The sequence below is a fragment of the Xiphias gladius genome, chromosome 19 (assembly GCF_016859285.1).
Source record: "Xiphias gladius isolate SHS-SW01 ecotype Sanya breed wild chromosome 19, ASM1685928v1, whole genome shotgun sequence".
NCBI classification, from domain to species: Eukaryota; Metazoa; Chordata; class Actinopteri; order Istiophoriformes; family Xiphiidae; genus Xiphias; species Xiphias gladius.
The window spans coordinates 24,778,446-24,902,905 of NC_053418.1; the positions used below are offsets into that span (position 1 = coordinate 24,778,446).

The window sequence follows — 124,460 nt, forward strand, 5'->3', positions numbered from 1 at the left end:
GTGCCGCCCAAGACCATTGTGATTGGTCTAAAGAAATACAAACAAGCCAGACCGTCTTTGGCTGGTTCGTGACTGAGTGAGTGAGCGAGTGATAAAGTTACACCATTGGTCAGCGGAATGCCATGTGACTGAATGCTGATTTTACACCACTGGTCGGCCAGCCGACTGTTGGAGTTTTCACTGGTCATAGCTCTTTCAAAATTAATTAGGGTAAACAGTTTCTATTGTGTCATCAGGGGGCATTTACAAGCAGTGTTTCCAACGTAGAGCCTTTGTTACTAGATCAACTTTTCAGACCACTTTAGCAACTTCTTTTCGCAAAAGCAACTAGCAACAAATCTAGTGACTTTTCGGACAAACCTTAGCTACTTTCCATAGAAAAGGCTCTAGTATGGCCCAGCGAGCGCAAGGTCGTGATTTCCCTCCGCAGGCACACCTCTCTATGCGTCTCATTCAATTGATCGCACAGCAGCCGACACAGATGTGAATGAGCTTCTATCTTTCTATCTGAGTCATCATTTTACCAGTAGATGTAGCCAAAATAACGGGACAGCCGTCGTCTTTAACCAATGTGTATGGGGATTTTGTCAAACGACGCCACACTTCTAAAATCAGGATTTTAGCAGAGCAGAGCAGCAGCTTTGAAATGGCTTGGAAGTGACTGCTGGTTAACATGTCGTCTTAATGAGCCACTTTTCAGTCACTATTTCAGACTTGTTTCTTTGTCTGACAACAGAAGAAGAAAAACATGTAAATGAGAACAGCTTTATTGGGAATTCAGCTGTATTAAATTACTGTATATTCGAGCACAGAGAGTAGGAGAGAAGCAAACAGATAAAAGGTGGTCCAGCCACATTCAAGGTTTTGGCCTGGTCTTGTTTCCCCAATAGCAGACTGACAATAGGTGCAGACGCTGCCACATGTGGTTGTGGTTGTAGCTGAGAAGCTGAAGCCAAGTTATGTGTGACACAAATAGCGGCTCACCACCAGCTGCTACAGTGGTGCTAAATTGTCATAGTTGTACTTTAGGTTTTTCGTGTTAATGAAAATGTATGCAGCAATCTACAGTATGTGTTCATGTTTAATGTGCCCATTATTTGTGTTGTTTTGTATACCTGTTTGCCTTTTCTGTTGTGATGGCTATCAAATAAATGACTCACTCAAAGGCCTCTCTGTTCATGTATACTTCTTACATACTGAGGCAGCTTGGATAACGTAACGTTATCTCTGCTGTCTCAGTTGCCTCCTGAGTAAAGTGAATTTCTTGGAGCAAATCTCAGACTTACATTTGCAGGTTCTTTGGAAAACCGCTTCCAAAGCTTCGTCAAAGCCTCATGAAAGCTCACTCTGAAACGTACTCTTGTCATTTTCACTCACGCTGAAGACTGGACACATTTTCAGCTAACACACAGTTAGAGGAATGTGAGCTTTCTGGTTGTACAAATACTAGCTACTAGCTACTACATTTAAGCCCTATGACTCTCTGGCTACCTATCCAGGCCAACTTACTTACTTTACTGAAACATATCTGACACAGTTACAATATAAGATTTGTTGTCTGAGTGAAGAAACTAACTCTCACTCCATCAACAATTGCAGATGGATCAAGTTATGTGGATACGTTATTAAGGCACAATTACTTAACACATTGCAGTAAAACACATGCACTGACATGGAGTGTTTTGTTTATTGATCTCAATGTGCCTGAGAGTTCCCTCAAGCTTCAGATATATTATTTGTACTCACAGATCAAAGATCAAATCGTAGCAAGAGTATCACAGCAGGGTTGTCTCTGCTCTGCTTTACATCTTTCAGTGAAAATCAGAAAATCAATCTGAGATTTTCTGTGAGCGGTTAGTGAAATCCAATAAAATGTATATGAAAAGTATGCTAAGACCACAACTAATTACCGGTCCAGGAACAATTACTGCCTGTGTGAAAATGTGAGCTGTTGTATGGGATTATACGATATTGTATGTTAGGTTGTTTGTAATATTCAAAGGAGAATTATACAAAAGGAGAACTGCACCTAGTTTGCAGAAATGATAAAGGGAAGTGACTACTGGTGTAGCTGTGTAGTTTATGACCGGCGATGATTGCACCCTGATTAATGCTGTTAAACTTTATTGGATTATGTTGACAGATGTTATTTTATCCGATCCGTTCAAATCAACGAGGGTAGGCTGAACAAAAGACACACCTCTTGGTATAATGCAGTGCAGTTCATGTTGCTTGCTGATCAACATTCAACAAGAAAGGGCCCATTGATTTTGTGCTTTAGTTCTATGTAATAAAATCTATTATAGGTGATGTGATCATGGTTGTTATATTCAATACCATCTTTTTTTGAAATTGTTTTTTGAATCTATTAAATACAGTAAAAAAAATCTAATTAGCAATGTATCTCATTAACAAATGTATCCAGGACTGTATACAGTATGTGTGTGCAGCTATGACACCAAACTTAATACCAAAGTAAAGAATTAAATTATCTTACTGTAACATATTTTTTTAATATATCAGGTAATAATCAATTTAGAAAACAGGGTCTCAAAAGGCAAAAATGTATTACAGCGAAGTGAGAAGTCATTTTTAAATTTTAAATTAATATTTGAAGTTTCTTGCCATTTACTGCAGAAAAATTAGATTTCTCTTTTCATATTGTGTGTGTGTGTGTGTGTGTGTGTGTGTGTGTGTGTGTGTGTGTGCGCATTCAGTTGTATCTGAGGTAATGCACAGTATGCTTATAACCACTTATGGGTAACCTAACAGTTTTACTAACATGACTACAGATAGGTACATTAGAATTTATTCTTAGGGAAAAAACTAACGATAACTTGTTACTGTGTATTGTCATATGGTATACAATTAAGTACATAAGTGTTTGGACAGTGACACAATTTTTTAAGTCTGGAACCACTGGACATCACCAAATGCTGAGTTTCCTCCCTTGAGATGCTTTTCCAGGCCTTTACTGCAGCCACCTCAGTTGCTGCTTGTTTGTGGGTCTTTCCGCCCTCAGTTTTGTCTTCAGTAAGTGAAAATCCTGCTCAGTTAAATTCAAGTGACTGACCTCGCCATTGAACAATATCATCTGTCAAAAGAATCTTGTTCCAGAACTGGGCAGGCTTTTTTAGATGTTTTTCTGGCAAAGTCTGATCTGGTCTTTCTGTTCTTAAGTGTTACCAGTGGTTGCACCTTGTGGTAAACCCTCTGTATTTACATTCATGAAGGCGTGTCTTGATTGTAGACTTTGACAATGATACGCCTACGTCCTCGAGAGTGTTCATGACCTGGCCAGATGTTGTGAAGGTTTTTCCTTCACCAAGGAAAGAATTCTGCAATCATCACCACCTTTAGTTGTCTTCCGTGGTCTTCCAGGCCTTTTGGTGTTGCTGAGCTCGCCAGTGCATTCCTTCTTTTTAAGAATGTACCAGATTGTTGATTTGGCCGCTCCTAAAGTTTCTTCCATCTGTCCGATAGGTTTGTTTTGTTTTTTCAGCCTAAAGATGGCCTCCTTCATTTGCATAAACACCTCTGCTGACCGTTTATTGAGAGTTCCCATGAACAGCCACCAAATGCAAATTCAACACTTGGAATCAACTCCAGACATTTTATCTGCTTCATTTGTCATGAAATAATGAGGGAAGAGACCACATCTGGCCATGAAACTGATTTTCAGTCAACTGAACAATTACTTTTGAGTTTGAATGAGGGACTATGTGTATACATCTTGATGGTTTAATTTAAAATCCATTGTGGTGGTGTACATTGTATTGTCCTACATTTATATTTGGGCATCAAAATCCTCCATGAAAATTGATCTGAGATACTGTACATCCAGCTGGTAAACTTCTCATTATCTATGTTTAAAATCTATATTTAATATGACTTGGGGATAGAACCAACAGAGGGACTCCAAAAAGCAATGCAAGGATATTTCTTTTACAAGAATGTAAAATTGCCTATCTTTAGGAGATTTTTTTCTGCTTCAGTAACAGATGAAACATTTCATTGTCATCATTGGGAACATTTTACCATTGAACGTTAATTCAATATTTATGTTTTTTGTTGTAGTGACGGTACATCTAGATATTGTTGTTTATGGCTTTAACACATTATTTCAGGTAAAACAAGAGATTCTCAAAACTAACACCCTTTTTGGTTCAGTAATTTGTGAAATTTTCCTCTTAAAGGTGAAAATAATCGACAGACCTTACCAGACCTTTGCAGATCTTTCTCTACTGACCGCAGTGGATTACATGTCCACGTTTCTTAGCTCAATACAAAGAACAAGTTATATTTAATACAAACAGGAAAATGTATATTCCCTTAAACCACCCAGCCCCAGGAGTGCCACTAATCCTTGCACTCTACCTTTCACCCACCATGGTTTAAAGGAGACATATTGTGCTCATTTACAACTATCTATTTTTATTCTGGGACTCCACTAGAGTAACTTTGCATGAAAAAAACCCTTATTTATCTCATACTGCCTGTTGTGTAGTCCCTCATTTGAGCCTCTGACTGAGGTAGACTTTTTTGCTGTGCCTGGAGCTGTGCATGCTTTTGTCTCACAGGGATTACTTTTACATATATTTACCTCATTATTTGAGACTTGTGTCATGTTTAATATGAACAGCAAACATCGTAACATTATATATATGACAATAAATAAGGAAAAGCAGCTGAGGTATCTGTGGCTCAGAAGGCAGAGCAGGTCGTCCACTAACTGGAAGGTCATTGGTTCAATCCCCGACTCCTCCAGTCCACATGTTGAAGTTTTCACTATTGTATTCCATCATTGTGACAAGAAAATAGAAGGCATAACAATGAAGGAAAAAAAAATATTGGCGCAGCTTTTCTTCGATGGACAAACAAGAACATGAACAATGCGAAGATGGTGCAGTTTTCACTGAACTAGTAAATCGACCAATTCTTTGGCAGTTCCCAAGTGAATCTGTTTTAGCCCATCTGTATAGAAAAAAAAGAGTAAATTCCACTTAATAGACACCAATAGCAATCCAAGACCAATTTTATTGTGATGGTCTTTGTTTGATGAAACCGTTGATGACAGCAGCACTGTAAGGTAATAATGATCAGACTTCGACATAGTGAAACAGCTTTTATTAGGGCTCATCTAAATGCAAAAGCAGACAATGCTGTTGGCTATTGTATTTCAATAAATACAGTATAAGTTCTTTAAGGAGCAAAAAGCAAAGCTTAATTTAAGTTTCAGAGCACGGGAAAGATTCATATTCATTTTAAGATAAATAAACATGGTGTAATCACTAGGGAAAAAAAGATTTTGCTATTGGATACAGTAATGGTATATTTACGGTATTTGCACACAACTCCTTAAACATTTTTTTCATAAAGAAAGACTGATTGTAGGGATTATACAAATGATGTTTTTGCATTGGTTTAAAAAAAAAAAAAATCATTGAATTGATTCTCACAAATGTACCTCACTCTGATTCAGCAATTATCTTTAATTTCTCTCTGGAGCTACAGACCAAAACAGACATTTGCAGAACTATTGGATATCACATATTTGTCATTTGTTTTCTTCATACAATGAAAAAAAAAAAGTGCAAATGAATGTAATACAAAAGCGAAGGAATAAATAAAACAAACAAGTCTAAAAAGAATAGGACCAAAAGACTAGGGGGAGGTGAGTCCCACAGCCCATAAGTCATATTTCACAGAAGGTACAACTCCTCCCAAAACACCAGCTGAGCTGTAATTTCAGAATGTCATTGTCATTTATCACCCTCTTTCTCAATGTCAGCTCACACCACAAATATGCTCATGTATTCCAAAGACAAACCAAACACATACATTCACATATGAGCATGTGAACCCACAGACACAAAATAAGTCAATTTAAACATTTCAGTACTACAGAAGAAAACTGAGATCAGAGTGTAAGTAACTATTCATGGTTACCCAGTACAGACAATCCCCCGCAGTAGTTCTGGTTCTACCTCACTACCATCGTCTCGGGTGTTCAATGCTGCCCCCCGCTCTTGATCCTGCAGGCCACGGCTGTGATCAGTGCTGCCCCCTTCCCACTTCCATCCTCTGACTTGTGGAATGTCACCTGACACTGTGGTGCCAAATCCTGCAATGTTTCTTGCATTATGCTGGAAAAACTTGAGGATAAATGAGGGAGGAGAGAGAATAAAAAAGGTTCAGTGTTGAACTAGAGTTAAGAGAATATCTCCCCCTCTACTCTGACGATGTTTGACATTTATTTATACAGAATGGAGAAATGAGACGTAGTTGTGATAAGTGTAAATTTAAGAAAACTTGAACAACCATCAACATGGACTTGACTTTTCTAACTGTCCTGCAAGTGGTCGAGTCATTATTGTGATGACCTATTGTAGCTGCCTGAGTTAAAGATGAGTCGAGGCCAGCTGCCAGAGCAACGAAGCCATTTCCCACAGGGCAGGTATAGAACACTTCAGCCATGCCACACCAATTGATGTCAGGTAAGCAAATAAAACAATATGTTGGATCTTTGAAATCTATACTGCAGCTCTGTGTCCTGACAACCCAGGGCTTAATTTAGCTAATGGAAACTTGTTTGATACTTCAAAATGAGAAAAAAAACTGTGTGTTGAAACATAATTGCTACTTACTGAGGGTGTGTCTTATAAAGGGTGCCATCCACTCCCACGGTGATGGAGAGCTGATTCAAGTTCCGGTTCTGTCGCATCTTGTCGACCACAGCGGCTAAACCAGCACCACAGAGCTGAGCTGCACGGCGGGCAACCACGCTACACACCTCCTTCACCAGTACGCTGTCATCACATGTGGAGGTGGTGAGGCCCAGGTGCTGCAGAATTGAGCGGACCTGTCGCATGGCCAGGCGGTCTCTTTGGGATCAGAGAGAATTACAAGGGTTACACACGTGAAAGAGATGTGCTGCTTTCAGCACTAGCTAACATACAGGTCATGTGACAGACTTTATCTTCTTATTTAGAGAGAACACTGCCAATCTGCACTTCATCCATATGAAAATACAAAAATTCAGATTCATGCTTATCATTTAAAAGCTGCTTAAAAGATAAAGATGTGTGGCAGATGTTTTAATGATTTAATCAGATAATGAGTTAACAGCAATCTCTTGAGTTGATTCCTGACAGAGTTTTTTCTAGTTTTTTTGGACTTTTCGTTTATCACTGCAGCTCAGACGAATATTAGGTGATTTTGTGAATACAAAATCTTTCTATAGGAAAACGCAGTGTGCCCACTGTAGCTATTTTATTAAACACAAAGGCACAGAAAATAAGAATTGTATACAGTACTTTTTATAAGGCAGCCGTAGACATTTCAGTATTATTCTGCACATTTCCTACTGCTCCTTATTCCATTCTAGTTTTGTGTTCACATCTCTTATCTCAGTGATTACTTTTGATTTTTTTGGCTCTGAAGTGAATTACTTTTACCATTGGCAGTCAGAAGTTCTATCAAATGAAGCCTGGATCTTTCATGTGAATGCAATTGTACTGTAGAAGGGTGGGTTAATAAATTTATTAATAACCATCTTAGCAAAGCCAGATGATTCAGTTAGGATGTGACTAAGATGAGCTTGCGTTGTGATGGAGCCGCGGGCCTTTATTTCCAATTATGATCAACTGAAATTATGTTTTTCATCTGTGACTAAAACCCTTCAGTCATATGTGTGAATGTACTCCCAAGTTTTCTGATTGCAAAGTACTGATCGAGCCTTTAAGTTGCTGCTCTGCTTTGCAGTAGCAGTAGCAGTAGCTCAGAGTTTTTTTTTCTCAATTACTTGGGTACGTTTTTTTAATTGTCATTTAGTTATTCTTTGCACACAGCTAATTCTCAACTTGGTTTCAAGACGATTTCTAGCTGCAGAGGCTCGATATACCATAGAGGGGATTAGGGATTACACACCAGAGACAAGTTAAATAGTTCCTTAAAAAGGTTTATCTATTATGCACCAGAGATGTTTAGAGATTCTTATGGAGCATTTTTTCCCCAAGCATACAGTGCCTTTTTACCTTCCAAGCAGCCACAGCACTCCTTTCATTTCACTACTCTGCTTTGAGAGACCTTAAACATTCTTACGTAATCCATCACCATAATCCCCCTTTATGTTTTAAATCAGACCTAATAATAACGTAACGCTTTGTATTAATGTGAAGGGAATTTAATAAAAAAAACTTACTGTTGGTGCTTGTAAGGACACAGAGATCTGTGAGTGAACTGCTTTATAGATACATTTGTATGACAAACAACCAAATTTACAATTTCCATTTCATATGTTGATCTTTACATCTCAGATGTTTCAGCAGATGATTATCTGCACTCACATGCATCACTGTAGAAAATTTGGAATATTATCTGTACTTGGAACTGCAGCACTACAGGATGGTAATGATAACTGTGACTTGTTCGCTGAGATGTATTACCTGTCTCAAGTTTGACCTGGAGTTGGCGAGTGAGCATCTCCCAAAAGTGAGCCTGGATAAAACATCTTTAGACAGACTGTATATTGAACTGAGCAAAGACTTGCATTTCTTAAAAAGGTCTACTTTAATCTGAGTGTGCAGTGAGCGACTGTATTATAAATATCAGATCAGGCTTTATTATCAGCAGATAGTGGACGTGCAACTGCACGTAACCTCATATAGCCTTGGTGTTTCTCACTTGCCCTCTGACTCTCTTCTTTCTCTGCTCCTCAGTACTCATCCATTGTGTGATATAATGCCTGATATTTACAAGTAAATTCTTATTACTGTCTAGGTTTGACTATGTGATCTCATTCGGTAGCTTTGACATATCACTAATGTCCTGTCTTGTTTTTGTGGACTGATTGAACTGATAAGTCTTACATGTGTTTTTTTTATATTCATACCACACAGTTGCTGGTGAACAGGGGTGATCTGAGGAGAGACACTGAGGCTAGAACAGTCTGTAACACTCACTTTTCAATCTGTGACAGGAACTTTGTCTCAAAGATGCCATGGGTCTTGAGTCGCTCGGACAGTTTGCCTCTGAACAGCAGGCCTTTCGTAGTAAAATCAATTAGCACATTCCTCACTATCTCCCCCAGGTACATGCCACTGATCATCTTCTCATACCTGCGACACAAAGACACACAAACTGAAAATTTACCACAGCCGGAGACTGGTAGAGAACAAAAAGACAGTTGTCCCAAAGAAAAAAAAAAAAAAAAAAAAATCAAATGAATCAAACAATGTTGATGAATGAAAGCTCAGAGAGCAAACAAAGTTTTAGTTGCAGCGCAGTTGTTACAGAGGTGGGTTTAACTGGAATAAAGTATCGGGTGTGACAGAGGCTGAAATCTATAATGCCCAATGGTATCGACCCCTTTCATCAATGTATCCCCCCACATGTCATTCATACATTCCATACAAGCTCCTTTGAAAAGGAAAAACAAATAATTCAGTTCTTAATTTAATCAATCAAGGCACAGTGAGAAAACAAAAGACAAACTGTCTGCACAGCTGCTTAAGGGCCGTGTTTAGGTGAAATAAATTATGAAAGCTACAATCCTGCCCAAAGTTATCACCATCTCTCATTAATGTACTCACTGCCATGGCTTAATGACATCTCATAAATCCAGATTGGCTTCTGCCCAGAGGAAACTAGTGGTCTTGTCTGGATGGGTGAAAAGTCCCACGACATAAATATGTAGCATCCCAAATATGCTGCTAGGTGCAGGTGATTTTCCTTTTTTTAGGCTACGTTAAAAATACTGAAATCCTTCTCAGTATGTTTTCTGTGTGCAATGATGCACTGCAACATTTTTATTTTTGAATCACAAATTCCATGTGCAGTTACTGTAAGTCTATGTTTTTTCTACAATAAATATGTTCCCATTATTTTTCTACAAGACAGCATGACTGTCCTCTATAATCGCTTGGCATTATGTGCTGTCATCTCCCTTCAGGGTGTAACCAAACCAAACGTGACAAACTAGTCGAAGCCACCAAAGTGTTGTTTTGTTTGTCTAATGCATGCACAAGAAGACACATGTACACGCAACACCCGCTTGAACCACTATCAGTGAGGTAGAGCGTTGGATGTAATGATGTAATAATGATAGTTGCACAGACTGAATTTCATGGACAGTATTAATATAACATTACTGATATGGAGAAGTAAGTGTGTGCAATTCAAGTGATAAAAAAAGACCAGGTGGACAGTCCTCAACACTGAAGTTGGAGATGAGCACTCATACACTGCATGTGTTGCAAAGGCTCGAGAGAATTTGCCTAAAAAGACAAGCACATGAGGAAATCCACATTATTAGCGATGAACTTTCTTCAAGGGACCTGCACAAGAGGCCTGAGTAGTTATGTAGTGCTTTGAAAATGCACTGCTGTATCTCTGATTAGAGCCTGCACAGTGTCCCTGTCCTGCTGCTTTCAGATATTTCCTGGGGTTTTACTGAGTGAGCATATGTACATCTTACATTAAGTTAAACATGATACTGGTAAGATTCACTCATTAATCTTACTCAGCACAGACTTACTATTACTGCCATTATTGCCTTAAATAACATTTACGTCACTGTTTTTTGTTTTTTACATTTTAGATATAAGAACTGAAGCTGCACGTTGACCATGCAAGTTGAAATTTGAGGAAGGTAAAAGAAAGAAGAGCAAAAAATACTTGCAGTACTGACAAAGAAGTCGGTATTGTCAACAACATTTTGTGAGCATTTACATTTAAAAGTGCTCACTGGGCGGTGTAACTGTAAAGAGGAACTCCACACTAATTTATTTTTTTGCACTGTACATCAAATAGATTCTAATTGGCATATGATGTTAATGCAGGTGATTTTTCCCACAATAGACATATTTTGTGTAAAAACTACTTTTTCTGCCCAAAATTAGCTGGTATGTGTCTGCTTGGATTTGAAAGTTCAGTATCAGCCAAATTTGGTGGTCCCTCCCTAACCATATTTCATATACTGCAGGGCTATGGCTATGTACTAACACTCCCTTACAGACACATACAACAGAGAGATCCTGGTAGTAAAGACACCAGCAGACCTACAACACAGGCACAGACACACTAACTCTCTCAAAGGGACATAAACATACCGGGTTCCCTGTCTTTCCAGTGCAGACAAAGAGAGTCTAACAGTAGCCAGTCATGGCTGCTGGGTCTAACTGCTGGGTCTAGCAATGCTTTGAATGAATGTTGCTATCCATGCTGCACATGCCACACATATACAACATTCTTTTAACAGAAGTGATGCGAAGGGACCCAGCTGTTCAGTTTCAAGACTCTCTCGTACTATGGCTCTCTCTATCTGTCTGTCCTTGGTACCCTCTCTCTTATTAGTTTACACTGCATTTGGGACTACATGTGGTGCTGTTTAATGTGAGTGTTGCCACAGTAGATTTACTATGTAAGGAATTACCCATCCAGTACCTCTGTTTCCCGGGGTTGTTAGAGCAATCGTCGACAACATGGTCAAACTGGGTGCAGAAGTCGTCAAGTTCACCATTGTCACCAAATGCTCCCCACTCCATGTTGACACACATACGACCGCCATCACCCTCCACCAATTCAATGTTATGTATTTCCTCCATGTAGCAGGCATTGGTTCCTGTGCCTGTAAATGCAGGAGGACAGACATTACAAGTACTGTCATGAAACGAAAACCAGTCAATTTTTGAAGAGTTTCGATCCAAAGTGAAAACATATCAACTCAAAAAAAGAAGTACAACCACTCGAGACTGGCTTTCAGAGAAGAAGGTGGGGGGTAGAAAGACTTACCTACGATTAGTCCCACCTCACATTCGGGGTCCTCATAGCCGCAGGTCATCATGGTTCCCACTGTGTCATTAACTACAGCCACAAAGTTCAAGTCAAATTCCTGGAGGAGGTGAAAATAGACTAATTTACAACTCCAAATTTTTATACAAACACAATAATTAACATTCAGATTGTGACAAGTGAAAGTGAAGAGTACAGTACACAAACCAGTAAAAACACTGATATACATGGCGATCTATTATATTGGTAACACACTGTAGTAGCCTGACTGTCTGTACTAATAACCAGCATGGCTATAAATCAGGACTCCTAATAATCAGTAGGTCTACAGTTTTAAGTAGTCATATATTAAATGCGCTGAAAGTCTTCTTGTTCCAGTCTGGGGCAGCCTCTTGCACTGAAGAACCAAAGGTCACTTTTTAAATAGGTTTTTTTTTTTTTTTTTTTTTTAAATTTCATTTTTATTTCATTACCCTGATGGCTATGTTAATTTTATGTTATTGTCCTAAGGTTTTACATATATACCTATATTCTCCATGTCTGCATTTTAATTCATTCATGTTATACTGTGTCTGTCAAACCACTGTTTTCAACAGTGCTGTATTAATGTTTTTTTTTTATTTAAAAGCCCCCACACAGGAGTTTGCAGTTATTTTGGCTGATGAGACCTCTCGTCAGGACTATGTTGGCCTGTACTCCCTGTTATTTTTATTACATCTATCAGAGCAGGACAACTTAAACCTATCTCATTCCTAGCATACCTACATCCAATCTCAAACTGAGCTGAGGTCTAATCAGCCAAAGAAGCTTGGGTGGGTATTGCTTTAATAAAGGATTACTGGTAATACCATATAGAAATTACAGTGCATTCAGAAAGTATTCAGACCTTTACTTTTTTCTCATTTTGTTATGTTGCAACCTTATCCTCAATTTGTTTAAATTCAATTTTTAAGCTCATCAGTCCACTAAATACCCCATAATGACAACGCAAAACACAGAATTTTAGACATTTTTGTAAATTTATTAACTAAGGAAAAACTTGAGAGGATCTGCAGATAAGAATGGCAGAAAATCCCCAAATCCAGGTGTGCAAAGCTTGCCACATCATACACAAGAAGACTCAAGCCTGTAATCGCTGTCAAAAGGTGCCTCAATTAAGTACTGAGTAAAGGGTCTGAATACTTCCGTCAATGTGTAATTTCAGTTATTCCTTTTCAATAAATTTGAAAAAATGTCTAAAATTCTGTTTTCACTTTGTCATTATGGCATATTGAGTGTAGACTGATGAAGCTGCATGGTAACAAAATGTGGAAAAAGTAAAGGGGTCTGAATACTTTCTGAATGCACTGTAATTACTATTAAATGTTTTGGTTACAGCAATAATCAAATTAAAATAATGTTTATATTCAACAAAATTATTTATAACTATCATAAATACTACTGCATGATCCAGACTGTAGCTGAAACCCTTTCTAAGTGTTCAGAATCACACACACACGCACACACGCACGCGCACGCGCACACACACACACACACACACACACACACACACACACACACACACACACACACAAAGATGGGTTCATGCATGGGGACAATGTAAAATAAAGTGTAAAATATTACACTTTGCTGTCTGCAGTGCTTCCCATACATTCCCATAAATTGTAGCTACAGGAAATATCCTGGGTTACACTCTCCCCGGTCACATGATGCACCTGCCGCCACCACCAATAAATTCTCAACCTGTCGGAAACACTGCTGTGAGCAATAGTTTTCAATCTTAGACGTAAGGGAGATAAGGGAGGATGAAAGGCTGAGGGGAATATAATTGTAAATGAATAATTTAAGGGATATATACATAAAACTTTATTAATTTAAAAATAGATGATTAAAATACAAATTTTGTAAGGAAACAGACAAGATCAGTGTGACCATTTCAACTGACTTTCTACATCACACGCAATAAAAAGCAGTTACTTCAGCTTGTTCAAAGACAAGGGAAATGTCTAACAAAAGTATACACTGCACCGTACACTGATCCACAGTGTAGGTGGATCTCGTGACAGATCGCTGCTCTTCTGAGCTCTTACACGTGAAAAAGAAGGCTGTTTGCATGTCAGCGTTGTTTGTAAACCACTCTGGCCACTGTGAGTATACTTTTCATTATATTCTTCAAATGTCGACATTCACAGCCTAGACTTCTCAATAAAATTTCAGAGAATGTATTTGTGGTATGCGTACTGACCTGTCTGCGGTAGACGGCATCTTTAAGTAATGTAACGACATCTTGTCCCTCACAGCCGCTGGCTTTGAAACCCTTTGTCCACTTCAGAAGAATGCCCTGGACAGATGATAGCAGGATTTGAGTGAGTGTATGATTCTGTGTGTGCATAAAGAATAACAACATCTGACTACACAGACGACATGTGGAGATTACTGCAATAGCTGCTGAGTTTTCTATTATTGATAATACATTATGAGTAAAGGTAAATGAGAATGTATTGTTTGCCACACTGAGAAATATAGTACAGCAGTAATTAAGATGTTGCCTGTCTTATAAAGGATGTGCTGTGATTTTCTGGCATCTTTGTTTCTGATTAACCAGTACACTGTGGGTTGTTTACAGTAGTTTGAAGTTTCTCCAGCTGTCTGCATAATTCAAAACAAAAACAAGTATTACCTTATTTAAAATACTGAAGAATTTTTCGTTTCACTACGTACTTCTTGCATTTTACACAATACAGTGTGGCCTCACAAATGTCATCCATAAATTTCAGGCTTTGTTCAGTGTGGTCAACCAGAGCTCAGTAGACATTGCTTGAGTTAGGGGTGTTGTCACTATGTAGAGCAACACCGACAATTACTTTGCAGGTAATTGGCCTTTAATGAAATCACAGATGACAAACATCCTTTGCAGAATCATCTACATGAACCTTTCCTAAACTTGACTAATGTTGCATGTGGTACACCATCATTAGGTTTTATTTCATGTTTTTATGCTGGAAAGCAAAGGCATCTTACTCGATCACAAACACAAACCACCAAAATATGTTTCTGTATGAGCCCATGGCTGAACTATGCCAGACATTAGAACATTTGGAGAGGGTGATTCATGGGCTAAATTCACATTCAAAGTGCTTCACATTGTCGTTATCAGCGAAATGATACTTCCAGCTGCTAGGAATTGTCAGTATTTGTTTTTCAAGTTAATATGTCATCTTGAAAACTGAGCTTGCAAGATTTAGGATGACTTTATACACTCCCCACCATAGTGTGCTGAAAGGTTCATTAAGCAGAGTACAGTGCAGACTGGCTTCTCTACCTAAAACACTAATGTTGTTGTAAAAGGCTCAGAACCATATGGTGGGAATGTATGGACAAACAATCATTAAAACACAATAATATGCAAATTATGGTCTCCAACAAAGTATATAATCCTAAAATTCTCACTCCTGAACATATTAAAAACCCTGTTCCCATGTTTTCCATATGTAGGGAAACAAATAGTTTAGAACCACACCTCTACACATAATAACTAAATTTTCAGTTAAAATTTAGCAGTACAAAAATTGTGTATCACAATTTTTTCCAACAAACAGTAGTGTGTCTTAATGAAGTGAAAAAGAAAATCACATTCAGTTAGTCATAGTTAATAATAATAATAATGATACTAGGGAAGTCACTGCAAGGTGGTCAAGCTGGTTTTGGCTCATAAATACAAACAGAAGAAGTGTCCTGTCTTAACTCACGCTGATGAACACAAAGGCTTTACTGTATTGCAATTAAAATATAATCCATTCACAAATTTGGCAAAAGAGAAGGAGAAGGAGAGAAGGAGAAGGAGAAGGAATGAATGCAGGTGTTGCAGGGAACAAAGAGATATTGTTTCTAACAACTTAATGTCATTCACGCAAAGTTCATCAACATGCGCAAAAATATAGGTAGATTTAATGTGTCATACATATGATAGCTAGTCTCACACTTAAAATTAATACTGAATAAAACAATACCTGATCCAGTTTGCTTTGATGACAAGGGAAGGAGAATGTAAATCCTAGAGGTAAGGATGCTCCTCTCATGCCCATGTACTCCAGAAAGTCAGCGATGCAGTCCACAATATGACTGAAAAGCTGGTACACGAGACAGTAAGGGGGGGAGGCATTAGCAGGTTACAATATACCACTTTTTACCCTCAGTTTTGCAAAAACAGTATTTATCAGTTTTACATGGTGCAAGTGGAGAGAAAAGCATGTTTCTACACAACAAATCACTACTGATTCTTTCTTGTGGCACCCCTGTGTGCTGTGTGGAGCAAAGGATAATACACATTATACAAATATAATACAATGAATAGTGTTCCACCATTATGCATTGCATCAGACAAAACTCTTTACATGTAAAGTGAAATTTTTACTCAATTTGTTTTTAATTACGACAAAACATTGAAGGAGATGATTCAATCTCACAGAGGTCCCACAGTTTCATCTTTTCAGTTGCTGTAATCACTTATGTGAAATACTAAAGCACTTCAACCCCCCATGATGTTTTACCTCTTCCCCTGTGCCTTGCATGGTCTCCTGTGGGATACTGTAGATCTTCTGGTGCATGTCCACATTGTGTCTCTTTCCACTTCGCACTCGCACAAGCAATACCCGAAAGCTGGAGCCTCCGAGGTCCAAAGCCAGGAAGTCGCCATGCTCTGATGAAGACAATAAAGACCAGAGTTCTGAACACTTACACAAAGCATTATATAAAAGAGAAATCTTAACTCAATAACAAGTGGAGGGTCTTTTCTCTAAAGCTACCTGTTCCATCTGGCGTAGATCTGACATAGGTGGGAAGCATCTTGACGCTTGCCTGCTCATGGGTTTGCTTTGACAGGCCTCGCACCATCTCCTCACTCATTCGCTTTTTCACCTCCAGCAACTGTTCACGGCTGAAACGCAAGGTGTCAAGGATGCGCTGACGCTCCAAATGTTGAGCGGCAAGACGGTGAGCTACTGCTGTTACCATTGCAGCACCCTTCCCACTGCCGTCCTGCGACTGCAAGAAACGCACATCACAGTCCGGCACAAGTCGCCGTACCATCTTTTGGAGCCTCCTGTGAAACCTAGGTAAAGGTTATACATTTTGTTAAAATCTTTGTTGTTTTGAAATTACCTCTTTGATCCCTTTTCTCTTGCACAGATCAGCTCATGGAAGGTAAAGTTGCAAAAATGCTGATATATGCCATGTCATTTGAGATTTACTCCTCGAAATGCATAAATATAGTTCATGTTCAGAAAGTTCAATTGGGAACATAGAAAACTGACCTAAACTACCTACTCTGTGTGAGTAGGCATTGTCAAACTGTTCCTTGCTTCCTTTTGATCAATTCTTTTTTAGGTTGCATTTGTTTTGTTTTTCAGCCAAAATTATTATTATTATCAAAACTCCATAATTTTTTAAAATTTTCTTTTTAAAGCAATGTTGACAATTCTTTTCCATATTGAGGATTAAGACTGTGTGGTCAATCATCGTGACACACATTTAGTCACATTTAGTACCTCTGCAAAGGAAGAGACAATACAGTATGTGATCCCCTACATGTCTCCTTGCCTGTGACCAACAGATCACCAAAACTGATCACCAGAATGTCATTAAATAATGTGGAGATAATGTGCCCTCACAAGAGGAAGAAAACTTCTAATTTTGGTAACTTAATGACATTTTCTCTAGCTCCACTATCACAGTAACCTTTCCAATTTCAAAAAAACTAATCTTCTGACCCTTTGTTGCACAAACAATGTCTACCCTGTCCATAAACCTTCCTGTCATGACACTATCAGCCAACATTAGTGTAAAAATGCAAATGAATGAATGAATGAATGAATGAATGTGTCAGCCTCTGTGTGTAAAACCTACAGGTTTTCTGTGTGACTGTCCTTCTCTCTCCAACTTCTACTTTCAGTAAAAATACAAAATGCTAATTAAAAAAACATAAAAATTTATACTAACTCATTGTTGTGAAAAAACAGACACAAGTAGAGCATATCTGTTTTTATAACAAGTAACAGGACCCAAATGCATACTAGGACAGATCGTACAAAATTAAAAGGCTGTTTATATTATCAGTAGGCAAGCAGAAATGGCAAGCAAGCAGAGGATAAACAACAAGCAGGCAACCAGTAAACAGACAGGCAGGGGAATATGCATATGCGATTAAGCTGATAGCAAAAATTATTCATCTCCCATGGATTTTTATGTGTTATTTTGTTAGATTGTTTTTCCAAATCTGAATCAAAGTGGATGTAATAATAATCATTCTGTGATACTCCTCTCACATTCCTCAGGCCAAACACACTCAGGAACATGCAAGTATACAGAATGTTTCCAGGCAACAATATGAATTCACAAAATCACAGCTATTGTTTGTATTCCATTCAGCTCTATTCACCTGACATGCATTCAGTCTTGCAGCCACTCTACATCAAATCACTTTATAAACTACGGCCCTTAGCTCAAGTCTATGTATGTGTTTGTGAGATACACTAAGACAGATGTGATGGTATTCAGGATCACTTACTCTGGATGATTCTTGTAAACAGAGCCATCCACTCCAATAGTAGTACGCAGCTTCTCGGCTGCTTTGTTATCCCGGATCTGCCGCAGAACTGCAGCTAGAGTGGCAGCACACAAGTGCGCGGCCCGTGTAGATACTATCTGACACACCCTCTGAGTGGTTATGCAGTCTTCAACCGATGGGTCCAGACCCAGGCCCCGAAGCACCTTCTCAGCACTTGTCAGACCTTCCTCGTCTCTGCAGGAGAAAACAAATAACAATCACTATAACTTAGACTGCTTGGTGGGATCCTAAACAAGTTATGTGCAATGCAATTTGATTGCTCAGTGTCATTTTAAACTGCTTATATGACCTGCCTGCATCTACTGCTATACTTCACTGGCCCAATGAAACCACTGTAATTTCACATGTAATGCAAACTAATCTTTTCAGCTGTTAGGTGAGCCTGCTCTTTGGGTATTAAGTTAGTCATTGATTGCCAGTTTGATTAACATATGCTCATACTGTTTGTAGAATCTTCTCTTTCATCCAGATGATACAATGTCAGGTAAAAGCTGAACCAGCTATTGGATTTTTTTGTCACCTTGAGGACATTTCACTGTTTTTCAGCTCTAAGTGGGCATAATTTCTCTGCTGCTTACAATATCACTATAATATAGTTTCCTCTGAGTTGCTCAATCAAACACACACAAAAACTAACTTGTCATTCTCAATGGCATAGATGTATCTGGTGTTGAAGCTTCCAGTGGTGAGAAGCTCTACTGTAGTCTTGCCCTGGAACAGCAGCTGCTCTTTGGCCATTCTCACCAGGATGAGACGGACCAGTTCCCCCATGTACATGCCACTGATCATCTTCTCAAACCTGCACACCAACACAAAGCAGAGAAACAAAACAATGTCACATTCATATTTACTAAAGCTGAAACAACACTGTATCTTTACATGCACATAAAAAACACAAATTTAGGCAAATGAAAGCCTGGCAGATGCTGAAATTTTGACATGAAAATTCTCATGAAATCAGTGATGTTTCAGCAAGGACACCTCCTGTTTACATATGTATAGAGGAAATAAGCCCTTTCACTCCAGACACAGATCAAAAAATGAAAATACTGGTACACTTTGAGACTGTGACAATTCACAGATTTACTTACTTCTTCAGTACGAAATGATGTATAAAAGCATATAACGCTGCTGTAATTGTACAACTATGAGAGAATGTCAGCAGTCACTGAATTTGACTGGCAGTAATTAGACAGCATAATGATAACATGCTATTTATTATGCTGATGAACACAACCTCATGACCAAAGATTTTATTAATAGCAAACAGCAGCCATATTAAATTTAAAACGAAGCAGGTCAGACAACAGGGAGGGCTCTACTAAAATATGATAAATATAATGATATGAGTAATTGGATATAAAGGCCTCTGTTACACAAGCCCATCTGAAGTTGAGTTAACTGAAGCCACTACTACACTGAGAGCCGTTTTGTGTTGTACCAAGTCGAGGTCAAAGACACTCACAGCTGCCTGCCAGGGTTCAGAGAGCCTGCATCTATTTCCCGGTCAATGTCAGTGCGCAGGTCCTCCAGGGCACCATCGTCTCCAAAAGCACCCCACTCCGTATTAACACACATCCGCCCCTCGTCACCATCCAGCAGATCAAGGTTCCTCATCTGCTCCATGTAGCAGGCATTGGTCCCCGTTCCTTGAGAAATGGGATGTTATCATAACAATGACAAAGAAGTTCTCATCCAAACATAAGAGGCAGAATGACAAAACATGTTACAGCAGTGTTTGTCAGTCATGTTTGAATCCATGGAATCATGCTGTCAGCCTCTCCAAAGAAGGCCATTAAAACTAACAATCACTCTTCCTTCAGTAACCAGAATCTTTACCTGTGTCTGCTCACTAAGCCGAAAACTCATAAGCCAACCTTTGCTACTCTTTTGTTTATATGTTTTGAATTTTGTTCTGCGGTATGGCCAACCTTGTGTTAATTTAGTCTGTGCTACACACCATACTGATCTCTAAAGAAACCGTTTTGACATATTATGTGGTATGTTTTATAATTTTTTATGTTCTATAATGAAGTATTATTCACTCACTAATTTGTATTTATTGGTCTTTGTTGAATCTTTACATGTTATTTAAATAAGAGCATTAACGATTTGAAAAAAGTATCTGGAGGAAAGCCTGATACCTAGGGTATATAGGTATTGGGCATGTACTGTAGATTAGATGTAAATGAGAAAGTAATTTCCATTTAGCTGCATCAGTTTAAAGATCTTGGTGTTGTGCTTCCTGCCTCACTGTCACACTATCATGGCTTACTGGGATGCTTGAATAGAACAGAGACATTGTTAATGTTAGTATTTACACTTATGACAAATCAAAATGTCTGCTGACTCAATTTACTGATGAGAATGATAAACAGATTATTTGTCTTGCCTTAACAGGTATAAACTGAGAGTGAAGCAGATGTCAATAAAGCAGCTTGTACAGACCCACAGAGAGGTCTAATAAGGCAAAATACATGGAGACACCTCTGTGGGTGGAATGTACATTCTTTGATTCACAATAAGGATATAAAGCAGTCTGGGATAACAAAATCTACACGTCTGTACCATTTCAGAACTACAGGTACAATAGCAATATCCCAGGATGCAAAATGTAATCTGATTCATGAAGTTGGAAAGGGATCCTAATCAAGTTTTTCTTCAAGCATAGTAGGAGCACAATGATGTTTGTGTATTGTGTGACATAACATTAAATTTATAAATTAATAACCCTGCCAAATAAAGTAATTGATTTTAGCTGGTGCACTACCAAACATAACTGGCATTATGTGGGATATTCCTGTCACTGCACTTGGGACTCTTCTAAGACAGTGATTCTCAACAACTGGCTGTGACCTGGTACTGGGATATATATATGATATCTAAATAAACTTGAGTTTCTGTTTCACGCTTCTCTCTCTCTTGCTCGCCCACATCAGCACTCTGACTCTCCCCTCTGCCAACTTTTAATGCTTTTCATGGTTTGGAGACATTCTTCAACATAGGCATATTACCTGTAAAAAACTGAGCTCACCAGGGAATCAGTTTACTTTTGTAGTAGAAATTAAATTAATTAACTTATTTTTAACTTTCTTTTGTCAAGTAAGTGACAACACTGTGGAAAATCCATAACATACAGAATTATGATTCAGACACATGTCTGGAGGGAGGGAGGGATCTGACTGAGTCCACATACGCATGAATTGAATTTTAGTTTGCTGCACAGGTGAAAAATTAAAAGTAAGCCTCAATAACTGAGTGGAGAAACATAGAAAAAGACCCATACAGGGAAAAGGGCTCACTGAATGATTTAATGAGTAATAATGTGAATTATGTGTTATGTTCCTGATAGTCACCAGATCTCAACCCGACTCAACACCTATGGGAGATTTTTTTTTACTGTTCATGAACATAGTTATGTTTGCTCCTCCAACAATAGCACACAATGAGCAGTGATACACAGGGCAAATGTTGGGCTGTCCCCAAAGACTGTACATTGATTAACTGAGGTGCTGCTCATTGGGTAATATTTACCCTAATGCTAACACTTACTCACCTTCATCGAACCTTATTATCTGATTTACACTCAGTTAGATTGGACTCACCTACAATGAGGCCAATTTCACAGTGATGATCATCGTAGCCACAGGTCATCATGGCTCCCACTGTGTCATTGATCACTGCCACAATGTCAATGTCAAAGTCCTGCAATGAGATTTAGTTTAACTTTAAATATTAAAACCAGCATAGACGTGGCATATCAGTAGCGTCCATGGTTTTTACTTCCGGCCAGGGGACCTTTGTTGCATGTCATACCCCTCTCCCTCTCCCCATGTTTCATATCTGTATCACCACTACTGCTTTCGTATAAAGGTGTATTTGTTTTCAGCCCAGCCTCTGCCCCGGAATGACCGCAAATTTCAAAAGTTGAAACATTTTCAACTCACATAGAGATGTCTGTGTGCTTCTGGGCCACTTTGCAACTAATCACATCTTTCCATTGACTTTATATGCAACCTGGCTGCATCTAAAATTTGCATGCCATTCTGTCTGAACTCACAGTAAACATGTCCAGCTGACAGTCATGATGGTAGCCCCTGACTGCATAACAGAGCTGTGGAATGCAGACCCGATATAACTGATGACAGCACAGTCCCAGAGCAAACGCTGTGATAGATGCCTAGTACAAGTAAGCCCCTAAGGCCCTCAGATCTAGAACAAATCAGGCTGGGGGTCTACCTCTTTCTCTTATTCTGAGTATGTCCATAAGTACAGCTTAATGACCAAATTACTGGGGCTTTTAGAAGTGGTGTTCAAAACCAGTGACTGGTCAACTGATCTGCTCTGTCAAGTGCTCCTCATCATCCAACAACTGGATAGTCAGAGATGTCCCTATCAAGATGTGTGTGTTTTCTTCTAGAGATCTGGGATTTAGAAAGAAGTTTCGGAAGAAGGGACAGGTTGTATGCCCTGGTGCCTGTCAGTGAGAGCTGCCAGGGGTGCTTTGAGTTCATTTTGCAAATTTCCCTCAAACTACCATAAGAGAGAATCACAGCAGCAATAACCTCAGACTGAGTCAGTCCTTTGTGCCCAAGAACATCTGTTCTTTCAGGTCTAGGGATATACAGTAACTATTCAACTATAATTTTGGGGTCCAAATGCAATTTCATTTACAAATTTGCTCTGTGTCGTATTTCAATCTGCAGTGTTCATAGTTTTGGATTGCTAGTTGTCTTTTAGCGTTTGTTCTTACATTTCTTTGCATTAATTTCATAAAGTGAACAAACAAGATTTCTAGGTTTTTTTGTAAATTTGTACAGATTTGGAAATGATCTACCTTGCAACTATCCTTTGTACACTCACCCCTCGTTTTTTGATGGATTTCCTCAGAAGGCTGACCACATCCTTTCCCTCTACACCACTTGACTTGAAGCCTTTGGTCCAGGACACCAAAACACTCTGCAAATAGGATAATAAAGACAGAGAACAGAATCAAGATTATCCCATTTCATTTAAGCCTGATCATATTGTGTCATAAGAATCAATTAACAACACACTGTTCAGAGCAGTTGTGCAGACCTCACCAATTAATAATATGATTGAGTGACACAACTAACTTAAAAAAAGAAATATTTTAGTAAGTCACCCTAGAAGAGAAACTGCAAGTGGCTAGAATAGTCCATGGATGGGATAAAATCTCAAGTGACAATGCACATCATGCAAATCACATCCTTAAATTTTGCCTTGAACTGGCAAAAGTTAAATGTATTAAAAAGTCTACCAAATGCAAAACAGCAAATTGCTGCAAAAATTGCTAATTACTGTGTAAATCCAAATACCATATATTTCATAAGAAGCAAGAAATTATGTTATTGTATCAAATTAAAATCTGCTGTGAGATATATCTGTATAAAATGTTTGTTTGGTTTATTTATAATGCAGCATCATACTGAATATTTCAGTTCCATAGCTATCAGTAGATCAAATTTAACTAGCCCATTTAATATAACCTGCTGAAAATAACTCTTTGTTCAACAGCAAAAGCAGTGTGTCTCAACATTAACAAGCAATAAGCTTCTTTTGCCGAATGTAATTTAGTTGTGTTTAGTTTTTTCTATTTAGTGCTGAACTTCACCCAATTAAGTGACCTTTTTTACTCACTGTATAAATTAAACGTTGACTCTGCAATCAAAAGAGATAGACAAGATATTAATTTCGTCTTTCATCTTAATATAAACAAACATAACTAAATGTGGAAAAAATGAACGGCTCTGACTACTTTCTGAATGCACTGTAAGAGTTAAAAACCAACATGGAGAAAACAGTCAAATAAGGCCAAAAAAAAAAGAATAATTAGAAACAATAAATGGAAGTAAAAACAAATCCAAATCAAGAAAGTTATATAAATTCACAGTAGGAGAATTAAAGGAAGTAACTGACTAATCTAGTCAATCTAATCTCCTCAAATAAATTGTTTTAGGGGCAATGATGAAAGAAGCAAAAAAGAGTAGTATCTGGAGGCTATAGAGAGCAGGACAAAACATACATACTGTGCTGTAATACTTACATACTGTAAAACGGGTCGCTAGCCTATGACACGCGTAACAGCATGGGCATACAAAGCCATTTTCTGTGGCACATGAGACAGTAAACACTATACTACAATATTCACTAACAAAATTAAGTGTTATCCTGTATTAGACTTTGTGACAACTGTTATACAATATATTATGCCACAGAAATGTGTAATTTCCATGATAACACAGTATCTGCGCTTTGTCTGTGTAGTTACTTGATTCTAGCTTTGCATTTCTGCCCAGGTTGCAGTTACTGCACTCTGGTTTATTAATATGTGTGCTGTAGCGCTCGTCACGTCAATTATTGCATTCTCTGCCATAGAAAGACAGCTAACTAGAAATCTAAAATCAAAGGGCTATATCATATGAAAGCTAGCTTGTAAGATAGCTGCGAACAGCCTTAGCTAAAAGTAAAGTACAGCTGTTGATTTTCCTGTAGTTGTTATCTGTAAATGAAAAATATCCATTTTGATGAACTGACATTTTGGTAATTCAGTTTGTTATTCCTCATAATTAACTAAGGCAGCAGCTGAAGTACTTCATGATGGACAGGGGGAAAAAAAATAACTAATCTCAAAGTAGCTACCTTAGCAGATATCAGTAGCTGTCTTCTCATTGTTCAACTCTAGTTAATTTTATGTGATTTGGTGTGGAGCGCAGTTGCTAAACATGAGAAACCATTCAAAGACGAAGAATGCATAAAAGAGTTTTCCTCAGCAGTGCTGAGGTTTTGTTGGTTTGGACTGCTTAATAAAGACACCATCATATGCAGAACTAAGGCTTGCCTCTGTCCTAAAGAATTTCTGAGAGGTGCATTAAAGAAATGGCAGAAATGCACACATCCAGTGAACTGTTGTACTGACAAGTGCACCGGTGTTCAGTGTGGCTGTGGATAAAAGTGTGGACATCAATGTCATCTCATGTATGGTCTGTTGTCGCAGTTAGCTGACAACAGACCATACAGAGGCATGTTTGCAGCTGAAAGTATCAACATACAGTCGAGACATAGTGCAACTGAGCAGCAAAAGGTAGGCACAGTGATTGCACTAATTGGTAAGCCCAGTTTATTTTACTTATTAGCAGCCTACATAACGACATGGTTATGTAAGTGTGAGTGAGTGTCTGAGAAAGGGGATAATATATGATAATATATGATGATATGATGAGGTGTAGGCCAACCTCAATTATTATTATAACACGGTCAAACTCTCAATAATTGTGTAACTACCGATGCAAGATTGAAAACAAATTACATGCGTGTTAACAAACACTACTGGCACACTGGTCATCTTCATCTTTGTAAATTGACACTCGTTATAGCAAAGGTTGCGGTTAAGCCTGAGAAGATATAGAGAAGAGATAAAGCAAGTTGCCAGACTAAAATTTGATTTCAAGGTAAACAAAGACTCATTTGTACTCATTATACGTGAAGCAGAAACTAATGTCATCTGTACTCATTTCTGATGCAGAAATGTAGAAAAAGACCCATAGTAATGTCCATTTGTGTGGGCGCATTGTACTGGTGCCACATTGATTTACTCCATTGAAAAACGGTAAAACCTAATGGAACTCATCCTCCCCCTCTTACTACTAGATATCACGGGCAAAACTCAAGAGCTTGAGGGGACAAACCTGCTCTAAGCCTGCATCCTCTGACAAAGTCAATTGAGCATCAGACAGCTTTAACAAACCCATGGAGTCGGTGGCATTTGAGAATGAGAAATGCTTAGCATGGGACGAATGAATGGAAATAAGCTCATCCATCATCCACAAGCCATTTTTCAAATAGCTGATATCCCACTTGAGTTGTGATTTAACAAGATAAGGACTTGCAGACCAGCATGTTAAAACTGGTAAAAAAAAGAAAAAAAAAAAAAAAAAAAAAAACCTGCACTAAAATCCACTGTATGTTTTGTTTACCTCACCAGTCTTTTCACTGACATGAAGTTTAGAAGATAATGACAATCAAGTTTCACCTATGATTCAAATATTACTTGAAATACAGAAGAGAACTTCTACATTACTCACCTCATCCAACTTGGTCTGCTGACAGGGAAAAGAAAAGGTGAAGCCCAGAGGCAGTTTTTTATCCTTTATCCCCATCTTTTCCAGGAAATTAGACAGACAATCAGCTATGTGGTCAAATAACTATAGAGGAGAGAAAAGATCATTTTTCTTATTAACCAAGACCAGAAAAATAGCAGTTTTCACATCACGTGCGCATCCTGCGACTTTGATTATATGATTTTCCATTAGGTAATTATTTTAATAATGAGTTGGTGAAACCTTGTACATGGTCACATAGTTTAGCAATTAATGTTACACAACAGCTTTTGCACTACAATGTGTTTCAAGGATAAAACATAAGATGCTATTTTTAACAAAGGAACAGGCTGCATCTGACCATGAAGCAGAATTGAGCCGTCTCAATTGTCCAATTACTTTTGAGCCTCTTAAAATGAGGGACTAAATATAAAAATGGCTGTAATTCCTAAACGATCAATGCAATATTTTTGTTGAACCTCACCGAATTCAAGCTGAAAGTCTACACTTCAATCACATCTTGATGTCTTTGTTTCATATCCACTGTGGTGGTATACAGAGGCAAAATTACGAAAATTGTGTCACTGTCACCACATACCTAACTAATTTCATATATATGTGTGTGTGTGTGTGTCTGTGTGTGAGTGAGTGAGTGAGTGAGTGTACACACACAGACAATCATACACACATAATCATCATTTTGCATTGATAATTTATCATCAGAGGGACATCATGCCTCTTACCTCAGACCCATTGCCTTTCATGAGGTGTTCAGGAATGGCATAAATCTGATTTTCCATTTCCACCTCTTGCTTTCCATTAGCCATAACTTTGACCAGAAGCACTCGGAAGTAGGTTCCGCCAAGGTCAAGGGCCAGGAATTCACCTTGTTCTTTGAACAAAAAAATATATAAATAAATAAATAAATAATATATATACACACACATATATAAACACAAATATACACACAAAAATTCAAGAGTACCTTCCGCCTAAAACGTTAGGAAAGCATATTATTTACATCCATGTTTACATCAGCTAGCAGTCTTGTTCCTCTCCCCCTTTTGCTGGCACATTTCTTTGTTTTTTGCCAACTCTCGCTGTCAGTCATTGGGACTACGTGAAACCTTCAGCAGGAATGTGTACTGCATCAGAAGTAGGGCTGCAAATGCAATAACTATTTTCGTAATCATTATATCTACAGATTAGTTTCTCACCTGATCAAAAAACGGTTTTGTCTGTAAAATAAATAGAATAAGATAAGATAAAATAACAATGTCAATCACAGTATCCAAGTGCCCTAAGTAATTGCTTGTTTTTTCCTGGACAACACTCCAAAACCTCAACACATAGAATGGAGGTAAAACTAAGAGAAGCAGATCATAATCCAATCCAGAAAAAGAAAATATTTGACATTTTTGCTTGAAAAGGGATCCAAATGACAAACTGATAATCAAAATAGTAGATTATTATTTTTTTGTTGATTGAAAAAACTATTACTAATTGCTCCAGCTCTAATCACAAGCATGCTCATGCATATACATGTATACATGTGATAGTAGAGCACAAGATACAAACAAAAAGGGGACTTGGTCATCAAAACGTTTATCTGTTGGTGGGAGCCACAGGGTACCTTAAATCATAATAATAATAATAATAATAATAATATGTAATAATCATATAGTCACAGCAGAAACAAATTACTAACATAAGATACCAAGAAGCTATTGCTGGAGAAAGAATAGCATTAAAGTAAATCAGAGTCAGCACTATACTGTTAAGCTGTCTAAGCTGTAAACATGGTTATTAAGCCTATATAGAAAGAAAAGTATCAATGCATTGGTTTCAAATATTTTTAAGCCATGACCCATATCTACCTCTGAAGGAAATTCTCAGAAAATTGCTGTTTCACTGTTATCGCTAAAAGTTTCAACAACAATGAACTTCTGGCCTTACCTCAGTCACTGAAAAAGCATTAAAAACAAGACCAGGTCAAAACCTTGTATGTTGCTGGACCGCCCTTTATGTGTTTGCTTCTCTCCTCCTCTCTGTGCTCACATATACAGTCATTTAATACAGCTGAATTCCCAATTAAGCTGTTCTCATTTACATGTTTTTCTGTTTCTGTTGTCTGACAATGACATAAATACGAAATAGTGACTGAAACGTGGCCCATTAAGACGGCATGTTAACCAGAAGTCACTTTCAAGCCATTTCAAAGCTGCTGCTCTGCTCTGCTAAAATCCTGATTTTAGAAGTGTGGCGTTGTCTGACAAAATCCCCATACACATTGATTAAAGACGACGGCTGTCCCGTTATTTCGGCTACATTTACTGGTAAAATGGTCACTCAGATAGAAAGATAGAAGCTCATTCACATCTGTGTCGGCTGCTGTGCAATCAATTGAATGAGACGCTTAGAGAGGTGTGCCTGCGGAGGGAAAGCACGACCTTGCGCTCGCTGGGCAATACTAGATACTCTTCTACGGAAAGTAGCTAAGGTTTGTCCAAAAAGTCACTAAATTTGTTGCTTGGTTGTTTTTGTGAACAGAAGTCACTAAAGGGTTGTGAAAAGTTGGTAAATCTAGCCCAAAAAAAAGGTGCTCATTTTGCAACACTTCCTGTAAACACCCCCTGATGATGCAATATAAACCATTTGCACCAGTTCATTTTGAAAGCGCAACAGGCACTGGGAAAACTGGAACACTCGGCCACCCGACCAATGGTGTAACCTCAGCACTCAGTCACTCGTCATTCGGCTGACCAATGGTGTAACTTTATCATTTGCTCTGATCAGTAGTAGAGTGAATCACCAGAAATCATTATTTTGCTGCACTGAACTGTTGCTGGAGTGTTCTGTGTGAGGGTGAAACTTTTTCAAGCATGTTGCGGATTGGTTAAAACCTTAATTGACCTTTTTCATGGTAGATAGTTTGACTAGACTTAATCTCAATCTGAACAAAAACAAGACGATGACATTTAATATAATGTTGTGGTTTTACAGTAATGTGTATGGAACTATAATTTTAGACCGGAATCTATGTGAATGAAAACGGCCAGATGTTAACCTAAAGCAGCAGTCTGATATCAATGGGTCTAACATGGCTTTTACTGTGTGTTCAGCGTACCCACTTTATATACCTATATGAAAGGGGTACTACCTGTTCCATCAGGAGTTGAGCGCACAAATGTGGGCAGCATCTTGACAGCAGCTGTGGGGTTGGTGTCTCTGCACAAGCCTTTGTCCATCTCTCTTCGAAATCTTATTGACACATCCATCAAAGTCTCATCTGACAGCTGAAGATGGTGCAGGAATTTGTCCACCTAAACCATTTTTTTGAGAGGAGAAACTGTTACATGCTAGGAAGTCCTACATGGGACTATAGCAGTGAGTAAATAAATAGTAAATACTAAATAGTAAATAATTGTGAATGTATGGCCATTACATTAAAAAAATTAGACAGCTCTGCATTAAGAAAATATAACCTGTATCAACTTTTTTTTTTTTTTTTTTTTTAGAAGGGTTCCTATATTTTGCTTAGTGTATGAAGACTATAGTGTCCAACCAAGTTTCATATATGGTCTATGAAAAGGAGTGTGTCAGGGCCTAAACGAAAAACTCAAGTTCAAAAACAGTTTTTAAACAACAGCAGGAAGCTGGGGGTATGGTGCACCAGAAGCAGATGTAAAACAACCTTTTTGATTGCTCAAAAGAAGTTCTACTTGTATTGCTGACTGACATGCAGTGTGAGTTTGGATATTTTTAATTTAAACTGGTGGCAGCTATATTTAGTGCTGCTGTGTTGTTCATTCACACAAAACACAGAGTGTAAAGCAATCAGTGTTACCTCTATCATGTAGGTTCGTGGGCAAAATGATTTCTCCTTTTTTATTCCTTTTGTTAATTTAAAAAAGCAAAACCTCAGTGTCTTCTGACTCACTCTTATTTGCAGTGCTATCAGAACTGGATTCCACAGTTAATGCAATCGCACTTTCTTGCTGCTTCTTAATATTTAAGTCTCATCTGCAAACTGCTGAAAGGCTTTTATTATAAAGTAGCAACAAAAAGTGCAGCGCAAAATGGTGTGCTTTAAAATACAGACATTTTAGTGGATATTTTACCAGTGGATCAGTTCCTCCCTGGATACTCCAGGGAGGAATGCTAAAAAAGATACAGCCACAGTGAACTGGTTAGATGAAAGGCTGCCTCCTACACATCATCAAGGTAAACAACAGAAAGAGTATGTAGTTTGTATGCTACTTCATGTGTGCTGAGTTTTTTTACAGGTATTTTCCACCACAAGATAGGGTGGAGCAATATTGACCAAAAATCAGTTCTAAGTCAAAGTCATATGTGAAATGTCACAACCAGTTTTATTAAAGCAGATCAGAATAAATGCAAAGACAGGGTTTCCTTCCCTGTTTGAAAATATACAGCTGCGAAACATGGAACTGAAAAATTATATAAAATAAATATTCTATATTCAATTAAAATAGGCCAATGTCTGAGAATGCTCTGAGAATCAACAACAATAAAAGACTGATTCAAATAGAACAAAATTACAATTGCCTCGGCAATGTGTACTGGTGCTGTGTCTCCAACTAAATTTTGTGTTAAAAATTTGGAAATGTTAGAAATCAACATCAAAATTTTTGGTTGCCAATGTAGGTTCGCAAAAGCCAGAAGCAACACTTGTAAAGAGATGATGTAGTCCGCCATTGTTGTGTGTATAACTGTCCAAATACTTCCAGTCTTTACTGTATTACCCCTTTTCCAACAAGGCATTTCGAGGTCTGGTTCGGAGCCGGTGCCCAATCTTGAACCAGTTGTTTGCGTTTCGGCAGCCAAAGAACTAAAACTTTGTGACCGCCAGTTTTAAAATTTGGAAATGTTCAAAATCAACACCAAAATGTTTGGATTCCAAAGTAGGCTCGCAAAGCCAGAAGCAACACTCTTAAGGAGACCCTGTGGTCTGCCATTGTTGCTGTTGTGCTTGGTGCTAGCGTTGCTCGGAAAGTGGAGACATATACAGTGATGTGATGTGATGATGTGGCTCTATGGTGGCTTTCTAGCCAGGAAAAGAAAACCAGTTCTTTGAAGGTTCGCAAGTTGAACCAACTCCAAACGGGCACAAGCACCAGCCCAGAACTAGTACCTTGGATCGTTTTGGTGGAAAGCGGCAGCATGTTGCAGCGGAAGTGGGGGCGGGGTTGCGCAGAGAGTGTGAGAGAGGAGAGATGCAAACACTGGCACGGCTTTACGGAAGAAAATGAGTAATGTAACACAACATCAAACTATAATAGAATAAACAAAATTGTCTCATCTTATATTTCATTTGAAAATATAGCGGAATACTTTCAAATGTCGATAAACCAGCCCTACCACTCAATCTGATGTTATGAAATTCACAAAACTTGGTATTACTGACATGTTTTGTCTGACAAAGTAAGCTTGGGGTAAGAAGTGAGCGGAAGAACAAATAACAAAATATTGGCCTAGCATAAAGCAAAGGAAAAGGGGCAAATCCAAAGTTTTGTTTGCGGTGACACTTTACTTCTGGGCAAACAAAGGTCAGTTTATGTGTGTCTGCATTACCTTATTTCAGACTTTTGAGGCCTACTCGGAGTGGTATTGGCAGAGACTATTCCAAAGACAGAAGTTCTCAATAGAAGTTATACTGTCCAGTACAGTCTGATAAAGAAGGCCCATGTGTTCTTGACTGATCCTGCACTGTTCCTTTGTGTGAAATGTGTACATAAATGGCTACCTCAAGAGGTCTACCCCCTCCCCAGATAATGTAGATATGCTCTTCTTTTTGAAAAAGAATTTGAAGATATAAGATCAGGTCTGCTTTGGTTTATTTCTTTTTACTTTTTTAAATGATGTGGACACAGACAATTTTTTCCATTCACTATTGTTCAAAGAAGAAGGTATCATACCTCATATTCCACTTTAATTTAACAACTGGGTATTGAATATTTTTAATTTAAGATTTGGACATCTTTGATGTTTTGATGATCCAAAACAAATAATTAAATACATTTTTTTAAAAATCGATCCGAGACTCAAAAAACCTGATATGCTCCAAACCCTGAGATTTGTGATCTTTTGCACCCCTAATTGTATGGATGAACTGTAGAGTCCTGGAACAAGGAAAACCATAATTCCTCCAATCCACTGTTAAAAAGGGAGTGACAGCAAGGAACAGAAAGCTACAATAGGAAAAAACAGCAGGAAACGGAGTAAATGAGTTCCAGTCAAACTATTATTCGTAAAGAATCAGTAAGAAACGTCCAAGTGTAGCATCACTGGGCATCTGTATTACCATGCAGCAAAATTGTTAAAATTTCTTTATGGGAATTGCACAAGATTGCACAAGACTGCTATCAGAAATTGTACTGAACTACAAATCTTACAATAGATAACTGACTTAAAGTGACAAGCGAATATACCGTATGCAGTGCAATGTAAGGGAATTAAGCTCTTTCCAAAGGTCAGTAAGTAATTCTGACTTGCCATAGTAGGAAAAGAACCGGTGTTACTAATAACATTAATGATGGCTTAGCTCTATTCAAGTGTCCGCTAAGCCATGACAGTGTGACTGTGAGCCAGCATGAACAATAGCAGTACCTTCAACCCAAAGCAGCAAAATGGAATTCAGCCATCATCCATTTTATCATTTACATTATTGTTTTTCCTACTGTGACATGTCAAAATGACTCTGGTAAAAAAGGCCTATTGTCTCTTCTGCCAGGTCGTATTGTCCTTAGGCAAGTCTGCAAACATTCTTTCGCTTTTCAAATTGTTTCTGCAATCATTTCATCAAGACAGAGAGCTCCACAAAATACAGTTTTTGATCGTAAAAAGTGAATAAAATAAGACAAAATTAATCCATGTTAGCTGTGCCAGTGAACTACCGGCCATTTGGAGTAGTGGACATTTACTAGGGATTCTTGCAACAGACCGGCCAGCTGGCTCCATGCAGGTTTATGTGTGCATGTGTGGCCAGGTCAGACATTTTTCTCATCTAATAATCATCTAATAAATAACTGACTCAACCCAACAAACTTTACATTCTACCTTAAAATACTGTTAGCTGACAGTGAAAAACTAAGCAAACTACTAATGTGACCTTCACCAAACCAATTTTCAAGCGATGCCTTCAGGTGCCTGTCACAAACACGGCTTAAGCACAGAGTAATAAGTAAATGGCACAAGTAAGACATAACAGAATCCCACAGTCATCACATTACGTCTGGTGAGTGAAATAATGTGAAACTGAACACCTGAAGAAAACAGTACAATGTATATAAGGCTTAGGGCTTTCTTACTGTCAAATCAAGTGCTTTAAAGGCCCACCTGTAGTCTGTTCGATCCATTATTGCACATTTCCCTCTTATCTTGTATTTAATGCTTCAGACTTGAGCTATATTTCAATTCCTATTACTAAGTAATAATAACATACACAATGATGCACTATATACTTATCTTTGTAGAAACGAAAATGAATATGTTCATGATGGACGTTAGTCAAAAGGTGACTTTGGAGCACTTTGGCTAATCAAACTTAAAGAGAAGCCAGTGGCTTTTCCTACAGTTTAATGCTTTATTTTTTGTTTTCCAAGATGTTCTCTGACATGTCTCACACTGGTGTAAAACTGTTAATTTTTTCTACCCATACTTAGCTCCCCAATATCCACAGGTCTCATGTGGTCTCACAATGTTAACATGTTATTGCAGAAAAAAAACACATGTAATCAGTAAATTTAATAATGACAAGGCATTGGAATCGAGAACCAGTTCCACTTGAGAACCAGTTCCATATTGTCCAAACCATCACAACTGTATGCCTCTGAGCTTACCAATTTGGTTTATTGATGCCGGTTGGTTATTCTGACAGTTAGAACCAGGCGAAAATTATGCAAGAGCCCCACCTTGCCCTCGTGTCAAAGCGGGTGTCAATTTTACAACTCCAATGAGAGGATGCAGCAAAACTATGCCGCTGGTCACAAAAAGAGAAAAAAACGCAATGAGAGTGAATTGCAGGAACAGCTCTCAGGTAAACTTGTGTTCTCTCCTCTCCAAGGTTGATGACAACAAGTAACAGTAACGTTAATTTGGTGTGCATCTCTCTCTAGTCTGTCTCCCTACTTTCGCTGGGCAGTTTGTCTCTTGTTCTGTCTGTGTCTTGTTTCCAGGGCTGTGTCCTGTGACTTTGTGTCTGACAACAGTGAGATTGAATTAGAACTATTTATTACGTTTGATAAACGCCAACGGGCAACGGTGTGTTTAAACTGCAGCCAGGAAAAGATAACCATGTCGCACATGAACATTCATCCATATGTGCTAGCACAAAACGAAACTCACGCTTTCCAGCTGCAACCTCTGTGGGGACCAGTCCAGATAATATATGGGCTTGATGGCACTCCTCATAGGAGCACATAAATTTAAATCAAGACAATGATTATCTAGTCACTCAGTCAAGGTTTAGTTAAGACTCTGGACTAATGCAAGATGGAAAGCAATGTTGTGACACTGACTAATGATTAAATATTGAATTTAAAATGTCGATTAGGTGAACATACTGGGCAATATGGATGCACATCCCTCAGTAAATAATAACCATCAAGTTTTCAGCCAAGCAATAGTAGAAATAGTATTTTATATCTGAAAAAGTATAATAGGAAATCTGTGGGAGCCTGTTTGACTGGGCCTGATGCAGCTGATACAATTAATAATAAAACTGCAGCAATAGCCTATAGGCTTATGTTTACATTGTGTAGCCAAAGCTAATTGTATAATATTTTGAAAACTGGACCAATTACCAGGCAGCAGAACCAAAGCTCAGTGTTACATTTTATTATTTTCTACATTTTTTATTTTCTACAATTCTTATTTATGTTAATTTTAATATTCACTTACCTTAAGATTCTATAGGAAATATTCTATTCAATAAGTATTCAGTCATTCTCTTTTGTATAAGTCTACTTACTCTTAGACTGACAGATGGAGCAAACTGTTTTAAAGGCGGGGGGACTGCAGTGGGAGCACTGGGATGCATTGCCACAATCTGTGAAGGCCTACTTTTTTTCCCCAAACAGAAAATTGATCATGAATCGTTAAGGGAATTGATAAAGAATCGGACCAATAAGCAGATTCCAAAATGGTATTGGTATCAATAAAATTTTGGGAATTCCCATCCCTAATAATGACTGCATTCAGTTTATGGTTAACCTTTCCGAACCCTGGTTCTGTGCATGCTGGCCCATGTCATGACTTGCTCTGCCACTTAAATTGAATGAAGCCATTGTTAATGCCATTAAATACACTTAAACTTCACAGTTCCTGCTATGACAATTCAGAATGTCTGTTGTGAAAAAGGCGTACTATTCCCACCTATATCGTCCATCAGTGTGAATTAAGTACACAAAGAGATCTTTAAGTATACTTAATTCAATCAAATGAGGTTTACGGACATAGCATCGAGCAACGTAGTTCTAGGTCCTACAAGGTCATGTTAGGCCTTTTCACAGCAGAGAATTTGACCCATCCTATCAGGAAAAGCACAAGTGTAACTAATATCACTACTGATGGCTCTTTCTCATTAAGTTTGTCCCAGTGAGCAATGACAGTGTGACAGGAAGCCAGCGTGAACAATACCAGGAGCCTGAAACTGAAGCAGCTGAATGGAATTCAGACATCTGATTAGTCACAACTGTGCTTTTCCTTCTGCAACATGTCAAAATGTCTTCTGTGAAAAAGGCCTGTTGTCTCTTACGCAAGGTCTTATAGTCCTTGGCCATGTCTTCCTATGTCTGCTGTGAAAAGGGCCTTATTATTGTTTTCAAAGATAGAAATCTAGAATGCTATAGATGTACTATATACACAAATAGATACACTGAATGTATTAAAATGCCAATGGAATTAACTAGCGTACATACTGCACGTAATAAGCATCACTGTTGTGTCATTTCGCAAAGCGTTGTCCCATCTCTTGTGGCATTTGGGATTTGCACTTACACATCTTGGCAGAGCACACAGGCGTTGTTGATAGGGGCGGATATTTAGACTGAGACAGAGTTTACGTGGAAACAGCACTGCCTTCCTTCATACGTACTGGTGGCCGGGTTTGTCTGCTTGAACCGTTTTCACTTTCTCAAAGTAAGGCAGTACATTCAAATGTCCTATAACGATAGACAGTACGTCGCGGACACAAACCCAGTCGAGTGCTTTACACCACTACTTACTTTTTGCGCTTGGCCATCATGGAGCTCGGTGCAGTAATTAGCCAGCAGACTTGAGGCGAACATCGTTAGTTACTGATGTGTGACGACTTTACGCTCTGCCCGTCCTCCTGCTTTAGACTTGCTCAGAAATCTACAAAAAAAAAGCCTTCTTGAAATAATATTAGAAAAATAGTTAATAGTGTTACCCACCGCTCGGTTTCTCTTTCTATAACTCGTACGTTTGGTTTCTTTTCTATAACTCGCACGTTACAAAACTCGTCAAAAAACGGGGCCGCACTGTTAAAAAACTTCCAGCTTCCTTGACTTGGTAGTTCATTGACGTCATCCCGAGTTTATGGCGCTGATTGGCTGCAGAGAAGGCGCGGCGTGGTCTCTTTTTTTCCAGTGGATGTACAGGAGGCTGGACAAAGGAACCCTACTACAAAAGCCTTACGATCTGGTCTACAAAATATATGACCTGCCTAAAGAATAACATACTTTTTACTGTTGGTTAAACTACCCAACAGTATATTGCGGTAGACTAAGTGGTTAAAGTCAGATCCCCCTCGACTAGCTACAACATAAAATCCTGCTTACATGTAAATTCATCATTAACAATAATTTCATAAAAGTGTGTGTGTGTGTGTGTGTGTTTATATATATATATATATATATATATACACACACACACACACACACATACATACACTTTTGGTAGTTTGGGCAGCTTGTGAACAAAGCCTGTGTCATTCCTTACTAAAAAGGACCAGGTCAAGCGGAAACTCCTCCTTAACACAGCAGATGTGTATCTATGCTGGTCACGCTGGTGTGTAGACACTTGAAAGCATGGCAGGACACCTGACCCCTTGTGGTGAAATAAGCAGTGATCCAGGTATCATATGAATAACTATTTATAACCCAAGCTTTAAAGTTATGTGTGGTCACAGGGGGTGGCAGTAGTCTAAAGGAGGAAGTAGCTGGTATGGGACCAGAGAGTTACTGATTGAAATGCATAGATCGAACTGCATATTATTCAGTTACTTTTACATTACTTTCTTGTGAAAAAAATGAACACAAAAGCCTCCCATGTGAGCTCTCATTTTTATAATCAGTTGTATAGTTTAGTTTGTGTCTTTAAACACATCAAACAACAACAGCAATAACCTCTGGTAGTCTGACAAAAACAGATGCCATGTGCCTTCAAGTAGCAGTCCTTTGTGTACAGGTTTTTCCAGGGATGCATCTGATGGGGAGAGCTACCCGTGGCCGTGGCAAAATGGTGGGAGGAAATCTTCCACATTACAATCTATCGCCATATAAATGTGACTCATTTCAGTTTAATTCTACACCTTAAGTCTCAGAAAGTGGTCTTAGATAGTCTTAAATTTGATCTTAAATAATGACTTGAGCAGCTTTTAGCAATTTAGAAGACCTTACTTTCACATAAAAATGTTTGAATCTGTGCACAGATTTTATATGAGATATAAACCAATTTTGTACTTTGTTTGCTGAGAACTTTTAATCCAGGTTTGCTACTTCGCATCCCCATAACAAGGTGAACTCTCTGCTCCATTAATAGTAACAAGAGCATGAGGCATTACCATCCAAATCCAGTGTGATTTATAATAAAACCCGGATGAGCTAGGCTGTAAAATATGTGCCAAATTAGAATATACTAATTCAGCCATGGCTGCTTCTGCATCATTTTTGGTAATTGATGATTTTTGGTATGAGGACTTGTTGGAAGGCTGGGCGGGTGAACAAAAGATGACAGAACAATCATGTGTAAGGAGCAATGCAATATCGAATGTCACTTTGGTTAACAAAAGTGACACTTGTAGTGAGAGTTTGGTCTCTTTGATAATAAAATAGACATCAATTCAAGTGGACATTTAAATAAACCCACACAATTTACTACTGGATATTAGCAATTCCTTACCTGTTTAAAGTCCTCACCAATGTACAGTTAATAGTTGCTGCTATACTTTACAGACCATGAATAAATAATCATTTCTAAGATGTTACAATGCTTAAAAGTGTAACCAACTTCGAACAAGACTGGTCTTTAGGAAAACCAAAATCCCCATCATATAAGGAAGGGGTGGGCCTCAGCCAAAAACTTGATTAAAATGGTTCGATTAAAAACAAGTTTAATGCTGATAAGTATGTGAAATACAGTTTGTGCAACAGGAAAAGGTGCCTGGAAACAGGATGGGCATTGCAAATGATTCTTTGAGTCTGAGAAGCACCCTATAGTGAACTTCATAAATTATGTAACCTAGGATCATTGGGTTTTTCAGGTCTTTCAACATCTGACATTCTCACTCAGGCAATCCAGCCAGGGTGGATCTCACCCCTAGACTTGTGTCCCACCAGCAACCCACTTCTCCTTCTCCATACTGGAGCCATTTGGAGGCTCATTCAGAGGCCTCTTATATGGACTTGATAGTTCTCCTCTCTGCCACCCTGTGATGGTGGAAGTCTGAATGGTCTGCAGAGAGAGACCCTAGATCCCACCTCTATGGCTATGCAACAAGCTCTCCATTCCCACCTCTGACACTGTTCTACTAGCTTGTGTTATTTGGGCTTCTTTCTATGTACCTCTTCAATCCGATCCTCTCAGGCAGCTCAAAGAAGCACAGTTGCTTAAAGGTTTCCGACAGTAGGCCCACAGTGGTCTCAGTGATGTTGGTGTCTCAACCTTTAGCTATCAGTGCAGTCTCTGAATTCCTATTTTCCTCATAATGATGGATAGTGACTCACAAAAAAAGCATGTTATCATGATTAATATAGCCTGACCAATACTGATATTTGATATTTGGGAGTTTAAAAAATCTGACAATGATATATTGGACACATACCGTAACATAAACATTACTGACGTAAAAATATGACATAGAAAGGAAGGGGGAAAAACAAACATTTCAAATCCTCATCCATCCATTATACTTACTAATTACAATATATAGTGAATTTGTTGGTAGATTATTAGAAACTAGCAGTATTGGATGGAAAGGTTAACTCTTTGAAGCAACAAGCGAATGTATTTGTTTATACATACTCTTATGTACATGAGAAAAAGGTGTCCAAACACCAACACAAAATTATCCATTAGATAAAGATTTGTCAGAGGGGAATACATCACAATTTGAGGCTACATAACAGCCCTTGAACTGAGCAAAAGAACTGGTTATAATCAGAGTTGAATATTTTTTCTCAATAAAGGAAAAGTGAAAGCAGCTTCCAAGAAATCTTCTTCTGAGATGGCACTGCCATAGCTTCTGCCCATAAATAGGTCTAAAGTATTACTTAGTATTACTTTTTTCCTTTTTCCTTCATACCTCTTGTTTTTACTTCGTTTACTTTTTAAATTGTGTCGTTCAACTTTCTTGATGTCCTCACGTCCCTGCCTTCCATCCTTCTGTCCTTTATTTTTATAAACTGATTTCAAAGCATGCTATTTCCCAGAACGGGAGATACTGCAACAAGTGAGTACATTTGAATATACGGTTGCGCAAAAAAAAAAAAAAAAAAAAAAATTGATGAGAAGCATCAAAATTGTGAACATTGGATCAGCTTGCAGCGATTGTTTTTTTCTGGACTTGTGACCCAAGGAAGACAGGGAACATAACGTTTTTGACGAGAGAAGTTTGAATACCAGAACTAGAGCAGCACCTGAAGTATGAGCACATGACTTCTGAGAATGAAATTCGGCTCACTTTTTGATGGACGGCTTTAAGCTGTCGTAAGCAGGGGGCCCTGATTAAACACGTAGCACAGGTGTGAGGCCGCTCCCTCCCGCGGAGAAAAACTGGCGAGAGGCAGCAGATTGTCAGGTTCAATACATGTCACTTGTCAAAAAATGAAGGTGCCGGCGGAGGAATTGATGAGCGATATTCTGAAGCGTTTAACGGGCGAGTCTGCGCTCCCTGTGTACAGCAACATTGAAAAGTTCAAACGAGCAAAGGACGGCGTGTATTTCGTCGCCGAAGACTTCAATGAAACTGTGAAAAAAAGGGAGTTGGTCAACGCTAAGGAACGACTGAGAGTGAGTGTTCATTGGAAATGACAGTGTATGAACCAGGAATAAATGTTTGACAAGGGGGCACCCCGCTAAGTGTCAGAGCTGTCAAACGCTGTTAGTTTAGCTAACATTGGATAGCATACTGCTAGCTTAGCTGTTCCCGTACCCTATTTACCCTCAAACGTGTCTGCCTGAAAAGGCCATAAAGTTTACAAAGACCTTTAAGGAATCTGTCTGTTATTATCTTTTACACGCAACGCCCAGCCTGCAGACAGCAGGAATACATTTCAGCCTTGAGACTTTTTTCCCAAGCTCATACTATTCAGCTAGTTACAATGCAGCTGAATATGCCAAGAACCACAAAGTCAGCAAGTTTTGGTCTATTTTCATGTTTTTAATCAATGTGGTCGCCACATCACTAAATATATCGAATTTACCTGTGACCATGTGAGGTAAAAACACAGACCCAATCTTGTTTTTAGGGGTCTGTATTTGGCAGTAAGCCTGGCCCTTTTAAACGTCAATATTTTTGCATGCAGTATGGCATAAAACAGGGTAAAGCAGACTTTATTTCCATAAACACAGTTAAACCTGGAAAATCAATGGATTTAAAAGAATTAGAATGTAAAAACATTTTCCCCCAATTTTCATTTGTCAAACATGACTTCATTCTTGAAGATACTAGGCCTAATTATGGTAGTATTGTGGTCGCAATGATTTGTTTTGATAGTGAGGTATTCAAGGCATTTCAAAGTGTTGGTGTAAAACTCAGTTGAATTCATCAGTTTGAACTCTTAAATATTACCATAGCCTGCTGTATTAAAAATGGCGCACACTTCATTATAATCAAATAAGGGTAAAGGACCAATTAGTAGTCTTTTTATTCCTTTTGCATGATATGCTCTTTTTTTCCAACACATTTACAGCTTATGTTGCTGCCAGTGAATAATTAAATCATGAGAGATGTCACTGCTTCAAACCCTCTAGAAATCTGAAGATACTTGTTTTGCATCAATTATGATTACATAACATTAGAAAGAACTCCACCATGGCCCAATCTGACACACTATTGATGATAAACCTTAGCTTCTTTTCTCTGCAGATCAGGAACTTGAACACCATGTTCTCCCGCTTGAAACGCATGGTTCCACTTATGCGACCGGACCGGAAGCCCAGTAAAGTGGACACACTTAAAGCTGCAGCGGAATACATTCGATTGCTTGTTGCAGTTTTGGAGGACGCCGACAGTGTAAGTACAGCAGTCATCAGCATTCTATCAAATCACAAGTTGTCTCTGTTGTTTTCCAAGTACAGCACTGCCACTTATTTTTTAAATGTTGATTGGGTTTATTTTCTGTTTCTCAGCATGATGGCGGTGGGACTGATTTCCTAAAGAATGCAATCACTTACGGTCAGACTGAAGGCTTGGGCAATGACTTATGGAGAGTGGATGATGTGAGTATTGTTTGTCTTTTACACTGTTCAGTTAATAAAGGTGGTTTGACAATGTTTAGTTTATAATAACTAGAATTGTACTAATAAAGCAGCCAAATGTTCATTGGAACTAATACACATTCAAACTGTGCAGATGGAGATCTGGGTGGTACAGAAGCCATATATGATGCCCTCCCTGATTCTAAACACTGAGCTGCAGCTCCGTGTAGAAGCATATACTAAATGCCATAAATATTATGAAAATGAAATGACTGATAATATACAGTGATAACTATATTTGAAATTTAAAAAAATGGCTATGATGTTTAAGAGCTGATTTTGAGCCTTAAGGGTGTGTTTTCAACCAAATAGTCTGAACAGTATAGCAATCACAACCTATTTTATCATACAACGCAGCAGGGCAGTGATCTTAAATTGTACAGACAAGGCAACTTTTTTTTTTTTTTTTTTTTTTTTTTTTTTTTTAAATAGGGCAAAACAGTAAAATATTCCTGATTGTCAAAGTCACCTGTGTTTCACTTACGTCTGGCCCTCAGCCCTTGCAACAAACAAGAACTGAGAATATGTGCAGTACAGGCAACCAGATATAAAATAATATGACTAAATATTACTTTTAATTCTGTATGATAAATAGTTTATTTTTCCCCTATTTATGAACCATGAATTAACGTTGAGAGCCAGCATTTTAAATCAATCGATCAAACTTTATTTGCATCTTTAAAAGAACAGTAAAAATTTTGAGACTAATGAGCACAAGAAATAAAAATGATAAAATTGTAATAATATAGCCATAAGAGATTTTTAAAAAAGATTTAAAAAACACAAAATTTAAACATGAACATACTAAAATAAATGATGAAATAAAATTGCTGTTAAACATTCTAATCAAAAGCCAGGGTAAAGAGGCAGGTTTTAGGTTTACATTTAGTGACATAAGCACTTTCAGCTGCTTTAAGATCCTTTTTCTAACGGCACAGAACTAAAATCTGCCACACAAAAGTTTTTTTTTTTCCTGCACTTGGGAACAACTAAAAGACTCATACCAGAGAACCTGACAGACCGTGCTGGTTCATACATTGCAAGCATGGCAAAGAATTTGATGAACTTTGAAATTGCCTCTGTAAAAGGATTTGCTAGTGTTTACCCTCCTCCTCCATTAGCCATTTCTTCAGTTCATCAGTGATCTCTCCAATCAACGATTCAATCACTTGCCCACCAGAACAGGGCTGCAGAGCATCTGGACCAAAATCCATTTATTGCATTTAGTGACGGCATTTTTTACCTGAAGAATTGGTGGCTTATTGGAAAGTGAAAAACTTCATGCTTTATCTTTTCTACACAGCTAGAAGTACAACAACAATCAGTTATTTTCTTTATTTTAACTTTATTTTCTCTTTATTCTGTCACTGACTTGGAGAGTGAGCTCTTCATTTTGTGTTTCTTTTATGTTTCTACTCATTTTATGTTTCTTCCTGACAGTTTCTGAACATGTCAGATGAGCACATGGAAGATGGATTCACTATGCCCCCAGAACCATTAACAGAGGATGGAGATATGACCAGACTGGTGTTGCAACATTGTGTGATGCCTGCATACCAGTTCATCATCCAAGTAGCACCTGATCAGACTTCGGTAACTAATTTAACTTGCCTAACATTATGCCTAATTTTATGCATGGTGTCAGCTACATTCCAGCTACATTTCTGAAGCTGACCAGGTAGCTGTGCAGCTAATGTAGCAATTATGAAGATGGACTATTCATGTTGGTAATGAACCATTGTTATGCAAGCACTTCCAGTCTGCCTGTCAGCCAAAGAGAAAAACCTCAGTCATGACTAAGAAAGAAGAAATTAAGAGACATGTGTGATGGCTATACAGCTTTTTACCTTAAGGCTTTTACACTTAATTTGTGCTTTCCATTTACACGTGGTTTACACATTGTGACAGTTTTAACGAGAACTTAACATTCAAGGTTAAATTTATTCACCCTTAAAAATCATGAAAATTACTCTGCACCCTTAATTGAAATTAAGTTAGGATTTGAGTTAACATCCTTCTTATAAGGTGTTGCCTGTTACTGTTGCATCCCTTGTGGAATAAAAGAGAGAAAATATCGTTTACCGCAGCGTTCAATAAGACAGTCTGCACTACTCAAATACAGCATCACATCCTTTATCCTCTGTAATCCCACAGAACTTCTTCGACAGTCTGTCCACTGTCAACTCAGTCATCACTGCAGCGAGTCTCCCATCTTTTCTGCAAATACTGTTTATCCTTGCAAAATGGTTGGTTGTTTATCTAACATTATAAGGCACCCACTGTGAACCACAATGTCCCTGGTTTGCTTCTGGCCAGGGATCTTTATGGCGTACAATTCCCCATCTCTCTCCCCTTATGTCCTGTCACCTCTCTGGAATATAAATAAAAAGAAACAATGGTGTTATGATGAATGACAGTATATCAAGAACAGTTTCTAATATTTTATCCACCCCGTATTTACATAGCCAAGCAGCTAGGAATATTAGGAATATCACAATAATGTATAATGAATAACACAGAACAAGAAATTAGACGGTGCTCAGATCACTTCCATTTTCATGTATTGATTTAATGTTCAAAAGAGAAACATTTATATGAACGAACCTTTTTGTGAACAAAACTATTTGTAATGGCATGTTATCACAAAAATACCCATGGATCAAGTACCTATTCAAGACAGAACACAATAATAGCAACATTTGTAACACTATAATACAGTCCCTGTCATACTACAGCCGTTTTTGAGGCCACAGTTTTTGAAGCCACAGTCTTTGGTTTTATGAGAATGGTTTTGCCTGAATTTCAAGTTATCGGTGACTCAAACTGAGCACACGTGGGTGGCAGCTCGGCCTGTAGCTGCTCCCTAAACAACGTCAGAGAAACATACTTTTAAAATGTGACTGCTCTTAATTCACTGTTTACTGGTTTTAATCACCAACTGTGTTATTTTGGAGTGGAAGAGACCGCTACGGTAAATTTGGCTGTGTTGTTTTAAAAAATGATTCCAGTCTGATTTTAGCTATATGGCTGTGTGTGTGTATGTGTGTGACCTGCAAACTTCAGTACTCACACTTAAAGGAGGATTTACACCGCCTGAGGTCAGAGCTTCAGAGAAAGGTTCAGCTGATCGAAAGTTTCGTCTCCGTAGCTACTGCCCAGGCAAAGCATATCTCTCATTTATGGTCCTCCAGAGCTGCTGTCCCTGAGGCCCAGTTGCCCTCCACCATGGTATCACAGTTGATCTCGGCCTCTGCGACCACCCTTTTCTGGCTGGCCTAGTTCCACACTGGCACTGCGCTGGTCTGCCTGTCTAACAGACGTGGTGAATGGCCCTTCCTCCATACCAGAGCTGGTTGCAGGGGCACCGGCCACCACCACCACTTCTGATGCATTGGACCGGGATATTACAATACTGGTTCATAGCTTCACTCCTAAGCCATCCCAGATGCTCTGAACAGAGGTGCTAAGAGGGGAATCTGATTGGACGGAGGCCGAAAGGAGGATCCGGTTGGAGGGGTAGTTTCTCCACCTGTAACCCTCTCTAACTGCTTCGCCTTCCTGGTGGATGAGGCTCTGGTTCATCCTGGTGATGTCACTACAATCCCGACTCATGTGTGTCTCCTCCACCTGTAGCAGGTGCTAGCCGGGCGGCCCATCACTCCACCTACAGAAAAAGCCACCATAGGATGCTGCAGGAGGCCGTCATCAGATGCTCAGGAGGTCTTCCCTGGGCTGAGCCGCCTCCTCATTCCTGCTTGCCTGTGCGATGCAGACAGAGGTTCTCGAACGTCCGTTATCTCGACGAAGTAGCCAAGTAATACTAAGTAATTCCGACAAGGCCATATGCTGTCAGCAACTATTCAGCATGCGGTCCATTCATCTCGACTTACATGACTGTTTACACAGCACACACACCCTCTTCGAAACCTCCCTCTCCCTCATCAGTCTCATCTCGAGACACCATCTCATGTGCCAGCTCCCCCTATCGTGGCCCCCAAGCGTTAACACTTTCACAGGTTCATCCTCCCATTCCAACCAGTTATTCAGGTCCTTGGTCACTAAATTCCGTTATCACAAATTTCAGGACAAAGAAATACGTCCCCGTTGTCAAATCATCTCTGAGAACTATCCCGACCTTGATTTCTACCCAATGTGCAGTGAAAAGCCTCAGAGGCCTTAGACAGAAATGAAATTTTAGAAATAAAATTAATATTTTAACTGTACCTCGATATATTCCACTACAACCAGATTTATCTTTAACTAACTGAATGTAGGAACTCTCACCACTAAGACCTTTACAATCAATAATCTTATTTTATAAAAGAAATTAGACTTCCTGTTTCTTTTTGAAACATGGCTCACTTCAGATGGTGTGGCCATCTTAATTGAGACGTGCCCTCCAAGTTACAATTTCTCCCAGTATGTTAGGCAGGGCAAATGTGGAAGTGGAGTTGCTACAATCTTCTCAAAAAAATGTAGTTGTACTAGGGTCAGCTTTGGAGACGTCTCCTCATTTGAGTATGTTGCCTTCATTTTGAAGGCTGAACCAGCTACACCCCTGCTAACATTATACCGACTTCCTAAACTATGGGCAGGATTTCTTGACCAGTTCTCTGAACTTTTGTTCCTCACCATCACTAGCTTTGATCACATAGTTATAAATATCCGTGTGAATAAGATGACTGATCCCAAAGCCATGAACTTCCTTCATATTTTAGACAGCCTTGAGTTAATGCAGCATGTTACTCGGTCTACTCACAACCTTGGTAACACTCTCGAACTAGTCATCTCCAAAGGGATAAACTGACCTACTGGTTAATGATATTAATGTGTCCGATCATCATTGTCTATTCTTTAATGTCCTATTAAAATGCTTCAACAAATCATCCCGAAACTACAATAAAAACACAATACCTGGACACTTGAGCAGAGTAGCACTTTGCTGACAATTTTAATCGTTCTTTTAACGAAATGGCAGATGCCTTCAACACTGAACTGTTTGTCTTGCTTAACAGACTATGGCCTGTAAAAACTAAAAAAAGATTCTCTATCAAAGGGACACCCTGGTTGAACAAAAACGATTGTTACCAAAAAACATCCTGTCAGAAAGCTGAAAGAACATGGAGAAAAACTAAGCTACAAGTCAACTGTGGCATTCTAAAGGAGAAAATTGCTACTTCCAATAAATATGTTCAAAACGAGAGAAGGACCCACTTCTCTCAAACTATTACAGAGAATAGGGTTCTGTTTTCAACCAATGACACACTACTAAATCCAACCTCTTTCAATACCCATAGTTAAGCATCTGCTTTGAAATATGAAGAATTTGCAAGCTTTTTTAAAGACAACTTAATCTGTGTAAGGGCTTGCATCACTACTACAGCAAAAAACTGTCCCGATGCACCTAAAAATAGCCCCTTGTAATTGAGATGTTTTAGCAATCAAAACTCAGACCAGCTCTTCAACATGTGCTCTTGATCCAGTCCTTAATAAATTTCTCAAGAAAGTATCTGATAGTTTGGCACCCTTCATTCTTAAAATAATCAATACACCACTAGAAATGGGTATATTTTCCTACTGCCTTTATGATCGCTCACCAGACCAAACCACAATGACTCATATGACACTCTAAGTGTAATATGAGATTCTGATCTAAGTTTTAAACCTAGTATTAGCAGGGTGACCCAGACAGCTTCTTCCCACGGAGAAATGTTGCCAAAGGCAGGCCATTTTTAAAACAACAGGATGCTTAGTAACTAATTCATGCTTTTATTATTAGTAGGTTAGACTACTGCAATGCACTTTTTACTGGTCTCCCCAAAAACTCATGTTTTAGCTGAACTGCACTGGCTCCCTGTTTCTTTTAGAATTGATTTTATGGTCCTTTTAATTACCTACAAAGCACTTAATGGTATAGCACCTTCATATATCTGATTTTTGTTTTTTTAACATCCTGTCAACCAGAAAAAGCCCCGAGATCTTCCAAAGTCAGCCTTCTGATCGTCCCCAAAGTACCCAACAAAAAAGTTGAGAGGCTGCCTTCATGAATTATGCACCAAAACTGTAGAACAACCTGCATATCACCTCTGTGGACATTTTTAAAAAAGAACTCAAAACATATCTTCACCGGAGGGCTTTTAATAAAAACTAATTTTTTTATATGTTCCTTATGCCCTAAACATGTTTCTATTTCTGTTTTTATTCTTGTTTTATTTTTTTTAACTTATTTTTATTAATTGTTTTTAATGTATTTTCATCTGTGCTGTTGTATGTATTTGTTCTTGCTGCATTTGATTGCTCTTGTTTTTATTAAGTTTATTATTTATTTATTATTTATTATTTGTTTTTACAAAAGTAAAGCACTTTGAGTTGCATTTAATGTATGAAAGGTGCTATATAAATAGTTTTACTTATTGTATATGGTGTTGCGTTTCTGTCCACCACCTTTGATGTTTAGTGAGGTGATCAAAAATAATAGTAATGCACAATAATTATTTTTTCCAGACCTGACCAGCCATGTGGTGGTCAGATTCCACACCTGTAATGGATGTGTGTATTTTCACCACCATAAATTGTATGCAGCCCCTTCTTACAGAACAAAAATCTGATTAAAACCAATTATAATGTACAGTTATTAACATTTCATGAAATTAAGAAACCATACGGAGGCATCTTTATTTAAATGAGTTCTCCAACCTTTTTACCCTCATAAAACTTTTAAATACAACAGTTTGAAGTTTTGAGCATAACAAATTGGCTGTTCAAGTAAATGTCAAAGGAATTCTTGCAGCTATTGGGGAAAGCGTTGGAAAACTGAGTAATCTTTTATAGCCATTGTTTTTTGGCTTTGAATTTTTTACCCAGGATTTTTTGGCAATTTGAGTTGTAAATGAAAATTAGTTATTTGCTATGTATGTTTTGTTAATCAAAAAGCTCATTTAATTGCATAATTCAATTCAAAGATTTTGCATCCACTTAGTTTATTATCAATTGTACACAAATGGTGTAACCTTTCGAAGACAAGACAGGCACCCTTCTATGCAGTTCTAGAAAGCGAGACCCTTCCAAAAAAAAAGGCAATCAGTATTATTCAAATTCAAATCAGTATGAGTATAATTCCTGGAATGATCTGGCAGGAATATGCTACAAGTACAATGGGCAGTCACCAGTCTAGCTGCATTTGATTGTCTTCAGATCACAGACATCAACATCAAGACATTCAAACCGTCCTGACAAGTACCTCGTCATCTGATTGGGTAATTCAAGGCAAAGATGTTTAGATCAAGACTGAATTTTCATTGTTCCCACACTTGTGCCATTATGTCATTTACAGGTTTGGATTGACAAGTTTTTGTGTGTGCGTGTGTGTGTTTTTAATCACACTAGAAACAATGAAATGAAGGCCAGGTTCGAAAGTTGAAGCTTTAGCACAAAAGATTTGTCATGACCACTCTGTCCTCAAATAACTAAAAACTGTTTTATAGATGGCAACTTAATTGCACTGTTTGTTTATTGTTTTTATTCCATTGTGTCTCAGGGAGAAAAAGTAACACTGTAAGAACTCAGAAATGGCCACCTTCTTTTTCATTCAACAGGTGTCTTAACCCTGCCGAGTGGTGCCATGAGCAGATGGCTTCAACCAATATTGGAAACATGCCAGGTTGGAGAATTTTTTTTAATACATGAATATCTTATCAGTTTTCAAAAATACATTTTTTTTTTTTTTAGGTAATATCAAATCATAACAAAAGTTGGGCAGATTTTTAAAAGCTTAACACTACGGGGTGCAAATGATTGTGTCAGAACACATACTGTGAACATCAGGCAGGTTATATCAGGGTTATAATAATGTAAATATTATTGCTTCTTCTAATTGTTATTATAATGAATTGTATTTAACTAATGAATTACTTTTAGTGTAGTACCAGACCCAAATATGAACATTAGTCCAAGATTATACTAACGTTGCCCCCACGTGGAGTGAAAGATCACCTATTAATAATTTAATTCTATTTAGTTGAAATTTGGTTTAGTTAAATCCTGTTATCTCCCTGCTGCCATCACCACACTGTTGCTATGCTGGTCCAGCACAACACACTGACACAGGTGTTTTCAGTTATTCTGGCTGATCAGACTTCTGCTCAAGTTGTAGTTAAGTTATTAGTTGTGACTAGTAGTTTGCTAAGGTCACCAAACTCTTACATTACAGTCCTGGTTGACTGGTTATTGGAACCCCTGAATTTTAAGTACATAATTTAGAATATTTTCAGAAATAACTGCAAATTAACTAATTTTGTATAATCAGAATATTTAATACAATGTCCAAAGTTACTGAACAACAACAAAATGCTTTCATGTAGTGTAATAAAAAATAAAAACCAAAAAATCTACACCCGACACAATTATTGGCACCCTTTTGATGAATTTAAACTAGTTCCTCAAATAAAATAAGACTCACCTGTGCTAAATTGTCATTGTTCACATGACCTGAATTAACCAATGAGTGAAGGTTTTACTGCATAAAAAGGGGCTGATTGTTTACAGTTTCTTTTTTACAATGGCGAAGACAAGAGAGTTGTCTAAAAAACAATACAATTCCAGTGGCTACAATGCATACCCTAAAGCTCTTGGAATCCCTGTTTCAACAGTTTGTAATGTTATCAAGAAGTTTCACAGTCATAAAACTGTAAGGACACTTCCATAACATTGTACCAAGAAGAAACTCAATGAGAGAAGTCTGTAAAGGTTGATGCGGATTGTGGAAAAAACACCATGCAAGACATCTAAAGAGCTTCAGACTGACCTGGAGCAATCTGGAGTGGTGGTTTCAGCCCGTACCATACGCCACACACTAAACCAAGTAGGGCTCCATGGGCGAAGGCCAAGCAGGACATCACTATTAAAAGTTAGGCAAAGACAGGCAAGACTAAGGTTTGCAATAACTTTCATAGATAAGCCACAGTCTTTTTGGGATAATGTTCTATGGACAGATGAAACCAAAGTAGAGCTGTTTAGGAATGCAGAGCACCAGTTTGTTTATAGGTGATGAAATGACGCCCATAAGGAAAAGAACACCCTAACTACAGTAAAACATGGTGGAGGTTCTAGCTACCAAACTGGAGGCCTTGAATTTATCGAAGGAAAGATGAAATCAGAAGATTACCAAAGTATTTACATCCAGCAGCACGAAAGAATGGTTGAAACAGAAAAGATTGGACTGTGTTAAACTGTCCAGCAATGAGTCTTGACATAAATCCCATGGAAAACCTTTGGAGAGAGCTGAAATCTGCCATTGCAAAGAGGACTCCTGCAAACTTAAAATACCTTAAACGCATAGCAATGGAACAGAGGAAATGAAATAGATTTAGGGGTGCCAATAGTTTCAACTAGGACTGTAGAAGTAATTGCCCCTCTTTTATTTTTTCAGCTTTATTGTTTAATAACACTGGAGCACAGCAGAGAAGAGTCATTTTTCCCACTGATTTGAAAAGCATTGTTACACCACCCTCTTCTGGTTGAATGTTTCAAGTCTGTCACACCCAGCTTCACTGTTAGGTGTGATCAGTAGTGTACACTGTTGCACCTATAACCTGACCTTACACCAGAGTCAGGGCACTCAGCACACCAATTTCAGTGCGTTGTGCTGGGGCTACTGTTAGCAGTAGTGCACATGCTACAGTTGTATGCAGATGTTTGTGTACACCCAGGCAGCTGACATGTTTGGATTTTTGAAGTGAAAAGAAGTAAATAAGACCCCTGCAGCAAACAGACAATAAAAAATGAGACTTTCTTCAGATGTAAGTGCACTGTTATTTTTTATGTCATGAACTTAAGAATAGAACTGAAACAGTAATTGGGGCATGGTCAAAAGTCGGGTACTTAGCAGTAACTCAATTTGAACATCTGTCCACGGCTTGAAGCGCTTTGATATCTTTTTATAGCCTACCCTACCATCATTTAGTTTCATTTTAGATCCTCAGTCAGTTGCTTAGAGGAGCCCATGGTTGTTGAGTGTTTCCACAAGGTTCGAAGAGACAAAGAATTTCCCAGCTCTTGAATAATCATCAGCTGACAATCTCTAAAGACGATTCTTAACCTGCCCTACAAATCCTAACGAGTCAATTAAGGCCTAACAAGTTAATGAAGTTCAGAGACTTCACAAGTAGACACGTGCCACTATTACCATTTTAATCTTTAGATTTTTTTCTATTTTTGTTTTTTAAGTTCATGAAATAAAAAGTAACAGTGCATTCAAGTTTGAAGAAAGGCTCGTTTTTAATGTCTGTTTGCTGCAGGGGTTGCATTTTCTTCTCTTTAACCTCAAAAATCAATAAAATGTGGAAATTTGCACTCAACTGTATGTACACACCTTTTTGTTCTATTTGGGAATTTTTAGAGTATTATATAGGTAATACATTTCACACTCAGAATTAGGACATTCACATAAAAAGGTGAAGGGTAAATACAGTACAATGCATTATATAGTGAATAGAGAGTGACTTCAGACACAGCCCATGCCTTCAAATATGTCATCCCTCTTCCGACCAAGGATGACATTTTCTATCAACAAATCAATGAATGTAATAATTGTGTTAACAGAAATGAGTTGTTGAAAAACAGTAATTGTAGATGAAGTAACTTTTATCTTATTTATTTAGGGGCCTGTCGCTTTGAAGAATGAATTTTCTTTGAGAAAGATCCTGTTTTATTTGTCTTATTTAATATTACTTTTGAAATTTAAATTTTGTTTCAGTACATATAAATGTGTTTTTATTTTCATTTTACAAACTGTATCCTTGGCAGCCCTTAAATAAATTTATAAGACAGCTTCACTTTTTGTAATTTCTATTTAAAAGTGTTTTACAATATCTGCCTAAGTCTAATATCTACCTTCTGTATTTAAACACAGCACGTCCATGGTACTAAGATTTGCGTTTGGTAAATATCAAATGAATAGAATCAACTTTCATTGTTGATTGAAGACAGAAATTTGTACCAGGAGAATTTACTCATGAAATTAAATTCTGTGTTTGCTTTAACTTCAGGTTTCATTTTCAGGCACACTACTACCACTCAACACTGTAAAACCGGAAACTTCAAAATGCATGAGTAATGTTGAACTGTCACATTGTAATAAGTGTGTTTTATCTCATCCATTATGGCACTTAGTACAGATGTGCAGATTATTTCTTATTTGCTGTGTTGGAAGAAGTAATCAGATTTTTTAAAATTAAATAAAAGTAGCAATACCACAGTAGCCTGTAAGGATACTCCAGTAGCAGTAAAAATTCTGCTTTTAAATATTTAAAATGTCCCTATGTATGCTCAGCCAAATTTACTATAGTATCAAAATGCAAATACACATTATGCAGAATGCCCCTCTCAAACTGTCAGATATATATTGAGTTATAATTAGTGAGCATTAACATGTACGCAGAATTTTTATGTTGTAGCTGGTAGAGGTGGAGCCAATTCAAAATAATTATTTTAGTGCAGTGTTTAATAGTATTGTCTATTGGAATAAACTCTTTATCTGCCAACTGACTAGTAACTATAGCAGTCAAATAAATCTAGCGGAGTGAAAATGATAGTATTTCCCTCTAAAAAGTAGTGGAATAAGAGTGTAAACCGGAAGACAATGAGGACACTCAAGTAAAGTACCGCGACCACTTGGTTAATTTTCTACCACTGTTCGTGGATGTCTGTCTGAATTGCAATGTGACAAAACCATCTAAAATGTTTTAAACCACCATAATCTAGTGTACATCCTCTTCTCCATTCTAACGGATGGTGGCGCCGTTTTGACGCGGTATATCTTGTCCGACCTGAAGTGGGCCCAGCCAACTAAACAGCGTTTTAGGAGACAGCATTAAAAAAAAACCCTGGAGCTGAACGTAGGTTTTACAAGCACAACAACCAGGAGCATTGCTAACATTGGTTCCCACTCACAGCCTACAACTAGAGTGGGAACCCTTGGGTGTCAGACTGAGGACAGGCGTGGCAGTGGGCTGGTCCAGGCGCACTGAGCGATGAAAAACATCAGGGTCCACTGACTTGGAATCAGCTGAGGCCCTGAAATAGTCTGACAAAGGAACCCTAGTGTCGCAACCCAAGGGTGACAGATTTGTGATTAACCACATCTGCTTATTCTGAGGACGGCTTTGGGCTGTGGGTGTGCCGCACCCACACAGGAGACCCGCTCCTGAGGATGCACTGAGGTGAGTGGCCTGCACTGTCTGCTTATATTTGTTTAGTTGTGTCGAACAAGGCAATCGTGGCTAAATGGCAGGGCGTCGCACAGTCCTCCCTGGCGCGTGCATGAGCGGTATGTGCGCATTTTACTAATGTCTCAGTCCGACACGATGCTGTCCTTACTGCCGCGCTCTTTACGGATCGACTCAATTATATGTTGGCAAAAACGAATAAAACTGCTCGGTTCTTTCGCGCGCAGCATTTGGTCCATTTTGCAGTGCTTTCGTTTCTCCGCTGTGTTGTGCAGATAAAGGCTTGATGTGTGCACTTTCTGTCGTCTGAACGCAGAGTGAGACTGCAAGTGTGTGACGGCACTACCCTGCTGGTGCTCTGGCCATGCAGTGTCTCATCTCATGATGGCTTTCTGTTGTTTTCCAGTCACTCAGGCTCTTTGTGCTCCGGGCAGTTTATTAGTATGCGGGGCACCATGAGCTGTTTGGATGATTTGAAAATGTGATGGTCGTGAATGCGCGTGCAGTCGTGCAGTGTTGTGCCGTCGCCGCCAGCCTCTGCATTTTGCGGGTGGCCATTAGCGGATCCTCCGCTCTGCCGATGCTGATGCTGCAGCGCGTGCGAGTGTTGCTAGGCAGCCATGCTGGTGGAGGAACGGAGGATGCTAAAAACCCGCACAACGATATTGTGCATCCACGCTGACATATGAGGCTGTAGACTCAGTGTGGCGTGCTGCACTCACATGATTATCTGATCAATAGGCCGCTTCTCCTGGTCCTCCCCCATGTGACACAGTATGGTCTCTGGGAGTGTGCAGGTTATTTATTCATTTATTTATTTAAATCCCAGAGCACAATGGCAGACATTGAGTCTAGGCTGGATCTCGGCCACAGTAATGTAGAAGAAGTTGAAGTGTCTACTAAACAACCCTGTGATCTAAGTTCACTGCCCTTTCCTATATCGTATGTCAGGTGTTGAATTACTGAAAAGTGTCTGACAAAAACGAGCCTTTTATTATCACTACCAGAATCATTTACTTTTATAAACTGTGATTATACCATGCATTAGGGTTTGTCCAATACGAGTCACAGGATTTTGTAGCTTTATTCAGTCAAAAACACCTTAGTTTGTAATAATTTCTAGCGATTGAAATTTAAACATGAGATTTTGAGAGGTATGTAGACAGAATTAAATTTATGTGAGCAAAATATATTTGCAGTTTGTTGAAGTTCTTTAATTATTATTCAGCAGTTTCTCTCACATAATAATCCAATATTATACTGTAGTTAATGAAAACGAAACAACTTTAAAACTGTTGACTATAATGGAGTCCATCGCTTCACCATTTCTTATGCTGTTTTTCCATTCGTATAATTTGATATTGTTTATTATATTTAGGGTGGTTTGCTGAGGCGGAACCCAAATTTTCCATTAGAATCTGTAGAGTCGGGAATGTCCTCCTGCAGAATCAACAAAATGTATTATACTTTTTCATAAAAAATGCATTAATGCATTTTCCTTGTGTATGCTGCATTTCTGCAAGACACACAATCAAATGTTTAGAGTTAATTAGTTCATTTATTTGGGGGTTGAATACAGCAAAGATGCCCTTGTACGTTACAGTACGTAAATGTGCCATAACAATTTTAGTTTAGCATCGGCTTACCTTAGTCTTGTTTTGTGTTGTGTTAAGCAGGTATATTAGACTGACAGCGGCATGTGAAAATAAATTATGTTACAATTTATTATTACAATTGCAGTTGACTTTCAATTATACTAATCCAGAAGTATTCATGGTTGGATAGCTTTTTAGTGTGGACTGAGTTTAGAAAATAAAAACATGCTTTTTTCAGGTCATAAAATAAAAGAACAAGTTTGGAAATTTGAAAGTTTGTAAAGCATTTGCAATTGGGTTTTAATATGATCACAGTTATCCAGCTTTATCATATTTTGAAAAACTGTTAGTACAGGTACTGATTTGTTGTTCAATAACTGGTCTGGATCCACTGACCAGCCATTATGACATAAACCTAATGAAAGCATAACCAAGGAAAATCAATCCAGAGCACCTTAGGTATTATACCCCTCTCTGCCTCCTCGATACCCGTACAGACCTCCTAAAACCACTGCAAGTGGGTAGATTTACAACAGTCAATCAAACACATACAGTGGCTTCAGAAAGTATTCAGACCACTTCACTTTTTGCACACTTTGTGTTGGAGATTTAATTTTAAGTGGATAAATTGCCATTTTTGCTCATCTGTGCATACTCAATAACCCATAATGACAATGTGAAAACATGTTTTTAGAAATTATGCACATTTATGAAGAATCAGAAACTGAAATTTCTCATTTACAAAAGTATTCAGAACATTTTCCGTAGCACTCAAAATTATGGTCATGTGCATCCCTTTGGTAAAATTATCCTTGAGATGTGTCTAAAGCTTGACTGGAGTTCACCTACGGCAAATTTAAGTGACTGGACATAGTTTAGAAAGACACAACATCAATGAAGTCCAAGGCTACTCTCTGTAGACCTCTGGGATAAACCTGTTGATAGGCATTGATTAGGGCAGGGGTATAAAACCATTCCTAAAGCTTTGAAGGGATTCCAGGAGCACAGTGTCCTCAATAATTGTGAAATGGAAGTTGGCTGTCCAGCCAAACTGAGTAAGAACTAAGCAAAAAGGGTCTTGTTCAGGCAGGTGACCGAGAACCCAGCAGCACTCCATCAATCATTCCTTAAGGGTAGAGTGGCGAGACAGAGGCGACTTTGAGTAAAGGCCATACGACAGCCTGCTGGGAGTTTGCGAAACTTCATTTAAAGGACTCTCGGAGCATGAGGAAAAAGTTTCTCTGGTCTAATGCCTTTGGGCAGAAATCCAAGCATTATGTCTGGCGAGCACCAAGCACTGTTCATCACCTGCCTCATACCATTACTATGGCGAAGCATGGTGGTGGCAGTATCATGCTGTGGGAGTCTTCTCAGTGGCAGGGACAGGGAGACTGGTAAGGACTGAGGGAAGGATGAATGTAGCCAAATACAGAGAGGTCATTGAGTGCAGCACAACAGTGACCTGAAGCATAAAGCCAAGACAATGCTGGAGAGGCTTCAGGACAAGTCTCTGACTGTCCTTTAGTGGCTCAGCCAAAGCCCAGACCTAAACCCTATAGAACATCTGTGGAGACCTGAAGATGGCAGTTCACAGACTCTTCCCATCCAGTCTGACAGAGCTTGGGAGGATCTGCCAGGAAGAATGGGATAAACTGCCCAAATACAGGTGTGTAAAGCTCATAGAGACTCACTCTAAAAGATTTGAAGCTGTAATTGCTACCAAAAGGGGCTTCTACAAAGTACTGAATTAAAGGTCTGAATACTAAAAGAGAGATTTCAATTTTTGATTTTTAATAAATTTGCAAAAAATTCTAATAACATGTTTCACTTTGTCATGATGGGTTATTGAGTGTAGATTGATGGGCAAAAATGGCAATTTTATCCATTTAAAATTAGATCACAAAAGGTTCAAAAAGTGAAGGTGTCTGAATATTTTCTGAAGCCACTTTATGTGAGAATATAATGTGCAGCAAGCTCAATTTTGTAGAAAATTGGTGGTTTCGTTACATCTTTTTAAGATTGGTTTTAGGGCAAAGATCTCAGAGTGAAGCCTGATGTGACTTGCAGCATATCTAAATGTCAGCCATAGCAGTATGAAATTTCCTGATCCCTATGTCCAGGGGAGGGAGTCATAATTAGGTTACAGATGGCCTCATAAACAGCTTTTTAAAGTATTGAACTGTTTAAGTAATTCTGATTTTACAGTTTGGTTCCAAAGTAAGAACCAGCCTCTAGGAGAGGAAAGAATGGCAGAAAATCAGCATGGTCAGCCATCACAGTACGACTAAAGAAAAGAAGTGGCAATGGCGGGCCAGCAGCTGGATCTCCATGTCTCCCCTTAGTCATTAGGACCCTCCCTGGAGAGAGAGGCTTTCTGTCTGCAGCTGAGAGAGAGAGAGAGAGAGAGAAAGAGAGAGAGAACCATCCTCTATTGTGGGAGAAAAAGAGAGGTGCTGCTTTAAATTTTGGCTTTTATAGACTGCTGCTCAAAAGGCTAGTCTGACTGCATTTGAATGTTAATTACAAAGGTGTAAATATATGTGACAAACTCAAAAAATTCAAAGGAAAAAAACATCTTTTTTAAAATTAAATACTGTAGATTTAGCAGTAAGTTGAACAGAGCAGTTTTTATGTGAGAGCGGTTAGGCTTGCAAACAACACAATGCTCATATGTCAGTGTATGTTTAGGGAGCTCAATTAATCCTTAAGGGCATTGCTAATGTAATGTTTCAGTGCTTTTGAGCACAGGAAGCCTGATGTTAAAGTGCACAGTTTATCCAGAAACTCCATTAAAGGTTTAGTCATCTGTCTGAGTTTCTCATGTGCAGTGCAATGATATTTAGTAATGCACATGGATCTGATGCAGCTTTCTCATGTGCCTTTGGAGTGAGCTTCTTAAAAAAGCCGGTCCTGGATGTTAAAGACTAAAGGGATGGGATTGAGAGTGCATGCGATCGGGGATGCACAAAAAGATATGTTACAGTGAAGCAACAAATCTAGTAGGTAAGTAACTGAGTCAGTTAGTCAGATGTGGCACAGGAGGGAGGGTGTGGTGTGAGTAGGACCTTATCTGCTCTCTGCAGCACTGTGTGTATGCGTGAGAGTGTGAGTGAGAGAGTCAGTTGAGTATGTTTTATTTGAGGAGTGGCCAGCTCTTTTCTGAAGATCCTTACAGTAAGTCTTTACTCTTTCTCCAATTACTGAGTCGTATCACCCACTAACTTCCTGTTAGAGGTTCTGACGCTGCCGTCTGTGTTTGAGCTTTTATTGCTAATGCTGTATTTTCTATAGCTCTGCATTTCCACTTACCAGTGCCCTGAGGAATCCAGTATCCTTAATGTGAGGGTAGGTTTTTCATCATAATGCTGTCATTTGAAAATACAAGGGAATCGAGGCTTAATGTGCATTCCAATGTACTGTTTATTTTTGTATTTGCCGACAGGAAACTCAGCTTACATGTTAATGCAAGATACAAAAGGATTGGTTCGGGTTTGAATTGTAAGTGAGCATTTTGATTGAACTAAAAACTGTTATTTAATATTTGATCATCTTTGTTGGATCTCCTCAGAGTTTTAAACTCCCTCTGGGCTGATGAGCACTCTCAGATCCTTAGGCAGGAACTTAAAATCATGGGCTCAGGAAGATTAGAGAATATTCTTCTCATTGCATTTCTATCATTTGCACATTTACTTACTTACTCTGGAAAGGATTATGGCTGCTGCTATGGGAGCATATGGCTAGTATAATTAGAACAGTTGTTTTCTTTTATCTTAATTTCATAGATTTACTTTTTGTGATGTCTTTAAACCTGTTATTTTCAATCTTTTACCTTTAAAATATAATTACCCCATCCCCATTGTAATGGACATGTACCTGATTTGCATTAATTTCGTATTGGGTGTTGACAGGAAGTAATGAATTGAAAAAATGGAAACTGTGTTAGCATCATCAGTAGGTTTGATGGCCATCCTTGGGCACCTTAGACTCATCCTGTCTGAAGATCCAGCCATAGGGAAGGGCCGGTTAAGTTGCCATGAATTGTTCCATTATTTCAATAAGTGAGTGTGTGATTTATAATGTGTTCCTGACTTATGTGTAGTGATATGCCTTTTTAGCCGATCTCTGTTTTCAGGCTGTTTACTGTACAATTCAGACAATTCAGGTTTTGAAATGGAACCTCATCGGTATCTTGTCAAACAAGCTTACCCAGCCATGCCTTGTTTCTCACAAAATGGCAGTGGAGACAAATCAGAGTTGGAAAATCTGGATGCTCAGCGGTCTATGCTGGTCTGCTGCTGGAACTATCTCAAATTTTGACTCGTTTTATTGAAAGAGACATGAAAAGGCACTGGACATATCAACATTTAAAGAGTCAGCATCAGTTTGGGAAAAAAATCATAATATTTTTATACAAATATTTTTAACTAGAACTATTGTTACTTTTTTCTAAGGAGTGTAAGAAATAGCTCAACATTTTGGGAGATGCACTTGTTTGCTTCCTTGCCGAGAGTTAGATGAGAAGCTTAATATAATTCTCAAATCTGTCTGACCAATACGAAGCTACAGCCAGCAGCTGGTTATCTTAGCTAAGCTGCAAGACTGCAAACAGGGAAACAGCTAGCCTGGCTCTGTCCGAAGCATACAAAATCCGCAAATCAACCATTTGACAGGTGATCAGTAGAGACTCCAGGAAGTTACTGATCCTGGCCAAGTAAATAGTCTGGTACATAAACCCTGTAAAACCGCAACTTGTTATTTTTACTTTTCAATTTCTGTACAATTTAAACAAATGAGATATAACATGTTAATTAGTGAGCTTTAGAAGTGCTGTTAGGTAGATTTTGTTACCTTTGGACACAGCTGGATTAGCTGTGTCCGACTCTTTCCAGTCTATCTACTGAGCTAAGCTAACTGCCTCTCTTCTGTAGCTTCAAAGTTAATAGACCAATATGAAAGTGGTATTGATCTTTTCATCTAACTCTTGGAAAGACAGTGAAAAAAATGTCAGCTATAGTTTATCGTATCAGAATGTTTGCTCTTGTCTTTTTGCCATGGCAGTTTGAAAACGCTGCTCTATTTATAAGTGCTGTTTTAGCAGCATTAGAATCTTACTGACACTGTCTTTACAGTTCTCCCGCCCCACAGCTGGTTGTAAGACACCCACTGCAAAACAGTAAAAGATGAGCAAGTCCCCCACCCCCAAGGGCACCCCGGTGCAGCGCAGCCCCAGTGATGGGGTCCCCGAGGGCCTCCAGAGTCCTCAGCATTCCACACCTGGCTCCGGACCCCAGCATAAAAAACGTATCTCCAGCCTCCTTCAGAGTCCGGTGAGATTGCGGTTTGTCCTCTTTTGCATGATTTAGTATCTTTGTCTGCCTCCTCTCCTCTAGATGTCATTATCTCCTCACATTTGAGTATATGTGTTCTCAAATGCCACTTGACAGCTTGGGCTGAAGTCAGTGCTGGCCTCCATTCTGAGTGCATGTGTTCAAAGCTACTGTGAATTTTTATGATTATGGCATCTTTCAAATTATTCTGATGGTATGAGTTTTTGTTTTTAGAAAATGAGACAATCCAGGGTTTGACAAATACAGAAATGACCAAATCCTACATAAAAGGGCTTTAATTATTATCATGAAACTGAAATTATTTGTATTATATGGTTTATGTATACATGTATGTATGATGATACATTAACATCTGTGTTTGTGTGTCTCTGTGTTTGGGTGCAGTCATTCAGGGAGGAGTTGGATGTGCTGATCCAGGAACAGATGAAGAAGGGTGGCAGCTCATCCAACCTATGGGCGCTGAGACAGCTCGCTGATTTCATGGCCTCACATGGCTCTCCCGCTGCTCTATCAGTCTCCCCTTCCAGTATATGCACAAAACCTTTGATTAACCTTCTAAAAGAGTACTCCAGCCATTTATTATTTTACTCCAGTAACACTGTTGAACTCATGATGGATATTAAAAAAAAAAAAAAAAATCAAAATTGATTCAGCAGAACCAGAGATATTGTCCTTTTTTTCCCCACCATGTCAAAACCGGTTGCCTACATTACCCACAATGCAACTCCACCATCAATAGTTCAGTGAGAGATTCTGGTTTGTGCAGCTGGTAGCAACTATTTAATTTTAATTAATATTTTTAAACTTGGAGTCTTCAGCTCCATCAACAACTTTTTCCCCATATGTAGAAGTGCTCTCATCAAAACTTTGATGTATAAAATGGGTAGAGTTCCGCTTTAATATACTGAATGTGCTTTAAAAATACCATTATTAGGCGTGGCGTTTCATTATTTGTCCTGAAGTGTCGGTATTGCCATGTCTGTTGTATTTTTGGCAACAATGTTTGATTTTTAGCTTGGATACCCATTTGCTAACCCATTAGATGTCTTCACCATACCCCAGGTGCACGTCTCCCACTCTTAAGACAAGTCCTTCATTATTCTTTGATCATTCTGCTGTGTTCCATTGTCACCTTGTTACCCTCACATGCATAAACAGCGTTTGCCATGGACAGATGAAGTCACTAGATTTGATGGTAGTCACTTTTGAGAAACAAAGTCGCCAGAGTCGAAAGCTGAAACGACAAGCGAGCTGGTTAATCGGGCAGAGCGTTTGGTGCTTGAATGTTTTGAGATCATTAGTAGCTCCTCTGCGGTTAGCTGGTCTGTTCTATTTCATCGTAAGCTACAGAGCTGCTGTTAGATATTAGCAGATGCTAGCACATTAATCAGTAATATTTCCTTTTAACCCAAGTGTTCTGCTGTTAGCCTCGGTCTCTCATTATTAACACTGGATTATCCATTATTAGACTATCAGCTGTTACTCTGGGCATTCATTTCATCATTAGACTGGGTGTTGTATCTACTCATCATAAAATAGTGTAGATAATCTTCCATTCTGCTTCAATCACTTAATTTGCTTGGTGGTTCAGTGATATTATATGCTTGCCTGCCACAGTTTGAACTAATAACATTAATTAATGTGTGCATTTCATTTATACAGCAGGACCTGGTACTGTTCAACTAAGGCTAGAAACTTTTTTTGGGGGGAGAAATAGTGAATCCCACCCGGGCAGGCAGTGCACAGGGCTAGTTCAAATAAATGAATCAAACCGATTACACTTGAAATCAGCTGTACTATTGCCAATGAATGTAAACTGAAGTCTGTTTTCTACATAAAACTCCATTCAAAAGCAGCTCAGACATTGATTTACTTTACTCATGAAAATAAATAGAAACAACAGTGAAAGCAGCAGTAAAAATGCCCACAGGCGGCCCAGTGTGGGTGGTGCTGGTGTTCCCTGGTGACCTGGAGTGTCTGGTGTGTTTCTACCCTCAATGGAACAGTGTCACTGTTAATTAGTTCCACCTGTGTTATTCCTGCTATGACAAGTTAAAATGTCTGCTGTGAGAAATGCTTATTGCTGTGCCGTCGAAAATTATAATGCATATTATGATTGAGCGAAAACATTAGTGTGTTTGTAAAAATATAGGAGTGTGGGTGACGAGCACAAATATTTAAATTGCCCAGAAAGAAAGTATTTATTTGTGCTGTTGGTGTAGTTGTAATTGTTTAACTGGGGTTAGGGTTAAAGGCCCTGTCAATCCTCCTGGGCTGTGCTCAGGCTAAATTTCAGGGGATTACATAAAGTCACTTCAATCCATCAATCCATAATAATGACGATAAACATGTAAGTTGCCCTGCCGAGTCAGGGAAAAGTATTTAGAAAACTAATGAATTATTGAAAGTGTAAAATATACATATTATCCATTTCATGGATACTCATGAATACTTACTTATTCATACATGCACTTAAAGCAAACCTCAAAAAAACTGTTATCATTGCACAAAAACATGCGTACTCGAAGCAACAAGAAAAATGATGCCCACATTCTTAAAACCAGAAGAAAATGCAACGTACAGGCTATTATCCATCAGTGCCATTTTCCTTATGTTGAAATGTGTACATTTAAAATAATCAATAAACCACTTCACTACTTAACTTTGTTCTCTGTGCAGACCATCATCCTCACTCCACACACTCTATGTCTCTGTCTGGTTTTCTTCTCCCACCACACAGATATGATGATGGTGACACCCATCAACGACCTGCATGGGTGGGAGCCTGGCAGCATGGTGAAGGGGGAGAGATTGATGCGCTGCAAGCTGGCCAGCACCCATCGCCTGTTCGACCTCTACGGCTGGGCCCTGATCAGCCACACCTGTCTCACTGTTAGTTTTACTATTGTTTCACATTATATTTCCAACATTTTAAATATATGTTGTTTTTCCATAACTCATATTAGCTGAACAGACTCTTGATCAACATATGTAGTAGGTACTGAAATATGGTATACTTTAACTGGCTATGGTCAGTTTGGTCATCTCTGGTAATCTAGCTAACCTCTGGAATGAGTTGAGTGGAACAGGCTGATTGGCTCAATAGATACAAGAAGAGAAAGAATGGAAGGGTAAGTTCCAAATATGGAAAGAGAAAAATCAGTTTATTTGTATTAGACATGATTAGAATGATTAGCTCCAAGTAAAATGAAGGACACTGAACATATGACGTTAGAACAGTAGATACAGAATAAAAGTGCTGCACTAACAAGCTTAGGAAGATACCTGTTATCTGTGATCAGTTAACAGAAATCTGTGTTTTTTTGCACCGTTTTCATCTTTTTTTGCCATGCAAATGGAAAGGCACCAGAAGGGTTTACGCAAAATAGCATAATTGTTTGCATTATTGATGTCTTCTGTCTTTACCTATGTTCCTTTTCCTCCCTGTCAGCTACGTGTCAGTAAAGAGCAGGAACACTTCCTGGTGCTTCCAGACGGCCTGGCCTACAGTGAGGTGACTGGATCCAGTCTGGTGAGTAAGACTAATCACAGTCAGGATAAAGGCTACCCCCAAGAGTAGCCTTTAAGGCAAGGCCAGAATGGGTCCACAGCCCCGAGGTAGGGAATTGTTCGCATCTAGTCAAAATGCCACTATATTGCCAGCAAAATATACAATTGATTATGAGTTTGTTTCCCAAACATTCATATATCGAGAGGATCCAGTTTTTTCAAACATTTGGAACTAATACTGCTGAATCTTTTCTGAGAAACACATGCTGATGGTGCTGTGTGCTTTCACAGGTAAAGGTGAATATCCTGGGTGAGGTGGTGGAGAAGGGCAGCACCAACCTGGGCGTGGATGCAGAGAAGTTCAGCCTGCACTCGGCAATCTACTCGGCCCGGCCAGATGTTCGCTGTCTGCTTCACCTCCACACACCGGCCACAGCTGCGGTGAGTCAGCCTGGGCTGATGCCGAGGGAGAGGTTGGCATTAGCTCACAGCTCTGTCCTGTCTTGTTCAGAGGAGATGCAATTACACTTCTGCTGGTCACATCCAGATTGCACAGAAGAAGCCACAGCTGAGTGGCTGGCATCCATATCCTAAACACAGAGTATCATTTCAATTACATATTTTAGGTCATTGGTGATTATGGATATTATTTCATAAATGTAGCAATTCCAAAGTCATCTTGTTCTGTTTGAGCCTGATAACGTTACACCATTGTCCAGCATGGATTGGCTTGTAGAGCACATTGTGCCTTCAGCATTGAGAATATGAGCATGTTTCATGATCTTTGCTGCCACAACTGACAGCTAATTATCTCCAGGTGTCAGCTATGAAGTGCGGCCTGCTGCCACTGTCCCATGAGGCTCTGCTAGTTGGTGACGTGGCCTACTATGACTACAATGGAGTCATGGAGGAGGAGGAGGAAAGAGTGGAGCTGCAGAAGAGCTTGGGACCCACTTGTAAGGTGAGCACACCAAGTGAAGCGGAACCGTTAATATGATACCTGCATATAATCGCCTGATTCAGCAGGTACCACTCCTGTGCCTCCCACATTGGCTGTTGGCGCTTTAAGAATGAACAGAGAAAGGGCATAAGGTGATGTTGCCTCACCCTGGGTTAATTATTGAAGTTACCGCTGCTGCTCACAGTTGAAACTTATGAGTTCCTTTTATTTCAGCGTTAATGTTGATTTTCTGTGCATCCCAGGTTCTGGTCCTGAGGAATCACGGCATCGTGGCTCTCGGGGAGTCTGTGGAGGAAGCCTTCTACACCATCTACCACATCCAGGCTGCCTGCCAGATCCAGGTTTTGTAAACCGGCGCACACACACTCTACTGACTAATAGCTGACATACTGGAGACAAAGTGCTGCCAAAGTGGTGTGTGAGCTGGCATGTGTAATAGAATGTAGAATATACTGTAGATGCACCAATGTTACACCTGGGCAGTTGCCCTTCTCTGGGTCCCCTTCCCTGTAATTCAGCCGGCATCTCTTCACTGCAGTATAATAGACTACAGGAGTGTTGTGTGCCAAAGAGACACTGCAGTAATCCCACAGGACCAACAGTGGCCTGAAGAGAAGCGGAAATGTGAAAGTACGGTCATCCATCCCTCAGAACTATAGAGGTTGATGTGTTATATTTTCCCATCTCACAGAAATGAGGTGAAGGTACTTTTGGGCAAGGCACCATGCTTGCATGAATATGTGTGTGTGTGTGTGTGTGTGTGTGTGTGTGTGTGTGTGTGTGTGTGTGTGTGTGTGTGTGTGTGTGTGTGTGTGTGTGTGTGTGTGTGTGTGTGTAGCAGAACCTTGCTGAAAAGAAAAAAGGATCTCAGTAAGATTCTGGAATAAAAAGAGCTGAAGAGACGCTGTAACTTATTCTTAATCAGGGTTTTTTTTGTTTTTGTTTTTCCAGGTGTCAGCTTTGTGTTGTGCTGGTGGTGAACAGAACCTGATTTTGTTGGATCGGGCCACCCATAAACCCAACCCGGCTGGCACCGTGGGCTGGGCTGGCTCCACCTTTGGGCCGCTGCACAAGAGCCGCATTGGGGAGCATGAGTTTGAAGCCCTCATGAGAACTCTGGATAACCTGGTAGGCAACAGTTACACCGAAGACACCCATGTTTACAATGATTGTTGATAAAGGATAAAGGAATCTGATCGTGTAAACACTTAATTTATAAACGAACAAAAAAAACCCCATCTATTCTAATGAATATCATGTGAATGCAGCATAAGCCCTTTGAGAAGTACTGCTCCATATCCTGCTTCACAATAAAAGCACAAATGTCTTCCTGTGGTTTACAGATGGAAAGCTTTTAACGAAAAGCAGCAGCATCATGTAATGTTCAGATTGCATCAGCAGTAACTCAACAGCAAATCCGTCTTTGATACAGTTTTTCTGTGACATAAAAGTGCAAACCACAAAATCTCCTGTTGTCCAAAATACATTATACAGGAGCTACTGCCGTCAGCTGACCATAGTAAGAAAATAATATAACATCAAATGCTGTAATTCCCTGTTGAGGTGGCAGTGGATATGCATGTCGATATAGAATGGCAAAACACAGTGCAGCTGAAATGAGGGCCACGAGAAAAGTGCCTATTAGCTGTCCATCAGAGGGTGAGGTGATGCTGTCTACAGCATCCCTACACACTAAAACCTCCTCCATCTGTTGTTTTTCAGGGCTACCGTACCGGCTACGCATACCGTTTCCCTGTGCTGCTGGAGCGATCGCGGATGCGGAGGGAGGTGGAGGTGCCTGCGACCGTCACAGCCTTCCACCAGTTTGACGACGATGGAGTCCACCCGGCTCTGAGGCAGCACCCTTTTGCCCAGCGCCAGCAGCAGGAGAGGACCCGGTGGCTCAACACCCCTAACACCTACCAAAAAGTCAGCCAAGAGCAAGCCAGTCCTGGGCACCAGCGCACCACTGTGAGGCTCTGGGAAGCATGTCTTGTGATTTATTGAACCGATTGCACTATAGGAGTTCAAGAATTGTCTAAAATAAAGTTGCAGACCACATGTTAGAGATAACTGTGATGGTTCCAACTGCAGTCCAAAATTCATTGCACCATCCACAACATTGTGCAGGCTACGGTGCATTGTGGCCATCGTGACCTAAAAGTTGTGTAATGTTTCCCACTCAGATAGTGAGGGATACGTAGACTGACTGTCTGTAGATATAAAAAAAATTATAAAGAAGCTGGGGCTTGAAGCTTGCTGAGATGAGGCGTTCTGTTTTAGGATGATGACTGATGTTCAGAGGAGTCAGACACAGTAACAGAGTAATTAACTCGCCATTTCTCTGATGATTTAAAAACAAATTGATGATATTTGATGTGCATTCTACCAAGGGTATTGGTATGTCCAAAATCAACCTCTGATTGATGTTCACTGGGGAGCACTGTTTTTTTATTTCTGTGTACCTCAGAGAAAAAGAGGGGTCAGAGCTGGAGTGCCAAGTCCTTCAGAGAGAAAAGCAACATGAGACTGGTTGCCTTACATCAGTGGGAGGAGCTTGGCTCTCCCTCTGTTTTCTGTCCTCCGCTGTCCCTCCCACCCGCCTCTCTCTCTCTCTCTCTCCTCTTCTCTGCATTGCAGGGGAAAGCCCACTGCTTAGAGATGACTACTGCAATGCAGAGTCTGCCCTCTGGTGGCAAAATATAAATCTCCTTCATAAAAACAGACTTCATAAGGAAAAAAAAAAGTGTAAAGAAGAAAGTGGCTTTCAGGCCAGGATTCTCTATACTTTGGACATACTGAGTCGTAGACTTCCTCTAATATTTCTTTTAAAGTGGATTATGAGATACTCTTTTCATGTTGGTTTTCTCTTCCCTAGTGGTTGAAGACAGAGGAGGTGACACAAGCTGGCAGCACATCCATTAAGATAGAGAACCCAAACCAGTTTGTTCCTCTTTTCACCAACCCTCAAGAGGTGATTGAGACACGAAACAAGGTAACTTTTCCTCGCTTTTGTCTGCTTCTGTCTCTCACAAATCCTAGCTTCGCCTTCTACGTTCAGTTGTATGAATCAAAAAATGTTTTCAATAAATTTTGTCTCCTCAGATCCGACAACAGAATCGCCAGGACATGAAGACAGCAGGACCACAGTCGCAAGTCCTTGCCAGCGTTATAACAGAGGACAGTCCACCAGTAAACTACATCCTCCGTCCTCGCCAAACATCTGTCTCTGTTTCTCTCCAAGTCCTTTTCTTGAACTGCAGGGTTAAAAGCTGTCCTTTTGTGTCTCTGCTTGTGTATTAGTCCCCAGTCAGCCCACCCAAAGTCCCACCAGAGCCAGAACCTCCCAATCCCTTCAACCAGCTGACGGACCAGGAGCTGGAGGAGTACCGCAAAGAAGTGCAGAGGAAACAGGATGGAGGGACCAATGGTACGGTTAATTCACCTCAACTCACAGCTGCTCAAAGGACTATATTAACTCTATTTACTTTGTTAAGCATACAGCATATAGTACTGTAATAACCCTTGTATACAGTAGATATGTTTATTCTTAAGTTTTGAACTGGATATAGTCTTAAAGCAGTATTAGAATGTTGTTATTAATAGTTTTAGTATGTAGTCATATAGTCTTATACACTATATGGCCAAGGTATGTGGACACTTTAAAATCATACCCATATGCGGTAGTTGAACATCTTGTTCAGTTCGAGATAACTGTTTTGAATAGGCTGGTGCTCAGCTAGCAAGTTAGCTGTGACCGTTGTGAATATAAATCAGTCTTAGCTTAAAAATAGAGGCTGGATACAAATGTACATCTGTGCTCAAACCAAAGAAGAACAAAAAAGAAAAAAAGCTAATAAAAGATCATTTATTTGACTCTTTCATTTAAGTTTTCATTTCTTTTATCAACTGATTGGAGAAGGAAAAATAAAAAGCTTTTCAGTTTTTTACCACCTGACTGTAGTTTAAGAGAAAACCAAAAGGCTCAATATTTCTATTTACTCTCTATTTAATTATTTAACCACCACTAGTATTTATTGATGATCTGATTTTTGATTTGTCGGATGATCTTTTACTGACTTTTGACAGTCTTGGGACCACAGGGGTGTCCACACACTTACGGTTATGTAGTGTAGACATAAAAACAGGGAAAAATGCCAGCCTTCTCTTTCACCAGTAAAACATTATGCACTTTCTTCTAACCATCTTAAAGGTGCTGTGTGTTGCATTTTCAAATACTACTATATCAATTTCAAATTAAAAGCTCCACCAGGTTTTCACTTATTCCACCATCTGTTATTGTACGAAAATGTGAAATCTTTAGCCCTGTTTGTGTTGTCTTTTTCCCTGCTCCATTTTGTGTTGTAAAGCAATGCAACGGATTTTTGCTTTTTGCATGTAACTTAATGTAAAATGCAGTATAGAGGCTGGTGGACACTAACAATCTTGTTCACAGTAATCAATAAATGTTTTAAATTCTATAATCATTTTTGAAGTTAAAATGCTACACACAGCAACCGTAAGCAAACTGGATTTCACTTGTGACTGTTGTGTTGAGTGTGTTAATTTCTCTTTGCCTCACAAATTTAACTTACTGCATAGCTGAACCCTCTCTGTTCCTCACCGTGTGTGTCTTTGTGTGTATTTGCACAAGTAGGGGAGGAGGTGGCAAATGACAAGGAATGTCCACCTGCTACCTCCCCCACAAAGGGCTCTCCGCCCAGCAGCCCTCCTCTCTCAGGTGAGGCTTGGCAGAGCATCGACCGTTTGCCCTGCTTGCCTTGCATACCGCTATCTGACCAGACGCGTGCTCCAAGTCTTACATGGACTCATGTGTGACTTAGTGCTGTTTCTGCCCTCTCATGCTTCAGATGCTCACTGACAGTCATGTTACTCCTCCTCATATGCAGTAGATACTGTCTCTGATCAGACTTCTCATTCACAAAAAACTGGGCAATAAAATGACAAATTTCTGTATATTCACACAGATTGTTCAAAGGTTTGCCTTGTAGATTAAATATATGCATCGGTATTATTTTGTTATTTTAAAGCCCCTGAAGCTTGGCTTCAAATCTTAAGTATTTCTTTGCAATGTTATATATTTATGACTTTATAAGCAGCAAATAAAGAAAAAAAAACATACACACACATTTAGTATCATTAATTAGGATTTAACACTCAAAAAAATTCAGTTGAATCTGCTTCATTAGCACTGTGTGGGTGTGTTTTGATCAGATGTGATTGACAGCGACCTAAAAACCCTCTACTTGTCATCAGACTTTGATTCAAACGTAGCGTAGGAAGAAGCTGAATGTAATTTTCACAATAAAAGCGTGTGCATAAGAGAGATTGGTGACCTTAGAGTCATGCTTATACGTAGTATTGAAAAGCCCTGAACCGTACAATATCAGGATAATGACAACTTAATGTTGTATACTAATAATAATATAACAAAAGTCACTAAAAAATTGACTACATAGACTGTAACTGCAAATTCAACATAAAGCATATGTAGTATATTAAAGTTTGAACATTGCTTGATTCTCCATAAGATAAGATGAGACTTAATTCATCCTCAGAGGGGAAGTTCACATTACAGCAGTACAAGAAACAGTCTGAGGGTGTAGAAAACAGATCTGAAGTGTAGACTTTCAGCTTTAATTCAAGGGGTTTAGAAGCTCAAAACTTAGAAGCTTCAGTGAATGTTAAATTCACTGAAGACTGCCAGTACCTTTTCGGACAAGTCAGAAATATCAATAAAATTGATATTTGTCAGTTCTCAAGTAGCAACATCACAATTTAGGCATCATCAGTTACAAATAGAGTCTTGCATTCAACATTTTTCTTAGGCCAAAGAATAGTATTAGCAAAATGAACCTAATGTATCAGAGGTAAAAGTACTGATTATGCAGGAAAAACTGCAGGAATATTACTATTGACACTTGTGTGCAGTAAGTAGCATTTTATTGTTGTAGTACTGCTACAGCTGCTACTTTTAGGTGGTTTATAACAAGATTTTATAAGATGAACTATGTTTCGTATATAACATCTTAAACGGAAAAGTAAAAACGATATCTATCAAATAAATGTATTTGAATAAAAAGTAAGTACAATACTTGAGTAAATGGACTCGGTTAGTTTCCACCACTGAGTCACTGAATTTAAGTAAACCCTGGTACAAAGGTAAAATTTCAGATAATTGGTCCTAGTGACATTTATTTGTTAGATATGATATGGAGTAACATGGGGCGTCAGGTTTTGATGGCATGTGTGACAGAACTTTCTCATGAAAACCGTTCAGCATGACACAGGTGTAATAATAAAGGCTCTTTGTCATGTAGCTCTGCCAGTAAACTTGCATGGCCAACACCTGAGCTCATGTAAATGGAATCCAGCCATTTTTAATGTTGTTAGTTACACCTGTGTAGGTTAAAATGTCTGGTAAGAGTCTGCTGTTTTGGCTGTTAATGTTTGATTTTCTATATTTCAGCCCTTTGTAGGGAAATCCATCTGTCTGTGTACCTACTGTATGTGTTGTACTCTCTCCCTCTGTGTCTGTCTGTCCTTTTCTGTGTTACTCCTCGCCGATTTGTAGGTGCTTTGGTCTTTTCTCACTAGTAAGTCAAGATAAACCATATGACAACCCACTTCTCATTAAGCAAGCATGTTCATCTGCAGCGATATGTCTAGCATGTAGCTCTGCAGCTCCACCCCTCTCAAGGCTTTCTGTCTGATTGCTTAAAATTCTTTTTATTTATTTATTTATTTATTTTATTTTTTTACGATACTCGGAGCAGAAGAGGCAAAGACCGACTCGCCAGCCATACAGAACGGAGGCGAGGAGGAGAAGCAGACAACAGAAGAACTGGAGAAAGGCATGAAGGCTCTTTCAACCAACGACACCTCCTCCCCCCCTGCTCCTCCAACCGCCAAACCACAAGGTGGCACCCCAGAGGGTTCCCCCTCTAAGTCCCCATCCAAGAAGAAGAAGAAGTTCAAGCCGCCGTCGTTCCTGAAAAAGAGCAAGAAGCAGAAGGAGAAAGCAGAAGTCTGAGGCGTGCTGACACACCAGACCTCGGTGAAATACTACTGTGAAATATTTCTTAGTGTATGGTGTATGAGTAGCAGATGGAGTTAACCACATCAGATCTATTCAAAAAGTCAGCTAAGATGTCGTTCACACACAGAGTGTACTAAACTGATTCTCAGATGCTTTACTGTAAACTGCTACTCACTGATTTGATCTGAGGTTGTTTATCCTAAGCAGGTTAAAAACACTGATAATTATTTTCACATACTATTTGACCCAGGTCGGATACAACCCAACATTTTGACGCACCACTACTTGTCTCTCTCTCTCACACACACAGACGTACAGACATGAACACACAAACACACAGTCCGTGTATTATTCGTGTTATTTTCACCTGCTGTGCTAACAAACCATTACTTACCTTCATTGTATAGGCATTCAGACATGTTCGTTTTTCAAACTGGGATTATAACTGTGATCCTGTGCACTTGCCGCTCAGAATTTGTTTCATGTTTTTTAACCACACTTTTAAAACACACAGTGGAAATTTAAGTCCCTATGAATTATGCACCCCTTATCCATCTATAGGCACTTGACATATGTATATTGACTTTCTAGTATGTTGCATTTAGTTCATCATAGGCATCTTCTAGTCATGATTTGGTTTCTAATTATCAGATAGATGTTGCAGGTATATTACGTGGACACAGGGGCAGTACATGTAGAATTATACTGATAGCTACTGATTGTGCTCTTCTGAATGCTGGTTTTGTGTAAAACTATCAGCCTTTTGACGTTATTTCAGCAGGGATGAACATGGAGAAAGAAAGGAGGGGAAAATGTACTTGCTCGCAACAAAACACAAGCCGCTAGAAATGCCACTATCAACAAAAAAAAAGGATAAAGCATAAAAGAATTTGTCGCTTCTCAATGCAGTTTGAAACCCAGTAACAGAAGATACTGAAGGTACTAAACATTCCACTTTTGTCATTTTCTTTTAAATGTATGTGTGCAAAATACCTCTAAACAGTTGGAATTATCTTCTGTATGAAACAGTAGCTCTTATGAAAATGCTGATGTGTGATGTTTGCTTATGGTTTTAATTTATTTTATATTAGAATGTATAAGTGAGTGTTGCAAGGTTACCATGTATCAGTCATTAAAGGTCAAGTTTGATTTAAAACCAACTGGACATGTAGTTTATGTCTCATCTTTCTCTGCTTGATTATTTTGTAATCATTTTACTTTTTTCCTCCTGTATTAACCACAGCATCAAATGTTAAAGTAGCCTTAAAGAGTGAAAAGGCTTCAGGATGCCACAAAAGTATGGTTGCGAAAGGTACATTTACACTGTGGAGGTTGGGCAGTATAATCCATTTTGTTTGTCTGAATAGTTCTCTTACTAAATCCTAAGTCCTCGTCAAGATACTATTACTTAATTTAAAAACTAATACACAGTATTTGTCTATTAGTTTGTTTGTTTTTGGGGTGGTGGTGGGGGGGTGGGGTTGCAAGTACCACCAACAGTCTAAGTGCTATCCTTTTATGAGCTGATGCTAAAAATGGATGAGAATAATAATGGATGTTCTTCGTGTTATTTTCTTCTCAGAATTTTAGACGTGAGCTCGGTGTGCCACCTGAACAGACCCAGGGCTGGTGCTTATGCACCTTAAATGGTTGCGATGGTGCCAGCCGCCGTGAAACAACACGGACAGGCTGACCTCCAGCTCGGTAGGGGCGCTCTGACGCAGAAAGGTCACCGGAAGCTCGTATACCAACAAGAGACAACAGAGGAGGCCTGTGGTTTAGCAGATATTAACGTTAACGAAATTCAAACAACCCACACTTTGTTAGTATTGTAACCTCATATTTTTTTTTTAATTTAGTACTACGTTGATCTACGAGGGTAACGTTTGATCTCTTATGAAAATGGGTAGGAGCAGGAGTCGAACTCCCCAAAGACGAGGTAAGAAACTAGAAGTAGCTAATTTAGCTAACGTGACATTGCGTATGATAAGCTGGCTCTAAAGTTTTTTTTTTTCTTTTTTACACTGGCAGAAAGCTAATACGCATATGAGAAGATGTTTTCTTTAACACTGGCTTTGCACATTAAAACGTGACTCATGTCTAACATTAATTCCGCCTATGTATAAATTAGCCAACTACACCTGCTCCTCTATATAGTTATTTAAAAATAGCAATTTTGTGTCGTCTTAGCTGGCTTTTGGAGGCTGGCAGAATGTTCTAGGTCTGTTCACAACTCACTTTAGGCTTTAGACATGTCCTAAAGAATACTGGTATTTACACGTGAAAATATTGGAAAATTAGCTGCTGTAGCAGCGGAAACCCTTGTAAATACGCACATTTCAGAAAGCTGGTTGCTATTTTCACACAGATAAAGGCGTACACACAAACTTCAGCTACCGTCCGTCCAGATGACGCTATTGTTTGCATTCAGCTGCCCGCTATAGACAAGCTGAGGTCCGATCTAAAGCTGGTCTGTTGCGTTTTCCACATAAATGAAGGGTATGTTGCTTGCCTTGCTTTATTACAACGAATAGAGGTAGGCAAGTATGTCTCCTTAATATCAGTTTCAGCCAACATCAACTTGTAAAGTGTGGGGATACCCAATGTAAAGTGCCAAAAGCTTATAGTGGATTGTAGGACACGCGATAATAATCATCCTATGACGTAATACATATATACGTCGGGCATGAGAGGTTTACGGGCACTTGTCTCAGAGACGATGAAAACAGGTGACAAGTAGAATGTAGCTCAATTATGGTAGATAACAGACTGTGATCAGATCCAGGATCCAGCGAAGACAGTACTTAAGACACCACTAAAAGATAACGAGTCAGATCTCTCTTGTTACCACTTTGAATGCATATGCTCTATGCTGTAACGGAGTGATCTCCGCACTTTGCAAACTGCGTAATAAAACTGAGTGCACTGTCTACAGTCGACTCTCTCTGTGTGTTGCTTGCTGCATCAACTTGCTCGGGGAGTGGAAATAGTTACCACTCAACAAAAGACAATCCAGTATGATTTTTAAAGGCAATATTTCGTTTGGTTTTGTAACGTATGCTTTTAATTTTTATGAGTGTGTCACTTAAATATAAGTGTCAAATTAGCAGCAGAGTTAAAGTAAGCTTCACCTGTTTGGCCCCTGGAGTAGCACCAAGACTGTATAGGCCAGTATATTTGGTTAAAATATCACACATTAAACCTTATTTGTGTGCCCCTGTTTGCTATTGTAGACATTGACTACTGATTGTTATCCTTTTATCTTGGGTTTGTCTGGTATGAAAGACTGGAGGCGATGGTTTTTGGGTTGACTCTGCCAATTATTTTTACATTGAATATCACATGAAAGAATCTGCTTCTCATTGTTCAGCATCAACACTGACATCCTTGTCACAACTTTCTCAACCAAGAACGTGTTTAACGGGATACTGGTGGAAACTGTAGCTCATGATGCAGTGATGGCGTTCCCGACCAAATTCCACATTGGTTGAGATCAGAGGCTTATCTTTCATGTAGAACATCTGCTGTATGCTAATGTGTTCTTGCATACTTTGTGTACCATTGGTTTTACTTGAAGTTATCAAAAGTTAAAGATTAAAGGAAAACAATCTTGACAATGCTGCAGTATCTGTATTTATATCAACAGTAAGAATTATATACCTGAACGACATATTGGCAGTTTCATAGTATGTTTCTTCATTTTCCAAATTATGTGAGTCACCTAGTAGTAATCCCATTGCCTTGTGACACACATTTGAATTCTGTGTGTCTTTTGTAAAAGAAACCTGTACGTACAACACTAAAATAGGACTCAAATGGTGCCAATGACATTTTTACATGTTGTATAGCGTATTTAACACATGTTGCAGAGAAGTGCAACAAATCAAAGAAGAAAATCTCTTAAATCTTCTATGCTCAGAAGAATCTTACAGTGTGTGGATGCCAATATGCCCTGTTTAAAATTCCCTAGTTTACAGCTCATGTCATGGTCTCATTTCTGCCTCTCCTGCAGAGAGAAGACGTTCCCGCTCAACCTCACGGGAGCGTGAACGAAGGCGTAGGGAGAGAGATCGCTCTCGTTCTCGAGATCGGGACCGAGACAGGCGCAGAAGTCGCTCGCGATCTCCTCACAGGAGGCGTTCCAGGTGAGTCTTTCAATGTCCCGAACAGCGTTAGTTGTTGTATCTGGTTTTCTTTTCAGGTTTATGCAATAAATCAATGCAATGCTTTCTTTTTTTGTTTTTTACTTATTGAATACTTACTACTTGAATAGATGAAGGTATGTTGTTAGTGGACGAAGATTATTTTAAAAACTTATTATTAAAAACCAGATGTTTACCAGTCAGTGTTTTCCACCTCCAATTAAAAATACTGAGGTGTTCCCCCTGCAGAGGTAGTCTTTCAAAAGGTATACTGTGCATTTTAGGCTCTCTTTCTCATTTGTGGTCAAGCACATTTAAGCCTAAATAACCTAATACTAAATAGATTTAAACAAACCATGGACAACATTCATCACTTGAGTTGCAGACATGTCTGCCCTCAGTAGTTGTGATAACCCGTCCTGCAGCCATCTGTGTGTTCCCTCTGCAGGTCTCCTGCCAGACGTCATCGCTCCTCCTCCCTCTCTCCTGTGAGAGGAAAAGACCGACGTGAAGATGAACGCAAAGAGGCTAAGGAAAAGCCAGCAAAGCCCATTCAGATTTCAGGTATAATAAATAATATGTTGGCAATCCATATTCACATAAATTTAGTGGGAAATTCAGCTTTCAGTGTTTGTGGCATTTTCAAGTGCAACATTTATGTTTTTACCAAAATTCAATTCCATCCTTTTGTAACAGCGGAGGACATGCAGGGCAAAACAGAAGAGGAAATAGAGATGATGAAACTGATGGGATTTGCCTCCTTTGATACCACTAAGGTGAGAATTCAAGGGTGTCCTACGCTATGCAGCCACAAGGAGGTGCATTTTATTTCAGATAAGGTTAATTGCATTCCTCAGCTAAACTGAAGATGGGTACAAATTTGCATTTGTTTCTGTGAGCCTGCTCAATGTACCAATTTATCTACTGTGATATCAATTTCAGTATACACAGTATGAATAGCAGCTACAGTTGATACAACAGGCAGCCTCTGCACAATGTAACTGTTGGATTTTTCTTCATCTAAGAGATACCTCACTGATTTCTGGTTAATTTCTATTTGTTTTGGGGCTGTGATGAAGGTCATTTCTCTCATGCAATATTGTAGACTGATCAAATGACCATAAAAAACAGGGAATTGTAAAAATCTCGAATCAGAACAGCTTCTATTTGACAACATTGTAGATCTCTGGGTCTGAAATAACACTTATTTATGTAATTTGTTTGCCACTCCTTCACAGTACAAGCCTTGCAGCTTCAGATTCACAGCAACTGGAAGGCTGTCACAGTGAAGCAGCTGCAGGCATTTGAGTTTAAAGGGAATACTGAGCTAGGCTATTTGTTCATAGAAAAATAGATTTCTTGGCACTGTTTTGTCAGTGGATCAAAACAAGTCAGTATTATGAAATGCATTTCAGACAATCAGAACATTTTCATAATTCTGATAATAAACAAATGCAAATCAAGTTTTTAACCTTGTTAATATTTCCATATATTTTTTTTTTTTTTTAAAATAGGAAACAAGACATATCATGAGCTAAATAAGCAGTTAGTGCCATTGCTGAGCATTTCCTCTTTGGAACTGGAGTGTACCAATGACAGTCTCAAAAACTGATTCAGACAGCCTGGGTTTCATACATCACATACCTAAGGAATCAGTCCTGTCAGCTTTGTGGGTGGGGTAAAGGAAACCTGAAACATCCAGTGCAGAGCAGACTCGTCAGTACAGAGAGCAAGAGTTTGCAGCCACTGACAGTTTTAAACTAATGAGCTAACAAAGAACATAAAGAAATAAAAGATGCTAACTACACTTACCATTCTGATATGTATGCTAGCTGATGCTTTTTTTTTTAAATTTATGTGGGAAAACCATGTTAAACAAAATATTGATCATACCAGAGTATTTTTAATTACTTTAAATTGTGTCTGGAGGGGGAATTTTAAAAATTGCTGTCATGGATTTATATACCAACAAGTACTGTAAGTCCAGCATTCATTGTATAGTATTTTGTTTTAATCTAATTCAGCCCTACTTTTCAGTGGTGTGTTTGCTGTAGTTTGGAGTCTTTGAAAGGTTTGCAAAGCCTTCAGGAGCTTCTAAACTGTGCTAAAAAATCAGTTTTATAAATAAAAGGCGCAATGTAAGTCGAGCAGAGGCAACATTCCTTAATGGATGGCACTGTATAACTTGAACTGTGATGTTTTATATGTGACATCTGAGACACACTAACATTGTTTTCACACAGGGGAAGAAAACAGATGGATCAGTAAATGCACATGCTGTCAATGTGACCATGAAGAGAAAATACAGGTACGTCGACAACAACAACAAAAAAAACCTGTTTCTAATAGTACAGAGCTGTTTGTGGGTCGTTCAGCTTTACAACAGTGCTGCACATAGTCACAGACAATTTCTGGAAAGGTTTCATTAGACCCCGTTTTATTATATAGGGATCTTTTTCAGGTTATTGCCTGAACCCCAGTTGTTGGTCAGGTTGCCGAGTTGAAACGTCAAATTTTCAGACCCCTCACAGTGAGCGGTCTCAGCATCAACCACTGTTATTGTAGGCTATCACCTCTGCAGGTGTTTCTATGCAGATACCCCAGCCTTCCTATTGGTGCTCGATGATGTAATCTGCAAGTGTTGCGAGGGTAACAGTGATGTAATGTTTTCTTATATATTTATTTTGTTAGGCAGTACATGAACAGAAAAGGTGGATTCAACAGACCACTGGACTTCATCGCTTGAAAGTATCAGCAACTCGTCGTGATACCCAAGAGGTGTACCTCTGTCCTCCCCTCACAGTGGATGATATCGTGCTATATCCTGTTATTTCTGACTTGTTTTGTGTGATGCTACAATTCTGTATATACCTTTTTTACAAGTAAACACATAAATGTAAATAACAGTGCTTGCAGTAACCTACAGCTATCGAGAGAAGACCCTGTGTGTACACAATGCATGGAGCTCTATGTTGTTGAAGTGGATCCTGTTTTATTTGAAATAAAAGCATTTTAAAATGTGGGTGAAGTACTGATTGTGAAATATATATATATTTATTTTTTTTTTTTTTAAATCCAACTGTATCTGCCTTTATGCGCAGGAACATTTTTCTACCTTACTAATTGTTAACGTCTTTACACCACGACATTTAAGATTTGTAAACGTGATCAAAGTATTACAGTCAGTGCAACAGGCTTCAAGTCTAACTTATCCTGCACACAGGTGTTACTTGGGTATGTATTCTTGTGTAGCCAAACGTGATTCCAATTTGGTGTTCTCTGCAAGTGTGCACTGAGCCGGTTTCCCATTCAATGATTAAATTTTGTCCAAGACCAAGGATGTTTTTCAGTAAATAAATCCGCTCCAAGTTCGTGCAGGTCCAGTCCTGGTTTATAGTTGGCGTTCGTCTCAATTTGAAATAGCTCTCACTGCTGTTATGTTTGTGAAAGCAGTGGGCGTGCGCCTGCGCGGATAAACGCTTTGTGATAGGAGAAGCAAAGGACTAATACCAAGTAAGCATGTGAATCTGGCCAATCACTGACCAAAAAATAAGACAAACAACACTACGGGAGCCAATCATTGCCATACACCGCGAAACAGCATGGCAGAGGGGCGTGTCTTTTGTCAGAAGCGGGCGTTGTCACTTTAGCTCGTGGGCACTGCGGCCAATGGGTAACAAGCTTATCAGAAAGCAACCAATCACGGTGCACGAGTGTGCTGCGCAGAAACGGTGTCCATTGCGGCTCCGCTACATATCTTTCTTGTAATATAAAGTAGAACCAAAATGGCTGAAGAAGGCCCTCAGTGGCAGTCAGCTCCGACGCCTCCCGATGATTGACGGCTTGAGTCCCCAATAGCAGCTTGAGTTTTTATATCCAGTACCCAATTATATCGCAGAACATAGAGGCTTTGTGGTAAAGTACAGTAGTTAGTCGTCGTCCATATCAACAAGCCACTATTTTGGCAGGATTTTGATAAACACTCACTGTTCCTTAGCCGATGTCAGCCGCTATCTGCATTTCCAACGAGACGTATCACGCCTGATCAGCACAAAACTAGCCAGCCACATAGTCCCGAACCGATAAGGTTGGATGTCATCGTCGGTTGAACTTTAAGACCGTTAGCTTGTTTTTCTTTAAATTTCACACCAGGCAAGTCTGTGACAACTGAGCAAGCCAACAACGTTCTTATCTTTCGATTGGCTCTATCTTTACATTACACAACCTAGCTAGGAAGAACTTCATCGTTATTCTGGCAACTTGTCTGTAGCGTTAACATTAGCCAACTTATTTTCCCCCCAAACAAAACATATGTTATATATCAAGCGAGCTTTCGTTTTGTTTTTGTCAACAAGCCGCTTTTTTTCGAAGAACTACCTATAGCTAAAACTAACTATATTTAGCTAACAGTTTGCTTTTAACGGGGGGCAAAGCCACCAAAGCTGCTGAAGAGGTGTCAGCGCCAGCCTTGAGCAGCTAACAACAAACCCTTACTTGAACCATTTTAACAACCATTAAGGACGGAAACTGTTTGGCTCATAAAACGGACTGGCGCTGCATGCAGGACCTTTAACTTTTAAACAGCCCGTTTGACACGCCACAGGAGTAACTCTTTCACGTTACCTCTCGCTTTTTAAAAGAATCACCGACGGAGCAGCGAGCCACCTGAGTGTTAGGAGAGCCAGTGGTAGGACCTGACGCAGGTTGTGTACAGCCACGGAATCCCTCATCGGATTGTTATATTATCAGTGTTATTGTTGAAAATGGCGGCGATCGGTATGGTGCAGATGTTGATCGAAGCAGCCGAGTACCTTGATCGCAGGGAACGAGGTAAAGTATAATTGTGTTGTTTACTACGGTCTGTCTTATTTCTGAAAAATTACATCGACACCCATCCCCCCCATATCACGCTAATTTATGCACCTGTCATTTTGAAGCCTTCTTAAATCCTGAACCTGTCCTTTATCATTATTATTTTTATTTACATCAAGTAATCGGGCCATGCATTAAATACATTAACGTTATCGGATTTTCAGCAATACAGCAGAATTCATCGCCTACTCAAAATAGGTGCTAATCAATATTCAGACATTTTGGGGCTATAATGCATATCTGCAAGCCCACACGTGCATTTGCATTTCTGATAATGAGAGAATGAATGCATATGTGACAGATGCAGTCAGATGTGCAGAGAGACATTGTTTTCATGGAGGCCCCTCCTTTCCTTCTGTTGTGGTTTGCAAGTGGGGTTTATTCCAGTTCAAGATGACATCATTGTCCAGGCTGAGGGGAGAAAATACTGAATACATATACTGTATGAAATCCATTCATTGCATGCCCACACTTCAGCCCAGGACGTTGCTACGGAGTGCTTAAAGGATCAAGATCAAATGTGGCACATTGAGCACTCTTCCTTTCCCCGCTTTGGTTTCTTTTCACTGTGGTGCTGTAACGCTGTATTTTGCATTGCCCGATATCAGGTAATGTGACCCTTTTTTTTTTTTTTTTTTCTTGCAGAAGCGGAACACGGCTATGCCTCCATGCCACCCTTCATCAGCAGTCGAGAGAGGGAAAGCTTGAAAAGGAAAAGCAAAAGCAAGAAAAACACAAGTAGCAGGTAAAGGCTATTCAGCTCCTTGTGGCAGAAATCTACACACTTCATTGTTTTTCAGCTCAGCAACAAGCCACCCATCATATCCCCACTTCAATTGCGCCCCCACTGAGTGCAGCAGGGTTAATCCACTGTTCCCACATTAGTGTTTGTTTTTCACGTCTGAATTATAATTGGTTGTTTGCTGGAAACATGCACTAGAAACAAAATTCTTTTTTCCCTGGATTATGTGGATCATTTCACCACTTTTTTGAGGCTGCACCCACACTCTCTGATCATGTGATTTTGAGCTATATCCAAAACCTTTGTGTTGTTGAGGTAAATTTCGCATAAACGAAATAATAAATAAATCAAATTTGGTTTAAGCTTTTGTAACCAAATTTGGTCAACCTGTTTGGTTGGTAGCTCTGAGCTTCATGGTGCAGTCTTTGGTCATTCAGCCTCTAAGGGGTGGCGAAATTTCAAAAAGTTTATATTTCATAATTGACTGCATGTTTTCTCTGAAACTAAGATGACATGATCCATCATCATGTCTCAGTCAGCATGTGAAATTTAGTTTCAAAGTGTGTGTGTGGTTTATAAGTGAGTAATCAAAAATTTAGAAATATAGAACTCACACCATCAAAAAAAGTCAAAAATCGCCAGAAGGTCATAGAGACGTCATTCTTTTTGCAACACATCTTGCAGTATCTGATCTGAAACTTTGCTTCCCTGCAACCAGTGGTCAAGTATGAAGTTCCTCACTCCATTTTTTTCAAAATTTGCAGAATTAATTCTCAAAACTCCTAAATTATTTGTTCAAATGCTACCAAAACAGTGACAGTGTATGTTTCAGCATAATATTTACTGTATAAACAAGATATCCTAATTTGCCAAATGTGTAATCAAACTTCATGAAAATCTCAGAACATTTCTCAGTTCATCTCAACCCTGTAATTTATTCTTTCAGCGTTTTATTTGTAAAATTAAAATTTTGGTGAATATTTAAACTTCAACTGCCCTCATTCTCGTGGACCTCTGTTGTATTTAATTTTGGGGTTGTGAAAATAAAATATGCCCAGTTTCCCAGCAGAGCTGAGGGGGTAGGGTGCTGATTATGCTTGGACCCCGCTTTTTGTCGCTCGTGGCTATACTAACCATCCGCATCCAAAACTGTGATCATCATACTTGTTATACTTGAAAATATTAAGATTTTTCTTCCAAGGTAAAGGAAGCCATTTGAAAGTCAGCAACACCTGTACTTGGTGGTATTCTTAGTCAACTTACACCAGTGTAAAAATTCTCCCACTGTTCCAACCGCAACCAAACTTAGCTCCATAGGTTAATGACCAAAACAGTTGGCTTTTAGAGGATCTCCACCCTAATTCAGAGGTAGTAAAGATTCAAAAGCCTGACAAGTAATATGTCAACAGAACTGACCTACTGTATGCATAGCCCAATTTAGGTATTTGGAAGAGAGTCTATAACTGGTTGTGCAGACTGCACGATGAAACGTTCATATCAGATATATACCCAACAATGCAATGTTACAGGCATTCATTTTTACAAACAAATCACAAATGTAGAAATTTGGCACCCCTCTGCTAACACCTCTCACCTAATTCTCTTCATGCCAAATGGCTAATTTATTCATAACTCTACAGAAAAGTTCTTTGGGCATTAAGAGCTGTGGCTGCATGTGTATGTGTGGGTTTGTTGGTCTGATGTCATGTTTAGACTTCCCGTTGTCTTCCTTAAAGCATGACTGACAGCAGCAAACATCAGTCTGACTTTAAGTGAATGGCCAGACTGTGAGGCAATCTGGATCAGTCAAGGTGACTGCAGAAGACACTTCAGTGAGGCGGCAGCTCCTCACCTCAATGGACACTACTGCACACACACAGTGTACATTCAGAGTCTGTAACCCAAATTCCACGAATCAATCATATGAGGACAGATTTGTGTTGCATCTACGCCCCACAGATCAATGTGCTCGCTGTGATTAGATTGCAATTTGGTTTCATGACCCTGTGTAGGAGGATATATGGACATCCTGTAATTGTGTTGGGAGGTAGGGTCAGTGCAAAATGTACACTCGTGAAGCAATTGTGAAGTTATTTAAAAATTAAGCTTGAGTGTATTGATTGTTTCAGTGAATAGGATGATGTATAGTGAATACGATGATCATTTTATTAGGAACACCTGTACACCTGCTTATTCATGCAATAATCCAATCAGCCAATTATGTGAAAGCAGTGTAGTGCATCAAAATCATGCGGATACAGGTCAGGAGCTTCAGTTAATGATCACATCAAACATCAGAATGGGGGAAAAACTGTGATCCCAGTGACTTTGACTGTGGCATGATTGTTGGTGCCAGACAGGCTGGTTTGACTATTTCTTAAACTGCTGATCTCCTGGGATCTTCACACACAACAGTGACCAGAATTTACTCAGAATGGTGCCAAAAACAAAAAACATCCAGTGAGCAGCAGTTCTGTGGACAGAAAAACCTTGTTGATGAGAGAGGTCAGAAGAGAATGGCCAGACAGGTCAGAGCTGACAGAAAGGCTACGATAACTCAGATAACCAGTCTTTACAACTGTGTTGAGCAGAAAAGCTGCTCAGAATGCCCAACACGTTGAACCTTGAGGCGGATGGATGGGCTACAACAACAGAAAACCACATCAGTTTCCACTCCTGTCAGCCAAGGCCAGAAATCTGAGGCTGCAGTGGGCAACCAAAACTGGACAGACGCGGACTGATAAAACATGGCTTGGTCTGATGAATCTGGATTTATGCTGAGGCAGTCGATGGTAGAGTCACAATTTGGCATCAACAGCATGAACCCAAGGACCCAACCTGCCCTGTGTCCACAGTCCAGGGTGCTGGTGGTGGTGTACTGGTGTGGGGAATGTTTTCTTGGCACACTTTGGACCCCTATATACCAGTCAATCATAGTTTGAATGCCACAGCTTATCTGAGTATTGTTGCTGACCATGTGCATCCCTTCGTGGCCAAAGTTCACCATCTTTTAATGGCTACTTCCAGCAGGATAATGCACCAGGTAACAAAGCAAAAGTCGTCTCAAACTGGTTTCATTAAAATGAAAATGAGCTCAGTGAACTTCTGTGGCCTCCCCAGTCACCAGATCTGAGTCCAATAGAACACCTTTGGTGTGTGGTAGAACGGGAGACTGGCAGCGTAAAAGCGCAGTTGACAAATCTGAAGAAATGATGTGATGCAGTGATGTCAACATGGAGCAGAATCTCAAAGGAAAGTTTCCAACATCTTTTGGAATCCATGCCATGAAGAACTGAGGCTGTTTCGAGAGCAAAGGGAGGCCCTACCTAGTATCAGTGTTGGTGTTCCTAATAATGTGCCCAGTTAGTGTAGCTCCATGATCACAGGCAGTGCATAATTAGTTCCAAAAAAAAAGAGTTGAATGCTTGGATAAGGTGGAAAAGTTGGCATGTCAATATCGAGAAGATGTGATAAAGGCTGATGAAAATATGTTGATCTTGGGAGACCTGCTTCTTCAGTAGACACAACATTGGCATATTGCTACCACCCAACATGCCCTCTTTTCACCAGAAAGATAAAATTATGAAGGATAAAAGGGATGACGGGCAAAATCCCTGTCCAGTGTGTGTAAACAGAGTCAGTTAATTGATATAATACCATAAATACCGTATTAGGTGAGAAACAGCAATGAAATGCCACGATACATCTGAGTTACGGAAGAGAAGAGTGGCAGTCGGTCAGGTAATGCACAACAACCCATTCAGATTGATTGTATACTTATTTGAACCCACATCAGGTACAGTGTTTTGGCCATTAAGGCGCACTAGTCCACACTGGTCATCATCCGCCCCCCAGTGGAGTGAATGCCTTCCTCTGCCAATCTGATGATCGGAAATGTGCAAGCAGAGCACATGCAGTTAAGAATATAAATAGGTCTATATATAATCAATGTGCATACAAGTTACAACACTGCTAAACACTATCATTAGAGTATGCTACGTGTTGTGTATGTACACTTCTGATGTTGAATCACAGCTGCAACTGCAACTAACAATTATTTTCTAATAAGTTAATTAGTTGATTATTTTTTCTAGTTAATCGTTTGGTCTATACAATTTAAGAATATAGTGAAAAGAGTCCGCTTTAAGTTCTCAGAGTCCACGTTGATGTCTTCAAATATCTTGTTTAGTGACCAGCGGTCCAAAACCCTATGCTATTAAAAAAAAAAAAAAACGCAACACCTTCTCACACTGGAGAAGGTGGAACCAGAGAATGTTTGGCATTTTACTCGAAAAATGTCTTGAACAAGTGTTTGATTATCAAGAGGGCCAATGTATGTTCTGTCAGTTGATTAAGTGTTTAACTGGCTAATCGTTTCAGCTCTAGTCGACTGTCAACATTTGATTTAAGAAATCAGATTAACTACCTGCATTTTCTTCATTCGTGTGCTGGATAACAGGAAGATACTGTTTTCATAATCAACTAATTGTTTTAAGTACAAATGCAAAGAAATTTCAGTTTTCAGCCTCTCGGGTATAAATATTTCCTGCCTTTCTCTGTTTATATGCATAAAGTTGGTGTTACTAAAATATTTGGTTTAGCCTGTTAGTCAGGATAATGGCTGTTAGTGTTGTCAGTGACAGTGACCCATTTGTAGTGTTCTTCAACTGCCACCAAACACTAAAACACGCAGGATGTGGCGTGCTACAAGTATGGACCTGCTTCCAGCTCATGTCTTAGTGTGCTCATGTAGCACTACATTTTTAGACATGCTTAGCTGAGAAAATGTGGGACTAGCGTAGTATTTCAAGTAGACAACTAGCTGCTATAGGTTTGTCCTCCAGTCATAAAACCTTTCAGCTAACCAGCATTTACTTTAGCGTTTATTGGGGGAAGGGTTGATTTCAGATGCCAGAGAAGAGCAGATCATAAATTGATCAGCCATATTTGTTTGTTTATTGGCAATGTTGGTACTTGGTGAAATGCAGGGCAGGCCGCCATGTATCTATTTGAAGTCATTCAACATAGTATGTACAATCCCATCCAGTTTCTGTTTTTCCCCCATGGCATGGATGTGTGAGTAGTGGGGGAGGGGAGTCACCGTGTTTCTGGTGTATATGTGTGCATGTGTGTCAGTAGTAGTGACTCCCCCTCCCCCGCATCTCTCTCTCTCTCCTTCTTGCATTTTCTCTCTCTCCTCACCTCCTCCACCCCTGTGTGTTTTTCCAGCTCTGTCCCCACTCTTTTCAGACTCTGGATAGCACCACCTCCTCCATTACGTAGATGGAGAGCCCTCCCCAACTACAGTGCACTATAGAAATCATACAGTGATCTTCCTGTCTTTTTGAGCAGGCAAACTGAGTCTTTCTAACCTCAGCACCCTGTGCTGATGTTCAGGCTAATGTGGAGACTTGCTGAGGCTACAGCAACACAGGTTAATGGTACATTAATGTGGGCCTAGAATCGGAGCTGGAGACCAAGAACGTAGAGAGGTGCACTGGTGAATATTCTTTAAACAGTTCAGCGATACAGCTGTCCAGTAAAATCTACACCAAGTATCTATCAACGACCCCCAAATAGATCATATCCCACCTGTTAAGACTTTGTCCCAGGGATCATTATGTAACGAGTGAAGGTTGAAGTGAATGGCTACATTGTATGTGGAGAGAGAATAGTAATGAGACCAAAACTTAGGATGATAATAGTCATTCATTTCTCAATTACTGGTCAGACAAATGATTTTGAAATGATACTGATCCGTATAATGCTGGTTATCTCCCTCTTTAAGGGAATGTCAGGTTTCATACATCCTGGTTCTTGTGTTTGTGGTTGTCGACATTATTCGTATCACTGAAAATAGCATTGTTCTCACCAGCTCACTTATTTGGAAGAGAAACTGCAAGTAAACTGTAGAATTATCATTGGATCTTACAGACCAACTTCCCAGTTCTACTTTGACCTACTGTACTGTCTGGAGTCGAATGAGGAAGAAAGAGACAGTTATGTTGTGCTGTTCAGTTTTATCACCGGACAAAATGGTTTAGATAATCTGGCTACACTGTTGACCTCTTTACAGCCTGCCTAATGTCTTGCTGCTCGTGTTTTTTGCTGCATCAGACTCTTGTAGAAATTTTGCCATGTTGCCAGATATGAGCACCTAGTTTGGTGAGAAAAATCTTAGAAAAATCTTTGACCAACACTGCACATCCTGAATTTATCTGTCAAACCTAGGAGCAATGGGCTGCTGGTGACCAGAGCTTTTCTTGTTTCTGTTCAAATTGCAAATTTGTCAGGTGAATTACCCAAAGTGGAAATAGGATCCTGAAATTGAGCAGACATCTTGATCTGTAGATGGCTAAGGTATTTATTTCCTTTTCTGAAGAGGATTAGTTAGATAGAGCTTTAGAAAATAGCAGTTAGGTAATGGTAATAATAATAATAATAATAATAATAATAATAATAATAATAATAATATAGTAGTATGATGATTCAGTGTAATGTAATCCAATGTAATGACAAAGTATGATGAAGTCAATATGGTCTCATTGATAGACAGGAATTCCAATGTAATGTGCTTATGTGGAATTGGAGAAAAGCATAAATTATTCCACATTGCTCACAATAAAAATCTCATCATTACTCAGTATTTCTTAATATCAGCTGTACCTTGTCGCGTCATGGGTGTGTTGGGTAGTAGAGGGGCAGAGGGTAATTGGACTAGGGCAGGAGGTGGGAGCTGTGCGAGAGCCTGAAACCTAGCCTGAATAAATGGCATCATTTCCCTGCTTGCGCTGTGGTGCCATCAGTGGCTGTCTGCCACGCACGGGAATGCACACTGGCAGGAGGGGGCCAAGTCAGATAAAGAGCACCCAAAGAGACGAGCTGAAACAAGATGATACCCCACAGTGCCACACACACGCACATACACACGTACACAGGCAAGAGACCCATTAATGCTCAGAGGTTGTGACTGAGGACAGTGGAGACGGTATTTCAAAACTTAGTCTTGAAAGTAAGTTGTCAGACATGGAGGTGAATCAAGGTATGTGTGTGCGCTCTTGCGTGCGCTCGTGCGTGTGTGCGTGAGAGTCCTGTGAGGATCATGCCCATGGCGTGCTGACAGCCTCGGGCCTAGCAGAACTGAAGGTCCAGAGGCTATTTTGGGACCTGGGGTGGGGGGATCGGGAGGTCAGGTGGAGATAGAGGAGAGTTCAGAATGCAGAGGGGATCTTCTTCTCTGCCTTTTACCCCTCCATCTCCCCACCCTGCCACACCACCCACCTACCACTTTTCACACCAGGTCACACCAGCACATTCACCCCGAAAACTAAACTTGACCCCATTTCTTCATCCTCTGTCTGTGTGTGTGCGCGCGCTACTTTAACACTGCAGTGCAGGAGTCATATGGCGACTAGCACACTTCCATCGCTCAGTTCACCTTCAGCACTGTGTCTTCCCCCGCCCCACTAAGTACTACATGCACAGTGGATAATCAGGCAATATACAGGGGCATAGTCCTGTCTACTCCGGCTCCTGCCTATTGTTTTTTGTTATTGTTACTATGTTTACTCCCGGCCTCCTCATTACGTATATGAGTGTGGTCCTTTAAAAAAGCCCAAGTTTCCTGTGTTAGAACAAGCCTCGGGCATCAGAATCCCTAGTCTTTTCCTCTGGTTCCTAGAATCTCACTTCATCATCATCCATTCTGACTGCTCATAAACTCCCACACAGCCTTTTCTCTCTCTCTCTCTCTCTCTCTCTCTGCAGTAAGGCCTTGGACTGCAGTGGTGGCACACACAGAGGGGAAATCTTACACTGTTCATTCAGTGACTGTGTTATTATGTGTGCTGTCATTTTCCATTCTCTCATGTGTGTTTTGTTTTGCCACAGGTCTACGCACAATGAAATGGAAAAGAACAGGTATTTAAAAATTTCCTTGTGTATTTGTGTGTATTTGTGTTGGTGTTGTTCCTCAGTTCATAAGAAAACCAGCTCACACCACCAAAGCCCACCCCAACTGTCACCCCAAAAATGTCTTTAATTAATGGGTTATCATTAGAAAACATTTCTTCATACCAGATCAAAAATCATTGCTACATATGTAGGATCATATTAGCCAGAATTAACATTAAAAGGGCAAATGAAAAATTGAGAAAATAATAAATAAACAACTATTATTTTAGTATTCAGGATAATCAGGCCATAATTAAATGTATAAAAGAAAGAGGAAACAAAAAATGAATATCAGTCTATCAATAATAATCAATCATTTGAAAATGAAAAGTTAAATTTAAAATGGAAAATAGGTTAATGGTATTAAATGCTTAAACATACATTCATAAATTTAAATGCCTAAATGCAAAAGCTTTGATTGTAATGTGTCATTGAAAAGGAAAATGAATAAGAAAATTTGAAACACAAAATGAATTAAGATGTAAAGTTATCTTTTTATTTTTTTTATTTTCCTCCCTTCCTTTTGTGTTTGCCTTTTTCCATTTTCAATTTACAATTTCAATTTACAATTTCCTTTTTCAATTTTTTTTTCTTTTTAAAATTTAATTATTGCCTGATTATCCTGAGTACTGAAAATATAAACAAGTTTATTTGACATTTTCTCTTAATTTTCTACTTTCCCTTTGTAATTTTAATTCTGGGTAAAAAAATATCGTCTAAAGTAAATTGATGTTGCCTAATAAAATGAGGCAGTTGTGGATCGCTCTTCAGACATTTAAAGCATAACGAGTGCTGAATGACATATTTCACATTAATTGGACATAAACAATACAATTACACTGTTGTCAGGCAACTTACTTACATCCAAGCAGTCTTACAAACTGCAGCATGAAACAGGTTTTAATCATATTGGTTAGACTCACAATTTGTCAGACTTGTACTCCTTAACAACAATAGACAGAAGATCTTCCTACCTGTGTCCTAATGCAAGGCAAGTCTATAAAAGACTAGCAGTGTGTTAACATGAACTTCAGTGACCGGGTTACTTTTGGCTTTCTGCAGTAACCTGATTTTTTTTTTTTTTTTTTTAAACATCACGTAAACGAGAGTCATGGTTTCTGTACTCGGGGTACAGGATTTGAGAAATCAGTTTTTTGGTCTGGTCACAAACGAATTCTGCAGTGGTTTGTTTGTGACTGGGAAATTGATCTGACCCCAGTTAGACCCAACTATAAGGTGTGCTCTGCAAGTTTGAGCTAATTGCCAGTTGGAGAATGAATTTGAGGTCTGACCTGGACTAGCTGGACTACTACCAAGTTTATACTTCTCCAGCTTATATTTTCTTATTTAATGTTTTTTCGTCATCATTACATGAATACATTATTTTTATTTGTATGCACTTGTCAGATTATGTAAGATTTTGGCCTCAGGTAACTTCTGACAGGCCGGTCTCAGCCCTTTCAGGACCATAGGTGCGAGGTTGCCCTGGGTGCGTCCCTCCACATAGTAGGGTGTCATTGTTTTGTAAACTCAATGCATAACTAATAGATGATTAAAAATAAGTGATTGAGGAATGAATAATGCAAATAACTTTTATGCAGTGATCCAGTTAGAACTACAATGTGCCTTTGCAGACGTGGAAAACCAACAGTAAATGGGATAATAAGTTAACATGCGCCAGTATCCCAGATCATATCAGAATGACCCAGGAGCCTTATCAAAGTGTTTGCTGCTGAGTGTGCAGAGTATGTTGCTTTTATGAGCCTTATCTTGAATAATATATTCAATTAAAGGAGAGGACCTGTTTAAAAAAACAAAACAGTTTTATATGTATAATAATGCTCCTGGTTGAGTGCTTGAATTTATTTGTGCAAACAGAACCACTGGTTTCCGACCCCCTTCTGTAACTGATGAGACAAATGAGGTATCATGGTTGTATCAGGTGACTCAATGTACCCTTTGGCTGACCTTCTTTCAATAACTTACAACCGGGCTGTCTCAACAACATTTTACAGGGCTGCTAAATGTATGCTCTATTTTAGACTGTGAATTCATCAGTTCATTACCTTTCCTATTCACTTCAGTTGATTGTGTAAGTCAGGTGTGTAATTTAAAACAAAATCTCTATCAGGCAAGATAGAATGGTTAACTAGCAAAGAAGCTGGGATGAAAAAAAACCTAAGTAAGTAAAATTACTTGATTAGTCAGTCGGCTGAAGATTAATCATTAGTTATTTTGGTAATCCAGTAATTGTTTAAGTCAATATTTCAGGCAAAAATGTCAGTTATTCGTTGGTTCCAGCTTCTCACATGTGGAAATTTGTTGTTTTTCTTTGTCATTTGTGAAAGCAAACTGAATAGAGTATAATGTTCAGGCTACAATTCAGTCACATTTTTGATACCAGGCTGCACGTGTTTTTAATGAACCCAAGGAAAAATCTAGCTGCTGCTGTTTTCCAGCACTTCCTCTGGCAGACATTTTAGACCTAAATATTAATGTTTTGAGTCTACATCACCATCAGTGCTCCCATCCTGCCTGTGCTAGTTGATCCAAACCAGCAGCTTAGTGGACAGCCTGAATAATATATTGCACTGTGCCCTGTGCCTGGGATTTAGCCCTTGGCATGTGTGTGCCTGTGTGTGTGTGTGTGTGTGCGCGCCTGGAGACGCCTCATGCCCAGCAGCAAGTCAAAATTATGACCACAGCCTATCGTATTACGCTAGAGAACATTCATAGCCTTTAGCCAGTTTCTCCCTTCAGTAGCTTGATGATAGAAAGCCATCACAGGCAGATAGTAAATTACTCACGCGACCCAGTGCTAGCAAAGCCAGAGGAGAGACAGACCCAGCACCCACCTCCCCCTACCCACAATCTCACCTCAGCCCCTTACTTTTTCCTGTTTTGTAAAACTCCAGTCCCCCCTGGCTGCCGTAAAACACAGACTCGGGAGTGTGTGTGTTTGTGTGTGTGTGTGTGTGCATACGTACGTACATACGTACGTACGTGTTTATGTCCAAGTAACACAACTCCAGCAACCACCACCACACCTCTTTTTTAACATGCAAGTTCCCCCCAGCAAGTTATGGGCAGTTACTGTTGGGTCAGAGGGCGAGAGTGAGGACAGCAGGATGATTTACTGCTGCCCAGGCAAAGTTCATCACCCAGTTGTAGTTTTTCTAGTAGGGTAGAGGCTACTGTAAGTGAAAACATTCTGGGTTGCAAGAAACGACCCAGCTAGAGCTACTTTATGTAACAAGTTGGACTTGCAAATTCACCTTATTTCAGACCACTCATGGCGAGCAAGTGCTGGCAAAGCGAGAGGAGTGCAAGACCTCTATCCCAACCCATCCCCTTATTAAGTCACTTTTTATAAAAATCCAGTCCCCGCTAGCTATCATAAAACACAGACTCGTGTGTGTGTGTGTGTGTGTGTGTGTGTGTGTGTGTGTGTGTGTGTGTGTGTGTGTGTGTGTGTGTGTGTGTGTGTGTGTGTGTGTGTGCGCGTGCGCGCACGTCTATGTCCACATAACACAACTCCAGCCACCACCACCAGGCCTCTTTTTTTTTTTTTCCCCTTGCAGTTTCCCCCCAGCTAGTCATGGGCAGTGACTGCTGGGGATCAGAGGGCGAGAGCGGCGCCGTTGGGTGATTTACTGCTGCTCAGGCATAGTGCGTCACGCTGACCCAGTTGCGAAAACCGAAACCATTCCGGGTTGCAAGAAATGGCCCGGCTGCGATGGTTTTAAGCAGCAAGTTGCACGCAGACCAGTCGTGTGCATCCGTGTGATACTGGGGCTGAGATATGTAGGTTCTGCCCTTAGGCTGATAGCACACAAACTTATTGACACACTGCACTGCAGCCACACTGAACCAGAATAACCTGCTGTTGAAATAGCACTATGTGTTACTGCCACGCCCGCAGTGTTTTCTCTAACTCAGAAACTATGTGACCTGTTCCATTTCATGAGTCTGCTGCTCTTCAGTGTTGTTTAACAAACATTATCTAGCGCCGCTGATCCCTTATTATGTCAGAACAACACAGGCGAGGGCATTTCCATGTTATGTAATGACAGTCTGCATGCCCTTTGGACTGAGTCAGCTGAGAAACAGGCACTTAGTTTCAGCTGCTGAATACTGTTTTGTACTGTATGCGCATGTGTGGGCTTCACTTGCGATGTGCTTGCATTTTTAAAAGGGCAAAGGGTAAGAATATATTTGTGTGTGTCCTCTGCCCACATTCAAATCAGTCTTCTTCTTTCTCCATGTGTCCGAATTTGAATAAACTCTTTCCGGCAGTGACGCTCACATCAGGATTACCTGCAGTGGACAATAAATGAGCAGCTCATCCAGCCAGCCCTCAGCTGCCAAAATAACATTTTTACGCTCACTCCCAGGAAGAGTCTGACGTACACACGCCCACTCACTCAGCCACACACAGGCATACAGACACGTACACACTCCGCCGAGGCTGGAGCTGGAGGTGTGTGTTGTGTAACAGCAGGGTCAGGTGGTCACAAACACCCACCAAACCTTAGCAACTGCCAAGGCTGTCGGCTTAGAGCAGTGATACAGGAGGAAATGGAGTGGAGATGAGAATTTCAAATGTGAATTTGGGGGTGGGGTGCGGTGGGATAGTGGTGGGTGACATTAATAATCAGTTCAGATCTGAACATACGTCACAGGTGATCTTTGGATTTCACCACATTTCTTTTTTTCTTCCTGTCAAGGGAGGATCTCTTCATCGCTGTTTGAAATATACTATGTAGCAACATAATTAACGTTACACTGCTGACTACCTGGAAAGAAACATACATGGGAGGGTCTCCGCATATAACCCCACACGGCACAAATACCTTATTGAGATTTAATTGATTTTTTTTTCTTTTTCTTTGTTCTTTTTCTGTCGGTTGGTGATATCATGAATATGTCTCCCTGTTTCATTTTCGAGTGGGTGATATTTATCTTCTGTATTTCTTGATCCCAGAGTTTAATTAAAGTGGAACCGAATCAAAACAACAATGAAAGTTGTATAAAGCCTTTTGTGGCTCCAGAGGGAGCTGTGCGAAATCTGATACCTTGCCTCGTTTGATGTCACTTGAGTCAGCGTTGATTGGGTCTGAAAACTACAAGTCTGAAAGTTAAAAAAAATCAGGGGCTGTGGAGTTAGAAAGAAGTTAGCTCACCAGAAATCTCATACTGAAATCTCTGACCAAGCTGTTGGCAGTCAAGTCGCAATGTGGGTAATCTAGGCAGCAGGTTTTGACAAGGAAGATGAATTTGTGGAATAAAACAGGTGAGGCCCATGTCCGAAATCCCTCCCTATTTACTGCAGTGTATAGTGCGCTACATTTACTGTCCATTTTATTTGTGTTTAAGTTCTGAGTGCGAAAGTGTATCCATTATATCGTAATTCCACAATGAACCAAAAGAACTAATGTGCATGGCGTGCAATGCTCCTCATTTTAGATGACTCAAAAGCTGGCAGTGATGATGGAAAATGATAAGTAAGTGTCCCAAATCTCAATTTACTGCTCGCTATTGAGTTAACAACTGAGTGTCTGTTTATATAGGGAGTGGTGAATGAGTGAATTATTGAGTGGAGTACTCTTAATGAAATCTAATAATATCTCAGGTCACATGATGTCTGTATCTCCAGATACTGAACATTGTCAGATACCAAAAGATGGCATCAAATACCTGCTCAGATGCACACAATACCTATTCTTTCATCATTATTGTGCAAATTGGACACATTTATTGCAAGGTTATTATATAGATGGCATTTATAGATCCAGGCATGATTTAAAACGTATAAAAATACTCTGCTTTGATAACTCATTTATGTCTGGAATATTTATTTTTTTTCTACAGAAAGTTAAATTACGTCATTGAAAGCCTCATCCTATATCTGCTCCCTCTCCCTTATTGAAAAAAATTCAGAATCTAATCGATGAATATGCAAATATTTTCACAAGCAGATGAATGTGAAAACATTTTTTCAATGTCAAACCCTGCACATACAGTACATCATTCAGCACAGTGAAGCTCAGACATCCAACTGAGGTAACAATAAGCCAAACACATTGTAGCAGAAAACGAAGACATCGCAGACAGCGTATGTTAGGGTATGAATACTGAACATTTCAAAGCCCTAATAATGAGCAAGCTTCATCAGGTACAACCTTGCACAAATCACAAACAATATAATACAAAAAATATCTTAACTCATGGTCCACTTTGTAGATTTCTTTTGTGGAGCTTTCAACCACATCTCTTGGTCTTCATTAGTGGAGGGAGTAGTCATAGAGATGGCTTAGTTGTCGTCACGTCACTGAAGTAACGTACTTTTGCAAACTACATCTACTTATGAAGACCATGAGGTGCAGTTGAAAACTCCAGAAAAAAAAAGTGGGCCTTGAATTTAGTTGTTTTTTGAGTTGTGAGTTTTTAATTTTTAATTTTATTTTTATTTCCAATGTTGACGAATGAACTTCCATGTATGCTTGCCTTTTGGTGTATCTTTGAAAAGGTCATAAGTCATGATGTTTGACAAATTCCTCTCTCTTTGTTTCCTCCTTTCTCTCTCCAGACGGGCACATCTACGGCTGTGTTTAGAGCGCTTGAAATCCCTCGTTCCCTTAGGACCAGATGCTAACAGGCACACCACCCTCAGCCTGCTGATGAAAGCCAAAGATCACATCAAGGTGCCTGTGTGCATGTGTGTAGTACTCACCTAATGAAGTGGGCAATGTGTTTGACTGCTCTGTTGGATAGGTGCATTAGTACTGTGTGTTGGAGTGGACTGAGATGTCTTAGATAAGACACTGAGGGACACACACACACACACAGACACACACAGAGCAACATTTTTGACAGCTTCTCCTAAAGTGTTCAGTTTTTCCTCCTCCCACCCCACAGAGGTTGGAGGAGAGCGACAGGAGAGCTCAGCACACCTTGGAGCAGCTACAGCGGGAGCGAAGACACCTGAGGAGGCGTCTGGAGCAGCTGGGGGTGGAGAGGACCCGCATGGACAGTACTGGCTCCACCCCGTCCTCCGACAAGTCCGACTCCGACCAGGGTGAGCCTCACACAGGCACACAAACATAATATTCTCATTTCTCTCCAGCTGTATTCAGATGAGAAAAAAAGAAGAATAAACCTTTCTACTCCGACTTAAGATACAGAAACTTTCTGCACTAGTCACAAACAATTGATATGTTAGTGTGGTCATGTATGTCTTTTCAGTGGATTATATATTTACAGATTGTAAATAATATCATAGTGTGGTGAGACTGAAGCCCAGAGCCATTCACCTTGTATTTAACAGCCGTCCTCCCTCAATCAAATTTTGCAAAATTATAATGTAAAAGCTATGGTGTGGGAAATTCAAAACAAGAAGGATTTATTGTAGCACTCTGGAGCCAGCTATCGTCTGTTAAAAGAATAGATAGTTGGATATTTGCAATACATTTTATATCTTCTGAGTTTCCTTTGACAAAGAATAAAGTAGTATTAAACTATCTAAACCCTTTAAGTGTAAAGTATTGATATAAGGAAAATACACTTATTTATAAGTAAGAACTTTATAAGTGTAATTTGCAGCGAATAGAGTGCAGTAATACAGTATTCTAGTGTTGTGGAACATGGCAATGTGGCAGTTTCATGGTATTTAGTACAGATGTCTTAGGACTGCACTGCACCAGTATAATCTGTAATAATATATTAAAATGTTGTAAGATTTAACGATGCAAAGTCTGCTTCCTCAGCTGTGATATATGCAGAACCGGGGTTCTGTATAAATGCAATAAACAAACATGCTGTTCTATAAAACAGTAGGAATTACACATAAATTTATATCAGAGTGTGAGAAATCATTCAGAATGAATGAACAATTTAACTCAGTTATCTGTCTTATAGGTCTGTGATTCTGTTTGGATCGAACTTATCCAAAACCAAATCAGTCCACAAAATGATTCACTTTAGTGTACAATATGGCCGCCAAAGTTAAAAGTATTAATGCACTCCTACTAATATTATCAAAGTTTGCTATCAACATCGGCGACAGTAGATGTTTTTCATTTACGCTTGTCATAGTGGGAAAAGCAGTAAGAACACAGGTGTAATTAATAACAGCAATGATGACTCCGTTCCATTTCAATAAGCCCTGGCACTGAGCCACCATGCACAGCGCAGAGCCCTGGAACTTCATTTTTCTGCACTAACATGTCAGAATGTCTGCAGTGGAACCAGTTGAGGGTAAATTACTGCCCTTTCAACCACATCACTGCCTAGGCAGAAACTGCATGAGAACAGACATACTGTAACGTGTAGTCGTCACGGTATTTTTAACCAGTGTAAACACATTCAAGTTTGGTAAACCTTTAGGAAACACAGTAGTGATGCAACTAGAGCAGAAACATCTAGTCACTTAACTGATTAGTCGATCAACAGAATAATAATTGGCACGTATATTGATACGTCATTTTTCAAGCAAAAATGCCAAACAAGACCTAGTTCCTGCTCCTCTGATGTGAGGATTTGCTGGGTTTTGGACTGTTGGTTGGACAAAACAAGCAATATGAATATCTCATCTCATATTTATTAGATATACTTACGGAAATTGCGATGGGCATTTTTCGTTATTTTCCAACATTTAATAGAGTAAATGATTAAATGATTAATCATGTTCTAAAAAAAACTTTATGTGAGGATGCTGTAAGACGAAGAAGCATTTACCGCAGCATTGTATCAAAATGTACAGTTTTTCTTGATGTTATAATGACGTAGAATCAGCCAGTGCTAAAACATGCAGCGCATGCAAAAACAGGTGTAAAAAAAACAAAACAAAATCAGCACTGTCATCTCTTGTAAGCACTGTGTCATTGTGTCCCCCGTGTGGCGACAGAGGACCTGGACGTGGATGTAGAGGGGACAGACTACCTGCTGGGTGACCTGGAGTGGAGCACCAGCAGTGTGAGCGACTCAGGGGACGAGCGGGGCAGCCTGCGCAGCAGCTGTAGCGACGAGGGCTACTCCAGCGCCAGCCTGCAGCGCCTGCAGGACACTCAGGAGAGGGCCAAGCAGCTGGGCTGCAGCCTATAAACAGCACTGGTCACTGACACAACACCCACCTCCTCCCGTCAGCCAATCCCGTCCCAAGATTGTCCCTGGTCCCGCTCAGACCCCATCCCCTTCCTCCCCTCCCTACCTCCCTACCTCCCTCTCTGCCAGGACTGACCACGTCTGAGGCCTCTTCTCTAGCCAGGCCTCTGTGGACCTCCTGTCCCCATGGTGATGTCCGTTCAGACTGGAACACCTCTGTGACACCCGCTCACATCAAGTCCATCATCAGCGGTCAGTCTTTAGGGTGTCACTCGCTCTGCTCTGCACCAATCAAATGAGCGGGATTTCTAATGACCCCCCCCCCCCCCCCCGTCCATCAAAATCACGGCTTTCAGCCAGAGAATGTTACCACACAATATCCCACTGCCTCTTTTTCTATGCCTCAAGAGCCATGGGAAGCACTTATGAGATTTCACCCTTACTTCACACATACATTAACACACATACACACGCCGATCCATCGCTCCTAGTTGTCCAGTGAGACAGAGTCCTCCCAAAGGTGTGACACTGACATGATGCGTGGGCTTTTTTTTTTTTCTGCCCTGCTCACCAGGCAACCATCTGTGCTTGGTAACTTGCACTTAAAATTGCTTGTGTAAACAAAACTTTTACATCTTGTTCAAACACTGTCTCTTAAAAACTTAAAGGCCCCCCACTGCAGCTGTTGCTGCAGTCATGTTACCAGAAGCGAGTGTTTGAAGCTTGTCAGTTGTCTGCCTGTGCTCTATGGTGCAGGAGACTTTGTGGACACTACACTAAACTGTAGGGGCCTGCCAGCAATACGTCTCTTATTACCCAGGCTTTGGTGGGCAGTCTCATAACTACCTTGTAATTTTATGTCCACTCCTGCAGTTCGGAAGAGAAAGTCAAACAAAAACAAACAAAAAAAAAAAAAATTTTGTGCAGCATGAGATTGTGAAGGGGCTGGGGTATATGGGATGGTTTTGGGGCTGGGTTTGATGTTTTCTGCCTCTCTCTGATGACGGTGGCGATTTTACAGCATCCTTTTATCATATGTGTGTATGTCACGTTTGAGCCTGGTGACGACAAGGGGTCACCAGCGGGTTTGGAAATTTTAAACACCAGCCACCAGGCTGAATGCTGGTATATTTTTTTTTTTTTTTGGCAGGTGCTGGTACATTTTTGTACACTACTACTTCACTGCCCCATTCACCAGGTATTAAGAGGAAAGGGAAGAGCCTATCTACTGAGAGCAGTCGAGAGACTGGAGCACATTCCACTGTGTAGAGAGGACAGGCAGGTGAGACTGAGAATATTGTTTCTGCGAGTGGATGTTCCTGCCAATTTTGGAAGGGAGAGTTGAGTTTGAGACGAGGCAAGTCACTCTGAAAGCAAACGACTGGCTTTGACTTTTCAGTCAGAACACACTGAGAAAGCATGCTTCTTTCTTTGTGTTCACCACTGAAGAGCACAAAAATGTTAAAACCACAGATTTTCTCTCCTTCGCCTTGCCTTGATAGCTATTTATTGTTTCTGCAAAAATGTACACTTTTTAATGTAAATAGTTTACAGAAAGATCTCTATGTCTATCAACAAATGTATTTATTAGATATACTAAATATATAGATGGATATATATAAATATATTTAATTAGTCATAGCCTATGTTCTTGTTGTGAGGTTTATTGAGAGTTTCCTATGTGTAGTTTGTTTGCACAGCCCAGTCAATCTATAGAATATTTAGAAATGTCTCTTGTGCCTCGAGGCTTTTGTGTCTTTTCAGAATTCGGCACAGTGCTCCTAGGAAATGAAATGTTTTCTTTGTGGTTGATTCTAATTTTTAGCTGTTTTCAAAGCCACCCTGCCCTTTAATGGAGGAATTATAGGACAAAAAAATCAGTATAAGTTCAAAAAATGTGAATTTAAAAAGTGTAGAATTGAGAGGAGCCGGTGGCCAGGTTGAGAGCAGTGATGCCTCCTCTGGCAAAGCTTCGTTTCCTGTTCGCCCATCTCCGTGCCTAGGAACCTCCAACAACATGGCTGCTCTCCCTGTGAGATGTTTAGTCCGTTGTTTGGTTCAGAATCATCATGGGCAGGGAGAGGATAGCAGCTTTTAGTATGTAGATCTCCTCAACCCTGCAGCACGGTGCTCCTGCATCCTGCATCCGCCACTTGTAAATCTCAGTTAAAGCATGAGGATGGTACACCAAAAAAAAAAAAAAATCTGAAAAATAGATATACGATTGTTTAGTCTTTTGAGTGTGGAATGCTGCTTTTTCTTTTGTCAAATTGAAAACTTTTCAAATAGAGAGGAACTGTGTAGCCAGGCTATAAGGGGAAATAAAGAGGAAATGTACTGAAAAGTAGGTGCGAGTGGGCAGATGTGTTCACTGAAATGCCGTATGTCGGTGCGTGCATGTGTAATACAGTATGTGTGACTGTGCGTGTGTGCGTTTTATTTCGTCACTGTCTTCAGAGAGAAATTTTTTGGGGAGGTATAGGGTGGGTGGTTTAAAAAAAAAAAAAAAAAAAAAAAAATTTGTAAGGTTAGTTTCTGTTCTGGTTTTCTGTTTGTTTACTAGTAAAATGCAAAAAAAAGTCCACTTGACAAAGACTTCATGTATTAATCTTAATGCATTAATGTCTGTCTATGGCAGTCTCATGTTTCCTCCTTTTTTCCATCCATGGCCTGTTGTCTGTCTTCCGCCAGTCTGTGTCTGTGCGCGCGCGCGTGTTTCCTGTATGCGTGTATGTGTTTGCACATACGCCCATGTGTGGTGACTCCCTCCACCACATGCTACGTTGGCCTCCATGGTGTATGCGAGGTGACTGTGAGTGAGGTGAGTGAGTGAGGTGAGTGAGTGAGGTGAGTGAGTGTGAGTGTGTGTGTGTGTGTGTGTGTGTGTGTGTGTGTGTGTGTGTGTGTGTGTGTGTGTGTGTGTGTGTGTGTGTGTGTGTGTCAATGTCAATGATCACATGCAACTATTGCTCCTCACCACCACCAACTCCCCTCTGCTAAAAGCCCTGGTGCTCTCAGCATCTGCCTTAGGAAGCAGGTGTGGAATCTCTCAAAGAACAAGATCGCAGTCAGACCAGTTGTTTAAGCTACAGGATTCAGCATCAGGGGAAACTCGTGTTCATGTGTATATTTGATTTTTGCACATTTTGTCCCTGCATACAAAGTGGCTAACAATGCCTTAAAACAGACACAAATGTACGACCTTACAGAAGTATATATGCGATATATATATATATATATATATATATATATATATATATATATATATATATATATATATATATATATATATATATATATATATATATATATATATATATATATATATATGATATATCGAAATGTATCACAAAGGTCATTCCTTTTCATTGTGACAGTCTCAGGCGTGGTGCTTTCATGCATTACACAGTACACACACAAACACACAGACAACTCCACCTCATAGCTCCATGAACATGTTCGTCGCCTGCCGCCTTTCTCCTCCGAAAGGTCAAATGTCTGTTTGTTGAACAGTTACTTAAAGGTGGACGTTTTGTGCACTTACTTTTTAAGAATTGGAGAATTTGGACACTGTCTTCTAAGGAAATCACTACAAAAAACCCTTTGAAAATGAATTGTGGAGCAGCAATTTATATTTGCCAGTGATATTAAAGGAATAAAACATTTGAAACCCTTGTTTACCTACCTATCACCTTGTCATTGTCTTTATTTGTGGTTCATGGCAAAAAAGCCTGAATTGTAATTATATTCTAAGAACAAATGAAGGCTTTTACTTAAGGAACCCAACCCACCAGTTTCTCATACAAAGATTAATTTTCAGGAAGAGGTTGAATAGACAGTAATGAGGAGGTTCTCGCACCACAGATGAAAGAAAACCACGGGGGCTTGATCCATGCCAGCCATCCAGTGTGTTTCAGAGTAATCTGCTGGCCAAAGCCCAGGTTTGTGTGATCACAGCCATCTGATGCAGCTCTATAACCAACACACAAAGCCAGAGAAGAAGAAGAAGAAGAAAGAGGGGGATGGGCATCTTGGAAAAGCATCCTGCATCCCTTCTGGTGCTGTCTGACTGCTGAGGGGGAGGGGAGCAATGGAAAAAGGTTTTGTTTTGGGGGTTTTTTTTCTACCATGGAGAGCTCTGTAACTCCTCCTCAGCTTTGTATCATTTCAGCATACTGTAGGTCTTGGACTGGTTATCATGCCTGGGGACTGAGCTCCAATAGGTGAAACATAGAAAGTATCTCATGCATCCAGTTCACTATGGGTATTCGGCAAGTCTTCTCCGCCATTTGCACCGCCTGAATGCACCAGACTTGACATTTACAATCTAGCGTTCCACTCTTAAGTATGCAGATATACCAGGATGATATTGGTCTATGACTCACAAGTCAAATATCAGCCTGGCAGCCGAAAGGGAGCTCTCCACAGTGATATAATAGAATAGTCTAAGAGGTAGGTAGGTAACACAATAAATCTAAGGGGTTGTGAAAAAGATTACTGGATATTACTTCCTCAAGCCCGGGTTGTACCAGCTACCCATAAACTCATTACTAGTTCTTAAAATCTAGTTTTAAACTGGTGATTTACTAAATTGGATTGCACCATTAAAACTTGAGAAATGTCTTAACTAGTTAAATCTTTAGTAATGTGAAAATCGGCTTCAAGAAAACATCTAGCTATGTCTAAAAGAAAAAAAGAAAGAATTAACCGATCGACTGTACAAAATTTATACTTTTAGGGCAGCAAACGATATATTAAAACTTAACTGCTAGCCCTTTGTAGTATGTATGTGTTCCATTGTTTTATTAACATATGGAGATATGGATGTGAGTCTGTGTTTCAGAGTTAGTAGTAATCATTCAGCTGAAAATGAGCAATAAATGATTTGGTCATGCTAACCTAGCTAACACTAGGCCATAGTCTAACATTATAAGGATAACATTTTGTATGTTGACGTATGTTGTATTATTTCTGTGAAATGTCACTTAAAATCTTGAAATCATTATTAAACAGCATTTTAATGGAGTGCCAAATTAAATGTGTTAACTATCATCTATATTACTCCTTTAACCCCTCACTCTAAATAGGTCATCTATTAGCAAACTAACGTCTTTACCTGTAAATTCAGTTAGCTATGCAACCGTTCCACTCGGCAGTTATGGGTGCAACTATATAGTAACAACTAGTCACTACCTAAGAAATACATAGTGTGTACTGACCCATTTTAATTCAGTGATGTGTATGTCTCCACTTACTAATCACTTAGTGCTACAACTAGCCCTAATTTGTCCTTCTGAACAGCAGGTGCAACAGGTTCTTGACCATGAACAAGTACTAAAATAATTAGACACAAGGATGTGTTGGTGATGGGCTGCACTGAGATCTAGCTTCGTGTTGAAAGGGTCACCAGCCGAAAAGGTTGGGAACGACTGGCTAGGAGGCCATTAACCGAATTTAGTATACGTGAATGAGATACGAGTGAAATAACTTAATGCCTGTCATTTCTTGGAATTATTGAAAGGAATTCAACTCAAACACTGACTTTCCCATTAAAAGGCTACATATCAGTCCAACACTAAACCTCGTAGCAGATTAAAGATATCAACGAATGATAATGGACGTGGGTTAACCTTTGTTCACAGCTGTTTGTCCTAGCTGAAATGCTGTCGACTGTACAGTGTCGAGATCATGAGAATGAGTTCGCTATGCGGGGGGGGTACGGCAGGGTCATTGCAGCACTATGGAGAGGTCAGGATGGTCGGGACGGTCTCTGAATGCCTGTCTACAGCAGTGTGCACACTCTGGACACTGTGGAATGGTTGTCATTGTTGTGATGACCTAATGTCCTTTCCTGCAGACTTAGAGCCACTGTGGCATTTGCATCCTACTGAAAAGCACTTTGCATTAAAGCGTCCACGAAAAGACACACCTTACATTTAATCTGCACATGAAACAGGAGAGGGACTCGGCAACGCAGCTTGGCCTGAGCCGAGCACAACACGCTCCAGCTGAGTGTATTGACATAACCTACCTGTCGGTGGATGTGTGTGTTTACAGAAATTTTATTGACAGAGTTGTGTAAGTCAATGTGTGTGTTTGCGGGGGTCACAGGCCTAACGACGCACCCCGTCATATCCTCGCTTGTCAGATTAGTCAAATCCAGCAGTTTATCCAGGCCCTGCAGACCCACCTTACTTCGACCTTCGCCTCCTAGGACCGCCCTGACCAATCATACACATACACATCGGCAAACAGACACACACACACACACACACACACACACACACACACACACACACACGTGCAAACTTGCATTTGGACACGTAGGCAACTAATGCAGGGAACACACCCACATGACAAGTGCAGCCAAGCATCACAATCAATCAACAAATGATGTGTGCCATGGAAACACACAACAACACCAAACCCTTGAGAACAACTGGGTGCGCACATGGCCATTTTATCACTTAAAGGCATCAGGTCGCCAATAATGACTCCCCCCCCCTAATGTCCCCACAGTCAGGACGGTTGTATGATGATGATTAAGCACGGTTAGAAGTGGCATGGCATTTAACAGTAATGGTATTGACTGTATGTTACTCGTTCCTCTCCGGGTTTTTATGAATTCACTCTGTGTTCCTTTGAAAATACTTGTAAAAAGACAGTTTTATTATTTAGTTTGACCACTATTTACCTCATGGTGACCCCGAGTTCATAGTTCATGGTTCTTTTTTCATGTGAGATATTTTGACGAGTCATAGCAGGAAAAACACAGGTGTAATAATAACGTCAATGGAAGGTTTTGGTTTAATAAAGGTTTTTGTGTTGTGTATTGTGTTACTGGGACACATTGTTAATTTTATGAATTACACCTGTATTCTTGCTGCTTTGACTAGTCAAAGTGTTAAAGAAGGTCCATTGTCAGTGTGTGCATGGCTCTGGATCATCACATGACTGTTTTCAACAGTGTCACATGTCTAAATGATAATTGAACAGATTTCCAAGCCTCTGATTTTATAGATTATGGAACACAAAAGCCCAAAAAGGTAGTTATAAACTTTGGTTTACAATCTAACTAGTATTTTATGACTGTAGTCCTGTGGATCCCAAACATTTTCAATTCTTAACACCTATTACCACCCCTGGTCAGTAGACAGTGTAGTTTTAGCATCTTTTAGCACATCGTTTTGGTTTTACAGCCTGCAACTTTTACAGTTTTGGTTCTCTCTTTGCGCTCATCAACCTCATTTCCAGCTGCAGCAGGCAGCAGTTTTTAGCAAAAAAGCTCAGTTAAACTGAACGCATGCTACCTGCTCACGGTCAAATGGCAGACAAAGTTAGCAACTAGCTAGTGAACAGAGAGATATTGAGATATATCTCTTGGAATTGGTGAAGAAAGAAAACAGAGCTAAAAGGAGAGTGAAAATTGGAATGACACTGGTTGGGTGGTTAGAAATACGATACTGAATAAATACTAAAGTTGCTCCGTGTTCTGCTGCCCCCATGTAGCCAAAAAAATAATACAATTTAATTGAAAAGATTGAAATAATATTATCAATAATATGATCTCTATGTTTCTTGTAAACGTTTAGGTTTTACAGACAAAAGACACAGGGCTCATATTAACAGTGAAATTAAGAACAAGATACTGTATGCAATGCACTTCTTTATATTTTGTATTTGACTGATGTGTGTATGTGGTGAAATTGCCATGATCCAAGATTGTGCAAAAGAAATGATTTACAACATATTACAAGCATGTACAAAAAAAGAGAAATTTTAGAAAATATTCAGAATATATATGTAAAAAAGTAAAAATAGAATTAAGGTAAAATGAAAGCTAAAAAAATAAACAATAAACAAGGACAAGAATAAAGAGACATAGTGGCACTGAACTGAGATGAGCGTTAATGAGGTAATGGTGGACAGGAAATTTGAATGTGAGTTGAGCGCTGATGAGCATGAGAGTCGGTCCTAAAACTGTGGCTGAGCACGCACTCTTTAAGCAAGGTCGTTGTTAAGAAGTCTGAGAGCGCGAGGAAAGAAACTCCTCCCGAGGCTGCAGTAGCGCCTCCCTCACGGCAGGAAGACCAGACCAGTGCTGGGGTGCAAGTAATTTACTTTGCTCTTGTCCTGTAGTATTTCGAGTATATCTCCTCCAGTCTGGAGGGTTGTCCATCTGCCTGGCCATCACCACGGTCCCCAATTTCCACCCAAAGTCAATGAATTTATCTGAGCGTGACTGGATTTCATCACTTGAATATAAATCCTGCAGTAGCCACATACAGTATGGCCACGTGTCTGATCATAATGTTAGTGCAGGAAGCGGCTGAGTGGCAACAGCCGTGCATGATCATCCTCCATCACGGCTGACAGCTTTAGATCGAGGGATAGAGAATTGAGCGGCGTGTGTATATACAGAGTAGGTGTGTTTTGCACTTGTATGTGTATATGCAAACAGATGGAGGAGATCTTCTGCGTGTGGGAAAGAGGGGTCTCAGGGGACCAGAGAGAAGAGAGCACATCAGACAAAATCAGTGCCTCCAAGATAGAACAAAGCAAGCTAGCTCAGTGGCCTGTATGTGACACGTAGTAAAGCGCTTCACAGAAACCCTGGCTTAGTGCTTGTGAGTCAAACCTGGCATTCAAAGCACCAAATGGAAATGAGTTTCAAAGCAGCGGGGCCACTGGAGAGGGGTTTGTGTTGGCGCCTCCGTGGAGAGCTGGAATTTTTCTATTATTCTTCTTTTATTAAATACCATTAGACATTGAAATATACACTACGTGTGGTTAAATGACATCTTCAGTCCTACATGATACCATCGTTAATCTCTCAGATAGCAATTGTTTTACTTACAATGTCTCAATTACAGTGCTGAATGCAATAAATATGTAATCAATCAAACTACACGAACAGAGGTGGACCACACTGACTGAGCCCTATCTAATATTCAGTGATAGTGTATATTGTTTTAAACTTACGAAAGGTTAATTATTGATGTTTTGCTGCGGTTGAATGGCTGAAATATACCAGGAGCCCTGCGGAGCAGTGTTTACAGTATTTAGACGTCTATTAGATGAGACCACAGGATGGAGCAGCAGCAGCAGCAGCGGTTGGGACAGCAGAAGGAGAAGGGTTAGAGTAGCAGGCTAGTGAGGGCAGTGTCATAATATAGTGTTGCAGTCCCACCTGGGGAGGTGTAGGGCCGGGGCCATTCTTTAGCTCCCTCCGCGGTAACATGCTGACACGGTGTTACAGCACGTAGAGTGAGGCAGACTGTATGTCTCCATACTGCCAGGTCTGAATGGCTCAAGCTCATCAAATGAAGTGTGTCACCTGTAGATGATAACTCTGAACCACTGAGACCAAGGCTACTGCCTTACCACACTCATGTACTGTTACATTGGTTATAAAAGAGTTTCTATCATTCCGACCAACAAAAATGATTGCTGCTCGCACTATAGCGAGGCTTCCCTTTTACAAACAATGGCAGAGGCTGGAACAGCAGGGCTGGAGAAAAGTCACTGCCACAGTGTGGCGATAGCTTATATATGCACATTTTCAGTATTAAGAAAAAAAAGCAATTTGCTTGAAACCAATAAAATTAGCGTTTAGATATAAATACGTGTATTTGAAAAATTATAGGCTTAAAAATATGACACATTTTCAATCCAAAGCCCTCACTCGGCCACTTCTATCAGCTGTCACCAAGTCCCACACAGCCACTAACACTCAGTGATAGTATGGACTCTCTGAAAACAGACATTTCTGTGCAAAACTATCCACCACCTTAATAACATTCAGGGCTCTGACTAGATCGCAACATGCTGATAGCTAGTATGCAGTATGAGCTAAGGTTGAGCTTTCCGGGACACTCAACATTTTCTGCACATTACTTTTGCGATTTGTGCAGTTGATAGTACAAAATCAACTCCTAATACTGATTTCCTGAGGAGCCCTCAGTCATTCTAGCTTGTGTTTTCGACCAGCCACTCACATCGACATTGACTGTGGGCCTTTCTCATGGCGGACATTTTGATAGGTCACAGCAGGAAAAGCACCAGCCCAACTAATAGTATTAATGGTCGCATGGTTCCAGTGACTAACCCAGTGAGCCACGCTAGCATGCGTGATAAAAGGCCTTGTACATGGCTGAAATGAATGGAATGCAGCCATCATTAACGTGGTTAAAATGTCTGCTTTTATAAAGGTCTGTTATCTGGCGCCACTCCGTGTGTGTTTGTGTTTACTTTCCCTTTTTATACACAACAGGATACATATATTTATGATGCTATATGATAAATGATGATATATGTTCCATCAACCTTTCACTTGTTCCCCCATTTGACATTGCCACAAACCCTGAAAGCCTCCGCTCTCTTTCTGCTGGAAGAACAGCGCCATCTTCCTGTTTTGTTTTGTTTTTTCGCTGTAAAGCACCACTGCATATTTCCTGTGACATCCAACCGGTGGCTCTGTCTGCATGCAAAAGGCAAAGAAGGGACTGTTCAAGGCTGCCAACTGTGGCTTAGTTTGTTTACAGTCATTATCCTTTTGTGTCAGGGCTAATGCTTTGGTTGTTTGCTGAGGCAAAAACACCGCACATTGCACCTGTACACTGAAATGGAAGTCAGTTTATGATATGGCAGTAAAGCCAGTAGTTTGGTATCACAGCTGATGGGATAATTAGTTGAATGCATGAATAAACATTTGATGGCACGAATCCCTTCACTGAGTGATGTGATGCTTTCAGTAGAATAAATTGAATCAAGGTGCAGCCTGTCCTGTTACTGGGCTTTCTGGTAACTATAGAGAGGGAGGCTGAGCAAGACCCATAATGATAGAAATCAGACATTTCTGCCTACCTGTCATTTCCTGCTGAGTCATGGGGATCCTCCCTCCTCAATGGGCCCTTTTGTTACCACAGACAGACAAAATGGCTAGGTGGCTTTGGGAGAGCGCTGCAGTCTTGTCTCTCTCTCTCTCTCTCTCTCTCTCACACACACACACACACACACACACACACACCTAAATAAGTCTCAGGAGCTCTTCTGCTCAAGAGTTCTTCCTATTCATGATAACCTTCCCTATTTACCTTCCCGCCAGTCTGTACGAGTTTGTATTCTATGATATTTTCTCCCTCTTGATGAACTGAGCTATAATCTCGTGGGCCTGAGTTTCATACGTCAGTGTGGAGCCGAAACGTGAGACCGAAGGCCTCACAGAACGTCATGTCCATGTTACCTGTCATCCTATGGTGTATGTGTGTGCATTTCCAAGCCTTGCTGCTTCATAACCTGGAAACTGACTAGTTCAGTGAGTTTGTTATGACCTTGCCCATGTTACATTCACTGCCATTGCCTCAGTTATATGGGCACTGGTCCCAGTTTGAAGAAATGCTCCGCATGAAAATGTTACTGTGATAACAGTGAGGCTGAGGTTCCTTTTTACAGGTGCTCAGCATCAGTTCAAGGTTGCTGGTCATATGAAGTACCACTGGGGGTTTAGCGTCCCCTACTGGCTAACATGTGTTGGTAAAAATCAAAAGACTCCTAATGCCTTCTATCTATCTATCTATCTATCTATCTATCTATCTATCTATCTATAAAATAAAATATATATAAATAAAATACATATAACATATATTTAAATTGCCTTCATATTTAGCCCCAAAACAAAGCAGGTAAAAGCCAAGTGAATGAGTAGGATTGGGGATAGTTGCATGACTCCAGTTTTTGCATTTTTTATGAAATAAATCACTGTCTGGAATAAAGGAAGAATCTAGAGACTGGATCAGCCTAAAACGAATCATCGTATGGAGTGAGACACGTGAAATGCTGAAAACAGCTGATCTGCATTAAAAAGCAATCGCAAACACACTGAACTACAGAGGATCTTAAAATCTTATACATAAAGACAAGAATTGAAGGAGCCTGTACTGATCTATTATGGACACAAATACTTTCACCCGATAAGAATATCTGTTGACGTGAGGCTGTAGAAAGTAGGTGACTACTGGTACGAAGAAAACTCGTTTATTTGCAGTGTTTTCCACTTTTTACTTTGTTAACCACTGTAAGCAGCACCGCCAGAGATTGAGATCTAAGGTGACTGGAGATGACTTGGCACTGGGTCTGCTGCACATTTTCACCGTTCGGGCTGTTCTCCAGACAGGCGGTGTTCGGTGGGGCTGAGGCTGCAGTCCTGTGGGTGGGGGTTCTCTCCTTTTGCAGGGGCGTGGTCCCTCTCCCGCCGGGATCAGGACCAAGGCCAGCAACAGCTCTGCGCTAGCCCTTCAGCGTCACAGCGGCCGGACGTGGGTTTGTTTTATGCAACAGAGACAGAATAGGGCTAGTGATCGCTCTCTCCGGCTCAGCAGAGAATATGCAGTGTTGACTCATCAAAGGAACAACTCCTATCCACCTTTGGGGGGTTTTGGGCATCAAGTTTAGGCCAATCTTTAGGCAACTATATGTTCTTCATACACGTGATGGAAAGTTTTATTCATATGAGGTCAAGTCATAAAAGTCGAAGGCACAACGGAACAGAGTTAATTTCAGACAGGCCTATGTGTCAGTCGTGAGGACGGCGACAGACAGGAGGCCACATTTTGCCACTTTACGACATACCACCGCATCGCTGGTGTTCCAGGACGGTGGTGAGGCTGTGATGATGTGGGAGAGCAAGAATCAGGCCACCAGAATGAGCCTCATCCCGTATTCCGATATTGCGGAGTCCGGGGGCCGGGGTGGGGTGGGGTGGGTATGTGTGTGTGTGTGTGTGGGGGGGGGGTATGCTGGATGCAGACTGCAGCACCACTAACACACTCTCTAGCGCACAGCTGCACACATCGATCCCGTTTGCCATTCTGCTGGGACAGCAACCAAAAACTGCAACGACAGTGGTCAGTACGGACGAAGGTAACACGAGACAGCCCGGTGGAATAATACATGAGATTACACATGTTCTTTTCTTATGATGTGATTTTATTTCGCATTATAGGGAACCGTTGGTTGATAAGTCAATCAGACGTGAAGTTCAATCAGCTTTCAGGCCAAAAAGGCGACAAATAAAGCCCCTAACTAGAAGACGTGATCTTCGTATAAAGTTGTGTTGATGCCCGAGCTTCAAGGCAGAAAAGAGGAGCTACATGAGTGAATTCGTGTCTCCCCAGGGGGCGGAGGCTTTCTGCAAAAGCCTGCAGGTTTCCCCTCGTCCTCTGCTGTCGCTGCGTCAGATGATGCGCCGGCGCCTTCGCTATAAAAGCACCTGTCCTGGCCAGACATCACTCGCATCTCACTCTCTCTCTCTCACACTCACCCTCACACACCCCTGAACTCCACGCACACTCTGTCTCTCTCCCGTACGGAGCCGTGGGACCGGACACCGCCAAGGTAAAGGCAACATGAGTTACTCCGGCGACATTTACAGCAGCAGCTCCTATCGGAAGATCTTCGGAGATGCCCGGTCCGGCCGCGTGGGTCTGGGCAGCAGCAGCAGCCCGTCCCGCCTGCACTCTGCGGGGTTCCGCAGCAGCCACCGCACCTACGGTTCCCCCTCGGTGATGTCCTCCACCACCTACCGCAGGACAGCGGCGCCCGGCCGCGTCTTCTCCTCCATGCCGGAATCCGTGGTGGACCTGACCCAGTCCACCGCGGTCACCAACGAGCTCAAGATCATCCGCACCAACGAGAAGGAGCAGCTGCAGGGCCTCAACGACCGCTTCGTGTCCTTCATCGAGAAGGTGCACAACCTGGAGCAGCAGAATAAAGTCCTGGACGCAGAGGTCACGCTGCTGCGCCAGCGCAACAGCGAGCCCTCGCGTCTGCACGAGCTGTACGAGCAGGAGATCCGCGAGCTGCGGGCGCGCGTGGAGGAGCTGACGCACGAGAAGAGCCAGATGCACCTGGACTGCGTGCAGATGAACGAGACCCTGGAGCGCGTGAGGGAGAAGCTGGAGGAGGAGACCAGGCTGCGCGAGGAGGCGGAGGGCACCCTGAAGGGCTACCGGAAGGACGTGGACGACGCCACCCTAGCGCGCCTGGAGCTGGAGAAGAAGGTCGAGTCCCTGCTGGACGAGGTGTCCTTCCTCAGGAAAGTTCATGAGGAGGAGCTGCAGGAGCTGCAGGCGTCTCTGCAGGCCACACAGGTACACATCCCCCCACTGGGCTCCATAGTCTGGCTGGTGGTAGACTATTTGGCTCCACTTGTCAGATTTATCATCAACCGCGAATTTACAGTGTCACAAACACTTCTGAATCTTCGTGTCCTTCGTATCCACGGCCTACACATTTCACCCAGTAGTCCGACATATTGCTACAGGGACTGACAACAGTGACAGTAAAAAAGAAAACTTGAGGCTCGGCTATTCGGCGTGTTTCCTAATGGCCTCAGTAGACTCTAGCGCTTCTGTATACTGCAAATAGCATCATGGAACCAGCAAATAAAATGACTGATTTGTTACAAATGAACTCATACACTGGCAGTATTACTTTGAAAAACTTAAGAGTAAAATACGCAGGTCCCCCAAAGACTGTGTATACAGGCTACTGTCAAGGTAATCGAGGAATTCCGCAGGCTACCACGACAGCGGTGTTAGAATGTCAAAGTGTAGTAGCAGCCTCGAGCCTTGAGTCGCGAGTTTTTCCGGCTGCGTACCGGATAATTGATGGCACTGCAGTTCCGTTTCAGCACCGCGGGCTGTCCCTCCCAACCTCCCCCCCTCACCCCCGCGGGGCTCTCGCGAGCTCCGTCACGCCCCCGTTCGTCTCAGCCACTGGTGCCCCCCCCTTCTTCTCTAGCAGCTAAAACTGTGCTCTCAGTGGGGCTATTGTGTGAGTATTGTGTTACAAACGCGCAGGGTGAGCCACTGTAAGACCCGCCATTAGGTAGCTAAATACTGTGGGGATGAGGGGGATGGTTTTATTACGGGGGGGGGCGCATGAAAAGCGCATAATCCAAGGGTGTGGTCGCCCCAAGGGGCAGCAGCACAACAGTGGAAATACTGTCAGAGTTTGACCCAAAAAGTTCTGGTATGTCTCGCCCCGAGTGTACATGGAGATGTTTTCATCAACAAAACCCCCCAACGAGGCTGACTCCTGCTCAAATGTAGACGCCCCTGGAGTTACTCAGACTTCATATGGAACTGTTTTTCTGCGACATCGTCACATTGGCGATGGAGCAAGCAGGAAGGACTCTGAGGTAGTGAAGAGCAGTGGGCAGCGTCCCCTGCAACTTGGAGCAGAAATCAATCCGTGGATTGTGCAGTGGTGTTAAGTGAGCCGCGCGTTTGAGCGACGGTTGCTGGGTAGATTTCTCCGGGGCTTCGCCTCTCCCCCGCAGGGAATATCACTGCCATGTAGGCTAGTGACAGGCGCGGCTTCCTCCAGCAGAGAGAAGCCTGAGTCAGCAGTCGATTAATCATCCCTGCGGCAGTCCACCAACCTTTTACATACGGTAAATGTCACCGGAGGTAGTAGGCTGCAGCGCTACAGAGAGGCGGTGCGCATTGAACGCAGCGGTTGACAACAGCACTCACCTGTGAGGAGCGGTTGAATCACGAGTTTAGACGGTTCTGTCCACATAAAAGGAATTTCTAATGCTCCAGTTTCCTTCCTGTTGTTATAAGGCCGGTTAGTCCGTTACCTACCCCAGTGTGGCGTTCTTGAAACGCCTTTTTGTCGCAAACCGATGTATTACAGTAGCTTTCAATTACAGTCACTGATGTTCAGAACGTAGTCACATGTGAACATCCCGTGTTTATCCTGTTCAATCCATCTGTCCAGTACAACCAGAACGGTATTCAGGGTATTGCTCAATGGCACTACATTTTCCCAGCAGAACCAATAACAGTGACATCCTGGTCACCAAATAATGAATCCCCGTGACACATTCAAACAGAATCAGTCTCGTATCTTCAGATATAATTCCTGTCTATAAACTAAGCCCTGCAACTCAAAAACTTCCCTTTTTCCTTTCTCATATGTCCAGGTGTCAGTGGAGATGGACATGAGTAAACCCGACCTGGCTGCCGCCCTGAAGGACATCCGGGCTCAGTACGAGAACCTGTCAGCCAGGAACCAGGCCCAGGCGGAGGAGTGGTACCGCTCCAAGTTTGCTAGCGTGACCGAGGCGGCCGCCCGCAACCAGGACGCCATCAAGCACTCGAAGGAGGAGCTGAGTGAGTACCGCAGGCAGGTGCAGGCCCGCACCCTGGAGATCGAGTCCCTCAGGGGACACAATGAGGCCCTGGAGAGGCAGATTGCAGAGATGGAGGATCGCCATAACAATGAAATTGGAGAGATGCAGGTATGTAAATGACCTGGGGTAGTAATATTTTATTTATTTCATCTTTATTCAACTAGTTGAGTCCCGCTGAGGTCGGAAACCTTATTTGCAAGGGAGACCTGATCAAGACAGCAGCTTGAGATGTTGCAGACAAAACAAACAAAAATCAGGCAACAGACAAAAATACTAAAAATAATTAATCTTACAAGCCGTATGTCTAATGAGGCCAAAATAAGGCTAATAACAGAGACTGTTAAAAATGGGGTCATTTACAACAGAACTTACAAAAGTCTTGAATTCTGCCAGAGCCCTCACACTCATCAGTTGAACTCTGCACGGTAGACAGTGACGAAGGACACAGCCTGGGACACCTAATTCTAGGAGTAGGTTTTATAGATCACTTTCATATTAAAAATGAACGCAGTCCTTGTTCAGTGTGACAGCCCAAAAATTACAATCTTATCTCAGGTGTTTTTCGGCCCATCTCGGTTCACGGCCGCCTGTTCATCGGTCATAATGTGATTTTGTGTGTGTAGGATACCATTCAGCAGCTGGAGGCTGCCCTGCGCAGCACCAAAGGAGAAATGTCCCGTCACCTGCGTGAGTACCAGGACCTGCTGAATGTCAAGATGGCGCTGGACATTGAGATCGCTGCCTACAGGTTGGCTAAATTACAAACCACACAGCAGAAATCAGTTTGAGAGACTGAACTAACCTGACTAACTGTTAGTTTTTAAATTATGCAGTAGACGGCCCCATCCTTTGCTCAGTTTAACCATTCATATGAAGAGTAATAATAATAATAATTTAATTAATGATGAATACTGAATGAATACTGAAAGAATAATGGTTGTTCTTGTACTTTGCACTTTGTTTTTCCCACCTTCATATATGTTTGAAGTTCAGTGGAAACTCTGCCAAAAAATTCCAGTCAAGCAATCAGCTTCTTTTTTTAATTGTTGAAAGTTTGAATTCCAGCTACAAATTTTCAGTTGATATTTTATTTACGCATCTCTCGGAAAATGCACTCAACATTAAGACGAGCTTTGCTTCCACTCCAACATTTTATTTCAAGCATTTTTAAAATGTAATTTTAAACTCTTTTGGGTAGTGCAGTGGCCTAGTTTTAAAGACACATGGTATACTCGATGAAAGCAACGCCCCCACTTTGATTCTGGCCAGGGCCCTTTGTTTCATATCATACAACCCTCTCTTGCCACACAGTTCCTGACTACATCTACACTGTAAACTGTCCAATAAAAGCAAAATTCCACAAAAATATCTAAAAAGAAGAAATTATACTGTTTTCCACTTTGACAGTGTGGTTTAAAATGCTTTTACGCAGAGGAATTAGTCTTTCTCCCACTGCAACAGGACACTTGAAAGTAACTGATACAATGTGAAACCTTACAAAAATCTTACTCAGCAACAGTGATGATGTTCAGGGCAAATGTACCAAAACAGACAGCAGATATCCAGCAGATGCCACTGATATCCCAGTGACATTAGATCCTTCAGGAGAGATACACATAATAGTAACAAAACCAGACTATAAGGTCATTGGGTCTTTTCCCCTGTCTCTCTCTCTCTTTGTCTGTACAGGAAGCTGCTGGAAGGCGAGGAGTGCCGCCTCAGCTCTGTTGGTGGAGCCACAGTCCAGTCGGGCTACCCCGGCTTCTCCTACATGTCAGCCCGAACCTACACCCTCGGAGCCTACAGGAAGTCCAGCGCCAAGCCTGAGGAGGAGGAAGAGGAGGCGGAGGTGGAGGAGAAGGAGGAGGAGGAAGAGGCAGAGGGAGAGGAGGGAGAGGAGGGAGAGGAGGAGGGAGAGGAGGAGGAGGGAGAGGAGGAGGTAGAAGAGGGAGAGGAGGGAGAGGAGGGAGATGACCAGGAGGAGGGTGAGGAGGAGGAAGAGGAGGAGGAGGGGGAGAAGCCAAAGGAGAAAGAGGAGAAGGAGACGAAGAAGGAGAGCCCCACTGGCAAGATCAGCAAGAGTTAAATTGCCTGCGTCATCATCTTCATCATCATCACTAACACATTCCACATCCCACCAATCACTTATATGGATCTGGTTACTCTATACATCATCTCTGTCACACACACAAAATTGTGCACACTCCAGAGGCCTAACACCTTCTGGCATTTTCCCGTCTCTGTTTGCTCTGTAACTCAGAATTGATTAGTTTAGAAGGTAGTAGGTGTTCTACAATGGCAGATGAGTTTAAATCATTTATATACCCTGCGGGGGTCGTCGTGATTTTACGTCCCGTAAGCGCAGAGAGACGTGCAGAACGCTAGCATGATGCCTCAAAGTTTCATAAGTTTGAATGATTTTTCCTCTTGTCAGCAACAGCAAATGTGCCATTAATGAATAATATCCACAGTAAGAGCAATCAACACCTTGAAAGTAACGATTAGGTCAGCACACAGACTTTAAGATAAATGCACAGATCCTGAAGCATGAGACACAGCCAGTCCAACTTTTACGGTGCTATTTGATTTTTACATATAAAAGTTGGGGAGTACTGTAAGTAAGGATTTTATCACACAACAAAGCTCTACCAGCTCCGTCCTGAATGTCGGCTTGTCGCACAGGGAAGTTAAAAAAAGCTTCTATTTGAAACTGTAAGTCAAACCCAACATTTCCCACAGCAGGTGAGGGCTTCTCGCTCCCCTCTTTTTTCCACTCTTCTCCATTACTCTCCACTTAGATCTACATCTCATCCCACCACGACAAAATGAAATGTACCACTAACCATTCAAGCCCCTTTCCATCCATTTTTATTCACCGCAGCATCACAGCACGGCAATAATGGCAACTCGGAGCTCAGAAAAACTGTATTTACAAATGTGTTGCGAGGGTGGGTGGGAAGGAGGAGTACGCAGCTCCTTCATGAGGAACTGCATCTTTGGGAATGAAAAGTATAAAGTTGAAATTGCTGCTATATATATATATATATCTATATATATATATATTTGGGAATATGAATTATCCCCCCTTTGATTGATTCATTTGTCAAGGAATTGTTGAGTCGAATATTTATAATTAAGTCCACTTCCTCACTTTCTTTCCCTTAATTTTTAGAGAAAACCAACCTCTTTTTAATTTCTCCTCACACGGACTCGTTAGAGCTTTTGTTTAATTTAGCTGGAAATAGAAAACAAGGTGAAGGCGAGCGTAGCTGTCAGTGTCAGGCAGCTGCTGGTGACACTGACAGCCCTCAGCTCAGTCTGCAACTGGCAGGTGGGGCAGATGCTGCTGGGGTCATGGTTATATGGTACAGAGTCACATATAAGGGCTATTTTCAACATAACTCTTACTGTCACTTTGCCCTGAACTGTTTGCATCACTGTTGTTCATCATTTCACCCCCTTTGCTTTTTGCTTTCGACAAATGAATCAACCAACAGGCATGAATGCATGGCCTGACTCGTGGAGCTTGAATAAACTTAACGACAGGATAGATTTTTGCTTGTTGTATAGTCATTAAAAAAAAAAACTTGCCTTAACCATGACTGAAAGTTAAAATAAAACATGTTTTCACCTGCATCTCACTTGTTTCTGGGGAGGCTGAGGAGTGCTGACACTTTCCAGACCGTTCTGCTATACAACTGTGACTGTATGTGCTGCTATCTCATGCAGTGATATTTCTCTCAAAGCCAAATAAAAACATTTATTAACCAAACATTCACTACATCTCTGTGTCTTCAATGTCATCAAATTGGACTGAAATTTGTAAATGAATATTATAAGTGTTGTAAGTTCAGCTATTTTCAACATTTGCAGCTCAAAAGCTTCTAGCTGATATTCCAACTGCACATAGCAGCTACTTTTTCACATTTCACTGCGTGAACCGCAGCTGCTTCCACTGATTACAACTCTGCTCTCAACACATTCTCTTCAGATGAAACCTTAGCTTATTTCATTGTGTGCATTTTAACCAACATGTCAATTGCTTCCATTCCATTGCTTATGCTGATGTCCCATCTATGCGCATCAACTGTACAAAAAAGCAGCAATTTTTGGGCTGTCACATTCTATTCTCGAATTGACACATCCCAGCTACTGCACCTCGAATACACCTTCACTTCGCACAGATCCTCTCTTCGTGCATGGACAGTTCATTCAGGGTCTAAGAGCGACGGTTGACACACTTCAAAAAGGGCTGGAACCTGCTACCACTGCTGGGAGTGGGGCTGTAAATGCTGCTTGGAGAGGGGTGACCCTGGGGGCAGGGCTGAGGCAGTACAAGAGGTGATGGAACAGTCAGACCAGATTTTGCTTCCCATGCATTTCTATATGGCATGGGGCAAGACACAATCGCGAACTGACCTGCTTCCTTTGCTGCCCACACAGTTCAATCAGATTAAACTTGACCATTTGAAATCACGAGGCTCTCCAATGGCCAGCCAGTTTGAGAGAGGAAAAGGGGCAGACTTCTCATTCAGGAATAATTCTTTGTTTATTTTCTCAGTATTAGGATGACTGCTGCTGGGCTACAGTGAGTGCAAGGACAGTGACAGAGACTCACGAGTAAAGTGTTTGATAACAGGCTGCAGAAGTCACAGCTTTAGTTCGCTACCCAAGCTAGCCCCCACAGTTTCTGTTAACAACCCTCCCCATACTATTTCCAGCTTTCAACCACACTTTGTGAGTGGATTTTAGTGGATCTCTGTAGACTGAGGCCAGGACTGCTGCTGGAGGTGGGGCCTCATGCTGCCACGATGGTACTGCTGGCGGTGGTGGAAGCTGCCACTGCAAGAGGTGGGGCTTAAAACACTGCTGGGGCGGAGCCTAATGCAACCCAGTGGGCTAGGCAGGACAGTACTTAGGGCGATACCTGCTGCCTTGTCAAGGGGAGGGGCTGGAAATGCTGCTGAGGTTCGGGCCTTATACAATGGACAGGGCCAAGGCGCAGCTTGGTGTGGGGCCTGCTGCCACAGGGCTGGTTCCAGAAAAGCAGTTAGGGTAGGGCCACTGCACTGATTTTATCTTTTACACTTGTGCTTTTCCATCTGTGACATTTCAAAAAGGCTTGACAGCACTTGTTATTGGAGGAGGTGTCTACTTATTTACTTTCATCCCCAAAAAACGAACACAAACTGTGTTCTTCCAGTCACAAGCCTGCCTGCCTCCGCAGCCTTCAGGCTGCACTCGATACCTTATTGTTAATGGGCGGAGCTGCATAATGTCTGCTGGGTGTTGATACCAGCTCATCTCACTTCCTGCCTGCCTGCACCCAGAGGTGAAAGATGGAGCCGCCTAAGATGGATGGCAGTTGCCAGTGTCAGCCCACCAGCACAGCTGTCACCAGCAGGAACTTCATTATAGCCTGAGGCCGTGTGTGTGTGTGCGTGTGCATGTGCGTGAGGGAGAACCAGCACAGTGGCAAAAAACATTATCAACACTAACAGACAATAAATAAAAGTGTCAGAAAAGCAGGAGGAAAGTAGAAAGGACAACTGTTTTTGGCCAAAGTAGTAGAAGAAAAGGAGCACAGGTGAGTTTCAGGGAAAGAAAATGCAGCATGATACAGCAAGGTAAAGGACAAGAAATGCACAATCTCCTCTCGATGGGCTTGGGACGATCAGTGAGATGTTATACTATTTGAAACAGATCACTATAACACTGCAGTAGAGATAAGGATATATGGATTTGCACTATCTGTGTACTGAGTTTAACTGCACATTTGCATCTTTCTCATACAGTAGTGATCACTCAGATACAGAGGGTTAGGTTACTTTTCCAAATGTCATGAACTGCATGATTTGAGTCCCTGTGTACAGCTCAGTAGAAGACTAAGCCATAGTTCAGTTATTTATCGTTCAGTTTCTTGAAACGACATTAAATGATACAGCATTCAGATGAAAGGCTGTGGTACTTAGGTATCAGCACCTAGAGTGTTAAGTATGATGTCAGAGGAATACACTGACATTTGGGGAAATACGCTTACGCACTTTCTTGTTGAGAGTTTGGTGAGAAGATTGAACACACAACAAGCAGAAATCAATCCCATCCCTTAGCTGGCCAAGAAAGAGTCTGGCACATAACAACCTGTAAAACCACAGAGTGTTGTTTTTACACTTGGTTTTTAGTACTGATTAAACAAACAGGATATATTCTGCACACCTGCCAATTCTCAGCAAGGCAGTGAACAAGCTTATTTCCTTCAGATGATACATCATTCAAAGTAAAGACTGTAGTGTACACAGCTTTGTCAATAATTGTAAATCAATAAAGTTAAAGAGTAACTTAACACTTCCTGAAAGTCGCCTTTTTGCTGACTTGCAGTGGTTTAACCTCTCACCTTGCTGTAGTGATGTACAGGTCTACTCCAGTACAACACTGTTGGGTGTTGTTACAGGTGCTGCAGGGCACACTTCAGAGGTGAAACTGGTTTGACATTTTGAACTGGATAGGGCAGCGAAACAGTGCTTTTCAGCCTGGGGTTACGTTATTCTTTAACATTTCCTTAAAAAGATTCTGTGTATCTCCGAGTCCTGGCTGCAACTCAGGCCCTCCTCTCTCTGCATGCTGGACTCAGCATGACTTACGCGCTACCCTTCCTCAGTGACACAAGCAGAGTTATGACTGGGCATGGGCCTCTGTGGTGGGGTGTCAGACAGGGAGTTGTCAGAGGGCAGATTCATCGAAAATTCAAGAGTCCGTTCAATCCCACAGCTCTGCAGGCCTGTGGCTCACTGCCGACCGGACAGTGGAATTGTCCATGGTTTGGTGGTGCTGCTGCTGCGTGCGTGCTAAGCTCTGCTGTCAGCAGATTCTGTTGTTGTGGAGGTGCATACATAATTGAACCGCTCTCCTCCTCCACCTCCGCCACCCTCCCGAGACCCTTGGAGATAAAGCAATAAATACTCAACCTGAGTATTTAACAACCACTCTTCCCTGTTTCTGTTGCTGGGAGTCCCCATGCATGTAATTATAATTGAGCTTTCAGTTTGCACAAACTAGAAATGTACTTTTTTATAAAGCTTGTGGTGAAAGTTAGCGTTTGACATAAGAGAACAGTTGACCAAGCTGCTTTCAGTCGGCTCTATTTTAGTCTCCAGCTCACTTTCAGTTCAAGGGACTACTCTTTTCGTTCGCTGTTTCTCTCTGTCTCGTCCTTCCTCTCTCTGTCCTGTCTTTTTTTCTCTGTGTCTCTCTCTCTCTCTCTCTCTCCCCATCTCTCTCCCTGTAAGTATATTGCTATATATAGACTTCTGCATTGCAGATGTCCCAGAGCCCTGCAGTTCTGAAGGAGCTGCTGAGGAGTCCCAGCCAAAATTTTGGCTGCCTGACACACACAGAGCCCAGGCGAGAATAAACAGCAGACTAACTGTGCACCACGGCGTGGGTCAGTTACAGCACGCCAGGTTTGGCAGTAGCATCGTACATGTGCAGGATGGCTGGGCAATGTCCGCGGCATCACACTGCGGCAAGGATGAGTGCCCCCCACAGAATAGAGTCAAAACCACTGCAGTCATAATGTTGTTGTTCTTGTTTTTAAAAGACCTGCTGGGTTATGGTTCAACTTTTTAGAGGCTTTAAGTGTTTTAAAGCTTCAAGGATGGATAGTGAATAATCACAACTTCAAAGGCAGAACTAATCACACTGTATGTTCATTCCAAAACACGTTTGTTCCTTGTGCAAGTCATGAAAAATCATTTGTTTATTGTTTTTTTTGATTTGATGATGATGATATTATTTGAGGCTTGGCATAATGACAACGAAGCCAGTTATTACATAACAGAATACCTGTGAAAAAATATATTAAAAATTCATTCTGTGTGACAACATCATTTTAATCTTATAAAAATTCTTGCTCTAAAACAGCAGTCAAATTACAAGGACAACAGAAGAAAAATGGAGGTTAAAAGAGTCTGCCAAGTTGTACGTCATTGGTACTGACAAATAAAGCTCATAATGTCATATGTCTTGTTGTGAAGGCTGAGTCTGTGATCGTTAACTTGCCACTTAAGATAAATTATTCGATGAAATAGCTGTCTGTTTATTGTTGTTTAATGCAAGTTTGTTTGTACGGCCCCTGTCAACAACAGCTCAATTCAAAGTGCTTCATATAAAACAGAAAATGCATTAACACAAGCACATATAAAAAGATTTTATATTTATTTTTATATTTAGATTTAAAAGGATTAAACTAAAAGTGAAGATCAGAAATAAGCCAGGCATGTCTCAAGGCAAGACACTGATGAAGAAAGGGAACAGACGCAGAGTAGATTAACAGCTTTGGTTGCTCTGTTTAGTTTGAATGTTCTGAATATCACCTGCACGGGTTCCTTTTATCTTTTCTTCCAGATAATGCAAAGACCTGGTGAGTCATATTTCTCTTTGTAGCAGCTGCGTTCACTACAGGTAGTCGT

At 40.4% G+C, this 124,460-nt stretch overlaps 6 protein-coding genes across 21 annotated transcripts; 5 read left to right on the plus strand and 1 right to left on the minus strand.

Moving 5' to 3' along the window:
- Positions 1-5,125: 5,125 nt before the first annotated feature.
- On the minus strand, positions 5,126-37,118 carry hk2 (hexokinase 2). 2 transcript variants are annotated; one of them, XM_040155072.1, is made up of 20 exons: positions 37,004-37,118; positions 36,786-36,915; positions 29,699-29,861; positions 27,282-27,430; positions 26,524-26,643; positions 24,080-24,100; positions 23,282-23,377; positions 22,024-22,123; positions 19,884-20,067; positions 19,056-19,217; positions 18,359-18,592; positions 16,599-16,903; positions 16,344-16,492; positions 15,804-15,923; positions 14,039-14,134; positions 11,794-11,893; positions 11,446-11,629; positions 8,964-9,119; positions 6,648-6,884; positions 5,126-6,155 (listed from the first exon to the last, which is right to left on the minus strand). In XM_040155072.1, the coding sequence occupies exons 2-20, from the start codon at positions 36,846-36,848 to the stop codon at positions 6,011-6,013; spliced, it is 2,784 nt and encodes a 927-aa protein (XP_040011006.1). In that variant the 5' UTR covers positions 36,849-36,915; positions 37,004-37,118; the 3' UTR covers positions 5,126-6,010. The 2 variants fall into 2 exon arrangements, with proteins under 2 accessions (XP_040011006.1, XP_040011007.1); XM_040155073.1 differs by lacking the exon at positions 24,080-24,100 and having other exon boundaries at positions 36,786-37,118.
- A 3,440-nt stretch (positions 37,119-40,558) lies between these two features.
- Positions 40,559-53,114, plus strand: figla (folliculogenesis specific bHLH transcription factor). 3 transcript variants are annotated; one of them, XR_005709594.1, is made up of 6 exons: positions 40,559-40,812; positions 41,891-42,037; positions 42,154-42,243; positions 43,723-43,875; positions 49,878-49,942; positions 52,941-53,114. XR_005709594.1 is itself a non-coding variant. In XM_040156291.1 (5 exons), the coding sequence occupies exons 1-5, from the start codon at positions 40,627-40,629 to the stop codon at positions 48,280-48,282; spliced, it is 612 nt and encodes a 203-aa protein (XP_040012225.1). In that variant the 5' UTR covers positions 40,559-40,626; the 3' UTR covers positions 48,283-48,440. The 3 variants fall into 3 exon arrangements, 1 of the variants encoding a protein (XP_040012225.1); XR_005709595.1 differs by lacking the exon at positions 52,941-53,114 and adding an exon at positions 51,710-52,033; XM_040156291.1 differs by lacking the exons at positions 49,878-49,942; positions 52,941-53,114 and adding an exon at positions 48,247-48,440.
- Positions 53,115-54,270: 1,156 nt separating this feature from the next.
- On the plus strand, positions 54,271-74,103 carry add2 (adducin 2 (beta)). Of its 10 annotated transcripts, none has more exons than XM_040155430.1 (16): positions 54,271-54,500; positions 59,393-59,446; positions 59,544-59,599; positions 61,231-61,428; positions 61,834-61,975; positions 64,190-64,341; positions 64,901-64,981; positions 65,251-65,400; positions 65,777-65,920; positions 66,163-66,261; positions 66,872-67,048; positions 67,643-67,891; positions 68,799-68,915; positions 69,026-69,112; positions 69,224-69,350; positions 72,718-74,103. In XM_040155430.1, exons 4-16 carry the CDS (start codon positions 61,282-61,284, stop codon positions 72,972-72,974), a joined length of 1,929 nt encoding a protein of 642 aa, XP_040011364.1. In that variant the 5' UTR covers positions 54,271-54,500; positions 59,393-59,446; positions 59,544-59,599; positions 61,231-61,281; the 3' UTR covers positions 72,975-74,103. The 10 variants fall into 10 exon arrangements, with proteins under 10 accessions (XP_040011364.1, XP_040011367.1, XP_040011369.1 ...); XM_040155429.1 differs by lacking the exon at positions 54,271-54,500 and adding an exon at positions 59,249-59,275; XM_040155431.1 differs by lacking the exon at positions 54,271-54,500 and adding an exon at positions 60,045-60,159 and having other exon boundaries at positions 59,304-59,446.
- A 555-nt stretch (positions 74,104-74,658) lies between these two features.
- Positions 74,659-80,144, plus strand: snrnp27 (small nuclear ribonucleoprotein 27 (U4/U6.U5)). The gene is made up of 6 exons (XM_040155441.1): positions 74,659-74,919; positions 76,993-77,125; positions 77,571-77,686; positions 77,819-77,898; positions 79,366-79,430; positions 79,814-80,144. The coding sequence occupies exons 1-6, from the start codon at positions 74,877-74,879 to the stop codon at positions 79,866-79,868; spliced, it is 492 nt and encodes a 163-aa protein (XP_040011375.1). The 5' UTR covers positions 74,659-74,876; the 3' UTR covers positions 79,869-80,144.
- A 778-nt stretch (positions 80,145-80,922) lies between these two features.
- On the plus strand, positions 80,923-102,310 carry mxd1 (MAX dimerization protein 1). 4 transcript variants are annotated; one of them, XR_005709542.1, is made up of 7 exons: positions 80,923-81,952; positions 82,640-82,739; positions 90,627-90,656; positions 97,279-97,393; positions 97,608-97,767; positions 99,595-100,043; positions 100,942-102,310. XR_005709542.1 is itself a non-coding variant. In XM_040155438.1 (7 exons), the coding sequence occupies exons 2-7, from the start codon at positions 81,886-81,888 to the stop codon at positions 99,789-99,791; spliced, it is 669 nt and encodes a 222-aa protein (XP_040011372.1). In that variant the 5' UTR covers positions 80,923-81,209; positions 81,763-81,885; the 3' UTR covers positions 99,792-102,310. The 4 variants fall into 4 exon arrangements, 3 of the variants coding, with proteins under 3 accessions (XP_040011372.1, XP_040011371.1, XP_040011373.1); XM_040155438.1 differs by having other exon boundaries at positions 80,923-81,209; positions 81,763-81,952; positions 99,595-102,310; XM_040155437.1 differs by having other exon boundaries at positions 99,595-102,310.
- Positions 102,311-113,197: 10,887 nt separating this feature from the next.
- On the plus strand, positions 113,198-118,535 carry zgc:65851 (uncharacterized protein LOC321113 homolog). The gene is made up of 4 exons (XM_040154738.1): positions 113,198-113,941; positions 115,783-116,100; positions 116,616-116,740; positions 117,682-118,535. Exons 1-4 carry the CDS (start codon positions 113,198-113,200, stop codon positions 118,076-118,078), a joined length of 1,584 nt encoding a protein of 527 aa, XP_040010672.1. The 3' UTR covers positions 118,079-118,535.
- The last annotated feature ends 5,925 nt before the right edge of the window (positions 118,536-124,460 follow it).

What these genes read in the sequence shown, in the direction of transcription:
- hk2 (XM_040155072.1), bottom strand. Translation starts at nt 36,848, where the DNA reads ATGTTCGCCTCAAGTCTGCTGGCTAATTACTGCACCGAGCTCCATGAT. An exon ending in CTGAACCCTGGCAGGCAGCT is followed by an intron (nt 19,218 to 19,883) that starts GTGAGTGTCTTT and finishes GTTGGTGTGCAG; the next exon opens with GTTTGAGAAGATGATCAGTG. An exon ending in ATCTACGCCAGATGGAACAG is followed by an intron (nt 16,493 to 16,598) that starts GTAGCTTTAGAG and finishes TGTCTTCATCAG; the next exon opens with AGCATGGCGACTTCCTGGCT.
- figla (XM_040156291.1), top strand. Translation starts at nt 40,627, where the DNA reads ATGAAGGTGCCGGCGGAGGAATTGATGAGCGATATTCTGAAGCGTTTA. An exon ending in ACGCTAAGGAACGACTGAGA is followed by an intron (nt 40,813 to 41,890) that starts GTGAGTGTTCAT and finishes TTTTCTCTGCAG; the next exon opens with ATCAGGAACTTGAACACCAT. An exon ending in TAGCACCTGATCAGACTTCG is followed by an intron (nt 43,876 to 48,246) that starts GTAACTAATTTA and finishes CCTGTCAACCAG; the next exon opens with AAAAAGCCCCGAGATCTTCC.
- add2 (XM_040155436.1), top strand. Translation starts at nt 61,282, where the DNA reads ATGAGCAAGTCCCCCACCCCCAAGGGCACCCCGGTGCAGCGCAGCCCC. An exon ending in CCAGCCTCCTTCAGAGTCCG is followed by an intron (nt 61,429 to 61,833) that starts GTGAGATTGCGG and finishes GTTTGGGTGCAG; the next exon opens with TCATTCAGGGAGGAGTTGGA. An exon ending in TCTATCAGTCTCCCCTTCCA is followed by an intron (nt 61,976 to 64,189) that starts GTATATGCACAA and finishes CCCACCACACAG; the next exon opens with ATATGATGATGGTGACACCC.
- snrnp27 (XM_040155441.1), top strand. Translation starts at nt 74,877, where the DNA reads ATGAAAATGGGTAGGAGCAGGAGTCGAACTCCCCAAAGACGAG. An exon ending in CCTCACAGGAGGCGTTCCAG is followed by an intron (nt 77,126 to 77,570) that starts GTGAGTCTTTCA and finishes TTCCCTCTGCAG; the next exon opens with GTCTCCTGCCAGACGTCATC. An exon ending in CCTCCTTTGATACCACTAAG is followed by an intron (nt 77,899 to 79,365) that starts GTGAGAATTCAA and finishes GTTTTCACACAG; the next exon opens with GGGAAGAAAACAGATGGATC.
- mxd1 (XM_040155437.1), top strand. Translation starts at nt 81,886, where the DNA reads ATGGCGGCGATCGGTATGGTGCAGATGTTGATCGAAGCAGCCGAGTAC. An exon ending in AAGAAAAACACAAGTAGCAG is followed by an intron (nt 82,740 to 90,626) that starts GTAAAGGCTATT and finishes GTTTTGCCACAG; the next exon opens with GTCTACGCACAATGAAATGG. An exon ending in AAGCCAAAGATCACATCAAG is followed by an intron (nt 97,394 to 97,607) that starts GTGCCTGTGTGC and finishes CCCACCCCACAG; the next exon opens with AGGTTGGAGGAGAGCGACAG.
- zgc:65851 (XM_040154738.1), top strand. Translation starts at nt 113,198, where the DNA reads ATGAGTTACTCCGGCGACATTTACAGCAGCAGCTCCTATCGGAAGATC. An exon ending in CGTCTCTGCAGGCCACACAG is followed by an intron (nt 113,942 to 115,782) that starts GTACACATCCCC and finishes TCATATGTCCAG; the next exon opens with GTGTCAGTGGAGATGGACAT. An exon ending in ATGAAATTGGAGAGATGCAG is followed by an intron (nt 116,101 to 116,615) that starts GTATGTAAATGA and finishes TTGTGTGTGTAG; the next exon opens with GATACCATTCAGCAGCTGGA.